The sequence below is a fragment of the Scomber japonicus genome, chromosome 9, assembly GCF_027409825.1.
Source record: "Scomber japonicus isolate fScoJap1 chromosome 9, fScoJap1.pri, whole genome shotgun sequence".
Taxonomy (NCBI): Eukaryota; Metazoa; Chordata; class Actinopteri; order Scombriformes; family Scombridae; genus Scomber; species Scomber japonicus.
Genome location: NC_070586.1, coordinates 28,041,175 through 28,185,353, shown reverse-complemented (window position 1 = coordinate 28,185,353; position 144,179 = coordinate 28,041,175). Strand labels below are relative to the sequence as shown.

The 144,179-nt window shown below is 40.1% G+C and overlaps 7 protein-coding genes across 9 annotated transcripts; 2 read left to right on the top strand and 5 right to left on the bottom strand.

Annotated features, from left to right (window-relative positions):
- Window positions 1–61,013: 61,013 nt before the first annotated feature.
- mfsd3 (major facilitator superfamily domain containing 3) lies at window positions 61,014–81,311 on the bottom strand. Of its 2 annotated transcripts, none has more exons than XM_053325921.1 (6): window positions 81,272–81,311; window positions 79,909–80,737; window positions 72,281–72,428; window positions 67,021–67,121; window positions 64,546–64,655; window positions 61,014–62,693 (listed from the first exon to the last, which is right to left on the bottom strand). In XM_053325921.1, the coding sequence occupies exons 2-6, from the start codon at window positions 80,606–80,608 to the stop codon at window positions 62,487–62,489; spliced, it is 1,266 nt and encodes a 421-aa protein (XP_053181896.1). In that variant the 5' UTR covers window positions 80,609–80,737; window positions 81,272–81,311; the 3' UTR covers window positions 61,014–62,486. The 2 variants fall into 2 exon arrangements, with proteins under 2 accessions (XP_053181896.1, XP_053181895.1); XM_053325920.1 differs by having other exon boundaries at window positions 81,235–81,289.
- A 959-nt stretch (window positions 81,312–82,270) lies between these two features.
- On the bottom strand, window positions 82,271–87,367 carry anxa1a (annexin A1a). The gene is made up of 12 exons (XM_053326125.1): window positions 87,338–87,367; window positions 86,676–86,749; window positions 85,738–85,828; window positions 85,070–85,164; window positions 84,869–84,982; window positions 84,517–84,607; window positions 84,284–84,363; window positions 83,490–83,634; window positions 83,300–83,395; window positions 83,137–83,195; window positions 82,880–83,002; window positions 82,271–82,761 (listed from the first exon to the last, which is right to left on the bottom strand). The coding sequence occupies exons 2-12, from the start codon at window positions 86,733–86,735 to the stop codon at window positions 82,702–82,704; spliced, it is 1,014 nt and encodes a 337-aa protein (XP_053182100.1). The 5' UTR covers window positions 86,736–86,749; window positions 87,338–87,367; the 3' UTR covers window positions 82,271–82,701.
- Window positions 87,368–96,066: 8,699 nt separating this feature from the next.
- On the top strand, window positions 96,067–98,714 carry si:dkey-96l17.6 (uncharacterized). The gene is made up of 9 exons (XM_053325570.1): window positions 96,067–96,085; window positions 96,196–96,388; window positions 96,684–96,864; window positions 97,042–97,279; window positions 97,815–97,975; window positions 98,078–98,182; window positions 98,275–98,372; window positions 98,457–98,535; window positions 98,664–98,714. The coding sequence occupies exons 1-9, from the start codon at window positions 96,067–96,069 to the stop codon at window positions 98,712–98,714; spliced, it is 1,125 nt and encodes a 374-aa protein (XP_053181545.1).
- A 3,185-nt stretch (window positions 98,715–101,899) lies between these two features.
- LOC128365407 (cytochrome P450 1A1) lies at window positions 101,900–106,468 on the bottom strand. Its single transcript, XM_053326121.1, has 7 exons — window positions 106,190–106,468; window positions 105,493–106,110; window positions 104,621–104,744; window positions 104,393–104,482; window positions 102,866–102,989; window positions 102,575–102,661; window positions 101,900–102,182 (listed from the first exon to the last, which is right to left on the bottom strand). The coding sequence occupies exons 1-7, from the start codon at window positions 106,466–106,468 to the stop codon at window positions 101,900–101,902; spliced, it is 1,605 nt and encodes a 534-aa protein (XP_053182096.1).
- Window positions 106,469–109,875: 3,407 nt separating this feature from the next.
- LOC128365408 (aldehyde dehydrogenase 1A1-like) lies at window positions 109,876–115,711 on the top strand. Of its 2 annotated transcripts, XM_053326123.1 has the most exons (14): window positions 109,876–109,936; window positions 110,836–111,008; window positions 111,868–111,972; window positions 112,148–112,288; window positions 112,407–112,536; window positions 112,690–112,751; window positions 113,115–113,243; window positions 113,361–113,474; window positions 113,571–113,673; window positions 114,417–114,601; window positions 114,752–114,916; window positions 115,048–115,205; window positions 115,388–115,462; window positions 115,639–115,711. In XM_053326123.1, exons 1-14 carry the CDS (start codon window positions 109,876–109,878, stop codon window positions 115,709–115,711), a joined length of 1,674 nt encoding a protein of 557 aa, XP_053182098.1. The 2 variants fall into 2 exon arrangements, with proteins under 2 accessions (XP_053182098.1, XP_053182099.1); XM_053326124.1 differs by lacking the exon at window positions 109,876–109,936 and having other exon boundaries at window positions 110,973–111,008; window positions 111,868–111,976; window positions 112,152–112,288.
- A 1,886-nt stretch (window positions 115,712–117,597) lies between these two features.
- tmc2b (transmembrane channel-like 2b) lies at window positions 117,598–126,306 on the bottom strand. Its single transcript, XM_053326120.1, has 20 exons — window positions 126,261–126,306; window positions 126,083–126,124; window positions 125,440–125,839; window positions 124,220–124,366; window positions 123,239–123,329; window positions 123,073–123,154; window positions 122,856–122,962; window positions 122,666–122,764; window positions 122,329–122,471; window positions 122,071–122,218; window positions 121,665–121,859; window positions 121,366–121,545; window positions 120,636–120,794; window positions 120,327–120,455; window positions 119,510–119,577; window positions 118,715–118,954; window positions 118,470–118,595; window positions 118,171–118,249; window positions 117,926–118,055; window positions 117,598–117,818 (listed from the first exon to the last, which is right to left on the bottom strand). The coding sequence occupies exons 1-20, from the start codon at window positions 126,304–126,306 to the stop codon at window positions 117,598–117,600; spliced, it is 2,832 nt and encodes a 943-aa protein (XP_053182095.1).
- Window positions 126,307–133,328: 7,022 nt separating this feature from the next.
- On the bottom strand, window positions 133,329–139,638 carry tmc1 (transmembrane channel-like 1). Its single transcript, XM_053325569.1, has 18 exons — window positions 139,136–139,638; window positions 138,832–139,023; window positions 138,629–138,719; window positions 138,426–138,507; window positions 138,185–138,291; window positions 137,952–138,050; window positions 137,705–137,847; window positions 137,476–137,620; window positions 137,183–137,377; window positions 136,493–136,672; window positions 136,267–136,419; window positions 135,493–135,621; window positions 135,280–135,347; window positions 134,887–135,126; window positions 134,679–134,804; window positions 134,498–134,576; window positions 133,815–133,941; window positions 133,329–133,622 (listed from the first exon to the last, which is right to left on the bottom strand). Exons 1-18 carry the CDS (start codon window positions 139,636–139,638, stop codon window positions 133,399–133,401), a joined length of 2,883 nt encoding a protein of 960 aa, XP_053181544.1. The 3' UTR covers window positions 133,329–133,398.
- Between the last annotated feature and the right edge of the window lie 4,541 nt (window positions 139,639–144,179).

The following is a 144,179-nucleotide window of genomic DNA, read 5'->3' as shown; positions in this document are numbered from 1 at the left end:
TATGCGCCGCTGTCTGGAACACACACACAAAAAGCCCTCTGTCCCATTCACACACACAAAGACTATTAGTACAGTCCAGCTCATCCTCTCAATGCACAGAAGAAAAGAGAGAAAAACATGTTAAGTCTTTGTCCTCTTCTGTCTGGGTCTATTCATTCTCCCATACATGGGAGGAAGAGTAATGGGGAAAAGAGAAAGAAAAAATTGGAAAGACATAGATGATGATTTGTCCATTGAGGTTTATGGTTGAGGTGGTCAACACTAAGTTACCTCAGAGTGGTTTTCCTGGTTGTGTATGAATCTTAACAAAAGGATGGCTGCTGTGTCTAAAATAATAGGATTGTGTATTCACCAAATCGCTGATCATGTATTTTCTAAGTGACGATGCCACCGGACGTAGTAAAACTTGCAAACTTTGGTAAGAAACGTAACTGATTTCAAAGCTGAGGAATATAAGTTTTTCACACTGCAGTAAAGGATGACAATGAGTTTCAAATGTTAAAAGACAGAGACAAAAGATGTACAGTTATCATTATTGATTAATCTATTGATTGTTTTCTTGATTCATTGATTAGTTGTTTGGTCTATCAAATGGTTAAAAATTAATAAATCACTGTTTCCCAAAGCCCAACATGCAACCTCAAATGTCTTTTTTCGTCCCAACTAACAGTCTACAACCCCAAGATATTCAGTTTTCTATCATACAGGATGAAAGAAACCTGAAAATATTCACATTTAAGAAGCTAGAACCAGAGCCTTTTGGCATTTTTTCTTATAAAAAATCACTCAAAATTATGAATCAATCATGATTATATATTATTATGACTATTGATATCTTTATTTATCACTGTCACTTTATTATGCTGCATGTGAAAGCATGTTATGAATGACAAGAAACGAACCTTGAACCTAATTGCAGAAGAATTTTCTATTGATTGACTGACTGATTCATTGAGTAATTGAGGCAGCTCAAATGTACAGTAATGATACAGCAGATCTTTTTTCAGTATGGTATTAATTTTAATTTTACATTTGTGTTTTCCTGACAACTATAATTTCTTCTTACATCCACCATATTGTGTCACATACTGTATCTGCTGTGTTTAAATTAAAACCAAATTGTTAATTGTCATGATGAGTTCTGCAAATTAACAAAAGTTCAGCAACAATAGATTATTAGTATGACAATTTATGCACAATTTAATGGCTGGTAAACAATAGAAAAGCAGCTTTTGCACACAAGCTGCAGAGTTTAAAAGTTCATATCTGCTTTATTGATGACTGCCCTCCTTACTAGCGATGGAAATCAACTTAAAATTGAATCACAACTTCCAAAGTGTCATTTACTTAAAAAGTACAATAAATATCTTACAGCAAAGACAATCATATGAAAGAGGGTTGGATGATAGTATCCTGAGGTTTAGATGCACCCCCTCAGTGCCAGCCTGTAATATTATAGTGATAATGTAACATTTCTGTCATCATCCTCCTGGGATTTTTTCACTGCTCTCTCCTCTAGTTTTTTTTAGTTTTTTACATTACATACTGTACTCGACCATCGCTCTCTCTTTGCTTTAGTGGCTGCCACTTTCAATCTCTCCTCTCCTGCTATCCCTTCCCCCTTTTAACTCACTCTGAATTATCCATAGCAGCATTGCTTCCTCGCGTTCCCTCTTTTTCCCCTCCATCCCCCCATCTTTCCTGTCTGCGTGTTCGCTCGGTCTCTCTCTCTTGTTCCGTCTCTTTCCCTTCTCTCAATTTACTCTCTTACTTTATGGCAGCCTTTCACTCTCTGCATCCTCTCTTCGTGTCTCTGCCGCTGCTGCCACCCCTCCACCTCCCCTCCCATCCCTCTCTCCCTATTCCCTTGCTCTTCCCCTCTCTCTCTCTCCCTCTCTCTCTCTCCCTGTTTCTCTATGTCTCTCACTTAGTGTAACTGTAGGATATAGGTCAGCAGGGCGGCTTGGCTGACTCGTGTCTAGACTCAGCCTCAGTCTTGGGGGCATGCAGTCACACAGCGGAGCACATTGACCAGCACAATCACCGCACCACACTGGCGCTCCATTGACTGCTGTGTCTGCGTGTGTGTGTGTGTGTGTCCGTGTCTGTGGGGTAGAACACACACAAAGGCGCACTGAAACAAAAAAAGCTGAGGGGCAAAGTTCTTCTAAGGAGGCTTCACAGAATGCCGGGCATTACCAAAAACATTAACGCCATCTGTGAAGAAAAACAGAGTGGTAGAAATGTCAGCGTAAATGCCATGAGTTGGGAGTTGATATTTACAACAGGACAAACATGACTGCAGGGCGCTCCTTTAGATTGATCTGGATATTTCAGGCATGCACAAATGCAAATTCAGTTCTAATGGAAGGAGTGTTAATGTGGCGTTCCTCAAGTTTCCATTGTTGACTTGGATATGAAATGGAAATTAAATTGGATACAACATGTGTGTGGCTGTCTGTGTGAATTGAACGCACTGTAACTACGTTTGCGTCGGAGTGCTTTTAAAGGGGGGGGGGGGGGGGGGGTTGGCAGCTGTATGGCAGTGGGTGCTGCAGGGTGCAACATGCTGTGGGGAAGGGTAGATGGGGTGACGGTGTGTATGTGCGTGTGTTTGTGTGTGTGTGTGTGTGTGTATGTATGTGTGTTAGGGCAATGATTCATTCAAGTGAGTCTATTTTCCACCCCTCCTCCTCCCCCCCTGCTTTCCCTCTCGCTCAGTCTGTGGTCCAGATGTGATCCCCCCTCTTTCTCCCTGGATACTGATTCAGTCCCTCCACCCAGCCTGCCAGCCTCCTGTCTCCCCAGCCAGACCAATGAGGTGATGGGTGCACAAGGGGAACATGTGGATGGTGCATGTTAGTTAGATGTAGCATACAGAGCCTCAAATAACCACATACTGTACCTCTAAATATTGCAGTAGTAGTAATGACCTGCATTTAGTGTACATGATCTATCTATCTATCTATCTATCTATCTATCTATCTATCTATCTATCTATCTATCTATCTATCTATCTATCTATCTATCTATCTATCTATCTGTCTATCTGTCTGTCTGTCTGTCTGTCTGTCTGTCTGTCTGTCTGTCTATCTGTCGGTCTGTCTTTCTATCTAAAATAATAATCATGACTCAACCAATGAATCACCGGCTGTTAGCTTCAGTTCCAATCAGTGTGTGTGTGTGTCCTGTTCAACCTTAGAAAAACACTACGCATTACTCCTTTTTCAACCCCTATAATATCATTTGTTAATGATGATTATGAGTAGTAAATCATTGTTTCTTTGTCTGCCCAGTAACAGTGGCATCCCCCCTCTGCTGAAATATTGATAGATGAATGGGATTAGAGGTGCGTAAGTGCGCTACTATTGCATGTGTGTAAGTGTGTAAGAGACATGGAGTGGGAGAAAAGTGAGTCTTCGCATGGCTTTTTACAGGACAAATCCAATCTGTGAGGTAGCTTCATGTTACCTTGCTCCCAGCCCATAAATAATGTTATGTCTACTGTCTGCCCTCATCTGCCTCGACCTCTCTAGCTTTGTTGCTTATTTTTTTTCCTTCTGTGTTCACTCCAGTTTTCCTTCTTTCTTTCATATACACTGAAAACTTAAGTCACCGAGTGATTCAATCACAGTCTCTTTCTCTATAATCCCCCTCCCAGCCACTGTCTGTCATCCTGTCTTTCTCCCTTTATCTTTAGAGTCTCGTGGGTTAAAAGCATGAAAGAGCTTTCTTTTTTCACTAATGAGAAAACCTGCTGGCAACTTCAACTCTCGCCTAACATGACAAATACAGGGAGACATGCATGTATACAGTCAGGAACACACATATACACACACACACACGTATACCCACATCACGTACAAATTGGTTTCTGTCATCAGAGCCGTTTTAACAGTAATTCATTGTATTTAACAAACTACACCTAATTATAGGTCTTTGGATCATGCAGATTAACATCCTCTCTCAAAGAATATGAAATCATTCAACTATGGATTTACACACACTTTGTCACACAGTGTAAACACATGCATGCATGCACAGTCACACACACATGCATGGCTGGCTATGCATTCGTCCTCCATGCATATGCAAATGTTAAATATGGTTTGGCAAACACAAACACACACACCTCAAACAGACCTCGTTCTACCATTCTGCAATGATCCTACATCACCTTAAAAACACTGTCTTCAGAACAACAGCTGTCCATCTTTGCTTTCACTCTCTTGTCCCTGTCTTTGACTCTTTTTTTTCGGGGGGCAGGCATTTTATGCCTTTGTTGGATAGTGAAAGTTGAATATAAGGGGGGAGAGAGACAAGGAATGACATGCAGCCAGATTTGAACTGCAGACATTGCAGTTGTGTGGTATGTATCTTAACCAGTGGCCTACCTGGATGCATCATCTTTGACTCTTTTTGAGTACCTCTTGGTGCTAGAACCAATTTCAGTCTCTTTCTGTTTGAGAGGGTACAGATAGGCTGAAATCAATGGATGCGTGGCCCAAAATCTCATTACAGGGCATTATGAGGCAGAGATGTTGTTATGATTACTCTGCAATGTTACCTTTGCTGGCACATGTAATATGATGGAGCTGAAGGACACTGTGTTAGTTGTAATCAATCACATGCATCCTCTTGATACAAGAACAGACAACTTGACTTTCACAGTATAATATGCAGCTGTTATTTTTGTTTGTACTGAAGTGTTAATGTGTGTAATAAGAGCCAATGCTGGAAGGTCACTGTTTTATGAGGAGTGTGTGTTGTTTGTACATGAGCTGTTAAGTCTTACAGGAACATGTTTTGCATCTTTTACTCCACTCACAACAAACTATGTATTTTAGAACAAGGCTGAAACAAATCATTTAATTGAATAGTCAATTGACAGGAAATCACCTATGGCTTATTAGGCTACTATACCAAACATTTGCTTGTTTCAACTTATCAAATGTTAGAATCTACAGCTTTTCTGTTTTGTATCCTTGTAAATATATCCTAGTGGACTGTTGTTGGGATGAAATGACCAATTTGAAAATGTCATCTTGGGGTTGATTAGTTAAATGAATAGTTTAACATTTTGGAAAACCCTCATATTTATTTTTTGTTAGGTAAGAATTACATATGAAGTTACATTAGTTAGAAGATTAGAAGACTGATACTGATACACTCTCATATGTGTACACTTAATATGAAGCAACAAGAAATGATTAGTTTAGCACAAAGACTGGAAACAATGGGAAACAGCTAGCCTAGCTCTGTCCAAAGTTAAAAAAAACTCTACTACTACAAGCATTTTAAAATCTTACTAATTAAGACTTTGAATCTTTATTGTTTAAGCCATACACAAAAAACATAAGAATGTGAAGAATTTTTACTTTTACAGGAAGTCATGTGTTCGAAGCTCTGACTCCTGACTCCTCCTCATCATTGTTGTGAAGTTGCCAAGTTTGCAGTGGACACTCCAGGAAGTCATGCACATTTTCCAGTATATCATCCATCAACCGTTTTAGATTGTTGTTGTGTATTTCCCAAAATATCCATCTATTTCTTTACTCGAGCACAGATTGATTGACAATGAAGATGAACATTAGTTGTAGCCCTGTTGACAATTTAGAGAAGAATAAAGTGTTGGATTGAATTCCTACAGGCCAGACAGTCAATGGTTTCAGTTTTCGTGAGTATTAAAACTGATTTGCCGAAACTTACAAACGTTTGATTTCTTGCTGTTGGGCACCATCAAGTCTTAGAATCCCAAGTTTTCTTGAATGCTTCAATAAGAATAGTTGTACAGTAAATGTTCCTGCATAAAAACATAAAAAAGTGTGAAAACATAATGCTTTCAGTAAATATTAACTACCTCAGCAGAGTTGTAAGGCTTCTCTACCCTACAAGGTAGTGCAGAATGAACTGAAACTGTTGGCCCACAGTTGTAGTTAGTGAGCGAAAACCAACAAAACCACCTGTGTGATCTTTCCCAATGTTTTTCACTGCTCCTTCTTCATCTCTAACTCAAATCAGAACAGAGGATCCAGCGAATTGATCCGCTACCCTTCAAACCTCATTCACCGTAGTAGGATGAACTTATATGTGTGTATACTGCTACAGTACATACACTGATGTAACAGTACAGTTCACCCCATCCTCCACTTCCCTTCCCCTTTTCCATCTCTGTCTCCCATGTTGCCCCAGGCACCAATGTCACTTCCCATCATGCCTTGCTCAAGCAACAAAAGTGTAGTGCATTGCTGTGTACATTTGTCCTGCCTGGACAAGGCTGCAGAGTCTTTCATTCTATATTGCACTTTATTGTAAATTGAAGAAGTGTCTCTGGCAGAGTACATTATCATCATTTAAAACCATTGCTTTTTTACATTACTTTTTTTTTTCTTGTCTTCATGTAATAAGCTAAATGATGTTGTGAACAGGTCTGTGTGTAATCCACATCACAGAATACAGTGGCAGCTCTATGTTTTACCTTTTACCAAAGCACATTGATCTCTTCATGTACAGTACTCATGGGAGAACCACAGCTGCAGACATGCTGAAGAGATGGTCAATTTACAAGCCAACCATACATCCCAGCTATTCATCCATTCAGCAGAGCAGATATACTGGGAATACCACTGAAGCAAAAACTGCAAATCAGTGTTTTCTCTCATCAGTCCACCTAATTATTCAACTATACTCATATCCATTACAGAAGAATACACTGTGCATCGAACTGAAATAAAATGCTAAAATCACCTTTGTATCTGGTCTCCCATCATCCGTCAAACTATGTAAATGCAAACACACACTTAGTAATCATAGGAAAGACTTTGTACTTTAATGCATGTTGAAACAAAAACATGATTAAACACACACATACTGTAACATATACAATTTATGCATACATATACTACCGGTCAAAAGTTTTAGAACACCCCAATTTTTCCAGTTTTTCATTGAAAAAATCTTTTCAAGCTTACCATCTTGATCTTTTTTCCTAAGGTAGTTCTGGCATAGCTTGGCCTTATGTTTTGGGTCATTATCTTGCTGTAGGATGAACCCCTGACCAACTACGTTCATACCAGAGGGTACTGCATGGTGCTGCAGAATGCTGTGGTAGCCAACCCTGGATCCAGAAAAACAGCCCCAGACCATCATGCTTCCTCCTCCCTATTTGACAGTTGTCACACACTGAGGAACCATCCTTTGCCTACTCGACGGTGTACAAAACTCCTGCATGATGAACAGAATATTTTAAATTTTGATTCATCAGTCCATAACACCTTCTTCCAGTCTTCAGTAGTTCATTGGTGGTGTTTCATGGCCCAGTCAAGCCTCTTCTTCTTATTCTGACGTCTTAGCAATGGCTTTCTTGCTGCAACTCGATCTGTCAAACCTGCAACTCCAAGTCTTCTCTTCACAGTTGAAACTGAGACTTGCTTACTACGACCACTCTGAAGCTGTGCTTGAAGCTGTTGTCGTGTGAACCGCCTATCACGCAAGCTGTTGACTCTCAGAAACTTGTCTTCTGACTCTGTCTGGGTCTGCCAGACCTCTTCCTTTCAGAGTTTCCCCCATTTTCTGTGTGCTTTTTGATGGTGAAGGAAACACCTTGACTTTCTTAGCAATTTCTCTGTAGGAAAGACCTACTGTACATTTTTAAGTGTTTTTGTCTAATTTTCAGTTTTGGGTAACCTTACCTTTTTTTTAACCTCTGGCAGTTCACCACTTACCTTTGTACCATTTCAAGCTGTTCATTGGACTTGAACTGCTTGAATTCCAATAAAAAACTGGGACCATTTTTTATTTACATACATACATACATACATACATAATCCCCCTCTCACCTCATGGTGGTGGTGGGTCTTCCTCAAGCTCAGGTCATTTGAGGGTTCTGTGCAGTGTCTTAGTTGTTCCTATGACTGCGCTTTTCTAGACAGAGACCTCAGATGTACCTTGAATCTGCTGGAGCCACTCTCCCAGTTTGTGGGTCACAGCTCCCAGTGCTCCAGTTACCTCTGGCACCACAGTTACCTCTAGCTCCTCTTTCAGCCAGTGGTATTTTCCAAGCTTCTCTTGTTCCTTCTTCCAGATGTTGTTGTCACTCGGGATCACTATGTCTATCACCACTGTCTTCTTCTGTTGTTTGTCCATCAACAGGATGTCCGGTTGGTTAGCCATCACCAGTTTGCCAGTCTGGATCTGGAAGTCCCACAGGATCTTAGCTCGGTCATTCTCAGCCACCTTAGGAGGTGTCTTCCATTCTGACCTGGGGACTTCCATACTCATTGTAGATGTTCCTGTACACTATGCCAGCCACTTGGTTATGTCAGACTTCCTTGTGGCCCTGTGGTTCCCATTTGCCTGCGGGATCCCAAGATATTTGTAGCTGTCCTGTACATCTGCAATGCTGCCTTCTGGTAGTTCAACCGCTTCAGTTCTGATCATCTTCCCTCTCTTTTATACCATCTGACCACACTATTCTGAATGACATTCCGATGTCGTTGCTGTAGTTCCTGGTGAGGTGGATAGGTGAGTCAATGTCTCGCTCATTCCTGGCATATAGCTTGATGTATACAGCCATGTAAAGTAGGTGGCTGATGATTGCTCCACTTCAGAACCGGTATCCTTAGCCACTCTGTGATTATCTGGCTGAGGGGGTTCAGGTCTATGCAAAATAGCAGTGGGGATAGTGCATCACTTTGGTATATGCCGCACTGACTCCTATATCGATCAGTAGCTGGTGCTTGGCTCCCCTGGTAATGCTACCAATTCCTCTCTGGGCCCAGCTCATGTATTGAGCCATGTGCCTATTCATCTTAGCTGCTATGATGCCTGACAGGAGCCTCCATGTTGTGCAGATGCAGGTTATTGGCCAGTAGTTGGATGGAATCGAGCCCTTCCGGGGATTTTTCAGGATTAGGAGAGCGCCCTTGAGTTAACCAGTCCGGGTGCGTCCTTTCCATGCAGTCTCCAGTGCCTTAAGTACATACAGCTTGTTGTACTTCTTGGGTATCCCTTTCTAAAATACACTAGCAGATAAAAATAACAAATCCAACCATCAAAACTGTCAAAGATTTATGCCCACACTAGCAAAAGATAATTATTTTTCCTGATATATTAGGATCCCTCACAGTATCATGCCATTATCATCATTATATGTCATGTATGTGTATTATGTGATATCCTGTCTCAACAGGAAATGCACTAAAGAAGAGTGGTGAGTTACTGTTTCAGTCTTTTACCTAACATTTAAATGTGGTGTTTAATATAGTGGTGGTCATGTGATTCCTTGACATTGTAAGTTATTTTGTGCTGTGTGGAGATTATGATCATGTGTTTGCACCTGGTTGTTTTGATGTTGGATTAACCAAGGTCAAAGGTATACAAAACCTTGAGATGAACATATGTAAAAATGCTCCCTGATATACAGTTTTTTAAACAGTTTTTTAAACTGTATATCATGCAAATATATTATAATTTGCATTCCAGTATAATAATATATTCCAGTAGAGCCCAAGAATATAAATATAGACCTGGATATGTGCATGACATGTAATCTTTAACTTTTTTAGTCAACTTGACTTTCATCTTTCCATCCATCCATCCATCCATCCATCTTTCCATCCATCCATTCATCCATCCATCCAGTGTGATTTAATGTGTGGCAGAGGCCATATTTCCCAGCCTTCCTGCTCCCACAGTCATGGTCATATGAAACATTAAAGCCAAACTCAGACCATCTATATTTCATACAGCATTTTGCAAACAACAGATGAATAAATTATACCATGAAAGTGGGCATAACCTCTGCATCAGCATATCACCGTGGCCTATTTCTCTGCTTTTCTGAATGGTGAGTGGGGTTGATGTGAATGTGAACCATGCATGTGTGGGGGGTAATCATATATGTATACATGTGAGTGTATCTGTGGCCTGTGTGTGTGGTTTTCCTCTTTTGTCTAGCTGTATGCGTGTGTGTTCAGTGTCAGCAGGGTTAGGTGTGTACTCTTTAAGGATTAATGAAAGCTCCACTGTGCCCCCTCTGTGAAAAAGAGCAACACTGATACACTCTCCAGCTCGCCATCTCCTCTGTCCCCAACCATTATCACTCCCATAAAGACTCTCTTATATAATATGTCCAACCATTAATGGAAAATAACACTCCGCTTCAGCAAAGGACAGAAATATAATTACTAGTCTGAATAGCACTGCTGCTCCTTATTCTTACCCAGAGAGAGGAGGGAGAGAGACAAAGAGAGTGACAGAGAGGGAAAGAAAAGCAAGGGAAGGATTGAGAGCCCTGACAAGCATTTAGTAAAAGAGAAAATTAGGAAGGGATGGAGGGAGTAAGGGTAATAAGAACAAAGGCAGGAGGAAAGGTTACAGTGAAGAAAGGGTCATTATTCCTCCTTTTGTCCTACTGTACCTTTCTCTGTGCTTACTTTTTGTGTCATGTTGATCTGCTCCTGCTGCAATGTCTCAACAACAGATCTCTCTCTGACTTTTGTGACTTGTTGGCTCTGGGGCATTGGGGCCATGAATGTGTTGCTCATAACCCAAAAAGTCCTCCAACCTTAACCCTCAACCCTTTTGTCAGTGCCTTCCAAGCTCTTTAAAACATACGTTATACAAAAATTATTTAAAACACTGTTTTCTGATCAGCCACTAAAGGTTAGGGTTAGGGACATTTTAGAAAATTCACAGATTCATTTTCTTTCCGTCTCTTGTCAGTCCAATAAGCATGGAGCTGCAGCCACGAGGCAATTAGGTTAGCTTAGCATGAAGATTTGAAGCAATTAAAAAGTGAATCAATGTATTTCTTAAACTGTCAAACTATTCCTTTAAGTTTAGACAACCAAAACTATGCAGGCACTAACTTTAACTTTAAGATTAGGGAAAGATTATGGTCATGGTTTAAAAGACCAGCTGTGAGGATTCAAAGTGATGTCAACATGCTAACATGCTTACAGTGACACTGCTAACTTGCTGATGCTAAGCAGGTATAACATTTAGCATGGTAACCGTCTAATTTTTTGCTAACAAATGAGAGACAGATAGAGAAGGTGTTTTTTGTTTTGTTTTTTATGTATTAGTTTCATAATATTAAATGACAGAAGGAAATACATGCTCCCTTTTGGCTCACTCAGCTGAAGGAGTGTGTAGGTGTCTGTATTTGATTGACAGCAGCTGGCAGGCTAAGTGATGGAGCACGATGCAGATACAGAAACAGAAACAAAATAAACAAACTTGCAGTATGTCATGTTATTAGTCGTGGCACTGAAGAGTAAGCATGAGTGTTTAAGTGGACTGAAGTGCAATATGTTTACATGCTGTTTAATGTGCTACAGCTACCCTGCAATGCAATGCTAGCGGTGCACTTTCACTCCACAACCAACTCCAAAGTCTCTAGCACACAGCCTGCCTTCCTGATCAGTGCGTTAAGTTTGTTAGTGTCATTGGCTCTGTCCCTTCCCACAGACAGCCTCAGTGTTACTCTTCCACTGCAGCCTGTTGTTCAGTTGAACTCTGAGATTTCCCTTCAACACCTCCACCTCCTCTCCAGAATGAATATGGGAGTTTGTTGTTATCCTCTTCCTTCTGAAATCCACACCATCCCCTTTGTCTTGACCACATTCAGGAGCATGCTGTTACTTTCCCAACACTCCATACAACAGAGTGCTTTATTCAAATTTATTGAGGATAAATCTTTTTGTTAGTTTGAGATAAATTCAGTGATCCTTGTTCTTGTGACAGGCATAATGTCAGGCATGATCACCTTTTGTCCTTAATCCCATCAATAGCACAAAACAAAGACACACAAGGATATCCATGTGTATGTCCATCAGTGTGCATATGACATTTCTGTGCTTATTTGTGTGTGAATGCTTTATTGAATGTGTATGTGTGAGTAAAAGAACGGCAAAGAAAAGAGCATTAAGAAAATCACACAGTTAATATCTGAACGAAAGACTTGCAGAGAGGGTGTAGGTGTGTTTCCACATGTGTGTATGGGTTAATGTTGTTTGTGTGTGTACTCTATATGCATAGACATTTAAATACACATATCTGTGAGTCCTATTGGTTCCAAGTCTGCCTGCCTATGTTTATTTTCAACAACAGTTTGCATGGCTGCATTATGACTCATACTGTATGTGTGTTACAAATCACCTCGTGAACACATCTAACCTTCATGGTTCAACTTCTGGGTGAGTTCATGTGTTAGTCAATGGATGGATGTGGGCTACTGACTCAGACTGACCCCCACTCGTGTGTTTGTATAGGGGGGAGGGGTGTTACAATATCCACTGTATGTACTGTAAATCAGAGTAGTAGAATTAGTTGCTGTGACTCTTGCTCTCAAGTATCTACATGTTTACTATACTGTGTTAATTTTCTGCAACATCAGGATAGCAAAGAGAGAAACAGAAAAAGGGTCAGAACGTAACGAGTAATGAGTAAAGCTGTCGCGATTCATTAAGCCCAGAGAGAGAGGAAAAATACAGTGAAGCTCTGCTCTGCGCACATTACATTAGGTTAACGTCATTATTACATTCAATTAACGTCAACAAAATATTTTTACTTCTCTCCTCGGACCCATTGTCTTCCCATTTCCTCATTACTTATAGGGAAGTAGAAACACTGACGATTAAAAATTGAAACCCCTTTTTTCCTGAATAATTTATCAGTGAGTGGCATATGTTAAATATGTGTTGAAAGCATACATTAGATTTGTTTTGTATACAAATCAGCTCCAGGCATGCACCCTTAGGGGGGAGATTGTAGCCTCGGAGATTTGGCATATACTGATGGTTGTTTTATTTAGATGTGCATAGATTTCCTTCCCTATTCCTGCTGTTGCTTCTGTTGCTGTTTCTGATTATGCCGTGCATTATTTCCACTGATGGCTAGAAGAGAGTTTATTATGCAAGGAGTGAAGTTTATTGAGATGCACACACATGTAAAAACAACAATATTCTTTCTGTTGTTCGACTCCTCTGTGTTTGCTTTTTGTAGATTTTTGTACAACATACTGTAAAATATTCTGAAAACGTGTGCTGTACATTTAGATTTCAGGTTTTTAAATAGCCTGCAATATGTTTATCTCATCGTTTATCACATACTCTGAATTGGATTGACATGGAGAACATTTTCATCAAGTTCAAAACTATTAAACTAAATTAATGAGGTTCTGACAGTTTAAAAAAAATATTCCAGTTTAGTATTTTGTTAACATGCAGAATAAAACACATATTCAAGGTGAGCATTAGCAGAATGAGTTTGAGCTGAATTTAGGGTGAGATAAGGCTGCAGGTGTTGAATTGAATATCAGAGGTCAGTGAGCCCATTCAAGGAAGAAACACACATTACAGTATCACTATCTTTTACACATTCGCACAGAGGAGGTTCCTTCCTCTCTTTCATTTTTTTCTTTTGCACAAAGAGAAAGTGAGGTCTACTGTTTACTGGTCACCTATCCTCAGATCAGTGAGGTGAGAGGTCAGAAGAGGACAGGGAGATGATTAAAAAGCAGCACAATTTAGTTGCTTTTATTAGGTAAAGTGCTTTTTCATTTATTTGCTGTATTTAGTGCAGAGGATGGGTTTTTTTTGTCTTGCCTCACTCTTTGAACAGCATGTGCAGCATAATAAGTGACTGATTTTAATCCCTTATCTCATTGGATAGAAAAAAAACCCTAAACATATGTTTCTATTGGCAGCCTCAACTGATACGACCGCAAGACCTTCTCATATTAGCTCCAGCCAAAATATCACACTGGGGTAAAGTGGCAAAATAGCAAAGAGTGCGATAAGACATTACGGACCTGATCAAGATCTTCATGATGAAGAAGCAAAGTGTTGAAATTTGAGTGAAAGTGGTGGTGGAGAGAGAACAGGGGGGAAAGTGACAGAAACAAGAGTTGTGGGGGAAGAGAGAAGAGGAGAGGAAGAAGAAGGGGGGGGGGGTTGAAGCATCTCATGCTAACACAGATCATGATCATCATGTTGGCAGGATCTGAAAGATTAGACACATCAATAGTTTATGAATCTCCACAGAGTTGCGCTCAATTCCCTCTTCTATAAATTACTAAATAAGGGCATTTACATCACAGCACCACTGCAAACTTTTTCCTTTTCTCCACTGTTTCCTTTCATCTTTTTCTAGTTTAAACTTGGACACGGTCCATTTGACCCTCATGAACTGAGTAATAAGACAGATGAACAGAGAGGAGAAAAGCTGCAGAGGAAGTCTTTATTTTTGCTGTGATTCATGAAAGAAAAGAGAGAGAGAGAGAGAGAGAGAGAGAGAGAGAAAGAGAGAAAGAGAGAGAGAGAGAGTGAGAGAGAGAATAAAAGGAAAAGAAGACGTGATAAAGACGCGAACACCTAAAAGACTGACATAATTAATAGATGTGGCCCGCCGATACACATGAATTATGCAACTTTTATATTCAAGAAAATTACAAACACAACCCATTGGGAGAGAATGGAGAGGAATCATTATCTGCAGACTTGAACCTTTGTAAAATGCACCAAATTTTTAATAATTAATCCACATAAACAAATAACACATGAATAAAGAACACTTAAAAAGCCACCCAAGCCACAGGAGTTGAGCGAAGTTCCTCTGTAACTTTCCTTGTGTGTGTGGAGAGGAAGAGAGCAGCGAGAGGAAGCAGAGAGGAGAATTCAGCGTAAAGAGACTGAAATGATGCCATGATGAAAAATGATGATTCTCAGGCTAAGTTAATTAAAATAAATTGTTTCCAAACCATATTGGTCAGCACTCGGTTATTTTTATTTACTTTGAAATGAGCTCTATGTGCGTGTGTGTGTGTGTGTGTGTGTGTGTGGTTGTTTTTATCAGGTATATATTTGGGTCTCCCTTATGGGCACAAAAAGCAAGTCCCCTTGATGTAAATTAATTTTAGGGTGAGGACTTGGTTTAGAATTAACATTAATTTTGCATTATGTTAAAGTTTTGGGGTTTAAGGTTAGGACAAGTCTCATACAAATGAATGTAAGTCAATATAATCTCTCTGACATTATGGAAACACAATGAAACATGTGTTTGTGTGTGTGTGCATCCTTGAAATCTCTTCAGACAGCAGCATATTGAGGAACTATCCCTCTTTCACTCTCTCCTTCTTTTCAGGGCAGAAACAAAAGTTTGATCAAAGTTTCAAATGAGCTCAGTATTCAAATCACATTATGGTAAAAAAAGAAAAAAAGCGGGATACTGCTTATGTTACTGACAGCAGGTTTAATGATGTTAACTTTAGCACTTGTGGAGAAAAACAGCCACATTTAAACTACAGTTAAACAGAGAATTTACTCAGAGGTAGGAATGATTATTTTAATTATCATTTAATACAATTTTTAAGATTATTATAGATTATTTTATTGATTTATCAGCTAATTGTTTGGCCTATAAAATGGGCCAAACATTTCCCAAAGCTCAACCAAAGATATTCAGTCAGGCAAAGAAAAGCAGTAACTCCTCACTTTTGACAAGCTGGAACCACATAAAGTGATTTTAATGGTTGATGAAATTTTGAGATAGTTATTAATTTTCAGTCGACTGGCTAATAATTTCAGCTCCACTCAGAAGCTTGCTCCCACCAAACAACCCCCCCCCCCCCCACACACACACACACACACACACACAAACACACACAGACACACACACACACACGTACACATTACATTATATCCATGAGAGCTGGACAGTGAATATGTCAGATTGGGTTAGAGTGGTTGTGGTTGAAGTGAGTGGAGGACAGGAGGACACCCTACAGTGACCACACAGTGATGCCCTACGGGTGCTCTGACTGGAAATGAGCAAGAGTGCGCACACACACACACAAACACACACATACACACACACGCGCGTGCCTGCCTGTATAGGCTGCAGTCACCTTCAAAACAGCACAGCATATGTTTCACATTGGAGCGAAAAAAAAGAAAACAAAGAGCTCACACCAGCCAACATTTAGTTTAAGATGCCTTAAGTCTCAGTTCAGTGTATCTGCTCGCTATTATCTGCAACACTTATTAAAAATGATTTGTATTAGTTAGTATTTGTTTTACTTTTCCTTTTTAAAATCTATGTTTGTCTTTCAGATTACCTTTCTTTCCTCCACAGGGCTGTAGTTATACTAAAAGCAATAATAAAAAAAAGTATCATCAGCTCCTCTTATCTAACCCACATATTTCAACGTTCCGAATATTAAATAATTTGTACATATGTATTTAGGAAATATACACAGACAGATCTACGCCTTTCCAACAGTGAAGCAATGAAGCAGGGGAAAGTGTAAGTGATGTAGAGTTGTTTATGCTGATACTGTTGGGATATGAACGTGGTAATTTTGTGTTCTGGTGTAGTGTTTGTAAAAGTGGGAGGAGACATGGCTGAGACAAGAGGGCATTGTGAGCATTGTGTGGTATTGTCTTCTTTCCAACCAGTTTGGCTAAAATGAACAATTGAGTCAAAATCATGACCGTCACTACTTGGTTCAATAGTACAGTGATACATAGTCATAACCTGCAGTAGCACTTGATACTCAGTGCTGGTTATTGTGATCTTATGGTTAAAATGGGGCCCTATCCTAAACGTACACTGTCTGACAGTATGGGTAATAATAATCACATAATCAGGTTAAACTAAGGAAGCAGGTAGAAGTGATTAAAAAGCCAATGTTTGTCTCAACCAAACTTTTTTAACCTTTTCAAAAACAACCACAAGGGCTGATGAATTTGAAAATGCCTGCCTCATGTTTAGTGTGGATGAGAATAACCTTTTTTGTTGACCAGTGATATAGGTATAGTCAGGGATACCAGGGCCACATGGATGACTTTGATTTTGAATTAATGATCATTTAACAATTTAACCAACAGGCCCAAAATAACACAAAGATCCTTACATTCCCTCCATTTGTTTCTAGCTACAAATGATGAGAATGTATATTTACTTGACTTTCTCTCCATCCTCATTCCTTTGAATATCCCCCCGCCAGAAGCCAGCCAGGGTTCAGTCAGCATGCCAGAGCAGGAGCGGCGTCTCCAGCTTTTGTCTCTGTGGAGAGCAGGGGTTGTGTGGTTCCTAATTGCTGTGTGCCAAGGAGACCTGGGGAGCCAATCAAAATGGCCAATCTCTAAAGACGAGCCAAAACTAATTTGTTAGCAATATACCGTCCTACACCGCTTTCTCTCTCTCTCTCTCCCTCTCTCGCTCAATCTCCCGGTGGCAGTCAAGGGTTCATTTCTGTGCCACTGTGGTCATGACCTCTCCCCCTTTTTTCTCTGTCTTTCTCTGGAGTATCTCTGGGAGTTCATCGCTCATGCCTCTTTGGTCATGACCTGGCTCTGAGTGATGCCATGTTGAGAGTGGAGACAAGACGGGCAGAAGAACGGAAGAAAAAAAAAATCTATATATCCCTCCGTTTATGAATTTCTGAGTGTTTCTGTATCTTTAGTCATTTTCTTGTCCCTGTAGTATTTGTGTGTGTGTGTGTGTGTGTGTGTGTGTCAGAGATAGTTTTGTAGATTTCAATTCGTTTTTATTTTATTTTTTAAATTCCAATTCAGTTTGGTTTCTTAGGTTAAGGTTAAGTTTTAGTTCAGTTGTTTTTATTATTATTATAATATGGGGCCGTGTGTCAGGGCTGAGATTTAAGCAATTCAGAACAGGTATTACAACACAACACATTTTGAAGGCAACTGACTCACAGTCATTTAGACATCCCAGTCTCAATAAACATGCACTTATGCCTCCTCATGCTTCTTGTGTTGACATATTTAACCAAACTGACAAACACTAAAACTAAAGACATTTTCTTTATTAATTTTCTGTACTTTTAAAAGTACACAATATGGTTTCAGTTAGTTTTCTTTCTTTCTTATGTTTTTGTCTGATTATTTTTATTTCAGTTAACTAAAATGTTTTTTTTACACCAACATTAGTGTGTGTGTGCGTGTGTGTGCGTGTGTGTGCATGTGCGCAAGAGACACACCTCAGGGAGCGTGAGAGCGGAGCAGCTGTGGTCAGGGAGACAACACACACGTTAGCTTTGGGTTTCATCCTTGGCTTGTTCAGCAGGGAATCTGGCAGCCTGCTGAGAGCGTGTGTGTGATTTAGTGTGTGTATGTGTGTGTGTGTGTGTGTGTGTGTGTGTGTGTGTGTGTGTGTGTGTGTGTGTGTGTGTGTGTGTGTGTGTGTATGTGTGTGTGTTTGTGCGTCAGTGATCACATGTCTGTGTGTCCTGTCCTGTTACAAACCCCATACCTTTTGCTTTGTCACAATCTCTGAGTTCTCTCTCTCTCTCTCTCTCTCTCACTGCTTTTCACTCTCTGAGGATCTGCAACTTCAAAAGGCAATTTAAAAAAAGTGTCTATTTCACACAGTCAACAACAAAAGCATCGCTGAGAAAGCTCACACACACACACACACACACACACACACACACACACACACACACACACACACACACACACACAATTTTCTCAGAGATCCCACCTAGCATACTATCTCTACAGTTAAGATTGAAGGCGTGCTCGACCGACTGTTTGATTGAATTCACAAACGAGCTCACAAGCGTGTTTCTCAGGCGTGCATCTTTGATAGTTGCATTAGCTCAAAGTGAGGAAGCCAGGCAAACACAGTTGCAGGTCTGAGTGATGCAACCTCAAAGCAACTCTGCTGCTCCAAACTCCTTGTAAGCAGGTCACAGTCACACGCAGATAGCAACCAACAAAGGTGATCTGCGCCATGAAACCATGCTGATTACTGCGTCGTTGAAGTTGCTACAGTGCATGTACAAACAGGCACGGACTGACCAGATGGATTAGAAGTTTAGAGTGTTTTCTTGCAGCTTATGACACTCATATCAAATCATTTAAAGTATGATAGCAGATTATTCTATTAACATTTTAGCCATGACAGTGGTTGTAAGGATGGCAATATCAGTCTTTGGTCCAGACTGAAATATCTCAATATTTACTCCATAAATTGGCACAACATTTTGTACACACATCTACAGTTTCCAGACAATACATCCTGCTGACTTTTGGAGAGAGTTTTGCTGTTTTGGACATTATTTTGTACAAAACAATACATGTGAATAAGTCACTTTGGTTATGGGATTTCTTATCATTCTTTTCCAAAATTTCACAAAGTAAAGGACTAAAGGAGAAAATGATCTGATCTACAACCAAACTGATAATGAAAATAATCATTAGTTGCATCCCTATTTGGCATATATATTTTTTCCATCATTTTCTCTAACAAGCATCTTATATTGGCACTTGAAAAGTGAAAGCCTTTTGCATCCATGAGGTTTTTATACCACTAACTAAATTTATAATGCACTTACTGCCACTAAAATTAAAGAAAAAAAATTAAATTCCTTGGATGTGTACAGTAAAATGATAAAACTGTATGTACTTGTACTGTACTCGTCATATTATGTCATCCACAAGCACAAACCAACGAGACTCAAGTTAAAGGATAAGGCTGGTAACAAATCTCATGTGTAGAACCAAACCAACAATGAACTCATCCAACTTACAAGTATTCTATGTGTATCTGGAGCCTTTTATGTCATATTCTTCTGTGCCATTGACCTCTGATGTCCAAAAACACTGTTGCCCTGGGTAACCCTTCATTAAAAAGATTATGGGCACTGTTTGTTTAGAAATGACTACAAAGACATATAACAGTGATTACATTTTCATTCTGAGAAGAGTGGCTCTGTGTATGGCAGACAACAATGAGCATGCACTGGAACGTGGTTCTGTTGACAGTGCTTTGCTAGCTTTATGTTCTACATATCACAACCTCTTGACATAATAGTGCACAACATCCTGCAAAACCTCAGTGCCCCAGGGTCATACATAAGGATCCTTTGTAGACGTAAGCCCAGCGTTCAACACCGTCATCCCAGAAGTCCTCCTCACTAAAACTCACCCGGTTCACTATGCCACTATGTCAGTGGATCACAAACTTTTTGACAGACAGTAAACAGCAGGTGAGGCTGGGAAAAATCACATCCAGCACGCAAACAGTCAAGTCTAGCGCCCCTCAGAGATGTTTGTTCTCCTCACTGCTCTTCTCCGTCTACACCAACAACTGCACCTCAGAAGACCTGCATGTTCAACTCCTGAAATTTGCAGACAACACAACAGTCATCACTGTATTTGAGACAGAGATAACTCTGCATACAGACAAGAGGTCAAACAGCTGGGCCTGTGGAGCGGTCACAACAGCCTGGAGCTGAATATGCTCAAAACTGTGGAGATAACAGTGGACTTCAGGAGTAGCCCCCCATTACTGTCCTCTGTCACCATCATCTTCAATAGCACTGTGTTGGCTGTTGCCAGCTCAGGAAGTACAACCTGCCTCAGGAGCTGCTAATCCAGTCTTACACTGCAGTCTTCAAGCTTGTTTTCTGCACATCCATTACTGTCTGGTTTCAATTGGCTACCAAACAGACCAAACTAACACACCCAAACTCTTCTAGGTCAAGGAACCTTTCACCCGGTGCAATAATGTGGCTCATTGATATGTTTTTGATAGCTTATGGTCAATAACAGAGGTAAATATATAATTCATTGTTGGTTTGTCTCTCCACAAGGTTGTTGAAAAGAAGAAAAATATAGATAATCACCAGCCTTGTCCTTTAATAAATGCTGTTAGTTGAAATCAAGTTGCAAGTTTTTATGATTTTCAAACACAAAGTCACAAAGGAGTACTACTTCCAAATTCCTTGTGCAGCGTACTTATACAGTCAGAGTTGTGATACATCAGTTAATTGTTTCTTCTTGTTGACTACAGATATGACAAATACACAAGACCGTAGTTGTGTTGAAAAAAAATTTGGAGTTTGGACCTTGGTTGTATTTTGTCGGAAAACTCAGAGTTTCCCTCCTATCAAAGCAGGAAGTGGTTAATTGGAACTAGTATTGATGGTGGTGATAGTGATTTTTTTTTTTTACGCCTGGAATTAGAGTGCTTGATTTGACAGCGATAGAGTAATGAGAAAAAGTAAGATGAAGCATCTTTTAAAGGATCAGTTGAAATTGCCAATCTATTTTAATCTATTGTCACCTTGGGAGAGTAATGTTCCGTTTTTGTGTGGACTAATTGGATTTCAAGATGTATATTGAAAAAAGTCTAATTAGATATTCATCACACGGGGAGGTACGATGTGATCACATGCTAAAGAGTGCTTTCTTTCATGCAGGTAACATTCCTTCACCCTCCTTGCCCCATCACCACCTCTCTCTCCTTTCCTTCTTCTCTGCAGAAAAAAAAAAATCACTTGTTTCGTGTCTCCCTGCCCCCCTCCCACCCTATATTCATAACCTTAACAGACAACTGACTGGTGATGTTTGAAAACTGGATCACTTCACTATTTTGTCTCATTGAGCTAGTGCATAGTGGTTTAAAATAAAATGCAGCCACCACAGAAAAAAGGGAAATACTAAAGACATGTTTTACTCCTCTTCATTTGTTCTCTTCTTTTTGACCCCCAATTGAAAGTTTTCATGGTTGAACTGTCAGTGGTCAAGGGTCCCCACGGGGTTCACTGAGGTCAAGACTTACATCATTGACCTTACGTCAGGTCAGCCTCTCTGCCAATCATCAGATTGGAGCAAACAAGTGGGGTTTTAGACAAATGTAGAGTATCCAAACTACTGAACTGATAACTTCTAAATGCAACACAACATTACATTATTTATCTGTTGAAGCAGTAGCCTTTTGTCATCCACATATACGTGTCTTTTACATAATTGATGGTTGTTCTTTATGGAAAGAAGCGCAATGCTAATGCAATATTTGACACTTGGTGCATGAGTGGAAGTGGTGCCACTGCTGGAAAACAGCAGTGCGTTGGAAAGTAATCATGTCAGCTGTCTCAGCAGCTGCATCAACGGTGGATTTTAAAGCTTATTTTGAAGTTGAAGCCTTAATTAATGAAAATCATGAGTGGGAGTGAGACTCATCTCCTCTTTTTACAAGTGAATCTCCTTTTTCTTAATATTTACACCATTTATTATATAGTTACTTTTGCTTGCTCAACTGTGCACTAGCAAGTTTTGTTACATCTACGTAAGGCATTTGGGTGGATACTTTAATTTCCTGCAGTTTTCAGTGGTAGAAAAAATAGCTTCTTTTGCCTTGCCTGCACTTTAATGATAAAATTATTTAACTTTCATTGGATGTGTTGTCTGCATCATATACAGTATTATCAATTGATGATAGAGAGCAGGAAAACTAAAACTTATTTGGAGAGACATGAGGATTTCTTTTGCATTTGTCTTCTTCCAGTTGTTTCTTACTTTAACTTTTCTGAGTCACTGTCTTCTAATGCTTGATTGTCTTGCCTTGCTTGTAAGTCGCTTTGGATAAAAGCACCCGCCTACTGTTAAATGTAAATGTAAATCTTAGGTAATTTATTGAATTATTTCACAGCTTTGGCAGTTTCATGTTCTCAAACAAGTCCTCACATATCTTCATAGTCTTGGCAGAGAGATGTTTCTCTGCATGTAAGGCAATAATCCCGTGCTCCATATACTGTATACACACAGTACCATATCTCCATACCACTAGCTGGTTGAATAATGTGGAGTATGTGTCCGCTGCCTCTTGCCTCCTGCGCCCTGGAGAATGGCTGTTTAAATGAGATTAGTCTTGACAAGTGAACTTCAGCTGGTAATAAAAAACCCTTTTTATCTGCAAAGCAAACATTAGAGCCGCCCACCCGAATGAATACCTAACTCCTGAATTACCATAAGAATGGCTCAGCTGAGTACACTCATAATGCTTAAACTAACAGTGCAGAACACACACACACACACACACACACACACACACACACACACACACAACAGCCACGCTAATGAGTAGTTTCACTGTTTGAGATTGCTGCCCTGTTAGGGGTGTCGGCCACGGAGGCAGCGTCATGAACAGGAGGAATGCCGAGAAGCAGACAATATTGTTCTGTAGCGTCCATCCGACACTCCCACCACCCTTCACCCCCAGAAGATGTCACTCCCCACACAAAAAATCTCCCAAGGTCCCATCAGTTAGACACAGCAGGATCTCTGTATTATTTAAAAAAAATTTTTTTTTTTACTCATTTAAACTTTGAACATTTTTTGTGCAACTGTCAGCTCTGTCCTGTGGCTCCATGACTTTTATGAACTCCATCACTGCTGTGTGCTCCACCCCACCTCTCGTAATGCTTCATCTGAAACTCCTCCTTCCAATCACCCTGCAACTCCCCTCTATTGCCACCCACTCCCATGGTCTGGGACCTCCAGACCCCTAACCCCACAGGGGACCCTCGAACCATCCGATGCCAGACCCTCTTTGTCTCCCTCCACTGCTTCCTTACAGTGCACCCATCGCCCCCTCAAACTCACAGGACCACAGGCCTGGGCTGACCAGAGCAGAGCTGCAGCAGGGTGCAGAAAGCAGGCCGTTGGTTCCCAGGACCGCCGCGCACTTGTCATGTAAATGAAGAAGTCAGAACCAATTAGGGTAATTGCAGCGCATCGCCCCGTCTTCGCCACGGCTACTGAGCTGAGGAGGGGCATGGGAGAGAGAGAGAGAGAGAGAGAAAGCGGGAGGGGTGGGATGCAAAGGGGGATGAGGAAGAAGTGGAATGAGGGAAGATGAAATGGAGAGGGAGGGAGATAGAGGGAAAGAATGATGAAAGAGAGGGATATACGGTTATAATTGTTAGAGATCAAAAAGTAAAGTAAAAAATAATGTGATTCTGATTTTTTTTTTTTGGTGCAAAACAAGATATTTTAAGTTAGTATTTTAATGTGTTGTGCTGCATTGAAATACTGTATTTTTCAAGCACAGCACTCAGTAATCTTAAAGTACAATGCATCGTTAGAGTTTAAACATGTGCAGTAGTCTGACCAGCAGCAAATTAAATATATCTTCAACACTCAACAACAAAAGTAGTACCTTCTCACTTTTGAAGGAATCATTTTCACTTTAACTTCAATTTGATCTTCGGTTGCATAGATCATTTCAACACTTCAGCTTTTATCAATTGCTGCCATTGTAGCAGTAGTGCACATGTATAGTAGTGTAATTGTTACTTGTAAATGAAGAAACCCCCAGAAGCACATGAACAAGTAAAGCAAACTCAGGGCTGTTTTATTTATGTACATAAGAAAGACAGTAACAGTGAGTCAGTAAGGGCAGTGTGTGTGTGTGTGTGTGTGTGTGTGTGGGAGAGAGGATGAGTGGGTGTATCTCAGCAGGTGGTAGGGACTAATGGAACCCCCTCTGGCCTATCAAGAGTAGGGGGTGATGGTGTTAGGGAGAGAGAGGGAGAGTGGGTGTGTGTGTATGTGTGTGTGTGTGTGTGTGTGTGATGGTGGTCGTTGTGTATCTTTGCAGAAAGAGATGCTGCTGAACCAGAGCAGTAAGTAAGAAAGGAACTGTTGGCAGAAGGAAAGACGAGACAGAGAAAACTGGTTTGCGTTCTGCTAAAACTCATCAAATACTGAAGGCATTCAAATGAGCAAGAGCGAAAAAATGAAAATAGTTTATCAAAATGAAAAAAAAGAATGGGGGGGGGGTGGAATATGTGAGAAAATAGACACAGAGAGTCGGACAGAGAGAGAGACAGCTTTTGGGCCTGAGGCTTCCATCTCCACCTCTGAGGTCAGTCAGCAAGTAATGTAATGCTTCTTCATCCCTCCATCCATCCATCCATCCATCCATCTATCTATCCATCCATCCATCCATCCAAACTCTCTGTCTGTGGGATCCAGCATAAAGCCTTGGTGCCTGAGGCACTTCTACAGCTTACACAAACACAGCATGGGTATTAAAGCCAGAGAACGAGAGTGTATGTTTGCGTTAACGTGTATGTCTGAATAAAAGCCACTTGTAATGTTCTCCCAAGAGGTCTAGACAGTACCGCTAAGAGAACCAAACTTTTAGATCCCCAACCTACCCCCACCCGCCACCTCAGAGAGGAACCTATACTTCACTTTTAGACACACACTTACTGTTAGCGCTTATACAAAACCCATTTAAACAAAGGAGTGCAGCCATGCTTTGCTACTGTACATGCAGCCTGCACACTGAACCAGGAACAAAACAGACAGTAAGTCATATGGCTCATGTCTGCTGATTGCTTGGCTGCTAGATGATTGTTTTTGCTGCTCTGGCACTAGTTTTCTACAGAGTCAGATGTTGAACCACAAGTACAATCATTTGAAAAGGAAGCAGATATACTTTATTCCATGAGATGATGCTTTGGCAACAAAGTGCCTTCTTACTGTGAGAGCTTAAAAGAGAAGCATGATTGCAGCTATTGTTTCCATTACAAAATAATCCATGTAGAATAAACAAATATGTTGCAGTAAAATAAAGATAAAACAATTCATATATTCATACTAAATATTATGTAGGCCCTAATCCTAGATGTTTGAACCCTGTTTCCGTAGTTATACAGTGCATTATACTGTGGATGAGTATAAAACTATTCATTATATTTCAATATGAAAAGCTAAACATTGAAGTGTTCATCTGTAAAAGAAAGGGTAGCCAAGCAAGCCCAAAACATTTAAATGTAGATAACTTATCTTGCAAAAGTGAATTATATCATAAAGTTGATTGACCATACTGAGGTGAGAACTTATATTTAGTGCTTTATTTCAAAAAAGGGAGAGATGCACACATATGTGCACATATGCCATATTTGGAATTTCTCAATCCATTATTTTTTAATGCTGTGTGAATATTCCCACACAGCATTTCCGAGCCATGGTTGTGTGTGTGTGTGTGTGTGTGTGTGTGTGTGTGTGTGTGTGTGTGTGTGTGTGTGTGTGGTGTGTGCCACAGGCCTCTCCCAAGGAGAAGTGAAGATTCAATATGTCTGCCTCCATTTAAGCACTGAAACATTCATGCCAGCCAGCACAGACTGGGACATACACGCACATACACACCTGTGCACTATGATTGGTAGAAATATTGCTTGCGAAAAACCTGCACAAGGACTACATTTCGTCCAACCTTTTTTTCATTTTTTTTTCACCAAAGAGATTCAGAGAACATTCTTTTGCCAATAATACATCTGTTTTGAAATCAGGTTTATGTGGACTTGATTTTGAAAAATGTCTTGATGATGCTGCTCTTCAAACCTTCATTTAGCACAGCGTCCTTGCGTCTTGTGTTCTGCTGCATGCTGGCCCAGTAGACCACAACAATGACTGGAGTGTATATGTTTCTCTTCTTATGAATTATGAACACAGTTAGCTCTTTTGTTTATGAATTATTACTGATCCTCCTGCCTCCACAGAATAGTTGCTGGAACAAATGCATTTACACTGTAACCAATCGCATTATTGCCCTTTTATTTTCATATATATTTGTTTTATTGAGAGCAAGTTGTTTGGGGTCGAGCACGTAACAAAACAACTCATTTCAGAAACATGCTTTTCATTAGGAGGAAACAAATGTTTATTTTACCAGCACTTTGTGTAGAGTCATGAATAAATATGGTGTTTGTCTCTGAGGTAAATAAAACAATAATGCAGCAGCAGAACAGAAGAGATGGAGATGCAACTGAGATGTTGTTTGGTTCTCTGTGGACTCCTGGTCACAGCTGAGGGGGAGAGCTCTGGCGTGAAAATACGGATCTTTTGTATTCTGTATGAAGGATTTCAAGTAGTGGAGCTTAGATTGAGATATAGGCAGTAACTATGTTATAAATACAGCCTAAAATGAAGAAGTAAAGTGACAAAAGCATGATGGGGGGTGACTCCAGACAGGAGACCAAAAAAAAAAAAATCAAAACAAAAACACAGAGGTCATGAATATGGAATGTGTATTCCTTGTGATTTAAATATTCATGACATGACGATTAGTATGTCATAACGGCATTATCAGCTTCAGCAGCCAAAAGACGAGAAAAATCCGGCTTGATTGATCTCATCAGGACATCATCAATAATGGATAACTCCAATCATAGCACTGCAAGCACACACGCACAAACACACAGACATGCATGAGCACACCCCAACATGCACAAACAATTATGACACAATCTGTAATTTAAACCTGCGGTTAAATCAGTCTCCCCCACCCCAACGTAAAAACATATCAACACACCGTGATTCACCTCCTTTGGTTGCTAAGTGAGAAAATATTTATAAAAATGGATAATTCTTTTTAAATGTACTAATTGAGCTCTGTAGCCTGAAGTGCTGTAAATTCTTAAATAAAGGCAGATACACAAATAATGGCACAATCTCAAATTACAGTAATAGTTGTTCCCGTCAAACAGGAACAAATAAAGGTTTGTCACCAATAATAACATTGAAGTAAATGACAAAATAAATGATTCGTAACTGCCATCCAGAAAGACATGTTTAAGTGTTTTCTAATCTGTTGCTCCTTTTGGCAGGACGAGATAATTTGACAGTGTTTTCCAAATCACAGCTAAAAAATAAAACCATTTTCTAATGTGACACAGCTACAGTATGGTTAAAGCTAGCTATTTATACACTATAACAACTTATTTAAGGTTAGGAAAACATAAAGGTTTGGGTCATCATAATGAAAATAATAAGTACTTTGTTATGGTAAGGCTAGACTGTCAAAGTAGAAAACAGGACGTGAACTTTCTGGTCAATGTCCAATGTTATGCTAACCTTTCCACCCACCTCAACCTCCTACCCCTGCAGGCTTTGTCGCTCTATCACAATGTAACGTTATTATTTTATTTGCTCTCGATGGACTCATAATTTGCAACTGATGGTACCAGTTTTCTTGAGAGGATAGTCTCAATCAATTACTTGTGCTGTAATGGTTCACTTGGTTAGTTCAGGACAATGTACATTTTATCAAAGCAACAACAGTCATGCCTCATGTATCAATCTGCTGCTCTGAGTTTCTGTTTCCATTCATTGATTTAAAAAAAAAAAAAAGTTTATTTCTCTGCTTCACTGCTCAGAAATCTTGGATCCACTCCAAAACAGACTTGTGGAAAACCTACCTGAACCCAATATGAATAAATAAAACATTGCTAGCCCAGGGCTTAAAGGGGCCTTATTATGCTCATTTCCACTCTATGTTTTTATTCTGGGACTCCACTAGAGTAAGTTTGCATGATTCACAGTTCGCCCTTCATGCAGGCCCTCAGTTCAGTCTCTGTCTCTAACAGGCAGTTCTAGCTTTTGTCTCTTAAAGGCCTGCATCCTGATGAGCCCACTCTGTTCTGACTGGCCAGCTTTCCAGAAGTCAGCCGAAGGGTAGCCTTGTCGTAGTTGTGTTGCAAACTCAACATTTCAAACCCAACATTTCCTGTTTTACTGCTTCATATTAAAAGCTTCTAAATAACTAAATAATGGGTGGCCTTTCTTGTGAAGAATTTACAGGAAATTAAACATATGGACATCATATGGAGATATTTGAAGCACTTTGTTCAGCCAATCAGTTAGGATTAATGCAGGGATGAATAGTATTTTCATTTAATTTTTAATTTTTATTTGAACAGGGCGCAATAAAACATTTTTATCCCTAACCCTGTGTAAAACAAGGAAAGATGCATTGCAAGTTAGCAAGTTGCTATTTTCCACCCATAGTCCCTGGGAAGGTTCATGGAACATATTTACTGTAGTACAAGCAGAAACAGTCACACTGACGATGACGTTCGATGAAGAGCTATAGAAGACTCGAGCTCTAGCCCAGTGTGACTACCTCCAAAACAATGGAAAAACACCATAATGTTAGTGGAGTGGAGCAGTGAATTCATTTACTTTATTATTTGACACTTTGGCCACATTTAATATGAACATCCAACATTGTAACATTACATATATATATGACTGAAAATGAAGAAAAGCATAATAGGTCTCATTTAAGGCATTGACAATGAACCGTAATGTCCCTGGTTCCTATCTGGCTGGGGACCTCATTCCTCTTTCATTCCTCATCTCTTTACTTGCTCAATTCTGGTCAGCTCTCTACTAATGCCGAGACAGCCAAGACGGAATGACCTAAAAATAATTAGTCTGACCCCAAGAAGACCTAAAATAATGCCACCAGATATAAAATGCAGCCCATGGCTAACTATGGTGCCACCGAATCATGAGCACTCACTGTAGAGTAGAGTAGCAATGCTTGTCATTTTTCCTGCACTTAATGGTTTACAGCTCTCCTTCTCACATGAAAATAAAACAATTTTTCAGATCCATTTGAGTTCACAAATATATGCATGCACACAGGCCATTATTTGAGAATTTACCACTTGACTTCATCCACAGCAATACTGAGAGTGTGGATATTTGAACCAAACTTAAATAACAGCAACCATAAATGAAGGTCACATCCACTACTACTGACACACTTTATATCTGACATCGGAAATGACAAACAAATTATGCTAAAGCTGAAGAGCCACTAAGAAGCATCTTAGTAAAGGAATGTTTGCTGCTGCTGTTTCTTCTGCCTCCCCTCCCCCTGCTCCCTGAGGAGACAATCCAAAACAGAGAGATCACAGTGATGAAGATCTGTGTTTTGGTAAGAGAAATGTGTGTGTGTATGTGCCCGTGTGTGGATGGAGAGTGAGGGAAGGAGAGAAGTGGGGTTTTAGAGGCAGATACTGTAGTAGGAAGAGACTTGAAGATGGGTCTTTCTTGTAAAGTGCTCCATCTGAGTGTCTAGACAAACCTACATGTGAAGCTCATTCGTATGCTCTTAGTCATTCACTCACTTCTCCCCCACCTCTCTCTCCGAGCCGTACAGTAGGTCCTACTGTACTTAGATATCATCAAATTTGAATGAGGCCTCTCTTGAAACCACAGGAAGTATTTCTGCTCAATGCGAAAATTATGGTGAAATGCAATCTGAATTTGTTCATTTGAAAAGATGTATATGATATATTTTATTGATTATTGTTTCCTCTCCCTTCTTCGTTTATCCTTCTCTTCTCCTTTAGTCTGGCTGCTCATTTTAGACTGTGTTCTGTAGCCTCGGGGCTGAAGGCAACGCTTAAATAGTGTCTAGCTTCTCTACAGCTGGGCCTCTTTGCCAGACAGACCACACACACACACACACACAAACACTCAGAAACAGCTGGATGCAAAAATTAAGTATACATTTGAATCAAACTACATTTGAAATCAAAACAGCTGCTCGGCACCCAACACTAAAAACTCTTCCATGCTTATACTTGGATGACTTGTTCATGTGGTTGATTAACTCGTCTACAGTAAAAAACTGTCTTTCTGGGAAAAGATTACAAAGGAGTTGTTTTCCATCCAAATGGACAATAAAGTGCCTTTTCTTGTATACTTCCACTCTGGCAGGTTTTTGGAAGTGGTGGGAAGTAGAAGTGATTTTGCTCTTCAACACCTCAGCCACAATAGGGCAGGTGTCTTGTCTTAGATTACCCCTGAGATTAATGTCGAACCTGCTGCTGCTGATGCCAATAGAGAAAAAAGTGAATCCATACACATGCAGCTACACTGGCATAGCAGTTAGACACATTGTATTCATGGGGACAAAGAGGACCTCTATCAGACTTGTGCTCATATTTCCTATTGAAAAACACCCTGTCTCTGAAAAATGATGTTTATATACAAATAATTAGCACAAACACTTTGTTGGAATCATGATGTAGTAGTAGTAAATTCTGTAAAATCACCTTTTTGCAGAGAGTTAAATGAGTTGGTTAATACCAGTCCCATGGCTGTATGGTAACTGCTACAGCCAGCTGTTAGCTTAGCTTAGCATGAAGTCCAAAGGTTGTGGTTTTACAGGGTGCAGGGAAACCTGGTATGGGGTTTTAACTATTTAAAACAAAAATGTCCTACCACTTATAAACATTACATCTTAAACAACTGACCTCTTCAGTCAATGGTGTAGATGTGTAGCAGAATACAGAGCATTAATTACTATCAGACCCTGACCTGACCTGGTGTTAATTTAGTTACCACTGCTGTGCCACATGTGTAAATACACACATCACACTCTCAATTTAAATACACTTATCATTTCTGCTTATGTCTGATGCTCCAGATTATTTTATAAAGTCAAAGGGAAGACTCTGACACATATCCAGGTGTGGGCAACACATAGAACATCAGTACTGATGTTTCTGCACCATCCTTGATTACATTCAGTGCAACCTGAATAATATTAATGTAAAATTCAGACATTAATCTAACTGAATCAACTGCCTGAATCACATTATTAGCTGTAGCCTATTCTGACAGACATTTCAGTAGATTATGTTATAGATAGATAGTGAAATACTACAGAAGTAAAGGAAGCAAAGCTCATTGTTGGTTTGATTGTGGAGAGCTCTGTGTGTGTCTCTCTGTTAATTGAAGCCACACAGTTTGAGGTTCTGTTATCTACAGTTTTGATTATGGACCAGCCTCTGTGCTGACATGTGGATGAAAGCCTGAAACACTGGAACCCACTCTACTCATTGTAAACAGTAACATTACTGTAATACAGTCACAGCCTGCATGTGGGTTGTTATGTGCAGCACCATATTTCTCCTCCTTCCCCTGTCGTTCCAGGTTAAGTTCCGCTCTGTTACATTAAATACCAGTTTTGAGGAGCAGAAATTTGCAGGGCTTGCAATTGGCCCAAACCATTCAGGGCTGAAGCAGTGCTAACCCTCAAGACTTACAGGATGGACCCTCTTGGTCCCCCTTTCTTCTGGTGCTAGTGTCATGTTGTTATATGCTGGACCTAGGCAGGGTTGCTATAGTTTGGGGTTGGGGGTCGCTCCAATGGACACCGATGTCTGACAGTGTGGCTTCACTCATGCTCAGCAGCTTAGTTGCTCAACCACAAAATCAATTGTGATTGGCTGCTCTACCAGAACACACATTGCAATGATTTGTTGCTGCACGCTTTCGGTTCTAACAGATGACTTTTCAGTTTTGTGATTGAGGCAACTCAAAGCATGATGTCACAAAAATGTGTATATTTACACAAAAAACCCACAAAACTTGCCTTTAATCAAACTGTTTCACGGATGTAGCTTCATACTTAGCAGGCAGTTACAATTTTGGTCCGGCTAGAAAATTAGCATTATTTCTAAACTAGAGCAGAAAAAACAGTCATAGATGGGATGTCTGGATTGTGTTCATTTATTAGTGTAGTTGTACGTGATCACATATCTGTGACAACACATTTTACATAGTTGCTTCCTCAGGCTAGTTCATTGCAGATTGTTAATACATTGAAGTGTATCTGACACATCTGTGTTTAATAAATTACATTGTTAATTACTACTGTCATTATTTCAGAGAGAGCGACACAGTTGTATGGATCGAAAATGACTGCTTTTAGAGCATGTGTGCGTGTCTAAGTTTGTGTAAAGGTGCAGGTGCAGTTGTGTGTTTGCTCCAGGTGTTAAATTAAGTTATGAATTATTCGATGGACTATAAGATGCATTTGCTACAGTATGAAGTCATTGACTCTCTCTGCCCCCGTGATGCCCCCAGTTTGAGGCTCAGTTTATTCTGTGATGTGTATGGACTATTCTCCTCATCAGCTGAAACCATCACTGACCTTTAGATTATTTGTTACTATGTGTTGTTATTGTTATTGTTTGTGTGTCCAACATACCTGCCTTAGTGCATACTGTGATGTTGTGTGCCTGTGTGTGTGTGTGTGTGCCTGTTATTGTGCATATGTCACAGTGTTGTTTTTGTTTGTGTTGTCCAATGTGATCATGTCTCGCAGTGTCACACTGAGTGCCTCATCCACTCAGTTGTGTGTGTGTGTGTGTGTGTGTGTCTGTGTGTCTGTGTGTGTGTCTGTGTGTCGCCCGGGAGTCTGTTTGTTGTATTTCCTTGTGTCACATTGAGTCATCAGTGTGCTTGTCATTGCCATAGTGACTATTCAGTGACATATGCCCTCTACTTGGCTCCCTGACTGACAGGGCCGTTGCCGTGGTGAAATCCAAAGGATGTTGGAACAAATCGCACCTCTTCCTCTTCCTTCCTATGAGTGACAGTCTGCCTGCCTGTCGCTCATCTCTTTCTCCTCTTTCTGTTTATGTGCAATAAGCTTTAGTAAAATAAAAAACAGGGCCTTCTTGTGTAAGATAAACATGATGATCCCCTGCGTGATGGACTCACACTGACCAACAGCAGATGATAATAAATAGATTTCAGGTGAAGGATAAAACAAGAAGTAGTCAATGCCCCCCAGTGATCAGGAGGGGATGTTGTTGTGTGCCAAACTAGAGTCAGACCTCCGTAATTAAACAACACCAGAGCAGTCTCCATACATCCCAGAAAGTGTTCACAGTTGAGTCAGTTTCTTCTCTTCAAGAAACAACAAAATAACTTGTTTCTGCTTAACAGACAACCGAGTGCAATCCAACCTGCTGAACTCTGTGAAATGTATTATGTAGACATCTATTAGCTATTGATAGAGGTGGGTAAAGAAAATGCTTTTCAGGACATGATGTGAAACTGCTGGAGTTGCTGTAACCTTGGAGATGAGAGTATCGATTCATCCAGTGGAGCAGTGATGGGCATGTCTGTGCTTGGTATCTTTGGTGTCCAGTCTGTGACTCCTACACATAAACATTCAACATTCACTGGCTGAGAATGTGGAACTGAACCAGAAAGTAAACTGTTGTATAAGTGTCACAAAGCTTCACTGAAGGTGTTTGTTGGGCTTCCAGTTTTAAAAAATGACTTTGGTTACTTTGTTTGGATAAAATGAAGTGAAGAATATCATGTTTCTTTGACCTTCTGGTTTCAGGGTCTAAATGTTGTTTTATCTGCATACAGAGCTCACATGGTCAGATACACATGCATGCTGCAGCTGATAAAGGCAAAATATTTGTCATCAGTGACTGAACATTTTCATATCATAGAAGTACAAGTCCTGCAGCAGATGATGAACAAAATGTAAGATTGTTTTACAGGTATCCAGTAAAATTATGATTTTAAAATAATAATAAGAAAAATATCTTCCTGACATGATTCAAAATAGTGACGCAGTTGAACAAAAAATCATTCACTTCATCCTGAGATGTATTTCCATTTAATTTAAATGTATTTTATATTACTATATTCTACTCTACTCTTGGAAATAGCAGTTGACAAAATGGTTTCACCTCAAGGTCCATTCAGAGGCTGGTCTGGAACTTTTTAGTATAAAACATGATCTTCATCAGCAAGTGGAGGCTGCACAGTTGTATTATATTAATAAGTTATATTTATCATTATATTATTCATTATTATGTATGAGCAATTATTTGATTATATGTTGTTTTTGGAGAAGAGTTGTATTGTAGAAGAGGCACCCGTACACTGATTTGATGCTCCCAAAAAATGCACTTATATTCAAAGTATATTAATAAAAGTAAAGAGAAATTAAAAATAATAACTTAACTAGAAATAACTAGAAATTTAATGATTAATTCAGAAGTTCACTGTGGATTTTAAGGTGAAGACAGAATGGATATATCGTGTGTACAGCCAGTTCATTTTAATGGAGGCTTTATTCATTAGCTGCTGTATTCACAGGAGTAAATGTCGTGGAATGTATTAGTATCTATAATTAACATTTTGTGTTTGTGTCCCATTGTCTTTTGAGATCCACAAACGAGTGCGTCCTGACACAAAGAGTGTCTCTGCAGCTCTCTAATGGGAGAACAAGCTGTGTGAAGAGACAAAATGTCACCAGGCGGTCTCCACTCAGCCACCTCCCCACTCAGGGCATACTTAGCATTTAAAGTCCCCCCCTCTCCTCAGCCCACTACCCTGAAAAAAGTCGTGCTAACATTTAGCGGCGGGGGAAGAGAGGGAAAGGACGCACAGACGGGCTTCAGCCAGGCAGATTCCTCTGGCCCTGTAGTGGAGCCGTGGGGAAGTTTTTAATTCCTCCACCCTTATGGTTCATTTGTCCTCCAGATCCCCCATGTGAAGCTCTGCGATGACCACTCATGTGTGCACTGCTGTTGAATTATTAACAAGAGAGATAAGGGAAGAAGAAGGCGATGAAAAGATAGAGGGGAGTGGTGGGGGGTGGGGGGGCGGGAGGGGTGAGAGGAGGAGGAGGAGGTGCAGGAGAGGGAGGAGAAGTGAGAGGGGGGAGCTTGGAGTGCAGCAGTGAGGAGGAGAGGTGTGGAGATGTGGTGGAGAGGTGAGGAATAAGAGGGTCAGAAAAAGTAGGTGAGAAGAGCGAGGTGGGGTGGGAGAGAGATGGAGGGGGTGAGAGGAGGCAGATGAAGAAAACTGGCCAGTGAGGAGGTTCACAGTAGTTTCTGGCCGTAATACAAACCCTTAAAGCTTTAGTTGGTGATAATCAGTCACTGCTGTTGTGGTTTTAGGGACAGCTCTGGCTCAAATAGTTTGCCACAGCTGATAAAAAAGAAACAAAAACAGACATTTAGAACATTTGTGTTTGTGCACAGTGTGTATTAGTGTGTGAATGTGTTTTTGTAACTGCCTTTATAACACTCAAATAATCAATCAGGTGATTTCAGCACTTGGATAACACTGTATTTTATAAGCAGTATATAAGTACTTAAGTTGATTACAGCACTAAAATGATATTCAAGTTTTTATTATTATTTCTCCACAATTATAACTTCTACTATGAAGCATCCATAGATTGATAACAGTGTAACATAACTCATTATATTTATTACATATGTGACCGTATGTTACTCCGTGTTTTTGTGTGTTTTAACAGTTCATACACATACACACATCATTCATAGTCAACTTTTAAAAAAAAATGTAAATGAGGACATATTGGCGTTGGACATTCATCTCTGGCTTCAGAATTTGTAGTTGCTCAAAATTTCCTTAAGCTTTTAGTATTTCATGGCCTTCATCAGTGTGTACACTTTGCTAGGTTGTCCTGGAGACTGAAGAAAAAGTATATGTAAATATGTTTACATAAAATAAATGAGCACTCCCTTGATAAATTGTTAAATGAGTGAATTCATCATTCATATTAAAATCATACAGTTTGAATTCACATAAAATGCCAGTCATTCATTAACTCTTTATACACCAGATGTTTATTAGTTCTGACTTACAAACACTTAAAATGTCCTTATTTCTGCTTAGTGAGGTGGTGGGAGTTCAAATAAAGTGTTACAGCCACTTGATCTGTTTGTCAGTTATCCTGTGAGTCAGAATAAGTTGTTCATGATGCATAGAAGTCATTGTAATTTAGTGAAAAGCAGCAGTAGTGTAGCTCAGACTTCCAGAAACCAGTGATATAAAGAATGGAAACATGTTTCATGCAATCAGTGGGACGAAATGGCAGCATTGCTCAGAAGTGTTTGTTTATGTCAAAAGTTACAACAAAATATTACTTTCCAGAGAAATGTTGATACAAATAAAATAACATTCAAATAAGCCTCAGTAAGAATTGTCAGTCAGCAAGTTAACATGCTTGACCATGATCAGCTCTTCTCTATATTGCAGTAGAGTGTGCATCATCTACAGTGCTGAAAGATGATACATGTCTCTCACTCACCAACTACCTTTCACTGTACAGTCTCAGAGTGATCACATCTCAATTGTCATTGTGGTAAACTGGCAGAATCACGTCACACAATTAACAGACTATTGTACTCTTCTGCTGGGCGCTGTGATAAGGGTAGAACTGGGTTAGAGTGACGCAACACACCGTCAGTGTCAGCGATGTCATTACACAGAGACAGTTACCTGAGTATGTACAGGACACACACACACACACACACACACACACACACACACACACAGAACACACACCTGCAGTGTGTCTCGTAACAAGCAAAGGTGGATGAATTTATATGTGCAGATGTATGCACACAACTGTACTACACATGCATGTAAATGTATTCATGAAATGAAATTTGTTGATACCTCAAACAAAAAACACAAATACACACACACACACACATACACACACACACACACACACACACATGCATACATAAATATAAGACAGAAAGAGTAAGACAGAAAGACTGAGTGCACTGATTAGTCTGGAAATGTGTATATGCATGTGTGTGTGTGTGTTTGGGGGGTCCTCCTAAGGGAGAAGCCAACTACACCCCCCCCCCCCCCTTCACACACACACACACACACACACACACACACATAGTATCTGGGGGTTACAGTAAGCCCTGGCGGATTTGTAGAAAGCCCGGATTGTTCATTAATAAAGAAAGGATGAAAACGGGGGAGAGAGGTGGAGGTTGTGTGTGTGTGTGTGTGTGTGTGTGTGTGTGTGTGTGTGTGCGTGTGCGTGTGCGCGCAGGGGGCAAAGAGAGTGAGAGAGAAAGAGAAACAGGGAGGGGGGTAGGGGGGTTACACAGTATTAGACAGTAATTAAATAATCATCTGTGTTGCTCTCATTTACTCCCTCCCCTCTTCCTCCCCTCTTCCTCCTCCGCCTTCTCCTACAGCACTAGCGGCCACAACACCTGTCACAACTCATCACCCTCACACACACGCACACATACATACACAGAAAGACAGAAAAGGCTACAGAATAAATCACATCAAAGACACATTATGGACACACGCACACACAGTCGTATAAAATATATGCACTCATACATAACACAGACACACAAATATGATGATAAAACACACAGGGGATCCGGTGTGAGGTGGGGTGTAGGGTGTGTTTCAGGAGGCAGAGTGGTTGTCAAATTAATTTCCACCATCCAGTTGTCCTCTTCACCCTCATCAGCCTCTTGCTCCTCTGTTCCTTTCCATTTATACACTGTGTCCATCCTCTCATATCAGGTGTGTCCAGCCCAGGTGAATCCTGAAGGATGAGGACTGCTGACAGACTGTATGAAGTGTCAGCACTCATTTATTTTTCCTTTGCAATGAGGGATTACTACCAACATATTGGGTTTACCTCCAAATAAACATTTTTCTCACAGACTTACAGTAATTGCTAAGCTCTGGGGATGTGGGAACATCGCTAGGAGCCCAATAAGCAGTCAGACTTTCAGACGAGGTTGTAAACAAATAAAATTAGCTGGAAGTGAAACATCTTCCATAGCAGAGCTGACAGGAATTATGGCCCAAAATATGTAAATAAAATCAATCAATGTCTATATTCATTCTTGTATTTACTAGATGTTCATTGTGAAAAATTACTGCAATAGTGTTTTTCCTTCTTGTGATTTAATTATTTTCAAGAAGAAGAAAAAAGCCTGTGATATCATGTGTAGACACATGACAACTAACTGAAAACATAATGGATATTTTCACAGCAGACAGTTTGACGTGTCATTGGAGGAAAAACAGAGCTGTTATCCACATTAACAATAATGTTGTTCTATTTAAGTGTCACAGTCCAGTCAATGAACCAACATGCTTCACAAGGGCCCTGAAGCCATGATTCATGTTTTTAATCACACCTGTGTTTTTCCTGCTATGACATGTTCCTGCTATGACCGTTTCACAGACTGATGTTTGCACTAAGCTGAGCAATGAAAACCCACCTCAAAATATTACAGTTAATAATACCATTTCAGTCAAGTTGATGGAAGCAAATGAACTAATGGCTTTAAATAGACCATTTTCACTGCAGACATTTTGACTTGTCCAAGCAGGAAAAGCACAGGTGTAAATGATAACATTAACAATGGCTCTGTTCCATGAATTGTCCCAGTTATTTATGTCAGTGAGTGAGCACAATACCCGAGCCAGAGATGTGGCTCACCTGTTTGGAATGTAGCCATCATTAATGTTATTAATTCCACCTGTGCTTTTCCTGCTTTGACAAGCCAAAATGTGTTGTGTCTATAAAGCTTTCCTCAGGTCTTCTGATGCCAGCTTCTTAACCAGGCTCTGAATATCTAAATATACTCCTCAAAACATGTTCATTACAACAGTTAAAGCAAGACTGTGCACATTTTGAAAAATGAAATAACACATTCTTCCTCTAACACATTAAAAGCTGAATTCATAAATAAGAAAACTCACCCTTGCTCAATTCAACACACTCAAGGAATTTTGCTGCTGCAGCCTCTGTATCATCGACACCCCTCATTGCACTGGTTTGTTTTCCATTGAATTGCTGCTATTTATTTACTCTTTCCTTTTTTAACCAAATGTACTGCAGAGACCGCAGAATTTCGTTATACATTGTATAATGACGATAAAGACTATTCTATTCTATTCTATTCCATTACTTGGCCTGATATGACCAGTATCTTATGGTCTGAGGTCACTGACTTAAAGAATCTTCTGTGCTGCACCATTATCCAGTTACTGTGAGTTGTGGTCACAGTAATTGTTATTTAGTTTTGTTACTTAGTTTTAAAGCAACACAAAATTTGATTGACCATCACAGAAAAAAAACCCTGCAAAACAATCAAACTTTACTATCTTTTTAAATAAATACTTAAATCATATGTATGTGTGGCTCACTTGCTTTGGATTGATATAATGTTCTGTTATTCTGTTACCACTTGAATCTCCATCTGGCTGCATTAACCACATGTCCACACAAACACACTGTATATGCATGGGGGAAAAACACATGAGTACACAGATATAAATGACCATACATGCTGACAGACAAAGATATACACACCATGAGCACACACTCACCAACAAACAGTACATGAACGAATCCTAACCTGACAGAGAAGTACATTATGTATAATTACACTCAACCATATGGCCATGGGGACTGTTGGCCAGGCCGACAGGGTTCAGCTCACAGGAAAACGCGCACACACACACATACACATGCTGCAGAATAAACATTCAATAGTGTTGCTGTGGATTCATCCTCTCATTCATTGATTCATATTCCTGTGTGCAGCCACAGGGCCTCCCAGTGAAATCCAGCGTGCAGACCAGTATGGCGGGATAATATGGCCTTTGTTAATGACGATCAGAAAACTGTTCCTCCATACAGCAGGAGGTAAACAGGATTCTGATTAACATCTGCTGAGAATTACTCATTGATTTTGTCTCCTCTTTTTGTGGTGATTATAATGTTGCTGGAAACAATCAATCTGTCCTGTGCTGACGTAAAGAGTCATGTGGACCTGGTTTTCCACATGTGCACCAAAAACTGTAGGAAAAAAAGGATTCAGGGGAGGCGCATGATTCTCAGCAGCGCACAAGTTGTTCCAAGAAAATTCACATTTTTGAAAGTACTTTTCAGTACTTCTTAGGCACCCATTAGTTTTTACAAGAGATGTTTTAACATGTCATAGCAGGAAGAACACAGGTGTAAGTAATATCAAATTGTGGTTTGAGGGCCCTCATGTTGTACATGCTGACTCACTAACATGTTTTACTGAGAGACTTACATGGAGCAGAGCCATCATTAATGTTGTTAATAACAACTGTGCTTTTCCTGCTCAATATCTCTGCTGTGAAAAAGGTCTATAGCTATTTGTTGAACACCCCATCTAGCAGACTGTTCAAAATCTTTCTTGAGTTGTGTAATAAGTTCAAAAAACTTACAAAACTCTGAGTCTGCATTTTTTATGAATTTCGTTATTTTTACATATTAATACAAATTACATAACATCCAGATTGATTCGAAATGGCTGCACTGCATTACCTCAAATACATTTTCTTCAATTTGAAAATACTATTTGTAAGTTGGGAACTAAGTGTGACTTAAGGTGACTCTGATATGACATGAACACAGCAGTAGCGCTGTGTGCTAACGTTAAGCTAGCTAGCTGTTGATAGTCAATGAATAGAAGGCTTCCAAAACTTGTTAGACCACGTGTTGTTTTCTATGTCTTCACGTGTAAAATCACACAGATGCGGCATGTGGGTTTTGGAGTTGTTTGAAAGCACCTTTGATGGAGCTACGTTGAGTAATTAAAGTAAAGTTAGAAATAATTAAAGTAAGCTCTCACATTCACTTGTTCAACACTCACACTGCACAGAAATGCAGGGGAACTAATGGCTCCTTGTAAAGTAGAATAAATGCATTAAAAAGTTTGCAGTAATGTTAGCAACATAGTCAGCAGAAATGTCATGTAAGGAATCTTGATTAGCATTAAATAGACTATACACACACAATGACCAATTATATTATCCTTTAAATACATTGCTGATTTTCTGATCAGTGATCATTTGTCCTCAAACTTCCTCACTCCACCTTCCAAACTGAACACTTCCTAATGTTTACTGAATTAATTTGTTCCATTTTTTAAAACCTCCTTTCTCTGCTTTGGGTGTGTTTTATGATACTTTTTAGTTGCCTCACACTTTGCTCAGATCAGTGTAATGTAATGTGTTATCTACTGATATACACATCATACTTCACTCGGGGAGAAAAATGTCTGTTTGACCGTCACGCTGCTGTCTTGTCCTTTTCTAGGCCAGTCTTTGGTTAGTTGGTCGGTTGGTTTGATGACATCTCGTAAGTTTTGTTCGCTTTGTAAGGCTTGATGAAAATGTTTCAAAGGAGAAAGCAGAAATTGTTGCTCTATACAGAAACATGTAACCTAGTGGAAGTTCATCTGCAGCGAACAAACAAACAAACTGGAAAACACACCCATTAACATCTACATTATCTGCAGAAACAGAAAAGCCAGGATGTGATTATTGGAAAGAATGAGATTCTCCATCTATGTAACATAATGAAAAGGAAATATTCATATTAGGGGAAAACAAACTATTGAAAAGCTGCTCATTAAACCTCATAAATAAATGCAAATCATCTTAATTAGTTCGAGGACCTTGGGTGCCTCTGAGCTTCTTCTGCTCCCCTCTCTTTTCTCTCACTTGTTTTTTTCCCTGTTGTTTGTTTTCTTGCCGTTGTTGTTGTTTTTGAAGTCCCTTCCTCCATTTCCCCCCTCTATCTCCTCCTCCTCTTCATCTCTTCCATCACCACCCCCCACCCCCTCTTCAATTCGGTCGTTGAACTTGTGTCTCGTGGTTCTTTCATCACCACATAGTCGACCTGGCCTAACCCTCCGCGGATGCCCGATCCAGGGGAGGGCGACTGGGAGGTCTGGGCGGAGCGGATAGGAGGGGGTGGGAGATTGCGGGTTCTGATGCCATTTTTTGGCATCACAGTTGTATGTGAGCTGGAGCCAAGCTCTCTGAGTGAAGTCAAGAGCAAAAAAATAAAGAACATTCATTGCATGCTTTGGGAACTGTAGTTGATCCTGAGTAATACTTTGAAAGTATCACGATGATGATGAAATATATACAGGATATTTTTATAGGAAATTCTGTTGCTTAAAAATAAGATGCAAGAAAACTAAGAATTGCCTTTATATACAGTATTTCAAAGTTCATAAAAACATTTGTATTGACTTTTTTAGATTTATAGAAACGTTATCATTCAGTCAGACTGTGTGCAGAAATGTGGTTGTCTATAGTTGTGTAACCGTGCAGACTGGGCCTTGGGGCTTTGTTAGGCGCAGCTTACTACGGTGACACATGCTGATGTAGATTGGACACCTGCGTTGTCACTGTTATTAGTTTAGGGACATCTAATTGGTCTCTGTTCTACCTGTGATATCTTTACGGACCTCTAATGGGCTCTTTTGGTTAGAGAGGAGGATGAGAGGGAGAGATAATTGGTCCTGAGGTGTTACACGGGCACACGGCTGCTGCTATACTCAATTTACAATTTGCCAAGTGATCTCATGCCTATTCACTTAAACAAGGTGCTGTAAATCACAGTACTCTAGTCTGCGCTCAACAGGGAGTAAGACCATCATTGAGGTAGATGCAAAATACAGTGGACTTGTTGTTTTCACTCATTGTTAAATAACAATGCTTCAGGGTGTGCAGTGTATCTTTGGAATTGGAAACATATTAACGACTTGGACTGCCTCTAATGGATTCCTCAAGTTGGCAGAATGGGGCTTTACACCAGAGAGTGAAGTACTTAACAAGAGCACCTGAGAACAGAAAAACTCAGGCCCTTATGCCTTAGAATAACATCCCATTGAGTGCCAATGTAGGAAGTGTACTAATATTAATGTAGCAAAAGAAGTTGGGCTGGTGCATGACCAAAGAACTGCCATTAATTTTCTATCTTTACTAACCATAGCTATAATATCTTCCCCTAATCTTAACCAACCAACTGTTTTACCTGGCTAATCTAACCCCCAGTTTGTGCCTCTCATAGTGGCATTACATTCAAGTCCTAGAGTTAAACATAAACTCTGCGAGCTTGGAAAACACCATGAAAACTGCTTAAAGTGATGGTTCGGTGTAATTTCGACCTAGCATCATATGCACCATGAGGTCTATCTAATCAGCGCCTCAGCCCTTTTTTTTCATTTGGTCGCAAAATAGTGGAGTTAGAGCCATCAGCTGAATGTCTTAGTACAGGCGCAGTACGGGACCACCAGTGTATCTGGTAAATTACCCCACTAATAATACCTGGATTGTTATCAAATTTCTACAGTAGTACAAATAGGGTTTTTACTCATAAATCGATGCATTGGAAAGTTTGTAAGTACAACAGGAGTTTATTAAAATAAACACTTACCTGATGGCTTTTACTCTGCGATATTTCGACAAGCTGTAAACATCGTCGAAATATCGTTTCGATATCACTGAAATACTGTGTGTTCTCGTGAGACACCCACACAGCACATCTAGAGATCTGTGCGTGATGTTGCGATATTTCGACGATGTTTACAGCTTTAGCATTATTAGTGGGGTCATTTACAAGATACACTGGTGGTCCCGTTAGCGCCTGTACTAAGGCATTCGGCTGATAGCTCTCACTGGCTGAGGCGCTGATTAGATAGACCTCATGGTGCATATGACGCTGGGTCGAAATTACGCCGAACCATCGCTTTAACAACACTTATCAGGGTCCTCTATGGATGCAAAATATTACACCCCAAAAAGATTTTCCCCATTTTTTCTAACTCTTTCTCCTAATTCAAGAGTTGCTGTAGGAGTGGTCCCTGTAGCTGACAGCTAACTATCAGCTTGCTTAATTTGTGCAGCATCAACCAACATTAAAAGTTATTACCGATTACGATTTATTTATGTATTGATGTTTATTTCCCATGTTTTATATTTTAATACAAAATAACCTGACATCTTTCACAAAAGCCGTTGTTTTTTTAAGTCACAAATCTGGGGGGGTAATCTGGGGTTTTGCAGAATCATCCAACATCAGTTTAAATAACAACAGGTTTTGAAGGAATGCCAGAGATACAGTAGTAGGTGGACAAATAGGCAGGGTGGAGAGAGGAGTGCTATGGGATCTGCGGAAGTCAATGTGTTATGCAACATAATCATAGGGTGTGACCCTTGGTGTCACTTACACCGACCTACATACTGCATACAGGCCACTGACACACATATACACTCTGACACAGATAAGAGAGAACCACGTACACAAAGTAGGTACAGGTGTTAAAAATGCATGGCTGATGCTGCACAACATGACGTGTAGTAACATTATAGCCATACGTAATGTACACATGTATACATCAACAAATATATTACATAAAGTTAATTTCATGAAATGAGCGAGTAGCTGATCATTTGCAATAAATGTAATCAACTAGTAAATGAAAGCTGCTGCTGCTGCTGGTCACAGATGAGTCGCATCAGCTCCCTTCAAGCAGTTATGATTATTTCAATGTTACAAAACACCCAGTGGAGGTCTAATTAGATTAAATGACCAATAAGTCACACTTATTAAGAGCGCTCCTCATCTACACCCCTCACAGACAGACCTCTTTCCCGCCATTGGCACCAAGTGCTTGTGATTCCTCATGTTGTTATTCCCGCTGCTATAAATTATTCAATATTTGTTTGAATAAATGAACATGAAAAATAATCTCCAATGGCTAGGCAATAGTTAATTGGAATTAAAGGAAAAAGTTTGAGCCTTCTTTTTTTGTTGTTGTTGTGCTTCTTTCTATCGCACTCTTGCCTTTTATACTTTCTTGCATTGTACCATTGGACTTTTTTCTTCTTTCATGTCAGTTCATTACATTTAATTTATTAATGTCCAATATTTAATGTGCCAAAAATGTCAGATTCAAACAGATGAAAATGGGGCATTTTCTCCTGGTACGAGCGATGCTCAAGCTGTTTGCTGCTTCTTGTTGTGACTCTGGGGGCTGAACGAGGGATGGGAGGGGAAGAAACAGAGAGAGACAGAGGGAGGGGAAGAGAGCGAGAAAGAGTGAACTCTTCAGTCAGACCTGAAGTTTATCTTTAACCAAGCTTCGAGCTCCCAAACCACAATGCTGCTCAGTGCCAAAAGGCACAACTTTACAGAAACTAACCTCAAAACGGGGCTGGAGTCGGCGGGAGGAAGACAACTTTACACAAACAAACAAACAAACAAACACAAAAACCTTGCAGCCTTACTGTAACTCAGACAAGAGCAACTTTATATGGACTAAACTTAGTGCTTCTCGACTTCTCAGAGGTTCAACTTTTATATTGCAGTCAAATCTATATTTAATAGAAGATGTGATATCTTATGCTGCTACGGTTTGAATGTGAAATGTTTTCCTCTGTAACAGAAAAAATACAAGCATTAAGCAGACAAACATACACACAGTGTAGCCGCGCAGCTATTGATCTACAAGCAGTTTGTCCTTGATGTCTGTGCCACTGTCACTGTGATCGATGTCTCATTGACTCAGAGGGGGGAAAGTCAGCTGACAGACACACAAACACACAGACACACAGACACACACACACACACCCACACACACACACACACACATACACACACACAAGTTTGCGCAGCTATCTTTATTAGGACATTGCACTGACTTCCATTCATTGTGGACAACCTAACCTAAACCTGAACCTTAACCTAAACCTAACCTCCATTCACACTCTCACCAGAGCCTCAAAAAAATGACGTTTTGCCTCATTAGGACTGAGTTTTGGTCCCTATGAGGACTACTGGTCCCGACAAGATTGGTGTTTTATGACAGAAAAGGTCCCTGTGAGGTAACAAAAATGTGCACACACACACAGGCACACACCACCCTCTGATGAATAAGATGTGTGAAGCCACAAGTGTGACTGTCATCACCTTCTCTGTGATCTTTCTTACCTCAGACAGACCGACACAAGCTCACAGCACAGATGCCTTTTTCCTTTGCAGTACTGTAGTTGATATTTTAGTATGGCTCTGCCTTTAGAAAACACAAGATCTGCCAAATGTCAGCTGCTGATAAGTGTCTCAAAGGGGGACAGCAGTATAGAAAGTGAAATGATTGGAGTGAGTGAGTGAAGACACAGCTGAGAGGAATACTGAAAACCCCCCAAAAATAAATCTACATGAAAGACAAATGTGTATGTTCGGGGTCTCGGATGATGCCACTGATGATCATTTGTGACTTTTAATATGGACATTGGACACAACACACACACAAATTTAGAGTTGCTATAGTAACCACGGGCAAGCACAGAATGTTCAAGAGGCGGTTTCTCGAACCATTTGCCAATTTGGTTAATTATGTCTTTGTGCCGGTGAATAGGCCTCAACTCCCCTCCTCTCTTCCCCACCGCCCCCGCGCCTGTCCCGGCTCAGGCCTGAGTGTAGCCAGCTGACACACACACACACACACACACACACACACACACACACACACACACACACACACACACACACACACACACACACACACACATTGTTTGGGGGTCTGGGTCCTGGGAGCAGGCGGATAGAGGTAGGAACATAGAACAGCAGCTCTAATGAGCCACTGGCTGTCAGGAACGGTTAGGCTGCTGCGCATGGATAGGCGGGGCTAGCGGATGGGTGGGGGCGGAGATTCACTCACTCACTCACACTCACACACACAAACACACACATTCAGAGTGGTAAAAAATGAGTTGGTCAAGCACAACTCTGGCTTCTCTGCTCAGTCTCTCTCACCTGTTTTTTAGTATTTTCACATCTGCCTCTTCCTGTCCCCTTCAGACATTTTCTCCTTCATGTGTCAATCTTTTCTTCATCCCTCTCTTCCAGTCTCTGCCACTGAATCTCTGTCTCTGTCTGTTAGCTCCTCTACTGACAGGAGGGAAATTATCCATCTCTATTTATAAAAAAACAATCGGAGACATTACATTATAGAGTAAATGCAACTGCTATTACACAACATGTTACGCATGAGTCTGAAAACCTGCGTCACACACACTGACATGCCGCTCATACATTACTGTGGATGCATGTAATTGATGCAGCCAAAGTGTGTGTGGCGTGTGTTGTGAACGTGCATCCTTTAGTTCCAGTCAGCGAGTCCTGCTGTCCACTACATATGTTTGCTATGTTTCTCTGCCTCCATTACATGAATGTGCAAACCAGCGCTCACACAATGACAACCATCTGTCAATACACACACGCACACACACACACACACACACACACACAAAAAAAACACAGCCAGCTCCGCCTCCTAACAATATCCAAAGCTGTCTATAAAGTCAGCAGGAAAATCAATGGAGTTCTGACAGAGACAAAAGGCCTGGGAGGAGGAGCAGCTGAACTTTTCCATTTGCCTCCACACTTTCCTCTCCAGGCAGATGTCACAGGAAAAGTTGATAAGCTTCTTGTCCCACACGTCTGTGGAGATAAAATAGCAGGATCGTCAGCTGAGGTTAAAGCGATGTGAAACCACACCTGGGACTTGAGGACTCCACTGTCGATTTCGTTCAGCGGCTCTTTTTTGTTGTTGTGCTGTGTGAGATTACGGTTTGATTTGGGGAGCCTTGACAGTTGAAAAAGTCCCAGCAGAAAGCAACCGGGTACTGACTAATGCTGAGTCCTCGTATAAAACACAGCTCACTGATGTGCATTGCTGTACTGTAGTAAATGTGTCTGATTGTGAATGAGTATAGCCCACTGCAGACTGTAGGCTTAGAGGATGATGATGCCCACAGCAGGACAGAACTCAGAGCAGACTTGCCCCACACTGAAATAAAGGCACAGATGCTATCAATTATCAAGGGCCTTGGAGTCATTTACTGTACTCTCTGTGCTCATCACCCCTTCCCTTTGTTTAATTACAATTCTGTCTCATTTGCAGCCAATCTGTCTTGTTAACACTTGGTATATTCTGCTGCCTGCATCTCCATATGCCTTCCGTTGTCATTTCTTGAACATGCCCTTCAGCCTTTCTCTTTCTCTTTTTCTCCATGTCTGTGCTTGTTTCAGTGACATGTGCAACACGATTCAATAATGAATGTGTCAAGATTTATTCTGTCTATTTGATACTTTTCTTATCTTTTGCTTGGCAGCGGAGGAGGCTGTAGGTTATGTAAAAAGATTGTCCTTTTGCTGGAGACTCAAGCTGTCTGAAGTGCCCTTGAGCAAGACAATGAATCTGTGCTGTAGCTCTTTACTGCAGCTGACCCTGACCTTTGACCTTTGCTATAAGAACTCGGCTCAAGGGTGATCTTCTTAAAGAAATCAAGGCTTTTGTTGTACCCGATGTTGTGTGTAGGAGGGCAAGGAACAGAAGGAGCATCAGAGGCAACAATGTCCAATGACATAACAGAAATGAGATGTGATAATGATAATGGACTGATGATGACGCCAGCTGATAATGACACCCCTGGGAGACAGAGAAACAGCCTCACATCAGTGTGATTTTCAAATCCTCTCTGTCACCGAGTTTGGTTTGTGAACGTGATGCACATCTAGTCTGACACACTGAATAATGGAGAGGGAAGACCGGGAGGAAGAGGAGGTTATGACGATGGTCCTGCAGGATGAGATAGACTAACGGGGATGCAGACGAAGATGGAGGGATGGATGAAGGGCAGAAGGATGGAGGGATGGAGGAAGTTGATGTTAGAGGCTGTCACTGAGACTCTGTTAATGATGTACAGATGGCCCGTGAGTCTCCCCTCCCCACACCAGTAATCTAATGAGGAGACGTGGATTACCGTTAACTCAGATTAATTTTTAACATGGTGGAGGAGACGGTGATGACAACCATGATTATTATCATTACCATAATCATTCCCACTTTGTCTGCCACTCTGTGTGTGTTTGTGTATGTGTGTGCATGTGTGTGCGCGTGCATTGTCACGTGGATTTGAAAATACTGTACGGGAGCTTGCATGAGGTTTTTATGAACCTTGTTCATTTGCATGGAGTCTAGACATGACATCACGTCATCATCCTTTTGTTTTTCATAAACAATATCTATTGACCCTCAGTCAGGCCGGGGCAACATCTTTACATGTAAGACCACCAGAAAACACAGCAAAACATAAAAGGCCTTTTGTCTTAGGATGAGTGAGCGAGGAGGGGAAGCAGAAATCAGGAAACTGAATTCCCATCTCCTCTCCTCTCAAAAGGGTGTAACATGGAGTTTAATAAAGTTAAGAATGCATGGATAATGGGAAGAGAGGAGGGAGAGAGGAAACCGGAAGGGATGAAAGAAAGAAATAAAACACAAGAGAGATGAAAGTTTGGTACATACATCTTAGCTTGCATTAGGTACCCTTTTTTCTTTTCTTTTTTTTTGTTAAGCATAAATTCATGCTGGAAATTGTCCACACATCTAAAATGTTGTGTTTTCACTTTCATATTGTGAGAAGTGTGATACTTGTTGGCAAGTCAGACAGTAAAAGTTATTTTTTTCCATATTATGGCAGCAAATCATTACAGAGAAAAAAGATTGTAAGTGTGAGGTTGGGAAAAGTTTGCATGTATTCTATGTGTGTGTGTGTGTGTGTGTGTGTGTGTGTGTGTGTGTGTGTGTCTGAGAGAGAGAGAGAGGTTGGGGGTTAGGCAGAGTCAGACAGTGTCTAATCCTCACATCCCTCTCTCTCTCTTACAACAACAATAACACAGGATGAGACGAGATAAAACAGTCTCAGTCATTGTTGCCTCAGACAATGAATAAAACTGTTGTTTGTTGTTTAATACGTGCTTCGACCCACACTGAGCATGCTCATTATATAAAAACAAGCATTCTTTTTTTATTGAGCATATATGCATCAGTATTGTAATACTTAAGTATACTATTAATTGGGATGAGGATTATACAATGCAATACAATACATCCTTTAACACATTTACAGTGGTAGGTTACATATGATGATGGATCGATATACTCACCATTATTTCTGATAACTATAGATCCAAAATAACATGTTCTTATTTTTTTATTTTTTAACTTTGAATTTTGTGAAACATGTCTGGAGCTCAGCGGTTCCCCTCACCACCACACCTTTTACCCGTCGCCATCTCCAGGCATAGGCCCTGTATCACTGACACATTTAAGTATTGTTAAACATCATTAGTGTTACCAAGATGTCATCATTACACACGCACACACTCACGGACGCACCCTTTCATGATCATACATTGATTCGGGGTCTTTGATGCAGGGATATGGGCAAAAGGCACTGGGAGGCGAGGCAGAGCTGTCACTTTTCCTGTCTGTCTGTCCATGTTGAGACGAGAGGGAGAGAGAGAGAGAGTGTGTGTGTGTGTGTGTGTGTGTGTGTGTGTGTGTGTGTGTGTGTGTGTGTGTGTGTATGTGTGTGTGTGTGTAGGGGGTTTCTCTTAATAGGCAGGTCCCTAAAAGCGCGCCGATTACCCCAATTAAACAGTGTTCCCATCACCATCTCTGGGTCCTGGGGCCCCAAGAGCCTGTTCGCCTGTCTGAAAGAGTTGACAAGACCAGAGTGACACACCCAGTCAACTACACACACACATACACGCACACTAAAGCTCAAGAATATATACATGGAGAAAATACCCACTTCCATAGATTCTTTATAAAATTCATACTAAAATCTTATAAAACCAGCAGAGAAATCTTCCTTCTTTCAAATATCTTAGTTGATTCTGAAATGTCCTCAGAAAGGTCGACAAGCACTAAAAATAAAAGTGAAAAGTTACTTTGCAAGAAACGTACTACTTACACATTACAAATTTTACTTTAGACTTGTAGCTGATACTTTTGCCATACTATAAGTAATAAATCAGTTCAGGAAGCATTTGACAAATGCAGGTCAATGTCAAATTCTAATGAGCACTGAATCTTCTGAAAATGATATGAATGGAAAAAGAAACTAAATCAAGCAAACTGTTCAATAACATTTTCAGGCTTTAGCTGATTTAGTTCACATTCAACAGTGAATCTAAATTTCTTACATTGCAGCGAGCAGAGGAGACATACAAACAAAACAATATCACACCCCACACAAACTCACTGTTACCCATCCAAAAACAGTCTCGTTACTATTACACGTCTTCATCATTTCTGAGTCACAGATGTCACCTGAACGCACCAAACTGCATCCCAACTAATGTTTGAAGGAAATCAGAATTTATTATACAACACTTATGTTGGTAACATTTACAGACATTCTGCCTGCCTGTCTTACTCTTTGACTCTCTCCCTCTTATTTTCTATACAGATACAGCACATATTGCTCTCTTTCACACACACATGCAAACACGCAAACACGCAAACACACACACACACACACACACACGGCAGCAGTGTTGTCTCTGAATGCTGTGTTCCCATGCTGTCGTCTGGCTGTCACAACTGCAGTGTTAGGCCTGCTGTTTGGGAGAAAAGCCTGCGTTGGGCAGATCCTATTTAGACAGATTAAAAAATCCATGTCCAGCTGTCTACATCAGTCAACACACTGCCTCTCTGATAGTCCCACCAGATACACCACTGCTCTCTCTCTTTTTATCCCACATCCATCGCTTTTTCTGGATGCATTACCTCCTCTTTCTCGCCTCTGTTCGTGTTTATTTTTGTTGCTGTTTCCCTGTAAGACTGTACTTTAGTGCTGGAAGCACAGGAGCTGCTGTCACAGAGGTTTTAGCAGTTGAATTAAATTAAGCAGAGCACAACAAATGCTGGTGGGGATGAGTTGGCTTTTCTCAGCAGTGTGGCACTATAAGCCTTTTTTCCCTCAAAGACCGCAGGGATGTACAAGTGGTGTGGCTTTCAAGGTACAGGTTGAGATAGAGAGGCTAAACTGTTTCTCTTTTGTCTCATGGATGATACATACCTACATGAACGATAAGACAAGATTAGTTTGCCTGTGAAGCAACAGGAACATAGAATATACCGTATAGGACCATGCTGTACCTGTTATTGAGACAGTTTCAATGCAACACAATATGTACAATACAGCTTTGCACTAAAATTAAGATAAAAATGGAGTTACCTGCTCTACAAAGGCAGTATAGATTCAGCTGTTTGTTATTTTAAACTCTGCATGAAAACCTTATTGGATTGGACATGGCAGCTCAGCTCTGTGCGTGTGCATACTTATGTACATGTGTACTCACATGTGTCTACTTGTATAGCTCTAAGCACTGAAGCATGAATGAATTCATATACGTGTAGTGTGCGTTTTGAATGTGATTGTTGTGTGTGTGTGTGTGTGTGTGTGTGTGTGTGTGTGCGTGCGCATGTACATGCGCCTGTGTGTGTATGTATGTGAGAAAAAGAGAGAGAGGGGAAGAGAGAGGGAGAGAGTCAAAGAGACCCCCATTAGTAGCTTTGGCCCGAGGCTGAATCCCTGATGATGTCAAACAGCGTAGTAATGGTCCTATATCCTCCTCTGTCCTTTGGTCCGTCCATCCTCGCTTCCCTTCCTCCAGCAGATCTCCACCCTTCCTTTCCTTCCTCCTCTACCCCTCATTCCATCACCTTGTCACTTCATGTTTTCTCCACATCAATACACCAATCAAATATGCACTCTTTTTTGAAAGATGATATAATTCCAGAAAAAGCCAACCTGATCTCATAATGATTTCCTGTAAAGTCTATGTTCAATTGGTACACTTCCAATTTTTCAACAAGCAAGCATACAATTAAAAAATATGGAGTTTCCAGTAATATAGTGAATTAATATCAATACTCCATATCAACAAATATATATATATATATATATACATACATATATCAAACTACATAGTTATTAATTATTAATTATTATTCAGAAACCACCACTGAAGTAAAGCAAAAGTTAAAGGGTACATATTGTGCATAATTACAGGTCTATATTTTAAATCTGGATCTCTACTGGAATATCTTTGCATGATTTACAGCTCGAAAGAGTCCTTATTTATCTTATACTGACTCTCCATTCAGCCCCTCAGTTCAGTTGCGTCTAAGCTGACTTCTGGTGGCTACGTAAACACACAGTTTTAGTAGGAGGATTTCACTTCTTTTTCTTGTTCTTTACTAGAAATGTCAACTTTTCTAATATACATTTATACACTATATTCAAGCTGAAATCTGAGTTAAAATATGAGAGTGGACAACATGAACAACACATAGAAAAACAGGTTGAAGCTCCGGTTTATGACTTGCAGGGAGCATTTCTACATATGTTAACCTCATGTTTTGGAGCTTTGACCATGTTTAACACAAATATCTGACATCATAACAGCATGAAAATAACAGACAAAAATCATAATATGTCCCCGTTAATGTGTCAGACAGACCTGATAATATGCTCTTCTAGCACAACCAGTAGGAATGGAAACTGTTATACCGACACCTGTTTCTCTGTTCATTGTAGCATGATAACAGCAAACTTTTGTAAGTGATACCACCATTACAAATTTGACATTTCCCATTTATTCATAGCCTCAGTTTCATACCACAGATATTCTGATATGGGATTAAGAGAAATCTGAGTCTTTCTTGTGTGATTGCACTCTAAGAAACAATAGAGTCTGTTCTCAGCCAAACTTCACCAAAGAATGAATTTCCTGAGAGATACTGGAAATAATATAGGCCTGGGATACGATATGATCAAGTCTGCCAACAGGAACTCCTCAATGACCAGTTAAAAGAGCTTTTTTCAGCTGTTATGAATGAGCAAAGAGACAGAAGTGCAGCAGGATATGGACATAGATAGATAGATAGATAGATAGATAGATAGATAGATAGATAGATAGATAGATAGATAGATAGATAGATAGATAGATAGATAGATAAATAGATAGATGGATAGATAGATAGATAGATAGATAGATAGATAGATAGATAGATAGATAGATAGATAGATAGGTGGGTAATGACCTACAAAGGCTCCATCACCAGGAGGCATGGAGTCAGATAGTTAAACAGACAGCCATATAGAGCTAGAACCCTTTAAACACCATCACAATGCGCTGTTAACTCCCCCGTCAACAACTTGTCCCGACGGGTTGTCCGCATGTGAGGGCAGTGAGATGGATGAATGGAGGGAAGGCGTCGGAAAATAGATGACAGAAAATGAAAGAGAAGAAGTGGGGTGTGTGCAGAAGAACGAGGCTTCGCCTGTCTTGGCCCTAATGGTCCAAATGAGGCTTTGGGGGGAGGATGGGGGGGTATGTGTGTGTTGGGACTGAGACTGAGGGAGAGAGTGGGGATGTGGGAGGGTTGGGCTGAAGGGGTCTGAGCTTGGAGACTGAGGCAGACCCGAGCTAAGTGACTCAAGCTCAACACCATATGAGCTGGCAGCTTGTCACATCCCAGCCCATCACTGAGGGACCGGATAGCAAAGACTGTTTCCCCACAGAGCAGCTCCCATCACTTCAAACACATATACACACACGATTTAAATAATTTCATGTCAGTTTTTTAGAAAACGGTAAAGTTCACAGCATTTAAAAAAGAGATTTTGCAGCAAAATGCATTGATTTGCCTGCAGAGTCGAAGTTAAACTTTCGTGACCTTGATCAACACAAAGCCGCCTTGACAGTGTTCACTTGTGAGGAAACAGAGCTGAAATGGCCAAAATGAAGGAAGCTATCATAGCTTAGCTGTGTTGCACCATCCTTTTTTATCTTTCTTTTTTTTTTTTTTTTTACTGTATCCTTCCTCTTCTGGTGTATAAACTACTTAAGAGAGAAATGTTGTAGGAGTACAGGAGTGGATGGAATGGATACTTCTTTTGAAAGAACTGTGTGATCTTAATGAGCTTGTTAGCAAGCGAGCAAAACTGATGTCTAATCATGAGAACAAAGTGTCAAGAGGTGAGTTAACGCCCCACCACAGCGAAATCAGAAAGACGCTCAGAGCGCTGTTGTGACTGACTATCATTAGCATGTTCACAGAAAGGATTTCATTGGCGTGTCGGCGCACACAACACAAAACATGGACCCATGCATATAAAAACTACTCTGTTTCCATTAGAGGTCGGAAACCCCACAGGGTAACTATAAGATGTGTGTTGCCTGCCCTAAGTGAACAATATACCTCTTTATAAATGAATAAAAAAAGCTATTTTTACTGTAGCTTGTTTGTAAGCTCAACACAAGCAACAAGCTAAACCTTGACTTATATTAGTTGCTTTTTATTTTCATTCAGGCCTTTTGTTTCCCTTATTTTTAGCTATCATGATGATTGATTTCTTCTTTTTTTACCTATTAATTTGTCAAATGCAACAAACACCTGCCTGCAACTGACTTCTCTGTTATCCACTATGTAAATGTTGCTTGGATTGCAGTATCAGATTTTAGCCCTGTTATTTTAACTAGCTTGATCTTCATGCCATATTGGATTTCCTGTTAGTAGACACACCAACCTCCTAGTGGTAATTAGAAATAGATATGGCTGTAAACATACAGTAGCAGTCATTTTCTGTCTCCACAGTGGATGGTGTGAAAAATCAAGTGTATACAGTTAACTATACTCTATACAGTTACACTATATAGACAAAATGTTCTAACACATAAACAAAACATTTGCTGTGATTGATTCATGGTTGACTTTACACAAAGTCACAATCATGTTGGCCTACTAGGAAAACAAGATTCAACACATAATATTACCTCTAAGATCTTGTTGAAAACCTAGCAAGAGATGTGAGAGCCTGGAAGAAATACCTCCCTTATCTCTCCTTGTAATGAAACAAAGACCCCAGAACCACATTGTGATGATGAAGATGAATTCATAGACGGTGGGTCTGCCTGCACATGTACGGTACTGTATATAAAACACTCTGCCTCTGCCTCTTCCTCATTCCCTTTTTCTAAAACTGTTTACACTGCCGTCTTCAACCCACGCTTCTTTGTCTCTCATTGGAATATTCATGCCAATTAAAAGCCTGTATCTAAAAATAGACATCTATGATTATGTTGGCAGGGAGCAGAGATCCTGTATGAAAATTAGTTGTGTATTATTAATGAAATGAGTACAGAACATACAATTTATTCTTACGTTAAGTTATTCAGTAGGGTTAGGGTTTGTAGTTATTGCGCAGAGGCTGTTAAGGTGAACTCATGGCATTTCAGTGAAAACTAATTGAAAATTCCACTCAGGCTCTCATCAAAATGGAAAATGGCTGTTTCTAAATTAAGGGTTGGGGGATTATGTTTGAGATTTTTTGAAATTAACAGCATTCAAAGACTGGTAATTCCCCAAAAGAAAATTCTCAAAAACACGATTATCAGACACCCTGAAATAACAGAACAGGATAAATGGTCATGTGTTGGATTTACTTTTCAGATTGGGTTTATGTGCCTGAAGAGGATCATATTTTAAGACAAAAAAACAAGCAACAAGCACCTCAGATAATATTTGTGTAATGAGATTTTAGAGAGTATTTATAAATTAAAACAACCCAGCTGAAGATAAAGCCACAGATTCAGTGCTGATCCCTCTCATAGCTAAAGTGACATGCATGAAGATGAAACTATTCACATTCATCACACACTGAAGGCTGGAGATGTTGTATCTGAAAATGTCTCAACCTTTTAAGACAATGCTTCCTCTGCTGTCCTTAGTTAAAACCCACATATAGGCTACCTGACTACATCTCTCTGTCCGTTCCCACAGTGGCGGTCAGGTCATGTGATCTACACACAGGTGTGTGTTGTCAGCAGGTAAAAATATCTCCCTGCCTGCTATGGAAGAAAATACAGCTCCTCTCACCTTGAGCTAGAGTTACGTCTCGGTCGCTGTGTCTTAACTAACAGCAAACTGACCTCTCACTGCTCTTCTGTCCGTCCTGCATTAAGGCCGCCACTCTCCTATACTTCCTCCATAGATCCTGGTCAGTCATGTCTCTGGTTTCTTTTTCCTTCTTCCTGTACGAGCATTCACCGCTTTAGGTGATTGCATTTTGTATGACTAAAAAGAGTAGTTCATCAACACCTGTGACGGTTAGCATCACCTGTGTGGCATCAATGAAGCCACAAGACAATAAACATGTTGTGGCTTTGATCATTCACCATCTCATAGAACATGTCTGTAAGTTTTAACATATGTGAATATCCGGCAATGACTGAAAGCACTGGATAAATATCATATTATCTGTAAACCTAAATTGTGACAAAGCCAAAAAAATCTAAGTTGATCAATCTTTTGATTCATTTTTTTTTTTACATTTCCCACACCTAACAATAAGACGGTGAGCAATAACTCTGTAGTAACTGTTACCTGTCTGTAAACTTGCACTGCAGTTTCGCAGATTATTTTTCATCAAAGTATCCAGAAATGAAGTGAAGGTCCACTCTAAAGGTAATGGCTTCCTGTTTGATCAATCTGGGTGCTCATGGAGAGTTTTAATGTTAGATCACAGCTACATTACCTGCAAGGATTTTTCCACTCTACTCAGATTATATGAACTATTCATCCTGCACCTGCTGAGGACTGAAAGATAAAGTTAAAAGCACTAGAAAAAGTTAGAAAGTGGACCTTGAGTGAAGATTGTTCTCTCTGAGATCTTTTCTGTTTTTTTAAATTTCATTTCAGTGTTATGAGGCAGGTTCGTGTGGTTGTCTTGTAAATTATAATAATCCAAATGGGATAGTTTGATATCATTGTGCACATTTGAGTACTTTTCTAAACACATTAGGGCATCTAAACTAAACTTAACCCATTTAAAATAAAGCTACTGGAACGTCTCTTGACTGTAAGAATTAGATGGACAATTAACTTTTTATAATTGTGTTATTTCACTTATCATATCATTTGCCTATAAAATGACAGTAATCCAGAATCCTATATGTATTGATTTCACATTTCATTTCATTGCGCTACTAAAACTGGTGCCACCATGGATTGTTTGGATTATACAGTAAATGACTAGATTATTTATTACTTTGTTCAAGGTGTTTTTTGACTCGAGCCTCAGCTTTGATGCAAAAGTCAAGAATACAGTACAGTCCTGCTTTCTTCATTTAAGAAAAAATACAGTTTTTTTTTACCCTTTGCTGACTGGGAGAAAGTCATCCATGCTTTTATCTTGTCCCGGTTGGACTGCTTTGATTCTATCGGAGCCAAAGTTTTCTTTCCTTTCTGCAGCTGGTCCAGAATGAAGCAGTGAGGATTTTAACTAACTAACTCACATCACTCTTATCTTGGCCTCTCTTCACTGGCAACCTGTCCATGACCTGTTCATGTTTGAATTGTATTTTACTAATTACTTTCGAGTCTAAACAGGGTCTTGCTCCAAAATACATCTCTGAAGTCCTCACCTCATATGAAGTGAATCACTGATGTCCTCTGGCAGGGATCTCTTGGCCGATCCTCAGTCAAGGCTGGATACTAGAGGTGACAGAGCTTTGGCTGTCAAGGCCCCCTGACTCTGAGGGCCTCACCAGATTAACTAAGGCTTGTCACCTTAGTTTCAACCCTCAAGTCCCTTTTAAATCACATTTCTACAGACAGGCATTTAACTGTTCTCAATCTATAGTCTGCTATTAGTTTATTTTATAGCTGTTGTGCTCGGATTTTGAGTGGATTGTTTGTTTGGTTTGTTTTTACTTTATTCTACATTTTATATAAGTTATTTGCAGCAGTAGTCTAGAATGTTTTATTTTATTTATGTTCTTACATGTAAAGAAATTACTTAAATCTTAAGACTGAAATATTGGAAATGGAAAATGTGCACCTTTTGGCACCTTCATGTGAGCGGATGATGAAGTTAGGTGAGAAAGCAGAGGAAGAAGACAAAGGACAAAGCGATGGGAAGAACGAGAGGAGATGGGCTTGGGAGAGAGCATAGAGAGATCGGTGTCCATGTCTCTCATTCTGCAAATAAACAAAAAGTAAACACCAGTGGAGGAAACGCTGTGAAACTTGATGCTGCCGATCGCTCCTCCATCTGCCCGCTCAGGTTTCCCAGAAGGCCATTCTGCAGGCCACAGGACAAAAGCTGCGCAAAAAGCCAACACCTCTCTCCCCCCCGGGGCGCTGAGGGACAAAAGAGAGAAAAAAAGCGATACAACACCTTTGTTTGCTGAGATTAAAACATGTTGCATTCTCTGCCTGCCTCCCATCTTCTCTCTTCACTCACAGCTCTGCCCTCCCTCTCTCCCCAGAGGTAACTCTACCAGGCAAGAGATGTAACTGTCAGTGAACTCTCTTCATTCCTGGTAGCTCATAAAATCCGCCTTATTATTTCCGTGTCCTATTGTCTGGGTGTCATTGTGGTGCGCCTTGTGACGCTGTGATTAGCACATCAGCCTTGGCACAGCATGAATGAGCAGGCCTATCCTTTTGCTGTGCCTCCTGTGTGACACAGGTATAAAGTTGGTGATGTGACCAGACTTGTGCCCCAGCCTAATTGTTAATGACTGAAACTGAACAGTTGTTGACATAAAAGAATACCCAGTCTTACCCTAACACAGAGGGAATCTGACGCTGATAACAGTTCAGGAATTCACACATGGAGGAACATGACTGGCATGTGCACTGATATTTCAAAGGAAAGTATTCACCGAATAATTGCCTGGTCTGTGTACTGTGATAACACGACACTTTTAGATGTGAGATGCACTTAATAATTGTAGCACATGCCTGGCTTCTCTCACACTTGGCAACAGGTTTTATGTAACTTATTATTCCACAAAGTCAACAGTCAACACGTGAGGCACATCAAATCCACCCATCTATCACTACAATCTATCACTACAATGGTAACCGTGGCAGGGAGGGTGGCCCCGAGACACGAACTCTCTCCATGGGAGGTTTCTGCCAATCTGGCAACTGCAGCAGGAGGTCTCACTCTCATCAGGATCCAGACCACTTGTCTATCTTTTCTCACTCTCATGTCTGTACACGCTTTAAAACTGAGCTTACAAATGATGCACCTACAGTTAACACCTTTCTGATGTGATTGTGTGTGCTTTTTAAAGGAACTACTTTCTATTTTAGAAAACAGTCCCAATGAAAACTGTTTACAGTAACAGTGGTGCTAGAGGAGTAGTGCAGGGATTAACAGTCATTAAGATCAACTGTCAAGATATTTCATGAAAAAACAAAAATGTCTCATCAATACAGTGGTTGTGGCCGATTTTGCCACTTACAAAGCATGTAGAAGTCTGTAACTTTTATCATAGGTACACTTCAACTGTGAGTGATGAATTCTAAAACAAAAATCCAGAAAATCACAGTGTATGATTTTTAAGTAATTAATTTGCAAATTACAGACCTCTACATGCTTTGTAAGTGGGAAAACCTGAAAAATCAGCAGTGTATCAAATACTTATTCTCCCCACTGTAAGTAAAACCTCATTACTTACTGGAAATGTCAGAGGCTTTTTTTAAAAATGAATTAATCTTCTGAGAATATGAATCTTAAATTCAGATGTGTTTTGATTTCATGTGACTTTTCAATACAGCAAACTAAGCAGGCCTATTGCTCTTGATGCTCGCTGTTCTGAGCATATCCAGTGGAAAAAGTATAATCTGTTCAAACCCTCCCTCTCTATCCCTGCATCGCCTCTCCCGCTACACAAACAGTACTCCTAGATAATGAGGCCGGGTGAAAAAGCGTAAAGTGGAGGTGTATTGAGGGGCTGTGTAAGCTGGCCTAATCCTCCTTCACAGCATTTGTTGTGTCATTAGAGCTCTATGGGTTGTGGATACTGTGACATGGGCCCTATTCACTCCTATAGCCCTCAGCCAGCTCACTGCAGAGAGCCAGTGTTGTGTTCGTAGCTGCTATAAGCCACAGTGGATTTTCAAAGGTGGGATTGTCCTCAAAGACCAGACAGTACCTCTCCCCTGGGGGATAAAAAATGTGGTAAAATGTGGCGACAGGAGGCAAATATCAGAGGTCACACACACACAGAAACACGCAACACCAGACGAGAAAATTCACTCAGCAGCTTTAATTCTTTTGTGCAAATCTCAGGCAACACAGTAGCTGAGAGACAAGAGATGTGCTTTGCAATATGTGTTCTACATGTCAGTGCATGACAGAGACTGCTGGCTACATGGATGAATCAGTAATGATGTGGTATGGCATCCCTTTATTTATTATGTGGGTGAAACCAGGTGATCAGTTTTTATAGTTTTGCTAAATTTGCAGAGAAAACTATTTATTTAAACCAATCCACCCCCCTCGTATTTATCTCCCTTTCTATGCTGCTGTTTCAATCATATTTTAAGCCTCAAGAGAATTATCGTCTATAGTATACAGTATATAGTAGTATATAATATAGTACATATTGTGCATTTTTTAAAACTTAAAACACAAAAGTGAAACCATGTTTGCAGGACTTTGCCGCTGGCATTGGTCTTTCAAGTTTAATAAAGAACAGGCTTATTTTCTGACTTTATTGATAAGACTGGCTTTTTTTTTTTTTTTACTCAAAAACGACAACAAGATGGCACCATGCAGTGTGTAAGGCTGATGTTTACTACAGGAAGTAAGCTAATGTTCAGGGTTGAGTATTTTTTTAAATTCTAACCTATGAGGGAGATTTTCTACTCTGAAAAACAGGAAGTAGTTAGGATTAATAAACTGGCAGAATAACCTACTTTGGATAAATGCTGAAGCTTCTGTAACATAGTGAAAGTCTCGCAACTGATAATCGTGAGTGAATGTACAGTATACTGTAGTTGATACAGCTACTGCACATTCACCTCCTGTATATCGTACCATACAATATTGATACGAGGTAGTAAAAATTCATTCATTTAAAACTGTAAACCATACAACTCAGGAGAATGATGAACATATTCATATACAGTACAATATGATAGAACAAGCATCACAGGGTAGCAATATTGCTTTTGGCTGGAGCTCTTATTGCTGGCTTATTAAAAACATTTAAATGGCTCAGATGATAAAAACAGCTTTGATTTATTTCCCAAAGTACTTCTCAACTTTCAGCACAGTGCATACAGTAAGACAGTACGCCACTGCCCAACACACTAAATCCTAAATCACATAGATTAAATTATCCCACCCTGTCAAGAAAACTCAGCGAGCTCATCCCTACCTACAACCTGCAAGTTTCATCACACTACTTTAAATATTAAGACATTTTTACACATTTCAAATGCTTAATAAATAAAATGTAAGGCCAGTTTTGCCAGTGAAATGACTGTGCAAATTGAAAAAAAACAACAAAGACACTCTGTAATATCAGAGCATTTGCATGGCTGATTTCTCCTTAAAATATGGCAAAACAAGAAACTTATTTTAAGATGAAGATTTGCTGAAGTTATGAGGCTTATATTTAGTATTCATAGATTTTTGAAGTGTCAAACTCAAGTTATTTCAACATTTTTTCAGCACCTGCAGACGCAAAGTATCAAGACCTTTAAAGCCCTGATCTTGATCTCATTTGGGCTGTTCTTTGAGCTGGTGTTCCCTGAGAGCACCAGTGAAGGTAGCCGTCCACACATGCAGGGCCGTCCCGGCGGAGAGGGTAAGGAAGAAGAGGAAGGCAACTTGGAACCCGAACCAATCCACCACACCTCCAGCCAGAGCGCTGAACGTCAGCTTCCCCAGTACCTCCAGAGTCGCCAGGAAACTGTAGTGGGTTGCCTAAAGGGGGCACAGCGGTGTAGAGGAAGAATGAAGAAGGGAAAGAGAAGAAGGAATGATGAGGAAAGAGATTAAATTGAGGAGGTGAAGGAGAGAAAAGTGAGAGGAGAAACAGGACAAGAGGTTTGGGAAAGAAAGAAAGACATTGTGAGTAAAAGGGAGGAGCAGTAGATGGGGAAAAAGGGGGGTAGAAAAGGTGACACTTCATCCTTTCGTGTAGCACAATTTATCAGCTGATTGTTCTTGAACCTTGATACAAAACAATTAACCACAACAGAAAGACAGACAATGAAAAAGTGTGTGATTAGGAATAAATGCAAAAAGGAAATGATAGAAGAAACTTTTTTTTTAAAAGAAGAAAGAAGAAAGCGTGAGATCATGGCCTGAGACGATGGATGGCGGCCAACCAAAGAAGAGTATCTGATCTGAGCCTGAAGGCTTTCAGGACAGAGAGAGAGAGAGAGAGAGAGAGAGAGAGAGAGAGAGACGGACACAGATTACCTAATCTCCTTGCCTCCTCCCTCTGCCTGAGAGAATTCAGCAGGTAACTCGAGTGACACCTAGACTAATGACCGAACTAATTAATTTTTATGCTGATTCTTCTCTAGAAAATGCTTTTAATCCTTCTATCAAATATGTAATTTAGAAATATTTTCAGCCACAAACAATATCCTAAGCTTCCTCTACAAGACCATAAACACTCGTTTTTCTGCGTCACTTTTGGACACCTTAGAAGACATTTCTCGCTGGAAAACGAAGACTAACAATGAAATGATACGAATTTGATGAGTGATGAGGAATCAGTGGTGAGTTTAAAGTATCTGAGGCAGAGAGCACTGAGAGCCTGTGTGACCATGGCTAAGTGGAGTGCCTTTATTCTGAGCAACTTGTTTAACAGATTCGGTTTCTTTCTCCTGGGGATCGTTAACAAGCACTCACACGATCAGCTTTCTGTCACTGGATAGCACTACCTTCAATAACACACACAGGTGAGCTAATGCTCTCCCCTCCTGTGTGCGTGCACACACACTGATTCGACACACTAAAAAGCCAAAAGTATATGTGTCATGAGAACCTCTCACATTAACTGTGGTTCTCATCATCATCATGTTGTGATTGGTTCTCCTGTTATTTATCTTATTACAAAACCAGATCTGTTCTACAGCCTGTGAGATTTTTTTCTTGTCTTTTCGCCTTTCTTCTCCACTTTAAGACTGACAGCAATTTAAATGATAATTTGTCACCTTCAGAGATTGACTGAGTGACATCTGAATGGCTGTGCGAACAGCGATCACCTCCAGGCAATGATGGCCCAGTTACGACGGGGACAAAAGGAGTTATGTCAAAGAGGAGAAAACGAAAGATGAGGAAAAAGTCAGAGTGGAAAAGAGAACATTTAAAGGACTACATAATGACAAAGACATAGAGTGAGGTGGTAGAAGGGACAATGCCAGCGAAGGGGGAAAAACAGAAAGGGGAGGTGGGGACTAAAAGAAAAGAAGCGAAGAATAGAAACTGGGTCTGCTAAGACTTTTGAGACGTTCCAGGTGGAAACAGCTGATGAGAAATGACAAGTAGAGTAGATGACAGTAGGTGTGGTACTGTATGTTTGACAACCAGAGGAAATGACCTAACATTACAATATAGCACAATCAAACCAAGTGAGAGAGGAGGCATGAGGGGAAGGAAGGAGGAAGAAAAGAAAAGAGGGATTGTGTTGTCTGTGTGTTAAACCACAGGAGATGACCTGACACCAAAGAATAAGACAATTAACAGTGTAAAGAATGTGAAATTATTACATAACAGCGGGCTGGATCTCCACATTAAGACTGCAGACAGACGCCTGTTTTACCTGAATGCTTTCCTCAGCCCTCTGAGTGCAATGCATCATGGTAGTGAAGGTGAGCGTGGTGATGAGACCACCCAGGAAGTGTTGAACACTCATGCTCAGGACGGCCATACCTGAAGGAGCGAACACACACAATGAAAATCAAGCAAAAACCATCACACAGAGACAAATGTCTGAGTACGACACAAGAAAAATATATTCTTCAGAAAAAGGCAGAAAACCATCAATTTTATACTGTTCCCTGCTCTGCGACACTTCTCACTATAGTTTGTACAGTTCTATGTAGAAGTCAAAGCAGTCGGAAACAGTGAGCTGCTGAAGTGTCTCCTCTCTGCCGCCTCGTCCCCAAAACACATGTAGTGTATCCTCTGAGGGGAAGTGGCAGAGCGGTGTTAGTGGGAAACACAGAGGAACCACAGAGCCTATCTGTCTCTGCTCCTGCTAACACTGAATTATTCACTCAAGCCGCCAGAGTTTTTGCCGAATAAGACTCTTCAGTCAGAGACACAAGACTGCTGGAGTCACACAGATACACCGAGTGATCAGACTTGAGGAGTGGGAAGCGGAGGGTTATCATGTAATATTGAAAATTCTGAAACTGAATGTTTTTCCTCTTCTTTTTTTTTTGGTTCAGTTTTCCTGCAGTCTTTGTTCTGGGTTTAAAGTGGAGAGGGGGAGGCCTAAACTTCGGAGAGGCTAGATAGGGGAACAGACAACTCCGGCGGAGATGAATGGTGCAGATCTGAATCCCGAATGCTTTGCGACTGGCTATGCAGCTGAATCAGATGTGTCATTAAGATGTTAACAATTGAATGGCTCTCTGGAGAGAAAGCACCTATCTGTCAATGGCCTCTAAATAGTCCACTCTTCTGCTGTACTATTGCAGGTCATTTGGTGAAAATGCTTGTGCTATAAGGTAGTGATTCCCAGCCTGTTTTGGACTGAAACCTCTTTAAATGAAACAATGTCTACTTGTGACTCAAAGAGTGAATTCTGCTTCCCAGATTGTTTAATTGATAGAGGCCTGAGGAGCTAAAACTATCCAGCACTTCAAAAGAAAAAGTAAAAAAAACTGACATAATTTTCTGTGGAACAATTATCTTTTTTTCTGTCTTTCCTATCCAATTATTAATCATACTATAATCCCTTGATGGCCACCAGTTTGGGCATCACTGCAGCAGGTACCTGCCAGAGTGCTGATCAGTTTTAGGGGTTTGGTGGACCGACAAGCTGCAGGACACCCAACCAAAAACCAGACAGGGAAAAGCATCAGTAATTATACAGAAGGATTTACAACTTCCACTATGATGCTTAACTGCTATTGTAAAATCCTGCTGTACAGCTGTTATGTAATCTTAATATCAGATGACAAAACTGCCAGTCAAACTGACAATTTCTCAATTTCCATTGGAGAGAAAGGGCAACACACACATCTTATTTTACAGATGTCCAGGGGCTGAACACACTAACAGTAACACCAGGATACAACAAAGCTGCAGTAAATTTGGTAAATGTTCAGGTTTTGCTGATACTGTCAGAGGTTGAACTCTCTCCGTACACAAGGGTACTGTTATCTGATTACAAGTTCATGAAGTTCAGTCAGTGTGGCTGTATTGCATTCATCCACTTGAACTCACATAGTACATGTGTGACCTTAGCAGTCTATTTAGATAAACCTGCAGCTGTGTTTATTCAAAAAACTAGGAGGTTATATAAGGACTATGTATATATGATTAGTTTAAATATGTAAATGTACAGACTTCAATAAACAAAATGTGGTGCACTCATACATGTTCATGGTAAAGAATTACGGGACTAACAGGGTCAATTCAACTTTTCCATGATCATTGTCTTGCTGTGGATATGCAGTATATATCATATTTAAAACAGAGCACAAGCATAAAAGGAACATTTTTAAACACACAATATAAAATGTCCTCTGCTAGTAGTCTCTAAATCAAAACAATAACAAAAGATGGAGTTTGATGGCATTGTGGAGTAGCATGGGATTTATGGGAGTTGTTGTCCTCCTTGTTAAACAACCAGTTTTTCCCAGTTAGAATCACTTCAGCGTTCATTGTTCAGGAGGTTTTCACCAGGAGATAATTTATCAGCAGAGGTCTCCTCCTCTTCAAAAGACCCTGTGATTAAAACTGTTAAAAACACTGAATAAAGCACTTTCATGTTTCAAATCTATTTGGAGGACACAGGATGTACGGAGGGGCTGTGAGCCGAGCTGCTGCTAACATTTGTGTGGCTTGTTTTCCCAAAAACTTTAAATAATCCCAAAAATATAAAATAACAAAATTCTCTGTATTTGAAAATTGTTGGAAACATTTGGGGTAAATATAACTACACAACAAAATATATAACATGGTCGAGACATATACAGCAATTGTAAAAGCGTGGTGCAGTTGAGTTCCAGCTACACTGGTGGCTGCCACTCTTTGTGTGACTGTATTTCAGTCTGTGTCTCACCTTTCATGAGTGGTGATGGCTCCAGCACGGTGAGTAGAGAGCTCTGGAAGACCATGCTGACAGTTCGCAGTACAAACACACGTCGCATCAGAGCCCCGATGCTGAGAAGAGACCAGCAGACAAGCCAGATATCACAAAAATGTTCTATATGAATATTTACGTTTGAGTGTATGGATGAGCAGTGTGATCTATTGATAGTGACTCCAGGAAATATTATTAAATCTGGCATTCTGCATTTCTGTACATGTCACACATAATTACACACTTTCATGCATGTGCACACACATAAACATACATGCACGTGCTTAAGTAAACAAGTCCCCAGACACTAATTGATTCCCTGTTAGTGCCAGAAAATCATCCCCCTGTGGGTTTGGTTCATGACGTAATCAATAACCTAAGGAGATCCCCAGCATGAGGAGGATAATTAATCACTGTTAACGCGCACACACACACACACACACACACACACACACACACAAACACACACGCAAACACAAACACACACACAAACACACACAGACTGTTGTGTGACATCAGGGATTAATAATGCCAATCACTCAGAGGAGGCCTGCCACTCAAAGGGATGTGTGTGTGTTTGTTTATATTTTTGCATGTAATTATCGATGTGTAAAAAAGGCTGCGAGGAGGAAACAAAACAGGATATCCAAGTTACCTGAGTATGTAGTAAAACCAGGAACAATTCTTTTATTTCACTGCATGATCAAAATTTGATAAGGATCCAGGTTCTACTTAGTAAAGTTAGCATAGTAAGTTCTGTCCTGTGTCCCTTCATAATTACATAACTCACATAAATATGCCACAATGCAATAAGGCAGTGACCATGACAACAATAATATAACAGAAAATGGCATACAGCAACCAAAGCAGCTCTAGTAAGGTTTCAGTTTGCTAGGTGTAATATATTTTACAACTTAGTTCAGACTTTATAGTTGGCACATGTTACCATGGTCACATGTCTTCAACTGGCAAGCACGAAGTGAAGTGATTACAGCTCAGTGTGTCCAAAAAGACACATAGTACTGTTTACTCACTCAAAAGTATGTTGATTGGTAGTACACATATTGAGTATGTACTGCCTAGGATGCGATTTCGGATGCAGCGTCAGAATTCTAACTTAAAATTCAGAACTTTTTCAGAAATGTTTCACATGTGGCCCTAATCCTCTTCTGTGCCTTTTCAGTGCCCTAAAACCTGAATGATGAGATGTCCTGTTTGAAGTCAATGAAATGTACTGCTCTTAGGTAATCTCTAGGATATCTCCTTATGGGGCTCTTCTGTTGTGATGTCTTACCAACATAGGCTAACCCACAAGGTCATTTGATCATATGAATTACATTAAAATGTAATTCATATTCCTCGTTGATAAAATCACAGAATGAGGATCAGTAAATGATGTGATTGTATGGAGGAGACCTATCACAGGGCTTTGCAGAAATCAAGAAATAAATTGTTACAAAGAATCTCTCACAGAAAAGGAAATACTCCATGTTTACTACAACCTGTGCCCCCAACTGTCTACATGGGGCTCTATTATTAATACATGTTGGCACATGCTGTATTATCATCAGACCAGGCAATGGCCTTGGATTTTAAAGTATATCGAAGAGGACATGATGTTGGTGATAGCCTTGTACATGCTAACAGAAAATTAGTGAAGAAGAGTATACTGTCCCTTTAAATATTCACTTTCTATTCATCTTCACTCCAACAACTACAGATGAAAAAGCAGAAACACTAAGTCCCTTTCCAATAACCTGCTAAAATAAACTCATCAGTGTGTGTTTAAGAGTTTAGAAACATACTGTATTACAGAAAAATGTCTGGGACTGTGTTAATGTTCATTATACTGTGACTCATAAGTAAAACTTCACACATTAAACATTCTGTAAAGCCTGACTTTAATCCAATGAACCCTGTTTATTTCACTTTATTATTTTTGTACAAGACATCCGTCTGTTTCTCCCTCCCCTCCATTCTGTATCTTCTCCCCTCTCCTTCTCTCCCCTCCCAGCATTTCCTTACCTTCACACTGGAAAACTAATCCTGCATCATTCACATGCTAAAGACGTTCTTCTCTCTGCTGCTCCTTTACCTCCCTTCTCAATGACAGCCTTTCATATCACACACTCTCAAGAGATGCTGTGGGTGTGCATTTGTGTGTGTGTGTGTGTGTGTGTGTGTGTGTGTGTGTGTGTGTGTGTGTGTGTGTGTGTGTGTGTGTGTGTGTGTGTGTGTGTGTGAGAAAGAGAACCTGCCTGGCTGCCACCTCACACGGGCCAGGCCCAGATAAGAATAGCCATGTTCTCAGGTTGCCAGTGGCAGTTGTAAAGAGGGTCACTCACTGACCACTCAGCCGTTTCTGATGGTGGGGAGGATAAACCTTCCAACTGAGCTTTTAGAGGTGGGACCACAGCCGACTGGACAGCCCTTTCTCTGTATATGTGTGTGTGTGTGTGTGTGTGTGTGTGTGTGTCTGTGTGTGTTACAGACAGAAGTAAGGATAGAAAAGTGTTCATCTGTAATAGGAGTGAATATACTACCCAAAATATCTGATTTTACACATCATTTAATCCACAACTCAGTCATAAAATTTTACACGTAACTATGTGAGAAATCTTTCACAATTCACCTTATGTATTACTTAATTACCTTACCCATCAGCACCTAATGTTGTGCCTCCTTTCTTACTATACAAACAACTTAATTTGAATTTCCAACCCTATGAATTGGTTCATCTATCACACATTATCTCAGATACTGCAAATAGGATTTTGAAACCATAAGTCCACCACCCAGAGATATGACGTTTTTCAATTCAGTTATTCCGAGTCTATGTGTGAAACTTAAAACTTAACTATAAAATTTACTCCAAATATGTTCAAAGATTATAGGTCAACCATTGCCACACTCCTTTAAAGTAGCAAGGGCATGCTCAGACTTGATTACAGTATCTATTCTGAATTTGACTATTCTGACTTTTGTCCCCTATTACACCATTTACAGTCCTTCAATTTAAACATAACAGGCACAATAACTCTATTACAGTATCAGTCTTTAAAATTATGTTATATTGTATTGTGCATCGTACCGTATATCGTATCGTATATCGTATCGTATATCGTATCGTATATCGTATCGTGTATCATATCGCAAGTTTACAATCACAGACAACTACAGAAACCAGAAATTACTTACATATGAGAAGCTACAAGTGGAGAATTTGTGCATTTTCTACTAAAAAGTCGAAATCAAAATGGTTGGTAAAAAATGTTCTTTCAATCAACTGCTCCATTAATCATGAATTTTTGATTGTCAGAAACCATAACTAATAAAATGTTAACATTAATAATAAGACTAGATGGCTTGTTAGGGTGGATAAACTTCACATCTGCAACACCCAGAGAGTATCTGTCTATCATCACCAGAAGATGATGCTAAGACCGTGTTTTGTCATTCAGTGTGTGAACATTTGACTGCCATTACAAGTAAGTTACTGAGTCCTTTTCAAGTGAGATCGAGAGAAAAAGTGAGAGATCAAAAACCAGAATGTGACAATGACATCTTTTGAAAGCGTTTTCCACTCAACAGACACGTTGTCTTTGGAGGCTTGCTCTGTGTTTGCTAGAGTCACTTTACAAAAGGGAAAAAAAAGCCTGGAAGCCAACGGAAAACACAACACAAGGACAAAAAGACAGCAAAGGTCAACTGATACGTGTTACCAGTATAGCAAAAATCTTAGATGGCTTTATAGAACATTTCAAGCAAGTATGGTTGGATATTTTGTTAAGTTTACAGTAACACACAGTGTGGGAAGTAACATACTATCCTCTATATAGGCATTATAGATATTTATAGTCCCTGTTACATCACACTGGCCATAGGCAGGGCTGTACTATAATGTGACACTAGTATGAAGAGACATAAAACCTTATGCAATGGTGGTTAGGCACAATTGGCACAAAGTCAATATGTTGAAGGGGAAAACATGTACAGTGAAGGTTAAATATCATCATACTGCTATGATAGAAATTCCATGAATGTATTAAATTATGCAAAAATACTTTCCTATACTAATTCTTCTAATTGTAATGTCATCCATGTATTACTATGCAAAAATATCAGATGAAAGGATACAAAAAATAATTCATACACAATCTAAATTATGTTACATTAAATTACAATGGATTTTACCATATATTTTTGCCAAAAATTCACAAGTAATGATCATAATGTGTCTAATCTAACATATTACTATATCATCAGCCACTAGAATATATTGTATTAATCAGAAGATCTCACATATTTGTATCTGTGAGTCTAAGAATTAAATTCAACAAGAGTGGTACATTGTCTCTGCCATCAAAGCCTGAGGGGTGTGTGCATGCGTGTGTGTGTGTGATGGATTTGCTACTCATGCTGTTCTCACACCACACACCAGACACAGGGGGTCCCTGAGCTCTCAAACAAGGCTATGTTTACTTAAATTACCAAACACACACAGCCAGACAGTCAGACAGACACACACGCACATGCACTATGAAGGGTTATAAAGAAATGTGGGCAAAGAGAGATGAGGAAGAGTGAAAAGCAAAGTACACCAAAAGCATGGAGGATGAAGAAGAGGAGCATGATGATGGTAACATCTGATGGGATGAGAACACAGCATGTGAGGCAGCAAGATGTCTGCTCATGTGGTGCAGTGGACTGTTATCTTATCAGTCTTCTCACACTTCTTTTCTACTGGTGGAAACTTAAGATCAGATTTAAAGAAGAACTATTGTCTGCTTTTTCTGTCTTCTAACAGCTCATTTTCACTCTTTGACTGGTACAGTTTTCCAATATTGGTTGTTATGTGTTGTGTTATATCAATTTGTGCAACACTGAAATGTAACTCTTCTTTTGACCAACGTTTTTGTACTGCATCATACTTATTAATTTTTAATCAATATCACAAATGACCTTTTGATAAACCATTAATCATTTAAGTCATTTCTTAGTTTGAACTTCTGACGTGAGTATTTTCTATAAACTGACTGCATTTGGAGTTTGGATGGTTGGTGGGACAAAGGATTTGAAGAAGTCACGTGGGAAATTGTGATGGACATAATTAAATATTTTCTGACATTTTATAGACCAACTGATGAATCAATTACCTCTGAACAGCCTCGACAGTTGCACTCAATCAAGCAAACTGTGATAAAATGACTATGAAAACGATGCTGCTGATGAAGGCTACCTGAACTGAGCGAGCAGCAGGCCTCCCAGGGAGGAACCGCAGATGGAGAAGCCCATGGCGATGACGCCGTTCCAGAAGCTGAGCTCTCGGGCCGTCATGTGGTGATCCAACAGGAAGAGAGGAAACATGGTCACAGCACCCTGCTCACCTGCATACAAGGTGTTGGGAGAGAGAAAGTTGGATAAAGAGGGAGGAGCAGAAGAAAAAGGAAGACAACAAACAGAGGGAGAAAAGTCAGACCTACTAAAGGCAGAATTAGGTGCTGTAGAGAAAAATACAAAATCAATGCAACATGTGTCGCAACATATACTGTATGTCTCTGACTAAGCATTACTATTTTTCATATACAGTAAATATGTGCGACACCTCCTGAATACACATATCTATTACAATCACAGTCAGCTACGACGAGCATCTTGTTCCAAACTGTTTAGCCTGCAAGACTGAACAACATGGTTTTTCCTGAGATGACGACTGCACAATCAAATACAGCACGCCGACACGCTGCGCACCTAGGCCTATTCCTGGAAAGTGTCAATAATAGATGCCTGACAAGAAAAAGAATACCTTCAGACACTTTATCAAACAGAGGCCTAGCACTTTTCCTAAAGCACAAAAAGGAAAACACAACAAAAACACAAAAACTTTCACAGATGAAACAGACCACACAAAGACCTTTCAGTCAAAATAAAAAGTTTCTGTCAGACAGGAAGACTTTCTCTGCGTGGCGTTGAGTGTGGGGGTAATGTTCTGCTGAACATTACAGTAAAATATTCAGTGGCGCCGACTATACGCCATTATTATATTAATGGAGACTGACTTCAGAAAGACAGTGGGACCAAGGAGCTGCGTGAGTGACAGCTTGGCTCCCAGACTGCTGTCAAAGACGACGCAACACAACCGACGACTCACTCACTCAGTCAGCCAGGAGACAAACAAAAATAGAGGAAGAGGAAAAAAGAAAGATGAAACAGACTGGAATAAAAAAAATAATAAAGAGAAAGCTGAGAGGCTCCCAGTGATAGGGAGTGCTGCAGCAGAACGAGAGTGTCACTGCTGTAACAGTGGTGTGACAACACAGCGAAAACGTGGAGCGGGAAACGTGGATCCTCTGTTTTGGAGACTCTTGCCTTTCTCTAACTTCTGTCACTCATGTTTCACTGCTGGCAGTTTACACACGGTTAATACAGACAGCAATGACTCCGTTCAAGGTAGCCATGAAACTTGAATTAACCAAACAGAGACTTTTGAAAACTGTACCAGTCTTTCTGACACACTCATTTGTTTTGTTTTGTGATTTGCAACTGAGTGATGAGGACACAAACAACTTGAGGCACACCACAGCAGGTGTACTGAACAACAGTTTGCAACAGTGCTGAGACAATAAACCAAATTTATCAATATTATGAATCATATTTTTGCCAATCCAGATTTACTTTTTATCAGAATTTATATTCATAATAAATACTCTAAATCCCATTTAATTAAATGAATCAGCTCACAGTCCAGCCTAAATCTCTTAGTGGAAATATAGGATTTCTCCATGAAAAATACAATTGTGCAGTGATGCATTAATAAAATGCTTACTGCTACATTTAGCATGATCAGACATATTAACAATATATTAAAGAGGTAAAGATTAGTGGATAAATTGTTTGACAGAAAATAAATGAGCAACTATTTTGATTATGGATTCATTGTTTCAGTAAATTTTGCCAAGCAAGTGCTTGGCATGATACTGAGCATTTTTCACTTGATCAAATATTATCAATCAAGATAGCATCAGACAGCAGATTTATTCATAATGAAAATAATAAGTAGTTGTTTAGAATAGAGATTTTCAGTACCCCACACTGAAATAAAAACAGATGATGAAGATTTTCAGTTTTCCACATCACACTGTCATGTCTGACAAAAACAACAATTCTCTGTGCAGATCCAATGTTGTTGTTGTTGTAAATAGGAAAATGTTTGTATTGATCTTCAGTATCTGGTAAAATGTTACACAAATACCCAATAAAACAGGATTTATTTGGTGAATACAACATACAAGATGTTTACAAAAAATAAACACAGGCAGCAAATTTTAATACAAAACCCTTGAGGTGGTCAGACGTGATGATTTACAAATCTATCTTTTTATCGCTTTACATTAGCATCACTCCACACTCTCAGTGGGAGCCACACTGATACACTCAGACCCTCTCTGTGCATTATTCACATTTTAATGTCTGTCATCCTCTCTGCTCAAACTGCTGTGAGTTGCATCTACTGTGCAGTAACCATATTAGTCGTAATAAAGTAAACATTGGCAGCAGTGGTACCCATGATGCCTGGGTTGTTTACCCATGGTTCTGTGCTCCCGTGCCTGTCTGCCTGTTGTTTAGCTCAAAGCTCAAAGCTTTCACAGTCCTGCCTTCAACTAATTATTTCTTTAAAGAGGGGGGGTTGGAGGGGAGTGGGGGGGGGGCATGCAGACAAACACAACTAGGCTGATTATTCCTTTCTATAAATATTCTCAAAGCAACAATTGTCCATTTCAGCAGGGATTTCATTAGACATCCGCAAAGATTAAACAAGCAGAGCAGAGGGAGAGCAGAAAGGGTGGAACAAGAGTGAAGGGGGGGGAGAGAGAAAGGGAACAGATTGGGGAGAAAAGAAGGGAAAATGGGAAAAATGGAGAGAAAAAAGAAAGAAAAAAAAACAGGCAGTAGGTGAAACAGAACAAGAAAGGTAGATACACAAACTGAGATATTTTGCAGGAAACGACAGCCATAATGCATTTATCTAAAAAAACATGTGAACAGTTGAACATGACTGGAGAGAAAAGCAGAGCAGCCAGGGATGGAGACAGATAAAGACAGAGGGAGGGGGGGGGGGCGGGGGCAGATGAACAGAGACATTGTTAGGAGGTTAGTGAAGAGGAAACAGAGGAAGGATGGCAGGCTCAAAGAAAACTCTGTGTTTGTGTTTACATTACAGACAGACAGCGGGGGAAAAAAAGAGGAGGGGAGCGACAAAACAATTTCATATTAAGAGGGAAAGTGACAGAAAGAATCCTGGTGTTTACCCTGGTTATTAAAGGTGCTTCCTGACATGAATCATTTCTTAAGGTTACAAAAAGAAGCACCGACAAGCATCTCCCATCTTGACCACTGTCACTAGTTTTTGGTAAATCTATTCCAAGTTACCACAACTACTTTACCATTTATACGCTCACTTTTCAAAATGATTCAGACAACACTTTTATCCCAGGCGACTCGATGAGAGAGATGGTGTATAGGTGTATATAAGTGTGGCGGCATAGAGAGGGATCAGGACAGGATAAGTGTGAGATGGGGGTGAGAGGTCGACGGGGACAGTGGGGTCTGTGCTGCAGCTCAGACAAAGGAGATGGCACAACAGCGGAGATCAGTGAGGACACCCGGTCACCCCGCAGAACGACATAATCGAGCCCTGCCAAGAGCACGGTAAACAGAGACAGGTTCATACATACTACACACATATAGAAATGACACACACACCTTTCAGCTCCACAGGTTCCCTGGGGACAAAACAGTAAACAGAGACCCGTGTATATGCACTAACAGAAAATCCAATGCATATTAGTGTATTGAAACACACACACAAGGAGTTCCTGCAGATCAATGCAGATGTCAAGGAGTTCTCTTAGGCCCTCAGGGCTCATGAACATGGGAAATACACTCTAAATGTTAAATGGACTGCGTTTATGTAGTCCCTTTTAGTCTACCAACCACTCAAACGCTTTACAACACATGCCAACATTTACACACTCACATACACACACACTCATACATTGACAGAGGCTGCCATTCAAGATGCCGACCTGCTGATTAGAAGCGATATAGTGCTTTTTATCCAAAGTGATATCTGGGTAGAAGCAGCCACTCTATCTCTCCACCCAACACAAAGCTGCCGATTTTGTTTGCTGTCTGTGTTCATTTTCTGAGAGATGATGCAATATTAATCGCTGTTCAGGGTCTTACAGTAAAAACACAGTCGCCATAAATTTCATTGAACACTGTACGAACATTGCTGTGTTACATATCTTTTAAAGAGCCCTGTAGTCTATTGGTTAAGACACAGGCCACATATCCAAAACAGTCCACTTTCCACTATTGCGTAAAGGCGCTAAGCCCTCTGGGTTGCAGACATTTTTTACTATAATGCTTACACTTACAGTATTTGTAGGTTTGAAGAAAAACTAAAACTGCTGTTGTATTTGCAACATCAGTCTGTGGTCCAAATACAGAGCTGCTCTCACTCTGACATCTACAAGGAGGATGTTTTAGCACAGAAACAAACACTGGACAATATCTACATCGTAAATTATTGATGATTGTTTTATGATGCTATTAAAAGTTTTTTTCCATTGGTAATTAACTGCACACCAAGAAAACAGGCCAATATTTTCAATTATGATTACTTCTCACAAGCATGAAATGTTGGGTTTTAATTATAAACAAACAGTTTGGATTTACTGTAAATATATGTGGTCTGAGAAGTAAGAATTGAGCCTTTAAATGTCTAGAGAGATCTTTGCACCTATGTGTTTCTGCTTGGATAAATGTGTTTATTTCTATGGCCATTTTGCTCTCTCAGGGCACCATGTGGTGGTTGTTCATTAATTCATCCCCCCCATCAGCCTCCCCTCTCTGCAAGTCCTCTTTTTTCCCCTCTGGAAAATACCCCCCTTTTCTCCCTCCTCCCCAAGTTTCTCTCCTCTCTCATTCGCTCTCCTGCGTCTCCCTCCCTCCACCTCCCCCATCCCACCATCACTGAAACAGGTCCGCAGACTGGACTACAGGTTTTGAGTCAGTACTGGGAGACTTTGCCTGCAATACAAAAAATGTCATTTAAAAGTCATTTTCACCCATCAAACAGACAGTTGAAGGAAAAGGGGGATGACCAGCGATACTTCTCTAAAACTCATTGCTAAAAGCTCAAAAAAAGATGAACAGTAGAGGAAGGCGGTGCATCATGAAACTGGATGTGATCTGCCACTATACAATGCAAGACGAAGAAGAAAATTGCTAACATTTTGTCCATCTCATATCAATAAGGTGTGCCGCATAAACTAGTGTATTTTACCATTAACCTTTGTTGATGTCTTTTTGAAGGGAAAGGTTAAAGAGGAATGTTGGGATAAAGCTTTCCTATCCATGCATCACTCTGTCCACCTGGTCAATTCCCAGAGAAAGACTCCATCAGGGTCCACCTCTTCTCACCATCATATCTCTGGTCAGATATAAAGGGCTCCTGGCCTCCTATCTAAAAAAAAAACAACCTCCATGTCTATGTTCAAAACACTGTGACAGCATTACATGAGTGCTGTGGAGTTAACTGCAAATAATAATTTGAGAATAATGAAGGTAATAATGAGATTTGCCTACACAAAGCATTATAATTGAAAAGCAATGAGGTGGTGATATAAAAATATGCAGTTAAATAATTATGTTCTTCATGCTGTCAAATTATGATAATTAACACTTGAGTGTGCAATATCTAAAAAGGTAATAGGACTGCCATTTTAGCTGTAATTGTTCAGTCTTTCAGCTTCTTCACCTGTGAGCACAGAAGTCAAAAGTGCCTGTTTTGCTACTTATGACATTAAAATGTTTGTATCCACCAGCAGGCCTCTGCTGTGTGCCTTGCCTGCTTACATTTTCTCTCACTACTCCCCCCCCGCCCCCCCACCCGTGTCCGTCCATCGCTGCGAGTCTACCCAGACATTTCTCCCATCATGCCTGTGGCCTCAGATGGCACAGAGGTCACAGTTCAGACACGAGGCCCGCGATGATTGGCCGCTGTGTTGGACGCGGCGCAAACTCTGAGTTCATTAGGGATGGATGAGGGAGAGGGGTCTGTGCTTGTATGTGTGTGTGAATCGAATTGGGGGAGGTCAGAAGGGGGGGTGTGGGTCCAGACAGGCAGATCACCAGTCTCACACAAACATACCCACACACCCCCTGAACAAAAACAATACTGTCTCACATAGACAATTACGCTGGCACATCCAGGTCTTGTCTAAAATATTACACAATCCTTTTTTCTTTTTTTTTTGCCTGCAAAGGTGGGAAATATTTTGACAACTACAACAGGAAATGCAAACGAGTGACGGAGCGGTTATTGAATCTACAGAGCTCATTGACGACACTGAAAACACGGAGAGTAATTATCATGAGCATCAGCCGATTGACTGTGCGTGTATGTGTATGTGTATATGTGTGTGTGTGTGTGTGTGTGTGTGTGTGTGTGTGTGTGTGTGTGTGTGTGTGCGCGCTGGTGTGATAGAGAGAGTGCTGTGGGGGGGGGGTGTGTGTGTGTGTGTGTGTGTGTGTGTGTTTTTGGGGGGTGGTGGGGGGGGTTGCTCCCTAGACAGATTAGGGGCTCCAGCCAGCCCTCATATTTTGTCTAGTAGTGTCGTCTGCTGGGGCTCATCTGATTACTGCATCACCCTAAACACTCACTCACTCACTCACAGACACAAACACACTTAAAAACAAAGGCATATATATGTTCATGCACATACCCAAGACCCAAGTAAATGCTATGCAAATGTGAAGAGGCAATTATATTTCCACCACCCACACAAACACACACACACACACACACACACACACACACACACATATAATGATGCACCGTCTTCCATTTCAGTTTCTGAACGCCACAGACACAAAGACACTCTAATCCTTACATAATCCCCTTCTGCTACCAAACACCAAACTCAGGTCATATCAACTCTCTCTCTCCCACTCACACACACACACACACACACACACACACACACACACACACACACACACACAAGCTTGACTGATCCAAAACTACTTTAAAATGTTTGTTTCTCTTAGGGAACTATCTCATTCTCATACAAAACTGTCTGCATGAACTTAACATACATTTAAACAAACAAAGTGTTCTTGTTTGCGTGTTTTAAAACTGTGACATTAAAAACAACAGCGTTATCTTGCTTCATGATGTGTTTTCCAATGTACACACAGGAGGAACTGGTAAGACTCCAGTAAAACTGCCTTGCTACCAAAAACGACCCAAACTTCTTCAATAATCTGATCTGTGTTCATCGAAACACCAACAGAGACATCTAGTGGTGAGCTGTGGATCCTACATGCAGACAGAAACAAAACTAAAGAAAAGTTCACAACGGGACCCTTTCAAGAAATATATTTCATTGGGGTTTTTTCAGTTTTTTTGTTTAGTTTGTGTGCTGATGACCTGATAAACCAGCATCCTGTTTGTAAGTTAATTGGCTTAGGGACTTCCTAATTTACTATTTCCTGTGTTTTTTCTTTCTTCACTTCTTTTTACTTGTGTCCAACCTGATTATTTTTACTTTAGACTTTGCACATAATGTCCACAATCACCAAGAAATATGTTTGAGGTCATTTAAAAGCAGTGTCTCCTTTACATAGTTTGTCGGAACTTTTAATAATGAAAAAATGTTTGTGTTATTTGATTGTGTTTGAGTAAAACATTTTATTTCATCCAAATTAACAATACTGTATTCTCCAGTATTTAACAAATTTATCTCAGAGTCTATTCATCTCCATGTCAGTAAGTGCTTGTGTATTAATCAGACTCACCCAGTTTGTATGTAAGCACATAAAGGACTGTCCAAGGGGTGCCAGGCACTGCCAGCAGCTTCCTCCACACCCTCCATGGCCTCATAGCATCAGCTCCCTGCCCCCCCCTTCTGCTGCCATCTGCCTGCTGGCCCCTCACAGTCTCATCATCCAACACAGGGGCTCCCCACACGAATAGGGCTACGCCTGCGTACACAAACGTCAGCAGCATGAACATCCAGCTCCATCCAGCCACGTCGATCACAGCCAGCAGCCCACCTCCAGCAAACACTGACCCAGCTTTATAGCCCACAACTTGGGCTGTGTTGCCCAGCCCCAGCTCCCCTCGACCCTTTAACAACCCCACGGCTGCCCCGTCTACAGCTATATCCTGGACAGAGGCTAGGCTGTTCATGGCCAACAGGGTCCCTGCTACTCCCCAGATGTGTGCCTCTGGGGCCAGTGCAGCACTGGAGAGACATGTCAGTGCCAGCCCAGACACTGTCCCCACCAGCCAGCGACGCTTGGTGCCGACCCGGTCCACCAAAGGGGCCCAGAGCACCTTGAGGACCCAGGGGAAGTAGAGGATCTTGGTGAAACCGATGCGGGTGAGGGAGTGACCAGCTCCACGCAGGTAGACAGGAAGCAGGGATGACTGAAGACCGTAGGGGATGCCCTGGACAAAGTACAGCAGGCCCAAGAAGACTAGTTTGTCATTCATGATCTACCTCCACTGGTGGCCCTCTGATTGAGCTGAGACTGGAGCGGTCCATTGGTCAGGTCATTGCTTTTATCTTGGTTAAAGGGGAGAAACTCAAATGGACTGGCTGACCCAGATGAATTGAATGACCTGAAACGAAAGACAAGAGTGTGTGGAGTTCAGGGTCACTGATGTTGAACTTATGATTTTGTTGTGAGAGTTCAGGGGTGGGTAAATACTTTCACAGACTTTACAGGCGGCTTTAAGAGATGGAGACTGCTGCTGCTTTAATTACTGTTTCAATTAACTGTGACATGACTAACGTTAGCCCCTCAAAGTCAAACGATAGCTATAAAAACGGAAACATGTACAGTTTTAAAGTTAGCAGCTCTGTTTTCATCATTTTATTTCATCATAACACACACATGCACACTTTGCAACGCTGACATTTTACCGACAGTTCAGTTGTCAAGCTGACTGACTACAATGCAGCAACGGTTAGCTAGCTTACAGCCTTCTGTCACGCTACACCCAGCAAACAGATAGCTTTAAAAACACAATTATACAGCATGTCAGTGTTATTTGGGGTGTTGACGATGTCAGTAAAATAGTTCCTTATCTGTTATGAGATAGATATAGACACATACTGAGAAAAGACAGCTGGTTAGCCTAGCGTTAGCTGACCTCAGAAGGTGCTCCGCTTGTTTAGAGTTGTGGTCTGTGTGAGCTATGAGGTTGCCAGATTCAGGAACTGCAATCCTCCTTCAGCATAGTGTCCGTGTGGCGTTTGTGATGTATAACACCAAGTAAAGCCAATTGGTACTACTTTCTCAGATTTTCTTGATTACATTAAGTCCCGAGAAGTGGTCATTTTTTATGCAATGCCCACAACATAATTTACTATAAATCAATATTTGTGTATGAAAAAAAAGAAAGAAAGAAAGAAAGAAAGAAAGAAAGAAAGAAAGAAAGAAAGAAAGAAAGAAAGGGCTGCCATTCATTAGCAATGTATTACTAATAACAGACCTGATGACTTACAATACAAATCCTTTATGAATGATTTATAATAATGTATATCTGCAGCCCTCATGGCTCATTAGACAGTGTGAAACATTAAATCCTTTATTAATTTTCATAGATTCATAATTATAAAGTTTTGGAGTGGGCAGCCTGATTTGACTCTAAATATCCTGATGAAAAAACAGTTTGATGAAAATGCTTTATATTTCTTTACTTAAAGAAACTGGTATGCTACTATTGCAGATATTTTACTTTAACCTTCTGAATCATCATCAATGTGCTATTTTGTCTTTTTGTTCTCCATCTTCCTCTAAAACTTTGATTTAGCCTAATGATAAGTTTGTGAAGGATGTGAATAATAACTTGATAGTCATATTCACTGATTATTCATCAGTCCAGCAGTTATAAATGATTGTGAATCATTAGAACAGGGTTTTTGGGGCTTCACCATAACCTGCTTTAACATTGTAGGTAAACTGTATGTGGCTGTTCAACCTGGCAACCCTAGCCCTAGCCTATTAATATAAATTAAATTAATTAATAAAACAGGTAAATATTGTGCTTATTAATTTGGTAAACATCTTATTGCTGGTTGGTTCCTGTCTGTCAGATGTGTAGTGTAAGTTCATAACTGTGTAACATGATGAAAAGAACAGAAACCACTCAGATAGAAAAAAGCATTTATTTGCAGAATGTAGTTCCTTCAAGGCCACTTCTGCCACCGAATATAATTTGTCACATGGAAATTTGTATACACCTGTTTTTGAGCTGCACTGTAGCCAGCTTCTTTTCAAACACCTGTTATGACAATGTAATAAGTGAAGACTATGTCTGTAGGAGAGCACTGACAAACTCTTAAATCTATGTGATAAGAACAATGGAATAAAAAAGAATAACTATGCAAAATATCTGCTGAAGCAGTGATCCCATGTTTATCTTCGCTCATTGCTGTTAATATCTTCTAAATGGCATGGCAGTTGTCCACAAGAGTAAAAGGGCACAATATGTGTCAAGAGATTATAGGTGATTTTCCACAGCTGGGCATGGTGGTGGATCGTCAGTTGTATGAGAACTAATAGCCTTTTTATTAGCAATTAATTCTCCCCCCCACAGAGAGCAAGCAGAATCTTCTCGTAGTCTCCTTTAGTGTCATCCTGAAGAAAAGAGAAAAAAAACAGTGTGAATATTGAAACCGTTTACCCTGTTTTTAAACAGTAACTGAGTGGCTTTGATGGGTTCATTTTCATTACCACTGCTTGAATGTTTGCTCACCAGAATTTCCTGGTGGAGTGTTTTGCTGTAGTTTTTCTTGTACTCAGTCTTGATGTGCTTCATGTCAATTTCGGAGCGGCTCACCATGATACGGGTCAGGATGTTTTTGCGGGTTCCTTTACCCTGAGGGGTTAGAAAATAGTGAGAGGGTTAGGGTTAGGGTTAGGGTTAGTGAGAGTGAAGGAAAATGAAAGTAGGCACAATATCCTGCATGCTTTTTAACATTTTGTGAGTAGCAGTCTATATTTATACTGTACCTTCATGGCCAAGTTGAGCCTCTCAGCAAAGAATGCAGGCTTGCTTCCAGCACACTTCACTAAGTTAAACATAATGTTTGAAATTAACATTCGATCTGTGCATAAAATACTGACATATATTCAGGTAATGAAGTTTTAGTAGAAGTTTGTGTCTTGTCTTTACCTACTGCGGTGAGACAACTCTCAATATCACCCTTCATCTCTAGGTCGATAGCTTTGGCCACATCCACTTTGCTGTATTTTCCGTACTTCTCAAATACTGAGAGACGAGAGAAAAGAAGGGTGTTAGTTGTGACAGAGACACACAGTTAAAAAAATTGAATGTTACACATCAGGGCAGCCAGCCAGCTAACCTTTACGAAGATGAGAGGCACTCCTGGTGGTGAGGATGTCAATGAAGACGGAGCAGTCTTTGCCCTTCCTCCCCTCTCCAGCTTCGTACAGAGCCCTGGCATCACTGTCAATCAGCTGCTCACACACTCCTTCAGTCCTGTTGGCCTGTGATAAAGAGGAGTAGAGAATCTTCACAGTGCTGAACACAAACAAACTAGGTCTAGTATCTAGTATAAAATCTGTAAGAAGTGATCGCCTACAAAATGGCACAGGGCAGGACAGAAGATCACTTTTTTTGAGCATAAAAACTACAAGAGCGGTAAAGGAAGTTTTGCTGAATAAATAATGAGTATAGACAACCGAAAATCTTTAAAAAACAGAGTAGGCACTAAAGAAATGGTTAAAATGTAAGATTAATTTAGCCACTCTGATGACAGCATACACTCTGTAGCTTAGTCCACTCATCTCATTGCAAAATGCTGCTTTTCACTTTTTGTATGTACGATGAAGTTTATGTTCATGATATTTTATTTGTACTGCTTGTGTACAATGCCCAAATATAAAGCCATAAATAACCCAATTCATTTGTGTTGTGTTAGTGTTTGTGTGTTGAGGGAGTGATTGTGCTTTTTTTCTTTTTTTTTAATAAACTGCTGTCACTGTAGCAGTTACAGTAGGGAGTGTTACGTTGCTTCAGATGTTAATGGCATCCTGACGCTCTGACAGAGAGTACTGAAAAATCCTGCAACAGTAAGTACTGTACAGAATGAAACACCCCATATGAGACAGAAAGCAAGAGCAGACACACATGTACCTTGCAGAGTGTAAGGAGGGCAGTCCTGAAGTCTCCGCTTGTGTCAGATCTGATGTCATCCTCCAGATCCTTCTTGTATTCTTGGTACAACATTGGAGGACATAAAATACTGATGGTGACAATCTGAAAATTGTGGTTTACCAAGTGCATTTCTAATGTTTAAACCTTTTCCTATATTCCTGCAACTGTATTTTTCCATTGTAACATGCTGTATCACTTGTATTGGCACGCACCTGCCTTGTAGGTTTTCTTTAGGTCCAGGATCTCTCTGTTGGTACGAGAGGCCATAACCTCGATCAGGGTGTCCTCATCTGTTCCCAGACCCTGAGACATGGATTCAAGGACAGAGAGGTTAAAACAGAACAGAGTCACTTATTCTCCAATGGTAGGCTATAATCCAAACAAAACACCTCTCGATAAGAAAACAATACATGAATATGAGGAAGTGGGTGGGTATCATTATGCACTAAAAATAACAAAGAAAAGAGTGTGTGTGTGTGTGTGTGTGTGTGTGTGTGTGTGTGTGTGTGTGTGTGTGTGTGTGTGTGTGTGTGTGTGTGTGTGTGTGTGTGTGTGTGTGTGTACCTTCATTGCCAGTTTCAGCAGCTGGGCGTCATACTGGGCTGGTGTTTTCAGCAGAGCCAACACCACGTCCTCCAGATCTCCCTTCAGAGCATTCTTCAGTGCTGCATCAAGAGGCTACAGGGGGAACAAAAAATAAGTTAATACACCTAACAATAACAGTGTGTGTACTCACTGCGAACATCCTTGTGTTGTTCTCATTACCTTGCCACTGGCCTGCTGGTAGGCCTCTTTGATCTGCTGTCTCTGCTCGTTGCTCCTTTTCACCAGAATTTCGATGATGGTGTTCTCATCCACACCTGCAAAAATTACATATTAAGTAAAAACCTAACTTTTACTATCCTGTTTCTGTTTGGAAATGACAAATATACAACTGGGTTGAGATTTTAGACCTTACAGTATATTTACTTCAGAGTGTTGCCCCATACTGAGCTGGTCTCACTATGCTAGACAATCAGAGATCTCCGTCTACTGGAGTCTGGGGATTTCTAAAAGCTTGAATGGTGGTGAAAATGGATGCCAACAAACCTACACCCCTCAAATTTTGTTAAGGACACGCCTTACTGGAAACTGCTCCTCCTCCCATTCTCTTTCATAGCAAACTGCATGTCAACACATTAATATCTTAATATGAAGGGAGTTTTAACAATGAAATCTGAGTGATTGCCCTCAGTCTCTATGAGTGAATGACTTATGAGTCTAACTGAGCTGTGAGGTGAATTTTTACCACAGAAAGTAGTAGTGGTGCATGTTGACCAGAAGGTGGCATTGTGGTTCTTACAATGTTCTTACAAGACATAATTCCTGAACAAAGACATGTTCTCACATGCTCTAAAGCTTTCCCTGTATGTTCGAGTGCATTTAAAACTCACCCTTTGTCTTGATGGCCTTGTCCAAGATTCCTGCATCTCCGCTGGGGCTGAAATTGGCTGCTGGTGTCACTGTTCCATCATTCCTTAGAGTCTGAGAGACACATCACAGATTATTATGCGGTTGGTAAATACTCAACTTCCACCCAGTGGTGTGCAAGAGGAGGGAGGGTTGCATAAGTGCATTTTTTAAATGTCTTGGATGAGATAAAGTGCTCATTAAGAGTGGGTAATTCACCATATGTTTCTCCCCTTTTCAATTGCCTGCATATCTTCCAGGTAAGAAGCAGTAAGCTCAGTGTTTTGTGTTAACAGACATAACATAGTAGACATAGTAGATTTTATGACCCTGTGGGCACCGCCTTGTCCCTTTCTGCCCTTTCTGCTCCATGCATCCAAGGTCCATGACGCTGCCCTTTAAAATGCCTGTTCACACCCCTATTGGACAGGACTGAATAATAATAGAGGAGTATGAGCTTAGCAGCAGAAGGGCATAAACTACAATCATACAGGATAACGTTGTGCAACCCTCTCTCAGTTCACTTTAAGAAACCAGGGAAAGGAGAAGTAGCATTTTGTTCTGTTTGTAGAGTTTATAAAGGGAGGGGCAAACATTCCTGCTTCTATGAGTCACACACTCATAAGACTTAGTATGGTCATCTTTATAATTTATCTTTATCATCCACGCTCCCTTTCACTCTAATAACAGCAACCATCTTATCTTCTTGCCCTGCCCCATTCCTTTTTCATTCCCTTTGTTCAGTTTCAAACTTCCCACTCATTCATTTTTCTCCTCGTTATCCTCCAACACTTCACTCTTTCCCTTGCCGTAAACTCTGCCTGATCAAAATTTTCCACCCTAGCATACCACAGGAAGAGAAAAAAGGAAAAAACAGTGTGGTTGGCCTTAGCAACTGGAAAAGCATTGCACAGTTACATACTGAGTCATCGGGCATGCCCAAATAGACCGTCTGCTGCAGGAAGGCTTGGATGAAAGACATGGTGGGACTGCTTTCTGTAAAGAGGAGAATAAAAGGAAACATGTCAACTCAGACAATCCAAATATTAGTACACATTGTTAAACATTTAAAAAGTATGTATGATATTCACAATAGAAATGACCCCTCTTTAGTACTTCCGTAAAGTTCTTGTCTGTTCAACTTGTCAGCAAAAGAAAGAAGAAAAACACATGTTTGAGTTTCCTTCATTAGCTCCTGGACAACTCCAGCCTTTATTTACTGTAGAGTTAAGTTTAGTGGTTTTATATAATGGCAAGCATGTGGAGACTGCCTAGCTGGCCACACCCACACACGGATTAAATATGGATCTATATAATAGATCTATAGTATAGATCCAGTCTGGATTCAGGCACTTTAATATTCCTAACTTGACAACTATATTGTGTTATCAAAGCAGCGCACCACTTTTCTCGTTTCAATAAATCAGAAAAAGTATAGCCTTAACCACACCCACATAGGTTACATCAACACCTTGAGTCAGAGGGAATTTTAACCCGTTACACTAAGCATCAAACTTCTATAAAATCTTAAACTAAGAGCTGGATAACAACGTTGAGTTTTTTAGTAGAAGGAAAATGGCTTACCGTTTGGGTTCAGAGGAAGAAGTTCGTCTCGCTGAGTTTCCAGGGACTTGGTAGCGACAGAGGGAGTTTATTTATACCCATGACAAACCCCACCTAGTAACGGGCCCAGCCCATACTCCCCTCCACCGCTGCCATTGGATTGAACCGCTGCCTGATACAGCTGCGCAGCGTCCAAACCGCAACGCCGTGCGTAAAAACCTTCTCCAGCAGATTTAAAACAGTCACGCTCCCTACTTGAGAACATGTGTTGATTAAGTTTCAGATCGTAATCTTTCAATAAAGGATTTTTTATAATGAGATCTTATTGAAAATCACTACTAAAGATTTAGGGAGTCTTTGTGTTTGTGATGACTATTGTACTTTTGATTTTTAATTGAATCAGTTAAATATTTGAATATGATCCCACAGAGGAATTTTAAAAAGTGTTTTTTAATTGGCTATCTGTTACATTCTTTTTGACGTGTCCAAACTCTATATTTCAAATACATGAAGTGGTTTTGATATATATTTAAAGTTTTAGATGTTTGATATATTAGATGCTCCTTTAAAGGAATACGGGAGCCTACTGGTAAGATTTTGTTGTATCAGTCAGTATTTGTGACCTATGCTTGTGTATCTATTTATATATTTTGTGGTAGCTTAAGTGTAAACATCCTGGCAAACATAATCCTTTAATGCAAGTCTAGCATGAGTGTGTGTGTGTGTGTGTGTGTGTGTGTGTGTGTGAGAGAGAGAGAGAGAGAGAGAGAGAGAGAGAGAGAGAGAGAGTGAGTGTGTGTGTGTGTGTGTGTGTGTGTGTGTCTGTATTTGGTTTTTCCAAGTCTTGGACACAAGTATCTGTTTCATTTGGCCATAGATGTAAATGAAGTATACTTTCCCTTTTGACATCCCTGCTTTTATCTACCCTGATGCAAACATGTTATGAGGAAGGGTTCAGACAGATCCACACCTCATAATCACAATACCTTCATGAACAACTGAGCAAAGACCACCATTCCACCACAGGTCTTATGAGGTAATGAGTTGTCTTAAGGTGTGCCATGTTGTCATGACAGAATAGCCATGGGCCTGACGCTACCTGCCGGCTACATGCCTCAACAGAGGGTATTGCTTACACACAGCTGAGAGTAACAGCCAGAATAATGACACACACACATTTGATTGATGACGGCATCATTCTGACACAGTCATACAATCTAATCAAACTGTCAGAGAGTATCAAAACAATCAAGACTACACAGGAACTTGATGACGTTTGTCACATATCTATGCCTTTGTCTGACTATCATTTCTCCACCCGTAGCAGAAAATGGTCAGGGCAGGGTTTGGATTGTGAAAAAAGAAGGAGCGGTAAAGCTGTATTTTCATTAAAGTGGTATCAGGGCGGATTTATCTCTAAGTAAGGTGAGTTAAACAGATGCTCAAGCTGTGGTCCAAATGTTTTAAATGAATCTCTTGGTCAAAAAAAGAATATCATCATAGAAGGACTTGGCCAAGAACAACAAGGAACCTGCAGCAACACAATGACCATGACATTGGTTTTATTCCACAATGGCCACTCCTGGAGATATGACATACATCATTTTCTGTTCACAAAAATTATACATAAAGACAATTCTCTGCTACTAGGAAAGTGTGGGGTCTCCATGTAAACAAATAAAAACAAGAAAGAGGGATGTGAGTGTGTACATACTTTGTGTGTGTGTGTGTGTGTGTGTGTGTGTGTGTGTGTGTGTGTGTGTGTGTGTGTGTGTGTGTGTGTGTGTGTGTGTGTGTGTGTGTGTGTGTGATACAGCATCCAGTTACAATCTCTAACTTACACACGGGAAACCTGAGGACTGTTTGGGGCATCTTTTTACCAGTAGGCTTTGTGGGGTTTCAGCCAGTACCTGGTGAAACTCCATCTCCGCAGGTTTAATATTTAAAGACGGTTGAGAGTTTGGTTCCCCTTAGAGATCAGGATCAATGCATCCTCGTCCTCCTGATCAGCACAGCAGCACCCTAAGTGAATCACACTGAAGGGATCAGATCTGGTCTTCTCATCCAGGTAAATTTTGTTCTTTTTTTCCCCCTGTTCCATCAACTTTGCTAATATTTCAAAGTAGATGTGCTGTCTGATTCATTGTTTATGTATATTCTGTTGGATTGTATACATTAGTTTCATAGCAGTGCTTTGATCTCTGTTGAAATTCACATAATTTCAGTTGATTCAAATGAAGTTGCTTGGCAAATGAACTGGCATTGTGCCCATTCCTGCTAAGTGAAATGTAAGATTTTTTTCCTCAGCATCTTGAAAGCAGGGAAACTGAAAAACAAAAATAGACACAAACTCAAACTTGGGGATTTTCAGTTTTTCCTGTTGAGAAGCTTGTGGTATTATCAGTTTGGGGAGCCTGACAAAAGGATTTCACTAGTGAGTGAAAGTGTGGTGTGAGCTTTTTGACATCTGTAGATCATTTGAGAATAGAGTTTTTAATGTAGATTCAATATTTGGAGATTGGGAATCATATTCAAATTAAAATTGAGAGATTAGTCATCTTTCGAGGATCTTTGTGGGTTTTAAATGATTTCAAGGATCTTTTCTCTACAGATTTTGGACAGATCCATTTGCATTTCATATACAAATATCACAACATCAGTGACAGTAACAGTGTATTCAAGATGTATGTAAACTCATCTGGAGCTGAGAATGGATCCTATTCACTGACCTTTCTGGGAAAGAAAGTAGGGAGACATCACTCTGTGGCCCCTGCAGGCAAACAACGTGAGTATTAAGCACAGTCACACACACCTAAACATTAGCAATTAATTGAATGATTCTTTACAGTGGTAAGGACATCCTTGTGTTAATATCTATATGAAAAAGATCACTGGAGCAGCACCAGAGCAGATTATGAGCTGTAGAAAAATCTGTTCTGAGTGAGAAGTGTTGCAGGCAGACAGATGAAGATAGATGAGGTTTAAATACTTCAGCTGCTTGGCTGCCTCCGTGTTCCTGAAAGGGTTTGGTTGCAAATCTGGATATGAAAGCCTGCTGGATCCACTAAATCCAGAGTTAAACATACACACACACATACACAAACACACACACACACACACACACACGCATGCATGCATGCATGCATGCATGCACCCATATAAATAGAGTATCAAGTAACAGTAGGTGGTAGTCATGTTGCCTGTTGCAGAAATCCTTGAAAAATTGCTTTTAAGTGCGGTTTACAGCTTGATATGGCATGCATACAAATGCCCGTGTGTTCTTATAAGATATACTAAAACAGGTCTGATGCCAGCATTGCATCAGTGTAAGCTCCACCATCTTCTGTCCAGATGTTTTCATTACAGGAAGGCTGTCTGTTCCTCTGCTGCACCTTTGTTCCAGTATTTCATCTCACCTCCATCTGCATCTGTCCACATTTTGTCTTATCTACACAATGTGCTCCATCCATAAATAGTTTGTTTTTTTACTTGGAATTCAGGAGTAAGAATCTAACTTTATCCCTCATTGCTTTGTCTGTTCCTGAATTTCCTTTTCACATCATACACACCATCTCCTATGTCAATTTATTCTCAGGCGCCTGGGAGGCCACTAACCATTCTACCTGCCCTGAAGACTCTGTGGTGTCCTCGCAGCTTGTACGGGCCCCAGTGACTGCACAGGTGCTGGAGGATTTACCTGGTAGTGTACCAGAGCTGAAGGATGAGAGGCCATGTCCAATAATTCATAACACACAGTTTGACCAGAATGAAGACAACACAGCAGGTCAGACCAGCAGAACCAACAGACATACACACTACATACATACGTAATCACGTTTACTAGATAAATTACCAAACAATCATAACATTCTATCTAATGACCATTAACCTCAAACTAAACTCCATACCAAGTTTTATCTTCATCTTATTTTTCTGTTTTTTTGCCTTTAAGTTCACTCTGCCTACTATACTGTTGTGTTTAATTCCTGACATAATTTCTCTTTTTCCACTAAAAGGTGCTTCTGCAAAGAAAATATCAGCATGACGGCACGCCCACATTCCTGTACCAGGAAACAATGAAGGGAGAGGGAGGGATGGGAATGTTAGACACAGACAGTGATGAAATAATGATGAGGGAGCCATTTAATGGAATGTGTCAATAGTTTAGATAAGCAGAGATGTGTTACTTTCAATAATAAAAGAATAAACAGGGATTAATAACATTACTGTCTTAACTGATTATTAGAAATTATTCAGAATGTAATATTCAAGAATTACCCTGTAAATGGACACTAAACTGATACTAATCACTGATCATAATAATATCACAATCAAGATGTAAAGCATGTTTTTAATCTAATGAATAAAATGTAAAGTGTCTTTCGTGACTGAGATTCATGTGTCATCCCCCCCCCACCCCCCACCCCCCCCAAGATATATCACACCCATGAAAACTGCATCCATGTCAGAAATGTTTATAGCCAAGAAAATGATCATAAATGCATTATAAACATAATTTAGAGTGTGTGTACACTTGAAAGTGTAAAGCCACCAGTGGCCACTAAAACTATTTGCTGAGGTTCATCTGATCGGTAGAAAATTGTGATTAAAGATGCTCACAGTTTTTTTCAATTAAATACCAGAAATATAATTGTTTGGTTTGCTGGAATACTATCGTTTTCCTTTTTATTCTTATGAAAGAAAAATCAACTGAGAAAAACACTCACATCACATCACATGCCTACTTGCAGAAAATGAATTTGTGAATCTGATTCATATGAATATGTTCTTCATTATGATGTTTTAAGTTACAGTCTCTGCTTGATTAATAAGGGTGCAACTGACAGCACTATATTGCAAAATAGGTGGGCAGTAATCTGTGTTGCAAGACTTATCAGTCTTTCTCCTCTTGTCTTCTTTTTCTTGATCATTACTCCACTTGCTGAGTTGATTCCAACCCTTCACAAATGATTTGCGCCGTTACTCAAGATGCCGTTCATCACAAAACTCAGTGGATGAAGAAGTGGGCTGCGTTCAGACGTTGGATTGGTGCTGATCGGAGGAAACACCCTGGACAAGCGGTCAACCAAGGTGCTGCAAAAAGATAGAGTGGAGGAGGAGGGGTGATGGTGTGAATCTGTGTATAGTGGAGAGGAAGATGAGGGCGTGTGAGAGATACTGCAGGTGTGTCAGGACAAGTGAGATCCTCTATCACTGATAACCTGCTTATTGTGAATTTGGGGCAATAGCTGCTTTGAACTGAATTGTAATATACAGCATGATACAGCATGGGTTTTCTCTACAGGCCAATCAGAATCTCAGCTGTCAGATAGCTGTGATGCGACAGATCAGGCAACAGCAGCTGAGCAATCACAAGATGTCAAGATCTACATCCCCTATGAGTCAGCCGAACTCTGCATCACTCAGGTACAAAAAAAGAGTATCATAGCAGGAAAGCTTTTATTAAAAAATATTATCAGTCTGCACTACAAGACACAAGACTCACAAAATTGTATCCATATTGTACACCAACAGGGTCCGAGCAGATAAAATAACCTTTATTTTATCTTATGAAACGGTGAAATGTGAATATTTTTTAAGCATGACTTAAAGCTGTGTCTAGCCGTTTACTACCAGAGCATGCAGACACACAATGCAGTCACTGTCAGACACAATGTTGTGTTCTCACTTGTGCTCACATGGCTACCGTGATGCAGCCCCTGTGGCCCTAGAAGGCATTTGATCATCATATGCTACTAGAAACTTGTTTTTTGTGTAGCCTGTGGTATGCACTCTGCAGATAGCCGAGGACATGGAGGCGATGAAGAAAAGACACCTGGAGATGGTGCAGGAGCTGGAGGAGAACTTCCAGATGACAGCACGAGAGAACCAGGTGAGAAGGTATCTGCACGTGTGCATACGTGTGCTGATAAATAGTAATGCAGTGCATATTGTGTGATCAGGAATGGACCGTGCAGAGGATCAGATGTCATTATCAGAACAAGCTGAACACTCTGAGGAGAATCCTGGACCTCTACCAGGAGAAGGTGGAGAAGAAGAATGCTGAGTGGGAGAAGAAAGTCACGGTCAGTGTCAGATTCTACATCAAACTTCATCAGTCATGAAAGTGCACACATAACAGTCCACACTGTTGCAATATTAAATTGTAATTCATGTCTTTCTTTATATTACTGGTTCTATTTCCTGCAGTCCTTGAGTACACAGAACAAGCAACTTCTGGATGAGCAGAGAGCCGAGAGAAAGAGGACTAATGAAGAGACTGTGCAGTGGCACAGAGAAAAGGTTTGCTAGGATTCTGATGCAGACCACATTTCTTCTTATGCCATCTTCTGACCTGGAGCACCCCCTTGTGGCCTTATTTAAGTCAAGTAACATCAAGGTGACAGGCAACTGTTTTTATGTCACTACATTCAGTAATTATCAGACCAACTTTTTTTTAGAGCAAAATACTGGAGCTGTTCTCCAACAGGCTGGACGTCCTGCACAGCCACCAGGCCTCCAGTGAGTCTGCATGCATGTATCATGCATATGTCACTGGCCTAATATGACACCTTTATTAAACGTCCTTTTACGGTACTTTGAACAGCTCTACAGGAGCTGCAAATGGCCAGACAGGAAGTGGGGAAAGTCCAAGAAATGTTGATGTCTCCGCAGCAGGAAGCCCCTGTGGAAGGTGAAAGCTCAGAGAACAAAGGACTATCAGCTCAACTGCAGACTGTGGTGGGTTGGAACCTGATACAGTGGCAAATCTGAGGTGTCTAAGATCGTAAACATATCAACAACCAACTTTCTGGGGCTCACGTTTACAACAGGGGAAAAACCACACATTACTTCACAAGTTCAAGATTTAATACCACCACATCACATTCTGTACATTTACTAGATTTTCTTAGTCTTCACTTTTATTGTCTTGAAATTCAACACTCACAACTAATGAATGCAGAACAGATATGATACTTTGGGGATCCCCACGAAGCTTTGTTAATTGGCTACCAGGACGGCAAAACTTATGTAAAACTAATAATTGTATTATATTATTAAAAGGTTGGTTACTTGGCACTTTTGCCTGCTGGCAGATATTGTCTGAGCCATGCTTGTATTTGCAGGCCTGCAGTGAGTATGAGCAGCCACTGGAGGGGGCTAAAGCCCGATTAGAGGAGCTGAAGGAGAGTTTATATCAGAGGGAGAGAGAGCTCACAGAACTGCTGGAGACAGAGAGGAGCCCCATCCCTCAGCCACCCTGCAGTGTTTTACTTCCCATTGTCATATACAAGGTGCTGCTCAAGAAATAAAATAAAATTTAGTGTAAATCAATTGTTAACTGTCTTTGTGTCAAATGTTTTTAATTCGATATTTAGTGTTTTTAGTAAAGAGATGTTTTACTGTTTTCATACACATCCTCCTTTTTATATAGGTATTCTGTTATATTGACACTGTAACACTAGAGTGTTTTGTCTTTTAGGCTCATGCCATCTGCTCTGCTGTGGGTGAGACCAGAGCTGTTTTGGAACAGATGATTGAGGAGAATCGTGTTGCTCTGGTTGAAGCCAGAGACAAACTGGACCATCTACAGATGGCCAGAGAGGATAGCAATGACAGAGAAGAGGAAACCACTGACCAAGACAGGTCAGAGACCATGGAAGCAGTTTACAGAAATAAACAATGTATGGCTTTTTTGTTACTACTATGGCAGGTTTGAATTGGTTGAAATCAAATTGAGTCAGCTTATTATTTATGAGCTTTATTTTGTGTACTGTGAACTTTTCAGGTCAGCTGAATATGAGTCGCGTTTGTCTTTACTACAAGAAACTGTGAGGGAGTATGAGGTTTCTCAACTGGCTTTAGACTGTATCAAAACTGGAGAAAGCCCTCTTGTGAATGGTAAATAAATATCCTGATCCTTCAACCAATGACAAATCAATAGTAAATGAATAATTACATAATATTACATGTATGTAATATCTGCATCTTCACAAGGTTGCTCCCTTGCAGCTAATGCATGCATCCAATTTGGCACCACAGTTGGCTAACTGGGTGTAAGAAGCATTACTTATATCAATGTGTGTTTGTTTTGTTTTGTTTTTTTACTTTTCTGCACAGATTCTGATGCAGTCTCAGAACTGGAGGACATCCTGGGACCAGGAACAATCAAAACCACAGAGGGAGTGAAGACTGTTGGCCAGCAACTTCTCCTGCTGCAAGATGAGGTCAGGATTGCATCACTGTATCATGCCTGTCCCGTTAGTTTTGGCTCCTATAGATTATGTTCAACCATTGATTAAAATATATTGTTGAGGTGCAATTATCGTTCAGGAATGAGCAGGAACATTCATGTGATGACCCAGTGACCACAATCCCCTAATACTGGTCCCATTCAATACCTTTGGGATGAATTCAAATACAACATCTACAGTGACAAGCATAAAGCATCTAGATCGGCATGGTCAGCCTTAACACTGAGATGGTGCAGTTCCCCTGTTGACTCCAAGGGGTCCATCAGGGTGTTGAACAGGAGTTACTGTTTTAAGCTTTTAGATACATAGAGTGAAACTATCTGGGATATGAATTTATTTTTAAAATCTGTATTAATCCAAATGTATTAATACAAATACATGTTTTACATCAATCTGTCATGCTTCTCTGTCAAGCTGAAGCAAGTCAAAGAGGAGCAAAAGAAGATCATTGAGAACTACACTTCAGAAAGGACACTGAGGAAGAAATACTACAATATGGTGGAAGACATGAAAGGTATAGCCTACATTATGATTCATTATGAAATTAACCACATGTGATGTTGTCTTGCTACTGGTATTTTGATTTTTTTTAATGTTTCATGTCCCTGTTTTTTATCTCCTCAGGTAAAATTCGGGTGTTTTGCCGGATTCGACCAGTGAGTCGAACCGAGACTGCGCAGGGTGGGGCCATCATTGTGGATAAAATAGATGATTACACTGTTAGTGTGGAAACCTCACGTGGGCTTAGAGAGTTTCAGTTTGACCAGGTGTTCAGTGCTGAAACCTCTCAAGAAGACCTGTTTCATGACACCAACAGGTGAGAGACCAGGGGAAAGTTTTAGTTTCTAAAGTGGTGGGAGGGTGAACAACAGCAAGACATTCCAACCAGTGAGTTGGAATCACACATTGATTTAAAAAAAAAATGCCTTAACAAGCCTATAATAATGTTTTGATCCACAATAAATATACAAAATCAATGCCAATTCATCCAGATCTAAAGGTACAGTTACTATTAAATTGACTGAGGTGACTTGGCAGACCTGTAATCCAAGACTCTACAGATGTTTGAGCAGTTGACAGTTCTGCAGCTCAGGAGTTATTTTTTACCACAGACTGATCCAGTCGGCTATTGATGGTTACAACGTCTGCATCTTTGCATATGGCCAGACGGGCTCAGGGAAGACCTTTACCATGGTTGGGGACAAGGAGCAGAAGAACCCTGGGCTCATGCCGAGATCTTTTAATGCCATATTTGATATCATACGAGAAAACAGCACCAAATTCAGCTTCAAGGTAACAGCAATATCTCAGCAGTATATCACCAATATAATTAGATTACTTGGGAGGAAGGTCTTAGATTTGATATAAGAACCATTGCTCATCTTTTTCATCTTGTCTCACTTCCCTTTTTCCCACCCCGCCCATGTCCTCCTCTTCTCTTCTTCATACTTCTTCATCACTCTATCTTAGGTTTCGGCCTATATGTTGGAGCTGTACAACGATAGACTGCAGGACCTCTTTGTGAGCCTGGCTGGTGAGGCCCATGCACAGCCCCAGTCCCATGGACAAGCCAGGCGGGTGGAGATCAAGAGGAACAGAAAGGGGGTTGTGTTTGCCCAAGGAGCAGAGACAAAGGAGGCTTCCAGTGCCCAGGAGCTCTACGCTCTGTTCCAGCAGGCCTGCGCCAACCGACACATCTCTGCCACCAGTGAGTTCTCTATACCGTGCAATGTCGCCCAGTTCAAACAAGGCCTGCTAAATGGTTTGGATTAATTGTGTTAGTTACAGTCAGTGTGACGGTACAGTAGCTTGGTACATCATTAATGGACTGAACAGGGAGTGGTACAGCTGCCAAACTGTGACTCAGTGTGCAGTAGGAAGAGGAGCAACATTGTTTTATAGAAAGGTCATTGAAGTCCTCACATGAAGGACCTGATGTATTAGTAACGAGGAGCTGACTAAGAAATACAAAATAACTAATTACAATTAAAATTATAATCTATAGACATCAGACAAAGCTCATATGCTTTTATGATTCATTTAAGTACTATGAAAGGATGGGTGGAATTAAAAAAAACAGTTTTATTCGATTTTTATTTTATTTTAGATATGTACTTAAAGTTAACTACTCATGAATGCACTGACTTCAACTGACCATGAATCAGAAAAGCTGTGCAATATGGCACTGTTTGCTCAGAATATTTAAAAAGAAACAGTATTCAGGATTGTTTTTGTTTCCCAAGAAATGAATGTGGAGAGTTCCCGCTCCCACCTCATTGTTGGCATCATGGTAGAGAGTAGGAATCTGACCAACGGGAGTGTGAGCACTGGGAAGCTGAGCCTGGTGGACCTGGCAGGCAGTGAGAGAGCCGCCAAGACTGGAGCCAAGGATCACCAGCTGAAGGTTTACTCATCTGCTATTATATTGACTTACCAACCAATGCTCAAGTGATTGACTGTATCAGAGAAGATTTCACATCACCTTTACCACTATTCTCCTCTGCAGGAAGCTAACTCCATTAACAAGTCTCTTAGTGCCCTCGGTGATGTGATATCTTCTTTGTCTGCTGAAATGCCCCATGTACCATACCGGAATAGCAAGCTGACCCAGGTGATGAAAAAACCCAATTATATCTCAACCATGGCTTTTCTTGGACACACATATTCATCTGACTTTCTAATTTCAAATTTGGTCCCCCTCAGGTCATGCAGGACTCCCTGGGTGGCAACGCTAAAACACTCATGATTGTAAACATCTCTCCCTCAGAGTGCAACCTTGATGAGACACTCACATCACTCTTGTAAGAAATAAAAACTGAGATAAATATGATCATTTATCCAAATTTAAACAAAGTCCGAACCCTAATGTAAAGACTTCCCTCCAGTTACGCAACAAGAGTAAAGGCCATAACCAACAGTGCTCAGAGAAATGTGGAAAGCAAAGAGATTGCTCAGCTAAAAGAGGTTTGTTACTTTTATTAATGTCAGTAGAGCCACAATGTGAATTTACATTTAGAATAAAACAGAAACAATTTTATCAAGATGACCACACTGATACATCCATAGTAATTTTATTTCTATTTTTCTGACAGGTGATCATGAAGTTGAGATCAGGACAGACAGTGGAAGAGGATGAGGTCTAAACTGGACTTTATTGCAAATTTTACACAAAAGTGGTTCATTTTTAGGTAATGATGAAGCTGTGTGTGCTTATGAGCTGGTTGTACTTGAAAAAGCTGGTTGTGTTTGAAAAAGCACATATTTTAAACAATTCCATGTTTAATGTATACAAATATTCAGATTTAGAGATGGGACATTATTTTGTGGGCACCGACAGTTGCATTCAGAGGCTTGCGTGCAGTTTGTTAATGGGTGCTGCCTGTGCGGGTCTATAGAAGGAGGCCTCACAATATGAGGCCCCATGTGTAACTGAAGAGGCAAATAGGAAGTCAGTTGGGTATTCAATTTGCACCCCTATTGTCTTGTGTACTTTGTAGCCCATTAGAGCTCGTTAGGTTAAGTCTCCAGAGCCAATCTGTTGCTACAGCTACTGTTACTGGGAGTTATATCACAGGGCTGGAAATGGACAGTCTCACACACGCAAAGGCACTGTCCTATTGTTGTTTTCTTTTTCCAGACAGGTTCACTAAAATTAGAGCTTCATCATTGTGAGTAAAGACAACTGTAAGAAGGGGAGGGCTTTTAAGATTAATACATCAAATGAACTCCAGGGTATTATTTCTCTTTAAATGCACTGATAGTAACATGTCATATAGGTGACTAACTGGGAGAAAAGCAATAATTTAATTGATGAGTTTCTCCTTGTTTTTTTTTTTTTTTGTCTCATACAAGGTCTTGGTTCAGACGAAGTCACAGCAAAGTTGAAGCTTCAACAGACATTGTTTGAGCAAGGATGGCATGCCAGCACTGATGGAGGATTAACAGTTTCTATAAGTAGACTGTCTTTTGTCTGCAATTGGGCCCAATCTGAATTGTTCAGGATTTTTAATCTATACTGAGGGCCCCACAAATGGTCCTCTTTGTTATGGCATATTAGAGCTGTGTTTCCTAGCTTTGCGTGCTTATTGGCTGCTTTGGGTCAGAGGCCACTCAGCACATGTTCCATGTGATTTGTTATTCTTTAATGACAGTCATGGTTTAAATTATACTGTGAGCTCTGTGGACCAGAACAAAGTGAGGGATAAAGAGACAGAGAGCTATAGAAAGCACATAGAAAAGGAACAGGGTTGATGAGGTGGCTGTGGTCTCATCCTCTTGGTGTGTTTTGTTAATTAATCAACACAAACCAAGTCACTGTAAAGGGTTTGTATACATGACCACACACAGGCTGTTGTCAGGTCTGGAGATCACTATAATATACTTGAAAATCTAAAAAGGACTAGTGCAACACAGAAGTTGAGCTTGTTCTCTTTTATTATCATGTTACAAGTTTCACTTCACAGTATGATGTTCACCGTACAAAGCAAATGTTAGAAACTTATCATCGAACTACTATTCCACTTTACAACATTTTAATATTTGAGTACTTTTATCATTAACAGCATATCCTTTATTTCACCCTTTTCATGGTTTCCTTTCAAAAAATTCTTAAAAAGTCTGATGACATCGTAAACTATAGTCCATGCTTTTAAAACTTCAAGAGGTAATTCAATATGTTCAGTTATAAATAATGATTTTAACAACTACACCTGGATGCCTATGACAATTATTATAGCACACAACAACGATAATTGTCTTGAATATTAATGATTATAAATTCTTTTCAAGCACTGTGTTATTCTACCACATTCTTTAACCAATTGAGGAGCCACTGAACATTGAATAAATGTTTACTGTTCATTCCTTCCAAATTATTGTGATATTTCAGGGGTTAAGGATGAAAAATCTTGACATTTTACAACAATTTCTGGGCTTCCTAGAGGTTAGTGTAGAGAGACATGAAGGCTTACAGGTTTGGCACACTGTTGGAAAAGAACATGAACCATCAGAAGATGTTCCCCCGGAGAGATACCAGTTAAAAAGAGATAAAACTGTTGTATTGTTACTTTCAAACAAGTTCCCATAAGTTATTCTTCCGGACTCCCCTTTTGTTCAAATGGACGCTGCTATGCTTCTGTACATGAAAATAGAACTGCCTGACTTTGCTGTACTCTTTACCCCTCTTAAAGATGTCTGGTACTGTATCTAACGAAAATGTGTGGGAGTTCACAGTACTGATGGGTGCGGATGAGGATGTTAAAAAAAATTTCTTAATCTTATTTCTTAATATATATATTTTTTCTCAATCCTTTAAAGAGCCACTAGGGGAGACTTGAAGGGAGCAGATGACAATGTATGCCTTGAAGCTAAAATTCAAGAGCCAAGGATGGGGGATAATAAGGAAGGTGGGGGCATGACAGGGGTGAGGAGATGGATTCTAACTGATGGGGAGGAGATTGGAGGAAAGTTGAAAGAAAGGGAAGTGAAAGAGTGAGGATGAACCCTGCATGAACAGAGGTTAAGCCTGAAGTGCTGATTACCATTCTGTAACACCCTGTCTCTCCCTCCCTCATTGTGTAACTGTAACTATGAATAAAAAAGGCTTTAAATGAAGCACTGTAGTTGCATTTTGAATGTGGTGGGACACCAAGGTGGATGGACTCAACCCAACCAAAGTACGTTAACTTTGTTAACATACATCATCATGCATGAAAAGGTGTCACCTTGCCAGCATCGAGAGACACATTTGTATCTATATATATTTCCCTTTTATTGTTTAAAGGTGTGTTCATAGTTTGGCCACATTTGCAACCTCACAAACTCCAGTCTGTGAACAAATTATGGTTTGTCTGATTGAGAGGTACAGTATCAGGTATTGTGTTCGCCAAAAGTGGTGGCTAATAGTAAAACCACAACACCAGTAATACTTAAAGGTGCAGTGTCTAAAATTAAGTGCTATAATCTAGTGGAACGGGCTTGGCAGAAATGGAATATAATATTCATTCTTCTTAATTAGTGTATAATCACCTAGAAATAAGAATAGCATTTTATTTATTATAGAATGAGCCATTTATATGAAGATAGAGAGTGTATCCTCTTCCACAGTACATGAGCTCTAGAGAGGACCCCCTGTTTTTTTTTTGTTTCGCAGCCACCATAGGTTCTCCTACACAGGAAGGCGAGAGGTATTCAACTGGTTGCAATCTGCTACCTCACCACTAGATATCACTAAATCCTACACACTACACCTTTAACATTATTGTAAAAAACTAATCCATTAATAGGATTTGTGTTGTGGTCCACACAGAACATCATTTGAGTTTTAGGTCTAAAATCTCGAGGAGATGGTAATCCTGTAAGGATGTGGCTTCATAGTCAGACCAAAATCAGTGCTGAGATCCAGCTCCTGCCCTGGAACATTTTGGATCCGCAGCCCGTGGAGCAACGTGGTGAGAAAGACAAACATCTCCAAACGTGCAAATCCATCACCAAGACAACGTCTCTTCCCCATGCCAAAGATGAGAACCTTTTCCGTCAGCTCCTTATTGAGAAGCCCCGATGAACTCAGGAAGCGTGCTGGGCGAAATGTGTCTGGGTCACCCCAAAGATCACTGGGAAGAAGAGAAAGACATGAAGATCACTAAACTGATGACACATTTGAAAATTTACATTAATTAAATGGAACACATGGAAGCCAAGAAAACGTACATATCAACAGAAAGTGAGATGTTGAATGAGGATTCAATACATTTATGATTGAATGTTGATTCAATGCCACATGATATTAAAACTGCCTAAAACACACACCTGAACACTGTAGTTCAACAAAGCTCTAAGACAAACAATAACAGTAACTTTCAGGCAAATGTGAAAGATGCAATTCATAAACCTGGCAGGCAAATTTCTATACATTTCTGCGCATTTTGCACACCCTTTATTGACAGTAACAACAGTAAAAACTTGCAAAGTCATAATTTTGTGTTGATCACTGATAGCTACTCACATATCATGATTGACCTGATACTGGTTGATGAAGACACAGGTATCTTTGGGAATGAAGTATCCATTCAAGGTAATGTTTCTTGTGGTACTTAAAGAGAGAGAAGGAGAGGAAAGTTAACAACAATACAGATCATCTTGAAACCCCTGAAGACCTAATTCCTGATTGATGAATTTCCACTTGATCCTCGCCCGTGTGAGGAAAGCACAGACAATAATATAGATACAGAACATTTTTTGGTGAGAAATTAAGAAGCTGATTGTGACTACACTATAAACACAACTATTGGCTTACCAGTGAGGTATGGTGAAAGGGACATAGGAAGCATGACGAAACACTTCATAGATGAAAGCCTCAGTGAAAGGCATCTTGGGCTTATCTGAAAAACATGGCAATCTGGCTGTGCCAATGTGGTCATCTGACAAAAAAAAAAGGAACGACAAAAGATAAAACTGTGAGAATTCCTGAAAAACTGAGCAGCCATCTTTTACAGGCCTGAGGCCTGCCTTTCATCTAAATTCATGTGCTGGATTCATTGTTTGAGAGCTGCAGCTCAATAAAAAGAACCTTTGGATCACCCAAAGGTTGAGTTCAACCTGTACTTCCTCTGCCAATGAAATGAAAAATGTTCCTACGGTTTTCACCAGGAGGTTTCCCCATGACAAACTGGTAAGTACCAGGAGTAAACTGGGGCTTCATATTCTGTGATACTGGAGTTTACATCACAGCGTTGTGATGTTTTACACATGATGAGAAATACACAAACATGAACTGTACAAATCATTACAGTGACATAGATACTGTATGTTCACCTGTCAGATTAATTCAAATGTTTTTAATTAATTGTTAAAAACGATTATATTAATCATTTTAGTCAACTAGTTGACTTTAGTTGACTAAAAATGATTAATTCTAATAAGGCTTCTGATCAAATAAATAAAAGTTGCTCAGTCTGTTAATCAAACTAATATCAAAATCCTGTTTGTGAATCCTGACTGTGAATGATAAATAAGTGAAGAACATTAAACTGTGTGTTTGATGCCTTGCGTGTTACTGCCTTTGTGTCAGTCTGGGACAACTCTCTAACCTTTCTCTCTTTCTTTGGCTGTTTGTGCCTCCCTCTCTCCATCTGATTCATCACGTCTCCTTTTACTGCCCTCTCCCACTCTGCCCCTCTCTCTCTCTCTCTCTCTCTCTCTCTCTCTCTCTCTCTCTCTCTCTCTCTCTCTCTCTCTCTCTCTCTCTCTCTCTCTCTCTCTCTCTCTCTCTCTCCCTCTCTGTAAAAATGCAACGTGCCTCAGAACAGGCAGCACCAGTTCTGTCAACCCACTTCAAAAGTTGCTCTAGCGTCAGCAAATTGGACTAATCTTTTGTGAGTTCCTCTGTCTGTCCAGAAAGGGCACTCGGGTTGGCAGTTGGTGGGTTTTTATTATTGATTCCGCTTGCAATCTTGATATTTCCTAGCAGAAATCGCAGATGCCTGGATACTCTTGGGTTAATACATTTGTTACAGAGGGATGCATTTTCACATGTTTGGGTTCTTAAAAACAGGTTTCACCTTGTTGAATTTTTCTCTGTACATGCTGGAATGCATAACACCACAGCTAAATCTGGTGTTGATCTCCATAGATATCGCATATCTCAAATACCATATCTTATTGTATGGCAAGCAACCTCTCCACCACACCAGTTTTTTTGTTGTTGTTTTTTATAATAGATCACAAGATACAATCACAACATGTACAAAAACACTAACTTGGCACACAGAGAAAAAAACAGGGCATTCTCTGTTAAATATTATATTAATACATGAGACAGTACCTATCTCCTGGTGTATTCTGTCCTGGATGTCTGGAAACTTGATGAGGTACAACAGACTCCACTGTAAACCAGCAATGATGGTGTCAAATCCTTTTGGAAATCACACACAGCACAACAATAACAACAACAACAACAACAATGAATATGGAAAGTCGATCACCTTCATCATTGTGATTGATTTGATTGTTACTACCAGCATTACTAATCATCATTTTCAGTGTGTCTGACCTGCGCCAAAGATGTCTATGACAGTGTGAATGATCTGAGAGTTGGAGAGCATTGATGTATCCTTATTTTCTTCTCTGTCCTCACAAAGTGCAATCAGAGCGTCTGTAATGTCCCGGATACAGTTCTACAACAACAACAACAACAACGCACACACAATATGATACATCAACTACAACATCAACTGTCAGTTGTAAACTTGTTGTAAAGTTGTCATCTTTGACTCTATCACTGAAGAATCAAGTTGTGTTTATTTGGGGTTAAACAGAAATAGATATTTAATTTTAAAAGGAGCAATTAGGGAAGAGACATTAATCAGTTATGGTACGACGCGTGTCTTCCAGGAGGTTGCTAATTCCTAATTAGAGTGCGTGCGAACATTTTAGCTCTTCTGCACAAGAACAAAGGTCCCTCCCAGGGAACTTGTTTGTTATTTTTTGGCTACAGTTGCACTCACAGCTACTACTGTATGAGTGCAATGTCAGATTACATAGTGGGCAGCAAATTAGTCGGACAGATCTTCAAAAAACAACACTTACAGACACGCCATCCGCCATACTAGGCTATCCTGAAAATAGTTCTGTATATTTTGTGTGTGAAACTGTTTACTGTTTCACTGTGCAAGAATAGAATAACCCTTTAAATTGTTACATTTTTCCTTGCTTTTGCTATTAACAGTTACAAAGACGACAGTGTAATGGTCAAGATGAACTGTTCGAATAACTAACTCCCAAATTTTATCATATAAAACAGAAATGGTTTCCTTAAAGTGTAATCACACCAGTGTGTATTTCTGCATTATATTCCAGTGTGTCCTAAATGATACAGTATGTCACACATCAGAAACAATATATCTGCCAGCCTCCTTACTGTACCTTGTCAAATGTGTTCATGTGCTCCTCGATGCTTCGCTCCATGAATCCGTTCATCCTGTGGATGTGCTGAACCATCTTCCTCAGAGATGGACTTGGTAAGTAGCGGAACACAGGGAAGAAATCAGCCAGGTTCCCCGCTGCAAAGATCCTCAGGACCTCATTGTTGATGTGGACAATAGTGAGGAACTCCTTGTCATTATAGTCATACCTTTTCCCAAAACAGAGTGCACAGACCACATTTGCCACTGATGTTACCAGAGGCATCACCGGATCTATACCTGTCATATCCTGCTCCTTTTCCCCCTTAGCAGCTTGCTCCCGAATCACTTCCACCATCTCAGCAGCCTCAGTACATACATGCTCCTCCAGCAAGCAGGTGGCCCCTGAACCCCTGGGCTCAGTCTGGGAGAAAGACCTGAGAGCATTCTTACATAGCTTCTTATGCAGCATCCAGGCAGGTCCATACTTCTCACTGAAGGTCATACTAGTCCCATTGGCTACAGCAGAAAATGTAAAAAGGTCAGGTCGCCCAGCAAAAGCTTCCCCCTGCCGAACCAGCGCCTGCCTGATAGTGGTGTATCCACTCAGTACGACAACTGTCAAAGAGCCCAGACGCATCTGCGGTGTATGAAAGAAGAAGTTAATGAATACTTGACCCACTTCCCATTATAGAACATACAAAACACACATTTTTTACCTTGAAAACATCACCATACTGTAGCCTCAATCGAGTTAGGGAGAGATGAATCTGGTCCCCCATCTGTAGCAGATTACCAACAAGCGGCCAGGGAGTGGGGCCAGGAGGAGGGGGGTATTTCATTTGGGAGTAATGGTTAAGGTGGAAGAGTGATCTGTGGCTCTTACGGCCCCTGAGGGCCATCAGGAGCAGGGTGATAAGACACAGAGCAACAGTGATACTAGACAGAGAGGTACAAGGGATTTCCTTGATGGTCAAAGTTGCAAACATCAGTCTCATCATGGCAGGTTTACTACAAAAGTGGAGACAAAAGGAGAGGCCCTTAAAACAGGCAGAATGTGACCACATGTTCCTTAGAAAGAAAAAGAGGCCAACATTAATTTGTCTAACTCAATAAATTGTGACTTCTGTTAAAAATAAAAAGATATTTTTTTTCAGAAGAAGTATTAAACTACTAAAAGAAAGATGAAAGGATAAAAAGGAATGAAAGAAGATAGAAATGTGATATAGAAATGAGAAATCTTTGATAGAAAACTCACCATGCAGTATCCACTGTAACTTTGGTGTATAAGAGCTGGTCCAGGACAGCAGAGAGCAGAGCAGAGACCACAACACTACTCAAAGGTCTGAAGTCTGATCCTCGGGAACTTTTTGATCAGACTTTCTAACAGTCCAGGACGTCCCTTTCAGCCACAACTGGGCCCCCTGCAGATGGAGCTGCTGTCCACGCACAATAGAGAGGCACACATGGCGAGAAACTTGGCTCAGGGTGAAGGACCAGCTCGGCCCAGGCAGCCAGAGACCACATCGGCCCACTTGACCGCAGACCGGAACCGCTCACAACATGTGCCCCTCCTCTCCAGATCTTACTCTCCTTCATATCTAAGTCCGCCCTCACAAACAGTTGGAGGCCATCTAAGTTTGAAGATTTGCAAATTTACTTTAACTGTTTGGAAGGAAAATGACATGAAGTCATTAGTAGCTTTAAACATACACAAGTACGTATATGAATTTTTATCGTAGTGTAAATTGTGAAAACATCACTGAAAACAATTTGTTGAAACCTCATTTTCTTAAGGGCCATAATCAGTACTTAGTCAGTACTTTTTTTCTATTCAGTGATTGTTTCTGATGCTGTATAACCTTTTGATCTGCCTGTCTATATTTGTTTTTCTTTTAAAAATAAACTGTACGCCCTTGAAAAAGATAGGTCACCTTAAATCTAAATTTAAGAACATCACAACTAGTTTGAAGCCAATCGTGAAGTCAGACACATCTGATGACCTTTGAAATTAGACATATTTGCATATTCAGAGGCTGGATTTCTCAGACAAGGAGAATGAATAGGTGTAAACACAGGTTATTAAGACACACATAAATGTTTCTGGAGGGGATCTTTAACTAACTGATCTCAGCACTTCCTCCATCACTGGTTCACAGACACCAGTATTATTTTATGTGCAGTCTCACTTCTGTAATGTGTCACAAGGGGGCGATCTCCATCTGTTTAGACTGACTTCCCTGCAGTTTGGACTGAGGTCATGCTGACAGGCTGCAGGCTGCTGGGATTTGTTGACATGCCATGCAAACACCTGAAAGTGTGCACAGAAAATACACATTTAATCCACACTTATTTGACATGTTATCAACAATAACAGAAGATCATTTAAAAGCTTCACACATACTGTTCAGTTGCTGGTCACGCCTTAAAGTTGTTACACTGCTACACGGTGAAAATACTTGTCAGCAATAGTTATGAAGTTCAAACATTTGTTACAATATTGATATTTGTGCATTGATACTTGTGAGCAAAACAATGCACAGATTTGTCCACCATCATATGAGAACTGCAGATTCGCCTGCTTTTAATATAATAATCTAATACATTTCATGTTAACAGCCTTTTACATGTATCATCACTTTGTAGTCCTTTGTCACTTTCCTTCACATTCTCTCCTTCTTGTCTCTCCTCACTCTTTTTCCCATCTTCCCTCTTTTTTCCTCATCCCTCTTTTTCCTTCCTTTCATAGATACCGCCTTTACACCTTCTCCTCTCATTCTCTCTCTATCTCTAACTCTCCATTTTTAATTCCCCATTCTCCTAACTTTCTCACTCTCCATCGAGCCGTCAATTTAGCTCAGTCTCAAATGTTGGACACCCAGTGCTGTCAGGCCGAGCGACAGCTCCTTTGACCTGTTGGTCCACATCCTCTCCAGTCCGAGGCAGTCCACTCTCATGGCCTTGTCATTAGCTCTGGCTGACAGAGCTGAGACACACACTGACTCTGTGGAGCCAGACTACACTGTGAAGCGTCTAGCAGGAGAATGTGTTGTTTATACTCGAACATGAAAGCAAGGCCCGGGTCACAGACCTTACAACCACACACAACTCGATTAATGAATTGCAGTCAAGATTCTCCCAGTGAGACACAAAACATTTGCACAAAACTCTTGAAATGGACATATATGGACAAATCTGAATGAATCATTCCTCAGTGCTCCATTACAAACATACTATATAAATCTGATGACTTCATACCACAACCTTCAAGCCAACTGAGTAAAAAAAAAATGCTGCTATACACATTAGTTTCCACTGTGTTTCGCAACACCCCCTAAATGCAGTTTTGCTGATCTTTCCATTGTTTAACAAGGGTTAATTACAGCTGGTTGTGTGTCCTAGGGGATAATTCTCAGAGGGATGTGCATATTTCCAGACAGCCTGGCTCAAAACAGACACATCAGACAAAGTTATGTGATCACATTGTTCCTGGGAGACAGTGAAGCGGCAGGAGGCCTCTTATCAAAGCAAACATCTTCCCAATTATGTTTGCTGCCTAGTAGAGGAGCAGTGGGCTGACGATGATAGAAGTAATAATCAAGTGCACATCTCTTCAAAAGCTGGTAAATATCTGGACTTGATGGAAAGCAGCTTGTGTGGTGCCTGACCTTGCACAGTAAAAGTTAATGTAATACGTAGTGAAATTATATGTGCTGTTTGGAAGAAAATACATGTTTTAACCTAGTATCAAAATATAAAGGCAACCCAACAAGCTATATCTTTACAGTAAACTAAATTAGAGCACAGACCCAAATACTATAGACTGTTCAGTGGAAGAGATTATAATCTGTAATATTTTGTCTTGTTTTATAGATTAAGCTCATGATATTTGTTTACAAGTAACAGTTACAGCTAATAGTAGCTAACACAAAAATAGTGGAGTTAAGAATACAATATGTATCACCTAAATGTATAGTAGTAAGAGTAATAATAGCACGAGACTTAAGTAAAATAGCCTACAAACAAAATTATACTGCTTGAGTGAATGCAGCCTCTTTAGTTAAACACAAAACACACACAAAACAAATGAACAATAAAAAACGTAGTGGCTAAAATTGAAAAACTTTGCCTTATACTTTACCCTATATGAACGGTGAGCGCGCTTGTTTTGAGGGGCACGTGGGGTAAACTGGGATTGGTTCCGCCTCAACGGTGATTAGCGCGTGCAGCGGGACCCTCAGAGGACCAAAGCAAGGAGGACTCCCGGTGCGACGGTAGTCTATGTGATGCTGCCGTTTTGTGTTTTCTGGGGCTGAAGTGCAGCAGGTATTTAAGGCAGCTCCGCGTCTCTCCGCTCCGACTCAGCAGTTATGTGTCCCCGCTGATGGCTGACAGCAGCTCAGACATGCCGGTGACAGGAGCGAGCATCCACCAGACTGGAGGCTCCTCATCAGCATCTCCCACAGGTAATAACACTTTTTAAGACCTCTGAATTATGAAGCTATGACAACATCCAATGTACGTGACAGAAATGATGTTTTCTGGTGGAAATAAAAGATTATAATTAATCTGAAGATGTTTCCATATTCAGTTATGGTTAATTTTTTGGTATTTGAAATTTTGCAGTGTGTGTGAATGAGTTTGGGGCCCAATAAGGAAAATATAGGATTTCATGAATATTGCCTTTGAGGGTTTCTGTTTCAACCTTGTTGGAATGTGAATTGACTACATTATTGACCACAGGCTGCATATTTTAAGAAAAAAATCAGTTTAAGATTCTATATTCTGAATGGAGACCCCTTATTTAGGTGATGAGTTATGAATAAAGTAATCAAATACTACATGCAGGTCTTGTAAGTGTGATGTGTTAATGTTATGTTGATAATGATACTGTGTTTGCTTATCTGTGGGGGTTAAATGTAGTTGTGTTCATCTGCGTAATGTTAGGTGAAATATTCTTTATCATCTCTTATCTGGAAAACCTTTACTGTTTCTTACAATGCAGTCCATTTGTGATCAAAGTTTCGTCCGATCCTCTCTGTCCAAATGAGGTCAATCCAGTCCACATCTCAGAGCCAGCCCGACTTTACGGTGCCAGTCGTAACCCTTGACCCTGTGGTGTGACTGTGCTGATGATGCCAGTACCTCATTTGGTACAGTTTCTCTCTACTCCAGTGGGTTGGGATCGCATCTTATGCACAGGGTTATGATGAAACAAGAAAGGAGCTATTCTCACTCAATGATCCAGATTTTCACAATCAAGCCTTGACGCACACACATGCAGTCTGTGGGTAAACAATACACATACACACACATGCACATACATCAGCTTAAATGGACTCTGGCTTCCATTTGTGTCTTTCAGAGGGAAAGCATGACAGCATGAGTTCCCCACCTGACAACAGCCACCAGCAGCAGTCCAGTAAGAGATGCAACCACCAGAGTCTAAACCAGAACCACAGACCACAGCACGTAGATGGACCTGGGATACAGACCCTACCCAAGCCAATCCCAGACCCCCCAATTCAGTACACTAAGGTAGGCGGAACCAAAATCCACCAGTCAAGACTCATGTATCACGAATTTACAAAATTTTGAGGGGTGATCTCCTAGTGAAATCCAGTATGGTTCAGGTTTTCTGCATAAGTGACCAATTTTTGCTTTTGTTAGCGGTGGTGAAGTGCAGAAACATCTTCTACAGAGAGATCCTTGCAGCTGATTTATAGGTCTAGTTTTTAATGCAATTTTGATTTAAATTCTGGATCACAGGCTATTCTGATGTGTGCAAACAAAATTGGAATCACGGTATAACTTTTGTACAAGGGAGATCGTGAGTTTTATCATCTCATCTGGTCTATATTTAAATGATTAAACCTGTTAATAACTGGTACAGTCACCTTTTAATCCAGCACTATGTGCCAACGATGTGGTAAGTGAGTATTTATGGTGTCTGTGCAAAATTAAAAGGAAAAACACGATGGGTTGTAATTAACCTTTTTAGGAGAGGAGAATGAAAATGTGGTTTCAATGGCATGTTCCCTGGAACAAAGGGATATGGGAAAATATTTCCTGCTCCTTTATCTTATTAGTTAGAGTACTGTTGAAGGTAATAACCTGAAAATACTCCTTTAGTCTATAAGCTTTATAGCATGCAGATGCATCTCATAAAAATATCAGAGCAGGCAAAATGAAAATAAGAAGCATGTCATTACTTTTAGCAGTCTGCGAAGAGCTGATACATGGCTCAGGTTTTTTACAGACGGGTTTGATCTCTTTTTAAAAATGTGAGACATATATATATATATATATACACATATGTATATATATATATATATATATATAAATACACTTGAACAATCTGTTATTATTCTTTTCTGTTTCTCTTCTTTTATCTTAGTTGTTCATCAATAACGAGTGGCAGGATTCATGCAGTGGCAGAAAGACTGCTGTGTATAATCCTGCAACAGGGGAGCTGCTGTGTGAAGTAGAGGAGGCTGACAAGGTATGTGTATTTTACAGAATAATCAGATGTGCTTTCTTCTTCTCTACTAGCAAGGAATAAAATATGAAAGTGATGTGTTACAGTATTTATTGGTGTGTGTTTGAGTTTATACAAATGTTTCTAAGTGTGTACAGTTTGTCTAAGTGACGGCCTGCTCATCTTGAACCTTTTGTAGGAAGATGTTGACAAGGCAGTAAGCAGCGCCAGAGCAGCCTTTCAGATGGGGTCGCCATGGCGATCCATGGATGCCTCAGACCGAGGTGAACTACTTAACAAACTAGCTGACTTGGTGGAGAGAGATCGGCTACTACTGGCAGTGAGAAACACACACACACTACATTCTCACTTTGACTTTTTCTCCCAAGAAACTTTAAATTAACAGTAAAAAGAAATAATGGCCGTTGTGTAATAATAACTGTGTTGTTTATTTCCAGACACTCGAGGCTCTGGACTCCGGCAAAGTGTTTCTCACAGCATATTTTGTCGATCTGTTGGCTACAATCAAAACATTAAGATATTATGGTGGCTGGGCAGACAAGATTCACGGCAAAACCATCCCTGTAGGTTAGTTGCCCTCATTTGGTTTTTGATCACAGACACTCTAAAACCTCACAACATTAAATCATCAGAAATTGTAGACCTCACAATTACGCTTTAACATGTAAAAGCCACAGTTTGTTCTAAGCTACCAATGAATAAACTGTAACTATTTTTCAGATGGAGCATATTTTACTTACACACGGCATGAGCCCATTGGAGTGTGTGGACAGATCATTCCTGTGAGTAAAATACTTTTGCAGAAACACTAGAGAGATATATTTAAATACAAACTAAAAGCATATGATTACCTAATTATTGTTTACCATAGAAACTGTAATGATCAAGGTTGCTCAAGTGACGTATGCATGTCACTTGCACATAGATTTCTATTAAGAATATTTTGTTGTCCTGGGTCAAACAACCCACTGTGTGAAACAATTCACATGTGCACTGTGAAAACTTTTGAAAATAACCTTCTAGTGTTTAGAATGACCAGACTATTGTGTGCATCCGAATGAACGACAGATAATACGTATGAATCATAATTGCTAAGTTTTTAATGTTGTTGCAACTCAGCCGTGTGCTTACACTTTGGTTTGCAGTGGAACTTCCCCCTAATGATGTTTGTGTGGAAGATTGCTCCGGCTCTGTGCTGTGGAAACACTGTAGTCATCAAACCTGCAGAACAGACCCCATTATCAGCCCTGCACATGGCCACGCTCATCAAAGAGGTACTAGGATTATTACTTTTTCCCCCAACAATGATATAAGAACAAAGAGCATGTGGCCAAAAGCTATAAACCTCTATTTAGAAGATTCTCTCTCCCCTACCCTCTCTCTGCATTCAGGCTGGGTTTCCTCCAGGTGTAGTGAATGTGGTGCCAGGTCATGGTCAGACAGCAGGCTGTGCTATTGCCCACCACATGGACATAGACAAAGTAGCCTTCACCGGATCTACTGCTGTTAGTATATTTTGAAATCAAGGCACTTGTCTCTTCTCTTCTTATGTCCTTTGCATCTTTCTGTAATGTAATCATGTATCTCACATTGGTTGCCAGGTTGGGAAACTTATCCAGAAAGCTGCAGGTGACAGCAACCTGAAACGAATTACACTAGAACTCGGTGGAAAAAACCCAAATATTGTCTTTGCTGACTGTGACTGTGAGTTTTTTGTTGTTGTTGTTGTTTTTATTTTGTTTGTTTTTTTACAACTGTTACAATGTTACTTTGCAAACATAGTGTTACTTTTGTACTATCACCATGTTTTACATAGTTTTTTCTGTATGCATTGTCACCGTTGATAGTGGCAAGATGCTTTACAAGTAGCTATAAATGCTATTAAAAATATGAACAATAACTGCAGATAACAACACACAGAAATAAGTTCAAGTTATATAAAAAAACATCTAACAATTAATTGAGTGTGAAAGTGTGTTTAAAGACCATTGTAACCACAGTAAACCTCAACATGTCGATTTTACACTAGATTTTTGTGATAGGTGGATTTTATTACCTTTGGACAGAGCTGACAGAACTGTTTCAACTGGTTTGCTATCTTTGTGCAAACTCTCTGCTGGCTTTATATTCATATTTATCAGATAGATATGAGAGTGGTATCAATCTCCTAATCTAACTTTTTGCAAGAAAGCACATTTTATTATTATTATTTAGCAAAATGTACCATTCCTTTAAACATCATTAATCTGCAGTGCAGAAAGTGGCACAGTGCTGGCAGATGATGATGCTTAAACATAACATTAAATGAAACTCTAAATGATGCTGTAATTCTGATTAATATCCATAAGCAGTCCAGTATCATACTGGTCAAGCTAAAGTTTTTATTTCCTGCAGTTGAACTGTAGCGATTTTCTTTAAACTTGAATCTGTAAATGTGTGTCTTGCAGTAGAGTATGCAGTGGAGCAAGCACACAGTGGTCTTTTCTTCAACCAGGGCCAGTGTTGCCTGGCTGGATCCAGGGTGTTTGTAGAGGAACCCATTTATGAGGAGTTTGTCCGCCGCAGCGTGGAGAGGGCTGAATCCAAAGTTCTGGGAAACCCTTTGCTGCCAGGAGTGGACCAGGGACCACAGGTAAACACTTAGCTTCTTTATTTATTATTAACTGTTGTATTGTCTGATTGATCAACTGCGCAAAAAAGCATGTAGCGCATTACAAAGCCTAAATTTACATAATACCAAGACGTTCTGACACACAAAGACAAAACTATTTGACCTTTGCAGATAGACCAGAAACAGTTTGATAAGATTTTGGAGCTGATAGAAAGTGGCAAGAGTGAGGGAGCAAGGCTGGAGTGTGGAGGGTCTGCGTGGGGTCAGCAGGGACTTTTTATCCAACCCACTGTCTTCTCAAATGTCACAGATGATATGCGCATCGCCAAAGAAGAGGTACTTAAACACCCACCTTCACACATGCAACCACACTTGATGGTAAAACATTACAGACACATGAATCCACTGTGTCACAACCCTGTTTTCCCAGTTTCTACCTTTTTTTTTATGCTCACACACTCCCACAGATTTTTGGTCCAGTGCAGCAAATTATGTGTTTCCGTAGCATCCACGAAGTCATCCAGAGAGCCAACACCACACACTATGGTCTTGCAGCAGGAGTTTTCACTAATGACATCGACAAAGCCCTCACAGTCTCCTCTGCCCTGCAGGCTGGCATGGTCTGGTAGGGATCCACTGCTCTACAATTCAGCTGCCACAGTTAATCTTGCAGTAGTATCTGCATTGCAGGTCATCACAGAAATACTTAAAATAATAGTAGACTACTTCACTTTTACACTGTGAAATGATTGGAGAACAGCCTTAATTGTTTTATAATGAGGTGAAGTTAATGTTGATCTTTTCTAGGGTGAACTGCTACAATGCCATGAGTGTTCAGTGTCCATTCGGTGGCTTCAAGATGTCTGGGAATGGGAGGGAACTGTAAGTTTTACAATTATATTTTCTCTCAGGTTTAGTGTTATACTGCATGCACAGCAGCAGCCTTTTATACTGACAAGGTTAGTAAAATGTTGCTCATGTAGGGTGAGGGAACATCTTCACAAATCGATGCGTTGAGTGCTTTTTTCTTGAATAATTGATGTTTATTTTTATTTCAGAGGGGAATATGCTCTTCAGGAATACACTGAGGTCAAGGCAGTCACCATCAAAATCTCAAAGAAGAACTCCTAACCGTCATATCACAGGACTAACCTTCATATTGTCTGCCACCCCCATGGCTTCAGATACTCTACAGATACTCTGTAATAACCAGGAATCAGGAGTCACTTCATGAACCATGATTCATGTCATTTCTTTAAAGATAGTCTTATTTTTTCTTTTTTTTATCAATGTTTTATCTCTTTCTCTGGATATTCATTTATCAATGCTCTTCCAGTGTTCTATCTCAGATGAACTTCTTTATAAGTTTAGTGGACATTATGTTCTTTTTAGTAATGTCTGTTATCTGTTTGTTAGCTTAGATGTGCCTGTTTTTGTCCACAACAAAACAAATTACATAGCAATTTGACGCCAGAATGAATTATTTTAATAGGTGTCATACAAAAACATTTAAAAAAACATTTTACAATGTATTTAAACAGATTTCCAAAGGAAATCAATAAATTAATTGACCCATATAGATAACCAGTAGACCTTGATTTCAATGCCGTAAACATGGTGATGCCCACTCCTTGCTATATATCAATCCAATCAAGTTTATTTGTCACATGTCATCATATATGGTACAATCACGGTGAAATGTAATCTCATCAGTAGAGATTATCATGATGTGGACATCTAAATACTTGAAGCTATCCACCCTCGTCACTGAGGACTGTTGATAATAAGGCAGACGCAGTTTCTTCCCTGCCTCTTCCCAAAGTCCACTATTAGCTATTGACATGCTGGCATTCACGAGTAGGTTGTTGTCCTTACACAAGTGGGTCAGGTCCTGTACTTCCTTCATGGAGGCCGTTTCATTGCAATCTTCTGTTGAACAGTTGGGACAGTAGGCAAACTAGTTGGTCCAGTGTGCTGGGTAGTGAGGCGCAAATGTAATCTTTGACTAGCTATTTAAAGCATTTCATCACTACAGAGGTGGCTGTCATTGGGCGGTAGTCATTCAGGTGGGCTGCTCTTGTTTTCATGGGTATGATTGACTTTTTGAAGCACATGGGAATGACAGACTGAGCCAGAGACAGGTTGTATACCATTGTGAACATCAGTGCTAGTTGGTCAGCACATTGTTTGAGGACCTTCCCACTGATGCCATATGGTTCTTCTGCTTTCCCCTTTTGCCTCCTTTACTGCTGCTTCTACTACTGCTTCTTTCTGGTTGAGGAATGATGTAACTGTAGTTTTGGGCACAATTGCTTCTGTGGTTTCACAAATTAAATCCACCATAGACTCAGTGACTCACTGGTGACTCAGTTGTCATCAGTGATGCAGACGGTGGTGTCCTGAAATGTGCTCCACACTGCTTTGTTTAGTGCAGACTGTAAGGTGGTCTCTGATTGGCCTGACCACTTCCTGACTTGCATCACTGGGGGCATGCATTGTAGTTTGTTTACATACTTTAACCTCAGTAAGATGGCCACATTTTGCCTAGCTGTTTTTGAATAGTGTGTAGCAGTCAATATGTTGATGGAAGTCTTGAGTAACCTTCTTTAGGTTAGGTGTATGAAGTCTCCACCTGTGGTGGGATGTAGACCGCTGTGATAATGACTGATAAAATCACCTGGTTAGAAAGTGTGGTCTGCATTTGATGAAAAATAACTCTGGATCAGGTGAGCAGGAATGGGATAGCACTTTAAGTGCTAGTTGAATGGCGCTGTCCAGTTTCTGGGATTTAGCCACATTTTGGTGAAACAAAGGACATTACAGTTCTTGATATTTTGTGAATGTAATATCATTGTTTCAGACAAAAGTCATTCATAGTATACAGTATATAGTTAATGTCCCACCTTGAAACTGAGGATATTATGGGATTGGACTTTGGAGGCTGAAATGTTCAAATGCAATAAATTAGAGTTCTCCAGCAGTTCATTTTAATAGATTTTTGGCCTTTTATTGGACTGTTATTTTCTCGGAGGCCCACCTCGACCTCTTCCTCTTCCAGGCCCAGGTTGAGGCCCCCTGGCATTTCCAGGCCCCCCTCTTGGTCCTGGGGCACGGGTCACTGGCCCTCTGGGGTTAGGTGCAGCCAGTGACACTTCTTTTTGCAGATTAACCCCTTTCCCATTTGTTGCTGTACCTGGCTTCATTTTGGGAGACTTGCTGCCCTTCTCAATTACGACATCTGAGAAGATAGATGGAAAGTAAAGATAGCGGTGAGGACAGTCGGGTGCAAATTGGCTGACAGTATTAAAGGAGAGAGAGAGAGAGAGTGTGTGTGTTTGTGTATACCAGGTGGGGGTGGCTCTTCCTTAGTGGGAGGCGGGATTAAAGTCTTGTCTGGCAGCAGGTCCTCCAAGTCTTTCATCACTTGATTAGTGCTGTCCTTGTTGTTCCTGCGGTTCTTCTCCTCGTCTCGAGCCTAAAAGTGTCCACCAGCATGAAGTGATTAATTTTAAGTTTAGCAAAGTAGATAAAAAAAAGGGAAATGGGAAGATGACAAAAATTAAATGTAATGAGAGAACATTGATACTAACCATTTGCATTTTCCTTTTAAGGTCCAGGTTTGCTTGTTGGTATCCTTTTGACACTGTATTCAGGTAGTAGATAGCCAACCTGTTGTACAGTATAAGCAAGTCTTTTAAAAAAGGAATTACAATATGCCAGGCCTGGACCACAGAGGTCATACCTTCTGCATTTGTTCTATATTTGAAAGTTAGCCACCTTTAAATTATATTATTTTCTCCATAATGTAAGCTCAAAAGTGCCTATTTTTTAGATGATACAACATAGTATTTAAAAAACAATTTAAAATGGATATTTAAGTAAGACTTACACCATGAGAAGAACAGCAGGCAAGATGAGTCCAGGGTTAGTGGCATAGGAGAAAATATTCCCTATGAAGGCAGGTAGATCCTGTTCTATAGTCTCCATAACCACAATATACATATTCTCTTTGCCACTGGGGGGGAAACATGATACATGATCAAATACACTGTACAAGCCTTTGGATAAAAAGTGTCCATCAAATGGGTAGTTTGTATTTCATTATATGTAACAACTGTACTGTCCCCAACTGACCTGAATGGCCCACAGTCGAAGGATGGAGACAAGGTCATGATAGTGTAGACTACAGGCAGCAGGCTGAGGAAAAGCACAAGTAGGAGTAGGCCCATGTAGAAGTTGTTGGACCGTGAGGCCTTAAAGACTCGCTCATGAGGAACATTACAGGACATAACTGCCCAGCACTGGAAGTACATTGAGGTCAGGAGACGCAAAACGTTCAGACCCACCAGACCTGGAGCATAAAATGCGCCCATCCTGAGGAAGACAACAGGTTCAGCAACATTAATTAAAATGACTGTATACTGCCATGATCAAGCAAGCATACATTTGTGATGTGTTGTGTATATTTTTCTTTTGTGTAACTTTGTGTGCTGTATTTACTCTGTACTGTTTGTTATTGTGCTCTTGTCTTTGCTCTGACCTGCCAAGGTCTTACAAAAGATGTAATGCTTCAAGTCTATAATCTGGTACAGTGCATCAAATGGTGACATAATGTTTGAGCTGTATACTATCCCCTTTAAATAAAATAAATGAATAAATATATCAGCTTCCTCCAAATTCTACATAATCTGATCAATATTCAATTTTAGTGAATTAATGTGAATAGTAAATATTACTTTTGCAACACTTTCCCTCCATAATTACTATAGTAAAACAAATAACAAGCCAGTTTGTGGAACCAATCCACCCTCTGGGTTTTGCAGCAGAGGAAGGCCTCATTAGCCAGCCATTAGACCCATTAGTGAATCACCAGTTAGCGAGAAGTAGATAGAAAATAAAAATCAACTATGTAAATGTGGAGTAATTCACCATATCATTCCTTGATTGAAGATAAGCCCAAGCACATTTCCACTGATGTCAAACTCTCCATATGAAGGCTGGAATAAACACAACAACATGATTAGCATGTTCACTTGAATTAATAAAAACCATCTCGATACCACTTTGCTTTTGCTCCTCTCTTTCTCTCTCTCTCTCTCTCTCTCTCTCTCTCTCTCTCTCTCTCTCTCTCTCTGTAATTAACTTCTCGTCAGAGTGTCCTGTTCCACTCAATGTTGGAGATCACCTGTCTTGCCAGATGTCATTGTATGGTATCAAGTTGACTTAGATCCATCATGGACTGTGCTGCACTGACAGTGTTCAATAATGACAGCTACGCAATAATGATAAACACATTCACTGACCTGATATGCCCCCATTCAACTTACAATCAGCTGTATGAATGCAGATATAAGGAGCTTTTTTTCTTTCCTCTCCCATTAATCATCTCAAATTATATCATGACTCGTCAGATTTATCTGGTGATGCTTTGGAGTGGCCTGACCCCTAGGTTGGGAACCACTGGACTAAACTTGCTAACTGTATATAAAGTACAACAGTAACATACTGCTCTAACACTGATGCTTCACTAATCTAATGTCATATAAATAATATATCAGTCAGAGGGACCAAACCACTACTTTCACTGTAATACTTACTACATTACTTACTACATTTTACTGCTGTTCATAAAGGACCTTTACATGTAATTAAGTATTTTTACATTGCCGTATTGCTACTTTTATTTAAATAAAGATCTATATACTTCTTCCACCACTGCCAACTGACAAACACTGCAAGCACTTACAAATCCAGCCTCCAGGTCCCAGCACCAACAGTAGTTGAGAAAGCGGACAATGACAGCTCGCAGGAAGTCACCAATCAGGATGGTTAAATAGGTCACCTGAACATCCGAGACAATCAGCCTCACAAATTCCTACACAGCAAAAGAAGCCAGTAAGACAAATAGCACAATAAATACAAACGTCATAAGAATAAATTAAGACTGAACGATGAAATCAGACATTTGTTCTTTCAGGCTTGACTGCAGATGGCAGAAAAAATATGCTGCAAACCAAGCTGAATTGGTAAAACAGTATATAACGCTACTACTCACTATTCCTACTGCAGTTTCCCAGCAGGGCCCCCTGATGACGTCTGCAGGGTGGACATTGGGAGGAGGCACGTCTGTGGTGTTAAAGTGTGAGCTGTAATTGGCATAGTGCTGCTTCAAAGCCCATTCTGTGGCGTTCTTGATGGATTTTTCACTCTCCAACTACAGAACAGAGAATACATAAAGTTCAATTCAGTTCAGTTGCTTTTATTGTCCCCTAAGGGAAACTTGACTTGCAGACAGTTTAAAAACTATGTTAAAAGAATGTTCTTTAAGGCCATGCTTCCAATGAGCCTATCTGTTCTGATTGGTTAACTCCTGGTAGGTGCCCCTTTGCCAGACTGCCACCAGCTGCAGGGACTACGTAAACCAAGCCCCCAGGAAGAACACTTGTGAAACCAATTTGATACAGTGACCAAATCATAAGTTTACTTGAAACCATACATTTACAACATCGGGGTCAGAACATAATGCACATTGGCCCAAAAAGCATTTTTAATCACAACCTACACAAAATGACTTGGTTTCCTATCAGAAGCGATGTACTTTGGCCTTAAATCATTAATATCTACATGAATTTATTATGAAAAAAAACTGTACATGCTGAGAAAACTCAAAAAAGTGACTCTCAGTGAAAGCTCTTATAGCCATATTTACATGAATGAAATACTGCAAGTATGAAAATCACTGCACTACTGCTCAGAAACAGGACATGCACACACATAGGCCATACCTTGGCAGTAACCTCATCAAACAAGGCAAAGAGGAAGGTGTAAAGGTTCCCCAGGAAGAGGGCAAAGATGCGTCCCAGTTGCCACTTGAGGGCAATACGAGGGTGATAGTCCTCCAGCTCAGCAATGGTCTCAAACAGAGGAGGACACACCAAACCCAGCAGAGACATCACAAACTCCACCTGGTGCATTGGATGATAGATGGGGGTTACTAATCTCAGTCTCATTTTCAATCCTCAACTCTCCCAAATTTCTTTAGCTCTTTTTTTCTCTAAATCCCAAATGTTTCATGTCAACCTGCCTCATTCTTTTCAAACCAAGTGAGCTTGCTCTGTTCCACATTAGCGAACTCCTGAGAGCGTTTCACCACGAAGTAGATGAGGTATCCACTGCCTCCAAGACAGCAAAGGATCAGAAAGTTTGCAAGAACCCTGAGGAAGCGACGGAGGTGGATGTTCTCATCCTTCTGGTTCTCCTGTTCATCAACAATGGATTCCTACAGCAGGATGAAATGAGTCAGATTTATGAAACAAAGTTGTTTCAAGTTAGAGCCACATGCTTGCTTAATACACAACATGTCTGGTATTTTCTTTCATGACTGATGAACTTTGGTTCACAATCATTATTATAAAAGGAAACTGTTGCTCTGTTACAAAGCTCACCTTCCAAACACACACACACACACACACACACACACACCTACTAACCTTAAAGCTGGTGGTGATGGAGGCGTACTTATTGTCTGCAGTTTCAGGGTTTCCTATCAGGTAATCCCAGCTAGTGAACATTTTCCAGCTAAAGGTGAAATCTCCCTCATCTCCCCCGTCCCCTCCCTCATTTGAGTTACGAGCCATCCTGAGAAAAGTAACATATATAGAGAGAAAATAAATAAAGCCAAACATCTCCATCTGCATTCATGTGTGTGTGTGTGTGTGTGTGTGTGTGTGTGTGTGTGTCTTGCCTACGTTCTAATAACAACCATCAGACTGTATCCAAAGATGCCGACGCCCACCAGCAGGTATGAAAGAGGGAGTCTGTAGTGCAGCCCCCCAAGTGTTGGTGCATTGTTGTAGTAGCCATAAAATAAAAAAGAGTACTTGCAGTATCCCTGTTGGTGTATAGAAAGGAATATTGTAAGTTATTTGTATGTTTTTGAGGTTCACAATTTATATTTCACAAATCACAGCACAATGTCTTTCCTGCAGTGTAGATTTATTTACAAATCTGTGAGTTTTCTGTTTACTTCAGTGACCACCGACAAATCAGTTATAGTACAGTCATAAATAAAGCTAAGATCCTCACACCAAAATCAAGAAGCACAGAGTAGTCCATGGCTGTAGCCTGCTCGTCTCGGGGCACAGTTTTCCTAGGAATGGAGCCATAGGGAAGACCCAAGAGAACCTAAAAACAGAATAAAAAGGAAAGGAGGGGTCTATTAGCATGCACAATATCTGCTTCATCAAATATCTGCCAACATGAATAACAACTGTACCTCAGGAAGTACCACCAGGCCAAACATGAGCCCAAACAGAACCAGATTCAGACCATACATCCACCTCAGAAAAATGAAATACGATGCCACAGATGACCCAAAGTGACCTATGAGCAGGACAACAAAGAATTTGATTTAGAAACTGTGGTGATAGCTTGTTAGAAACAGTCTTGCTTAGTGATTATTTTTCAGATAATGTCATCATGGCAATACCAACTTTCTACTTCTTTAATCTTTCTCTCCCAGGGTATGCAGGCTGTTTTGAAGTTCTCAAAGTCACGTTTAAACTTGATAAGTTTCTGGGGGGGAAAGGGTCAAAATAAATAATGATAAACCAATAGAGCTGCTGTAGCTCTAAGTAGCACCAAAAATGACTAGATTACCTTGGTCATCATGACTTTGAACGCATACAGCTTCCTGCCTTTTCCTTTCCCAAGAGCCCCTTCAAACTTTTCAATAAACTCCTGGGCCTCCCTAACAGATGAAACAATGAATGAATGAGTTAGTGGTAACAGGCTGATTGATGATAGTACTCTGCATATGTTGAGAGCATGGGGCAGGAATGTCAGTCAGCCACAACAGCATGCATTAAACAGTGTCAAGCTCATGAAAAAGTTAAAGCAGCTCGACTATCGAGTTCCCTTTCCAGATCTGTACATACAGAAACATGCACAACAACTACAAACACACACCGACCTACACAGCTCCCTCACTTGGGTCTGGCAAGGCAGCGGCTACTGTTTACAGTACCTGTTACACTGAGAGGGAGATGTAGAAACGGCTGAACTACAGCCAGCTTTGTGTGTATTTTCATGCAATTTATAGATAACTGTCATTATATATTTATTGTGCATTTCACAAAGGGGATAATTTCTATAATTGAAAACAATTAGTCATGTTAATTTTCAGAAATTTCTAAAGGATGTGATTTCCTGTTGTCTTTTTCTCTGTGCAGACTTCAATTTGTTATCTACCAAAAGAAGTCTTATTTGTGTGTTCAGTCAGAGGTCAGTTCTACAGTGTTCAGTGTCAGAGTTTAATGACTTTAATTTGCAATGTCAGTTTCAAAATATTCTACTTGCAGTAGTTTTGATCTGATTTAGTTCACAGCGCTGATAAAGAGTAGCATCAAACAGCTAAAACAGCAACAAACAAGCTTTAATAATGCATAATCAGCATCACATGTACAGGACATTTGTGATGTTAGGCATTGAGGAAAGTGCTTGTAAGCAATAAATAGAAAGCAAATGCGCAACAAACAGCAGCAATCCTTCAAATCAGGTTCAATCAGCCAGAGATGAACTATGAGCAAGCAGGCAGAGGGAGGATGTGAGTTAAGGCTGTTGACTGTTTTTTGTCTTTACTTGAGCAATATGAGTCTCCTCTTCATACGCCAAGGTTTATTCCTCAGTGTGGCGATCAGTTTCTTCTTCTCCTCTACCTGTTCCTTCAGGGCTTCCATCTCTCCCTCCGACAAAGATTCTTCGTCAGATTCAGAGGAGGAAGAAGAACTGATAAAAGGAAAAAGCAGTCATGCACCATGGCTTTGCCAAGATGTTACTTAAGCCAAACATGAACATCAGACACCTGCTTGTCATGGACAGGCTTATACAATTGAGAGGATAAACAGCAATTCAGTCATCATGAGACAGTTTTGGTCATAGTTTAAAATCAAATGTTCAGTTTTACATTATTTACATCTTTTGCATCTGTGACATCATGTTTTATGAGCATGTTGAGTTACAGCAACATATGTCATAACAGCTTAAGTGAGTCCAAGTTAGTCATGTACATACAGTATGTGATAATGTATTTTTAATAAAGTTAATGAAAAAAGTTAAATGCATTTTTTTTTTTAAACTATATGACAGCATTCAAAGCCACACTTAAGCTCTATGGTCAGTAACGAACATTACAGATCGATCTGAAAGTTGCAGCTGATTCAGAAGCTGTTTAAGTCCTCACTAAGACCAAGAAAAGGGATCATTTTAGTCACACTTGTCAGATTTTTACACTGGCTTCCTGTTTGTCAAATACTGCCGTTGGTTTATAAGATGGTGAATAGTTTAGGGCCAAAAACTATTCCTGATCTGCTACATTACAAACCATCCAGACCCCTCAAGTCATCTGGGACTGATGTTTAGTGTTTAGTATTTCTGTTCCACACATCTGGAACAAACTCCCAGAAAATTGCAGGTCTGCTGCAACTCCCAGTTCTTTTAAATCAAGGCTGGAGACATTTCTGTTTATTGTTGACTTTTATTAAATCAAATTCAAGGCTTTTGATTAATACCTTACACTCACTGTAACTTTTACTCTGCTGTTTTATCTGTCTTATTCTATTTCTTTTTAACTCTTCTTAATTGCATTTAAATGTTATTTTACATTGCCTTGTTTAAGTATGTGTATGTAGCACTTTGGATTGCCTTGTTGTTAAAATGTGCTATACAAATAAGCTTGATTTGCCATGTAACATATTTGTTGTGATATCATTGAAGTGATTTACACTCTGTTAACGATTCAGCCACTGCAGGTGTGTGGAGCGTGCAGATAAGCGAGAGACAGCTCTCAGAGAATACTGCACCTGCTCATCTTCCCATTCTTCTTTTTTTTGTCCTTCTCACCACCTTTATCCTTCTCTCCTTTTCCTTTAGCATTCCTCTCCTTCTCCTTATTCTGTTGCTCTTTCTCCTTTTTGGACACTGCTCTCCCTTTTTTCTTCCTCCCTTGATCCTCTTCACTCTCTTCATCGCTCTCCTCCTTAGTAGCTTTCCTCCTTTTGGAAGCTTTTGAACCTTTGCTTTTCACACTCCTGTTTTCCTCCTCATCCTCTTCATCGCTTTCACAAACCTTGGCCTTCTTCCTCCTTCCTCTCTTCCTCGGTGTCTCATCCTCACTCTCTTCATCCTCCTCATCATCACTGACCGGTTTGGTTTTACGTTGAGGTTTGACTCTTCTGTTTTTACTTCTTTTCCTGGCCTCTTCTAAGACACACATAAGCACATTTTGGACAAGTAGCTGAAGTGAAATCAAGTGGATAGTGAAACAGTTTTTTCTAGCTAATTAAAATGACATAGAACAATAATAACAGTGAACCAAAAAATAGAAAAGTGACAGAAGAACAAGCGGGTGTTTTTGTGCATCACACCTTCTATAGAAATAGACCCATATCCTACTTAATTCAATATTTACTCACTGATGAAACAAACAAAAAAATGTCTACTCACCTTCACTTCCAGTGTCTAACACAGCATCAACGTCAATCCCAACTGTGAATATGAAGTGACACATCTCAAAAAGCTATATTATGTTACACATACAATCATGATAAAATGAGGTGACCATCCAAAAGCAGAAAAAACAAATAAAATAAATTGGCATATAGGGGGGAAAAATCCTTCTCACCATCTTCAATCTTAATTGCTGCATCATTTCTCTTCTTGGGAGGCATTCTGTTGAGTCCTTGTTAGTTAATTTTATCTTCTTATTCTCCAGTTACTCCTCCTCTGCTCACTTCAGACTCTGCCTCCTCTCCGTCCATGAGTTTCTCAGTTGGAGCGGCTGCAACACCTGTGATGGCATTGTGTCAAAGAGCCAGGATACACACACTCATGCACTCACACACACACGAAGGAACAGGTGGTGCTCTGTTTAGGCTGTTTAAAGACCGGGCTCCTTGACGACCGCCGAAGACACAAAGCCTGTTGAATGACAATCAGGAGCACAGTGGAAGAAAATAGAATCTATCAGTTAACAGAACTGCAAATCAAAATGCTAATTGATATTTGACTGGAGCAACAAGACCACATAGACAGTCCACATGCTTTAATCTTTGTTCAAATTGGATGATGGATATCAACTTGTAATATTATCTGTATGCAGTTATACAAAGAAATGGCCTTGACACCAAAAACTGATGTTTGACATGTTCCCATCATTCACTTGTGACCCAAAAAGGGGACACCAGAACAAATGTAGGCATGAAGTTCAATGCCCATTAAAGTTGGATGAAAGCTTAAGTAAACCTGAGTGAAAAGTAAAACAAGCTGCTGTATTTAAATGCAGCACACACTGTTCTGAACATAGTTCATCTATGACTTAAGTAATTATGTTCATTAAAGGGATAGATCCCAAGAATTCATTAAGAGATTGTGATAGTAATGAGGACAATGTAGCCTGGAATGTTGTGTTCACATTATGTGTTACACCCACCAAGATGTAGCCGCTACCATATGGTCAAATGTCAGATCTGACCTTTTGAATAATGCAGTGAAACAGGAGATGTCGATCTGCTATGCAGCTAACACAGACAGCAACACACTTCCGGGGGATTATATGAACGAGCAAAAAACGATAGGGCCAGCGCTGTCGAAAAAGTCCAAAATGACGAAGGGTGGGGGATTGTCCCAAAACTTACTAAAAGGGGCCAAGGGGGGCGGGCTGAATAAAAAATGAGCAAAATCAAGCACAGTGGGGGCGTTATGTGAAAATTGTGAAGGATTCTCCAAAACGGGCTGGCACAGCCGAAAAAGTCCAAAATGATGAAGGGTGGCGGATTGTTTACTTGCCAAAAGACACACACTCATAGATTAAAGCAGTGAGAAGAATGTATATTTGTATATGAAGGTCACAGTTAGCATGTGTCCCAAACACATACTTACTGTGTACACAGTATGCATTTAATCACAATAAATATTCACTATATCAATAAAATTACTATTTACCATTCTGTTTGCTGTAGTAGATCATATTTGCAATGCCCAACTACAGGTGAGGTATTTCTGAAAAAACATTTTATGTGGACAAAGTATGCATATAGTACCTGAAAATATCCACTAAAAATCAATAGAATGACTTTTTACCATTGTGTTTGCTGTAGTAGATCATATTTGCAATGCCCTAACTATTACAGGTGAGGTATTTCTGAGAAAACACCTTATAATTCATTGTACTGGACTCCTACAAAGCTAGGCTGATATGTAACGATCATAAAAACAAAAATACAAATATAATTATTTTCTATGACTCAATAGAACTTAAAGACTGTGTAAAGTGAATTCAGACATTTTCTTCTAAACACATTAAATAGGTCTTAAATATGTTTCTAAAAAAGGTGTAAAAAGCATAAACTGTAGAGGTATAAATACATTCAGCGCACACTACTACTACTCAAGTCTACAGGTAACCAGTTAGCTGAGTGAGCCGCCGAGCTAGCCACCGAGTTAGCTGCTGAACTAGCCACCGAGTAGCATCCATGATGTAGATGTAGCATCCATGTCTTATATACAGTCTATGGTTTCTAGTAGAGGTGGTGGACTCGGTGGGCAGTACAGTGTCTGGGAGCAGAGAAAATGGCTACTTTTTACACAACTTTGAAGCCTAATTTCATATATTTGGCAATTTTTTTAATCATTCAAATTTGGCAGGGTGGTTAACAACACACTTTCATGTGGTATGTCAAACTCAGAACACATATTTATTCTTACTTTACACAGACTTTAAATACTCATCCCACTTACAAAATTAGATGTGTCTCAATCATCCCCTCCGGAATGTTCAGGTATCAGAGCAGATTGAACTCCATCCCTGGTCCCTTTCTACAGTGCGAGGAAGGTAAGGCAGCAATTAGCTTTGTGTGAGATTGTAAAGATTAAGTTTTAATCATGGTTCATTTCTAAAAAGGAACAAACAGGAACATGGTTTTATTATGAGCTAGCTAAGGCAGCATGCTGTTATATAATGGCTAACGTTACATTGTGTACTCAATTTGACAGGGAAATGTAATGAATGATGGATAATGAATTGTTGTGTCCATCTCTCTAGAAAATGAAAACACAAAAGCATTTCTAACAAGTAAATGTTTTTACAAACAGGAATATGGATTTATTTTAGCTAGCTAATGCAGTATGCTGTTTGATGGTGGCTAACGTTACCTTGTGAAATCCAATTTGAAAAGAAATGTAGCTTAATGAATGATGGATAATGAATTATTGTGTCCATCTTTCTAGAAAATGAAACAAATGAAAGCATTTCCAGAAATTAAGTGCTTGACAGAGAAGAATTTTCTCTTAAAGCAGCGTGCCGTTTAATGCCAAGTCACTAGGGATGGGCCACTCTTTCCATGTTCTATCTGATCATCTTTGCATTGATTTTTGACTATTTATTTACAGGCACACATTTCAAGATATTTTCAAGATTTTGGAACAACATTGTCAAAATTTCACACAAAAAAGTCAATGTTTTTTATTAAAAGTTGGAAGTTAAGAAGCCTTATTTTTTTCAAATAAAAAAGGTTAAACAATATAAAGTTACATTTTCACCAAAGAATAAAACAATTATATAAATGTATTTTTAAATGGTAAGAAAAAAGCAAAACAGCTGTAGAATTTTGCCACAATAATGTAAAAAAATAAAACTTTTTTTTTTGAAAAACTGTTCACATCATTGACTGTATCATTTTGGCTGATATTTCTCCCATAGGGATACAGAGTATTGAACAGGCCCATCCCTACTAGCTATTCTGTGAACTCCGTTTGGAACATAAATTTCAGGAATGTTATATAATGAATTGTTTACTTTACTGACTTGTCCATCTTTTTAGAAAATGAAAAGACGAAAGCAAAAAACAGATATATGGGAGGATGCCGGAGGAGTAGAGACTGTTGTGAGACCATTTGCAGAGGCTAATTTGTCCGTCAAGTTAGGCATAAAGTACACCTCATCGGTGTGGTCTGAAATATGCCACACACTTTTTGGAAATGATAGCAAGACCAAATGACATTGGTTGTGAGTAGTATGGTCTGAAAACAGGATAAGTCTTAGGGAAAAGGTCACAAGATATAAGTGTCAAGGCCATGAGCCTGTAGTGACCCATGTATTTTGTCAATCTCTGACAATTCCAGGCAGCTCTCCATTTTCTGCTGTTTTTCGACATGCATGTGAAGATGCAAAGGAGATGATTGATGCAGAACAGTCCTCAGAACAGCCATCAGATGACAACCTCTATTACTGTCCTGGCATTGTTAAAGTCCTACTGGATAATTGCATGCCAATATTCCCATTGTGGAGGGTTAGGGTTATGTCAGATATGACACAACCTGCTGTTGACATAAACAATAAAAACCTGAGGCAACAAGAAGAAGTAAATGAAGAGTGGACTGATACGAAAGACCAGGAGGAACACGAGGACTTCAATGATGAGAGGACTGATCAAAAAGAGGAAGACGAAGAGTTGGTGGAAGACAGGACTGAAAAAACAAGGGAGACAAATTTTAATGTTGAACAATAGTTTGGAATAGTAAAACACCACATCTTAAGGGGAAAAAAAACAATTGCGACCTGGGAACTTTATCCGAACCATGTACAGATCCCTACAGGATAGATACATTGAGCATATAATGAAACACAACTTGCCAGATCGTCTCATTACAAAGCCTTAGATATCCATGGATATAAAGTTGTCAGAGGAGACATGGGCCAAAAAGGATCAGCCAGAGTTGAAAGCTGGGCAGTCCAAATACTACACTGCTCCAGACACAATGCCAGTACCTAAACAGAAGAGGGTGAAAAAGAAGAGCAAAGGCCATGTCAAAAGTGATGATCATAAAAACGGAGAAATAAACTCAAACAAGGCCTTAGACCAGGGCCGGCCCGTGGCATAAACGGTCTATGCGGTTGTTTAAGGCCACAACCACTAGGGGGGGACCACACGATCTGTGGGACTGTATATTTTGCCAGCTATTCACACTACAGTGTGGGATTTTTACATATAAATGATAAACCATTACATTTAAGCCCTTCCCAAACGAGTTGCCACAATACCGATTACTCCTACTGCCATATAAATCTCTGTAGTTCACATTATCTTCAGTCTGTAAACTTTCCTCTGTCCTGAAGTGGCTGGATGAATATACGTCTGCCGGTTGAGACACTAACTTCTGGTTAGCTATCTGCTAACTTCAACGCAGAAGAAATAATTTAATTATGCAGCTCTTCAGACTGTCCAGATGTTACCGGACAGATGGATAAATTCTGCTTATAGCGATACGAGTTGTTTCATGGGAGTTATATGATGTTCAAACTATTTATTTACTGTTTTACAGCCGCAGCAACGAACTCTGTGTAACCATGGTAACTAAGATACACAGTAGGTGTAACCATGGTCATTAAGATACACAGTAGATAATGCTACGGTAAGGATGTTACAAGGACTATTAAGACTCACAGGACTTATTAGATTAACTCCATCAACTATATAAATGTGATATTTAAACACTTGTGGTGTTTTGATTTTACATAAATCACTTTTAAATCCAAATGAAGAAGAGAGGAGAGCCTCTGCTATCCAGGAGGGAGAGTGTGTGTTTCTATCAGCAGCTGCTCTGAACATTTAGTGGCATTGAACGGCCAAAGATGAGAAAACTGGAGATAGAAAACTATTGACGCCACGTCCTGCTTTGAGTATACCCAATCAGTACCGAGTAAACCTCAAGCCCCACCCAGAATTTTTTCGGGGCCGAACAGTACCTACCCCGAGGCAGGGACTCGGTTAGACTCCAACCCCGTAAAAGTTCCGGGAGATCGTCCCTTGGGGAGGATCCTGCAATGGAGACAGGGCTATTTATACTGTACTCATGCTCAGAGAAGAGCATAATGCATTTAATCCTAAAAAAAGGGTACAATTTTCTACCAAATGTTTACCTTCATACTAAGGCTCTTTGGTCTCCAACGCAAAAGTGGACACCATCAAATCAGTGCTTGTGGTGCCGCAATGTCTCACTACCCCCTTAATTAATGTTGGTGAATAAGAGATGCACATCACAGTGAAGCGGATATTAAGATATCCGGTGATGTGCAACCAGTCATGGCTCAGTTTTCTGCCACATTGTACAGGCATGAAGGGAAACTGGGACAGAGCCAAAACACAACTTCAGTAAGAGGGTGAAACAGCGGGCATCAGGGGGGTTGGTATTACCTGGATGAGAAAGAGTTAGGCAGATTACGACAGAGTCTAAGGTAAACAGAGAAGACGGAGGTTTTACTTGTCTCCTTATCAAAGTCTCCCCAGTCTTCATCGGATAATGTGATTGACGATCCTTGGCACATGATGAAAGAATAAAGCATTGAAGCTCAAATAACTGCAGAATGAATAGGCCTACTTAATGCTTACTTACCATTAATTGATCATGAGCTTCGGTGGAATTGGATCTGATTGGCTCAGTAATTTAATGTCATTGGCATTATGAGCTTATTGGTTTGTTTTATATGAAATAGATTCAACCTTTAAATACTTAATTTGCATAAACAGATAAAAGTCTACAATGAAATTGTTTTAAAAACACCTATTTGTTTTATTCTTCCTGGGGTGCACACAAAAAAGCATGATTTACGATAATAAATACAGAGATATCAGATATGATATCAGATATCTGTTTTTGCAGAACAACCTGCCCACCCCAGCCCATTTATTCCTCAATAACACTGCATACATCTTACATTTCAATTAAATCTGCCCTGAACAAAACGCTGAATCACTATCAATATATTGAATGTCAGCTTGATAACTAACAAGACAATACTGTTACATTTACATTTGACTGACAGATCACTTGAATGGCCAGCTGATTGACATGTCACACAGTGTCTAGCAGGTGCATGTCAGAGCAGAATCACTTATTGGGACACTGGATATGACCACGCTGTTATCAGATGATACGAGTCAGACATCTATGTTACATGATGAAGGTCTGGAGACGACTATGAATGGATTTACACTGACTGATTAATCTGAGTGTTTGACACAGATTCTGAGGAGTAAATCTGACTCTGTGTGTGTTTTCCAAGTTCATTCAAAGTATCACATCTGTATTATACAGTTGAGGACAGATTTACATTGAGTGTGTAAGTGCTGCCAGATTTGAGTCAGCGATCCATTTAAGCCCAGCTAGCTAGGTTAAATGGCCTCCGTGTCTAATGAATTGTTTAATACTTTGGCCCAGTCACAGGTCCAGAGACAGCTGTTTTCACTCTCTGAGAGGCCAAGAGAAGAATAATGTGCCAGGATGGTTTAAAATGATTATAATTTTGGGGAGAGCTGAACTTGTTTGGGAAATAAAAGGTCAGATAAGGTTAGGAACAAAAGTTAAAGATGGGTTATTAAATGTGATGCCCTCATGGGTTTAGTTGAAACATTAGAAAAACTGCATGCACTGCAACATGAAAGAAAATTATATTCTGCTCCTGTTTATTTATGTATTTATTCAATAAATAAAGGAACAACTGCATTCAACTTTAAAATGCTGTTAACAGCATTTGCATCACCAGAAAGTAAAAATGATCTTCAATTTAATATTAGAGAGAAAATATAAACAAAACAACTGCATGAATGCACATGTTAATCTAACTTTGTTTTTGTCATGAAAACAATGTGGAAAAATGAGCACTAACTGTCATCACGTCAACATCCTTGTCACTGTCTCGTATATGTGAGCATTACTTTCTCAGTAAAGTGCTTGGTTTTGAGGGGCATTTGCTAATAAGCCCCTCAGTGTCTCTGCAGGCTCGGCACCCTGTACATCATTGGTTCACTCTGTCGAGTGAAACCGGGCAGGTATCCAGGAGCCCCGTGGTTGCTGTGGTGATGAGTCCTGGGGATAGGGGCTCTGGTGGCTGGAAGTTGACGCTCTTGGTATCTAACAGAAGTAGGTGGGTTGCGTCCATTCTTACTATGATACAACCTCTGACTGCTGCCATGGTTTTCTTCCCCACCTGCTGCACGGAGACATGTAGCAACAGAAATGTTGAAATGATACATTAGTTCAGATTGTTTGTGTGAAGTAAAATATCTTTTAACACCTTGATTTCATGTTCAATTAATCTAATTGATTCATTAAAATGTCTTGCAGTTTAGCAATAGTTTTTTTTGTTGCATTAGATCTTTCTTTTAAACCTGTATCTCACCTTGATGATCTTGTAGTGAAGCATTATTGTTCTTTTGTTGTTCTGATGCAGCTTTTCTGGCCTCCTCTAAATCCATTGCAGCCTTCAATGCTGCTCGCTTGTTCTTCTTCTTGTTCTCTTCATTTTGCTTGAAAGAGAAATACAAACAATATAGGACTGATGACAGGAAACATTCAATGCACTCTGAGATCACTGTGTAACTCCAAAAGTTGAGAAAATGTTTTAAAACATAACAATCCTTTTTTGTTGCTTAAGTATGCCGCTAAATATTTTTGAACCAGTTTGATGGCACCCAGACTTGAGCTGTAACTCTGCTGCTATCTGCTGGAGTGATGCTATAAATACAACTACAACAGCACGGTGTGGGTCCAGATTGGGTTCACTTGTGCATTTTGTGCGTTGCTTAGGAGCACTGAGGATGTTGAAATGCATTCTTGAAACAAACCTAGATGACCAACAATAAACAAACAAATATTTCACATCTTATTTTTTCTTGCCCTGAAACTCCCTGTTTTCTTCTTCTTCAGGTAGAACATGTTAGAGCTTAAAACTGTGACATGCTGTTTGTTATGTAATTGTGAGACAAACCTTAATTCCACTTAAATTTGGAAATATTATTATTTGAATGGTAGAAACTAGATAACTAGTGATGAGAGGATATACTAAATCAAATCTTGGATTACTGTTTGTAGTTTCTTCTTCAGTTCCACATTAGCTTCTTTGTAGCTTTTGGATGTGGATTGCAGGTAATAAATAGCCAGCCTGAAAGATAAAATAACAGATTATTACGACAAAGAACCAGACACGTTACCCCTAAAAGGAAGCAATGGCAACATGGTTTCACATAGTCTGCTGCTGACTTACACCATAAGCAATATGAAAGGTAGCACCAGTCCAGGGTTGGAGGCATAGCTGAATATTTTACTAAACCAGGCTGGGAAGTCCGATTCCAATGTCTCTTGAATCACATCAAACATACGATTCTTGCCACTAAAGAGAAGCGAGTGATTGTTACAGAAAGCCAAGTAATAAGATTATAAATGACAGATCCCTTAAACAAACCTCACATTACCTGAAGGGCCCACAGTCAAATGACGGGGGGATGGTGACGATGGTGTAGATGGCAGGCAGAGTGGACAGGAAGAGGATGACCAGCAACATGGCCATGTAGAAGTTATTGGAGCCAGAAGCTTTGAAGACTCTTTCCTGTGGCACATTGCAGCACATCACTGCCCAACACTGCAGGTACATGGACACGTGGAGTCGGAGGACATTCAGGGCAGGCAGGCAGGGGGCATAGAAAGCACCCATCCTGAAGCAAAAGATTAGGCAAATCATGCATGGAGGACAGGCTAAAAGTGCTGCTCTTCATCACTAATTGGTTTCCTATTGTAACATTCCAGTGCTACTGATAGTGAGTATGTTTAAAAACATCAAAATTGACAAAACTACGTCTCTGTCCTACCATATCATTCCTTGATTGAAGATCAGGCCCAGGACGTTCCCACTAACATCAAATTCAGAGTACGATGGCTTTACCGAGGGGGGGGGGGGGGGGGGGCAAAAATAACTCAACTGTGACTCACACTTTCACAGCCACCTTTACAATTTACTTCCATTGTGATGCTCAGTGTTATAAAAAAAAAATACAATGGTCAGTTAGAGACAGATGACTCACGAATCCAGCCTCCAGGTCCCAGCACCAGCAGTAGTTGAGAAAACGAACAAGCACAGCTCTCAAAAAATCACCAATCAGCAGTGTGATGTAGGTTGTCATGGTATCAGATATGATAAGCCGCACAAACTCCTGTAAGGAACCATGTGAAATGTATAATATGAATTTTACATTTTACAAAGAAATAATTCATATTTTCCTGAAGATGTAATTCATGTTTGATGATATCTGTGGTTGTTTGTCTCATGATGATCATCTTATGAAGGTTATGAAGTTTTTTATTAACCACTTTATCACTGGGTATATGTCTAAAAATATGTTACATACATGTGCAGGTTAGTTTACTGTGATCAATATGTACTGGTATCAAAAAATACACTTTCATTTTTAATGCATATCTTAAATAGCTCAAACTTTTTATCTTTTTCACCTTTCATCTGCACCTCAAATATAGTTGTTTTTTTTAATGAACAGAATATGTCATGAATGAAAACTGATAAAATAGTCATGAAATTTGTGACATAGTCTGATATTTTTTCATTTGCACTAAGACAAACTAATCTAATCACATAAGAAATAAAACTGTCACTGGGGAAACTGATATTTGAAAATATGACCAGCCTTGTGGACATGTAAACTGCTGAAATAAATAAAAATGGCACACTTTGGATCTCCATATCTTTCTGCTTAAACAACAAATAATAATCATATAGTTACATAATGGTCTATGCACAGACACACACACACACACACACACACACACACACACACACTGACCTGCCCCACCATGGTCTCCCAGCAGGGCCCCCTGGGCACATCAGCAGGGTGGATAAAGATGGGTGACACAGTGCTGTTTTCTGATACAGTACCATTGTAATGACTGGCTTCCCATGTGGTTACATTAAACTTTATGACCTTTTCCTCTTCCCTCTGCAACACACACCTTGAGTTAAGTGAAATGTAAAATAAAGTAAATACCACATTCACACACATTAGCTCTCACTTTGAGGTTGATCTCATCCATTAGTGCAATGATGAAGGTATAGAGATTTCCCAAGAACAGAGCAAATATGCGACCCAGCTGCCACTGCAGGGCGACACGGGGGTGGTAATTCTCCAGGGAGCTGATGACGTCAAACAGCATGGGGCAGAACATCCCCAGTAATGACATGACCATGTTCACCTGGAAAAACAGAGGGGCTTTAGACTCAAGGAAGCTTGTGTGACACAACAGAACAACTCAGTGTTTGGGAGGTAAGCCAATTTGTCACTTGACATGGTACATGATAATGGACTTAACACATTAGATGTGTCATATTTACATATTATTCTAAGAAGGTTTTGATGCAGTGTGTTCACTGAAAACTGTACACACACTGAGAAACCCTTGTTTTTTGAGTGGATTATGGATGTACACAGGAGTTTTGGATGGTGGTTAAACTGTTACAGTAATGCATCCAGAAGCAAAAACTATTACATCCTTGGAAAGACATTTAATTGGCAGTGGGTTTCTTAATTTACAGTTTAATTGACATCCAATGGTGCAAGTAATGTAAGATGCTGATGACCACTCAATAAATTAACTTGCAAGCCAGTTGTATCGGCTGTTAAAATTGTACACACACACACCTTTTTGTCTATGTTTCTGTCTCTCTGATTTTCTGTCTCACTTTCTCTCATTTCTCATTTCTACCTCATTCCTTTCCCACCAGCTGTGATTCTCAAGCCCTTCGAGGGCAAACTTTTGAGAGCGGCGCACTACAAAGTAGATGAGGTATCCACTTCCTGCTAAGCAGCACAAGACCAAGAAGTTGGCCAGCACCCGCAGGAAACGAGTCAGATGGATGTTGTCATCCTTTCGGTTTTCTTGCTCCTCTAAGATAGCCTCCTGGAGAGGCAGTAGAGGGGATATGCAAGATGTAGGTGAATATCTAATGTATATGACAACCATGACTATACTGAAACACTATAGTCAGCTGCATTGACCTTGAAGCTGGTGGTGATGGAGGCGAACTTATTGTCTGCAGTTTCAGGGTTTCCTATCAAGTAGTCCCAGCTAGTGAACATCTTCCAGCTGAAATTAAAGCTGTTATCATCTCCAACTCCTGACTCGTTCGCATTACGGGCCATCCTTTAATCAAAAATAATTACAGATTCAGTATAACGATGTGATTAAATGACATTACAAAGTGGTATGCAGCCATAATAAACTCACGTTCTGATGACCACCATGTAGCTATAGGCCACTGTGCCCACACCAACTAAGAAGTAAGACAGAGGCATACGGAACTTGAGCCAGCCAATGGCACGTTGATTGTTGTAGTAACCATAGAAGAGGACTGAATACTGGGCGTAACCCTGTGGAACACAGTCACAGATTTCTAGCTGTTAGTTCTTACTGTGACTTTCTATAAGAAGTTTGGGACACAACATCTAACTGTTTTCATATATAGCCAACTGACTCCAAAGTCCCATAAGACAGCAAAGTCCATGGCACCGGCCTCGTCAGCCCTTGGGACCGTCTTTCTTGGCATGCTGCCATAGGGTCGCCCCATTAATGCCTGTTAGCAAGCAGAGGTGAGCAAGAAGATGTCATTACAAAGACCTCAACGTATACAATACTAAAGACTGAACAGATACACAGATGCAGTACAGGAAAGTCATACATTTTTTCTGCAGAATTAAAGCCACGTACCTCTGGTACCATGACCAGGCCAAAGGTCAGACTGAACAAGATCATGTTGATGCCATACATCCACCGCAGGAAGATAAAGTAAGAGGCAACTGAGGAGCCAAAATGACCTAGGAGGAGTAGAGGATAAACATGAGAATGACAGTTATACCATTGCCACTTTAAAGCAGGGACTCTTTGTGTCTATTGTCTTTATTGTGTCAATTGTCTCTTGAAGCTTTGAGGGAACATGTACAAAACTTACTTTCAATCTCTTTGATTTTCATCTCCCATGGAATGCAGGCAGTTTTGAAGTTTTCAAAGTCCCGTTGAAACTTCATCCATTTCTAAAAAAAATAATTAAAAAAATATATATATAAAGTGGAGTAAAATCAAAACACTTCATATATTTAACAATATTATTTGAATAATTATATACATAGATCAAAGCAGTCACTTTTTCCTTGCCTTGGTCATCATAACCTTGTATGCATAGAGCTTCCTGCCTTTCCCTTTACCCAAAGCTCCCTCGTATTTCTCCACAAACTCCTGAGACTCTCTGCAAGGAAGAAGATGATTTGATTTAATCAGAGGTCAGTTTATGGTTGATCCTGTGACCTCAGAGGATCCTGATCATTTCAGGACTCTAATTTAAAGGGAAGTGAATTTACCTTAAAGTTGTGAGTTTCTTTTTCATGGGCCAGGGCTTCCCCCTGAGACCTTGGATCAGTTTTTTCCTCTCATCTACCGCCTCCTTCAGCTTCTCCAGCTCCTCCGGTGAAAGGGACTCCGGCCTGACCACTTTCTTTTCATTGTCCTCTTCTTCATTGACATCTTCCTCATCACTTGTTTCCTGTCCTGAACTGAAGTGTAACAGAAATTGTTTTTTAAATGTCTTTGCACCTTTCTTGTGTGCATGGCATAAAGTGATGGTGCTTATCTGTTTTCGTCAGTAGTAACAGGATGATAATTTACCTCATCTCGACTACTTTCTTGTGCTTCTTCTTCTTCTTCTTTACTTTCTCTTTCACTGTATGTTTGCCCCCACCCTCTTCTTTCTCTTCTTTTTTGGCACTTCCATGTTTCTTTTTTCCCTTGGCATTTCCATCTTCAGCTAGTCCATCTTCCTCCTCCTCAACCACCTCCTCCTTTTTTCTTCTTTTTTCATTTTTTAGTTTCTTCTTAGTTTTTGCTGTCCTGTCACTCTTTATTTTGGCCTGCTCCTCTTCATCTCTCTCTCTTTCCTTTTCATCTCCATCATTCTTTGCCCTCCTTCTCCTGCCCCTTTCTTTACTCTCACCTATGTCTTGCAATTCCTCTTCACCTTCTCCTGCTCTAGAAGCTCCTCTTCTCTTTCCATTTCCCTTCTTCTTTTTCTCTCTGTCGTTATTCCTTCTTTTTCGTCTGCTTTTTTCCTGCTCATGTTCCTCTTGAAACGTGGAAACGTCATCCTCGTCACCTGGAGTAAAAACGTACATGCTATGCTCCTTAATGTGATGTTGCCACTTTCTTGCTTTCTGCAATGCTATAACATATTTTATGTTTTCAATCCTTCTTTCTCATTGATTTATTTTTATCCAGCTGCAATAATCCAATGGTAATTGGTCATGACACATAAACTGATGGAGCAGTGAGACCAGGTGGACAGATGGTGGAAGCAGAGAGGCTGCTTAGAGAGTTAAGAGCAACCCATGACCAAATAGCCTTAGCAAAATCCCAAACTCAGAAGCCAGACAGAAAATACACACAAGACAACAATTACAAGTCTACAGAACATGAGTAAAGACCTGCCAGTAAAGACCTGTTTATGATTACCTAGACGCCCGAGCCATAGGAAGTTTCAGTGATTATACATAAGAACTTCTCACCTGCAAATTCCAGTCCTTCCAGTCCAATGTCAACTGTGAACAGAGAGATCATTTAGCTAAATAATCATCATGTAAATCTCCTCTGAAAATGTGCATCATATGAAACAATATAATCCAGTTATCTGTGGTTTTATTTCTTTTCACTTTCTTGATCCTGATGTTATTACCTACCCTTGCCTACAGTTTTATAAAATCCAGTCAATTTTTTATGACCTCAATACAGCAATGACCCCTTTCACTGGTCGAGCTTAGCCTACTCCATTGTGTACCTGGCACTATTGTCTTCAGTAAAGGAGCATAAAGGGAGAAAACAAATAAGGACCACTGATGGATTGAACAGATATTTATGTAGCCAGGCCTTTGATGTGTGTTCTTAATGTAACTAGAGTGGCCAGCACACAGGTCATTACGGCTGTGTGCAGCAGAGGGGCACAAAAGAGACAAACAATGGCCTAATGAAGAGAGACGGGGTGGTTCAGCCCACAAGGACAAGGCAGACAGCCAGGGGCCAGAGGACAGCTCCCAAATATGCAGCTGAGTGAGAGAGATGCAAGAGAGTAGGAGGGTAAATATATGTACGTTGATGGGCGGTCTTTTATCAACAATTAAAACCAGAAATCACCTGTCAATAACTCTATTGTTTTGTCTCATTTGCCTCTGACTTTAAGACTTTATTGAGCTCATTAAGGATTATGATGTCCTTTTTCTTGTAGATTAAAATCAGTTATCGCTGCTAAATCTGTAATAAACACATTACAAACCCAGTTTACTTACAGTATTTACTGGTAAAAACAGTACAGGTAAATAATCAATGATTTTCTCTTTTTAATCACAAAAAAATTAAATAAAAACTAAAGCTCAAGTCAATGAAATCTAGTAAACTTGTATCCACACAAACTCAAAAAATAAAGGTAATCTTTTGACCAGGTTCCTGCATCACACAATGTGGAAATCACCAAGACAATTTGGTCATAGAAATATAGAGAGGCATGATCTTACTGTCATTCTCAGAGGTGATCAGCTTGTCCCGGGGCATCTTCCTCTCATGGTCCTACACCTCCTACAACAGTTGCCCCAAAGTTCCAGTACGTTCAATACACATGTGAGTTAAAAATGAAGCTGTTGTTTCAGTGGTCTCTCTTTCTCCTTTTACCTCTCTAGATAGATGGACACTGCTAATCCAAGCCCACACTCTGCCATGAGAATGAAGAGTGTGTGTGTTTATGTGCACTTGTGTGTGCATGTGTGTGTGTGTGGAGGGGCTGGTACATGATGAGTAACTCGCATGAGAAGTTTACTTTTTCCTCGCCACCCATCGACCCGAAACAGGGACAATGACAGAATGGAAACCCTAGAGCCACACAATTTCACTACTGATCAATTATTCAAAACAGTTATGACTGCCTTTATGCAGCTGTGTGTGTGTTTCAGAACGTTTATGAGTGTGTGTCTGTACTTCTGGATGTGCCAAGACAAAAACATGAGGATTACAGGAGCGGCAGGCCAAAGTGAGGGTCATGGACTTTAATTGTGTTCATCATATTAAAAGAAAATACTCAGTTGTTTACCGAGAGGAAAGTGACACTCAGAAATTACATTGACCTCATGTAGCCGTACATCCTCTTGGCCATGTCTTTGGCAGATCCTATATTGTGTTTTAGAAGTATATAGAAGACTTATTAGCTTTATTTAGCCACATGAAAATCTGTTTATTCTGTTCCTACACAGACCCTTGACACACACCCTATGTTTTAAAGTATCAACAGCAGTCTCTCTTAAATCAGAAATAAAATGTAAGCTTGCCACTGACCAACTGTTCTGAGAAACATCTTTTTTTAATTGACATTTTGTTTTGTTTATTTGTTTGAATATCTGTCTCAGGTTTCTTCTTTTTCAGGTTTGAATCCAGATAACTATTGAATAATAGTCAGTTAGCTAATTGGGCTTTACAGTAAAGTTACTATTTGTCTGTGATCAGGAACCATGGTTACTGTGATTATGAAGAGATTTTGGTCCCATGGACATAAAAATGGACATACATATTGCCATGGTATTGCAAGTGAATGAGGTGTAGGTTTCTGGACTGATATCCTCCATACCATATAGTCCATGCAGCCTCAGACATAAGCCGTGTGTGTGTGTGTGTGTGTGTGTGTGTGTGTGTGCGTCAGAGTGTGTGTAACAACAGTTATTGTGTAAAAGAGAGGTTCTGCAAAAATCACTTTTATGAGTATGGTCAGTTTTCAATTAATTGCTTACATGTTGTCCTCCCTCACTGATACAAACCAAGTGGACAAAATATCATAAACTCCTCTCACTCACTGTAATGCAATACAATTCAACAGCACCAAAATGGCCTCTTTAAAAGAGAGCAAAAATGTAACATTCCAACCTTCATGAATGTAGACTATAAGTCATTGCAGGGCTGTTTTATCAGACAGAACAAGTTTTAGCAAGGTGGAGCTGATAAACTGGCACCACATAAAAAGCTACAGTATGAGAGGGAGGCAAATTGACCTGCAGAGGGCGTTGCTGATCTATGCTGGAGTGTGTAGGAAGCGACACCTCTGCCTTGGTTAAACAGATTATTTTTCAATCCAATTTACATATGTTTCTGCTTGCACGTGCGGAGAAACCCCAAATCATGTACGCATGTCTGTTTGTGTACATGTGCATTAACTCCAGTGTGTTATTGGAAGAAGGAGAGCAGGCCTTGGATCGGTTTCCTCTTGCTAAAAATAGGATACGGGGGTCTCTTTTAACAGAGAGGTGAGCGAGGTCATCAAGGCTATCTGAGCAGAGCGACACATACACTACAAGATCCAACTGACTGTTTATGGATACATGCTGCTGCTAAGATGATTGCCAAGGGAGTAAATTACAGACAACCAAACTGTACACAAGGTTCTGTACTCAGGTTACTGCAAAAAGGAAGCAGCAGGAGTTTATAGCTGTCATAAAGGTGATACTGACAGAACTGGGTACAGTGAATTATATTTAATTTTAATGGGTTGGTTTACTCAAATAAAATTAAAACCACTGAATCTATGCCTACCAATGCAGATGTTTTAACACTGCAATTTCTGCCTCCACTCCAAAAGTTTGTTTGAGGTGCTCACAGCAGGAAAAAGTTGGGTTTTTCCAGAGACAGTGTCCTGATTGCTGAGGAAGATTCACACTCACTGTGGATAGTTTGTTACTGGAGCTAACTATAAAGAAATAGTTCCTGGACTAATTAAACCAAAACTATCCATTTTTCAGATATCACTAGGGGTAATCAAGACAAATTGTTTTATTCTTTTTAAATGTAGGTGAACCAACTCTTTAATGAGCAATTCATAAAAATGTGACTGTATGTAGATCAAATACAGCATATCATGCATACAGATAATAGTTTAACAGTAGAGACAAAATCAAATCCAATCTAATCAACAGTTCATGTCTGTTCTGATGAGTGTGTCTCTGTGTACTGACTGTCTTAGCATTAAGTGATAAGATTGTGTCAGTGTGTGTACACAACACACTGTTGTTTTTAAAAAATGAAATAGCTATCAGTGAGCAGGCGTTAAACAGTGATTCATCTCAATGTTGGTGGTTTAAAGGCTATTGAGCCCTGCTAAAAGCCTGCATGTACAGTATGAGTCAACCTGTAGCTCTGTAACAGATGATCTGTCTGTCACCGAGCTCATGGGCCCCTAATGCAGGTCAAAGAGGCAGGGAAACTGTCACAGACTCAGAGGAAGACTGCCACGTGAGGACTAAAGTATTGTATTACATGGGTTTGCTACATTGTGCAGATTAAGGTATTTCAAATATGTGCTGAAAAGTAAGATTTATATACTTTCCTTATATACTTTTCGGTGTGCTGTGACAGTCAAAAACAAGTGCACAAATACTATATCTGCAAATGTTCGTTTTTCCCTGACGATTACCATCAACCCATGAACTTTGTGTGGCAATAACACCTCTTCAGCTCCTCAACTGTTGACACTAAATGTAAAGCAGCAGGGAGTTTCAGCCCTGAGGGTTTTTTTAAAACCTGACTGTTTTTTCCAGAGAGAGAGAGAGAGGACGGTGGGGGAGGGAGGAGAGGGAGAGGAGAGTGCAGGTTCATCAGGTGTGACTCAGACTATAAACACTTTTTTGCCAAA

What these genes read in the sequence shown, in the direction of transcription:
- LOC128365407 (XM_053326121.1), bottom strand. Translation starts at nt 106,468, where the DNA reads ATGAGACTGATGTTTGCAACTTTGACCATCAAGGAAATCCCTTGTACC. An exon ending in AGTATGGTGATGTTTTCAAG is followed by an intron (nt 106,111 to 106,189) that starts GTAAAAAATGTG and finishes CATACACCGCAG; the next exon opens with ATGCGTCTGGGCTCTTTGAC. An exon ending in CAGAATACACCAGGAGATAG is followed by an intron (nt 102,990 to 104,392) that starts GTACTGTCTCAT and finishes TTTTTTTGTCAG; the next exon opens with ATGACCACATTGGCACAGCC.
- tmc1 (XM_053325569.1), bottom strand. Translation starts at nt 139,638, where the DNA reads ATGTACGTTTTTACTCCAGGTGACGAGGATGACGTTTCCACGTTTCAA. An exon ending in AAGAAACTCACAACTTTAAG is followed by an intron (nt 138,720 to 138,831) that starts GTAAATTCACTT and finishes TCTTCCTTGCAG; the next exon opens with AGAGTCTCAGGAGTTTGTGG. An exon ending in TACATGGTGGTCATCAGAAC is followed by an intron (nt 137,621 to 137,704) that starts GTGAGTTTATTA and finishes TTTTGATTAAAG; the next exon opens with GATGGCCCGTAATGCGAACG.
- anxa1a (XM_053326125.1), bottom strand. Translation starts at nt 86,735, where the DNA reads ATGTCTTTCATCCAAGCCTTCCTGCAGCAGACGGTCTATTTGGGCATG. An exon ending in CCCTCCTTACACTCTGCAAG is followed by an intron (nt 83,635 to 84,283) that starts GTACATGTGTGT and finishes TCTTTATCACAG; the next exon opens with GCCAACAGGACTGAAGGAGT. An exon ending in CACTCCACCAGGAAATTCTG is followed by an intron (nt 82,762 to 82,879) that starts GTGAGCAAACAT and finishes TCTTTTCTTCAG; the next exon opens with GATGACACTAAAGGAGACTA.
- si:dkey-96l17.6 (XM_053325570.1), top strand. An exon ending in CTGTTTCATGACACCAACAG is followed by an intron (nt 96,389 to 96,683) that starts GTGAGAGACCAG and finishes TTTTTACCACAG; the next exon opens with ACTGATCCAGTCGGCTATTG. An exon ending in GGAATAGCAAGCTGACCCAG is followed by an intron (nt 98,183 to 98,274) that starts GTGATGAAAAAA and finishes GGTCCCCCTCAG; the next exon opens with GTCATGCAGGACTCCCTGGG.
- tmc2b (XM_053326120.1), bottom strand. Translation starts at nt 126,306, where the DNA reads ATGCCTCCCAAGAAGAGAAATGATGCAGCAATTAAGATTGAAGATG. An exon ending in GCCTGGTGGTACTTCCTGAG is followed by an intron (nt 122,765 to 122,855) that starts GTACAGTTGTTA and finishes TTCTGTTTTTAG; the next exon opens with GTTCTCTTGGGTCTTCCCTA. An exon ending in TTGATGAGGTTACTGCCAAG is followed by an intron (nt 120,795 to 121,365) that starts GTATGGCCTATG and finishes TCTGTTCTGTAG; the next exon opens with TTGGAGAGTGAAAAATCCAT.
- mfsd3 (XM_053325921.1), bottom strand. Translation starts at nt 80,608, where the DNA reads ATGAATGACAAACTAGTCTTCTTGGGCCTGCTGTACTTTGTCCAGGGC. An exon ending in TGTGCTTACATACAAACTGG is followed by an intron (nt 72,429 to 79,908) that starts GTGAGTCTGATT and finishes CCTTGTATGCAG; the next exon opens with GTGAGCAGGGTGCTGTGACC. An exon ending in GGGCTGAGGAAAGCATTCAG is followed by an intron (nt 62,694 to 64,545) that starts GTAAAACAGGCG and finishes TGCCCCCTTTAG; the next exon opens with GCAACCCACTACAGTTTCCT.
- LOC128365408 (XM_053326123.1), top strand. Translation starts at nt 109,876, where the DNA reads ATGCCGGTGACAGGAGCGAGCATCCACCAGACTGGAGGCTCCTCATCA. An exon ending in CCTTCACCGGATCTACTGCT is followed by an intron (nt 113,475 to 113,570) that starts GTTAGTATATTT and finishes ATTGGTTGCCAG; the next exon opens with GTTGGGAAACTTATCCAGAA. An exon ending in TGCGCATCGCCAAAGAAGAG is followed by an intron (nt 114,917 to 115,047) that starts GTACTTAAACAC and finishes ACACTCCCACAG; the next exon opens with ATTTTTGGTCCAGTGCAGCA.